Source organism: Ursus maritimus, unplaced genomic scaffold (genome assembly GCF_017311325.1).
Source record: "Ursus maritimus isolate PB19 unplaced genomic scaffold, ASM1731132v1 scaffold_35, whole genome shotgun sequence".
In the NCBI taxonomy this organism is placed as follows: domain Eukaryota; kingdom Metazoa; phylum Chordata; class Mammalia; order Carnivora; family Ursidae; genus Ursus; species Ursus maritimus.
Genome location: NW_024426119.1, coordinates 14,715,368 through 14,857,396, shown reverse-complemented (window position 1 = coordinate 14,857,396; position 142,029 = coordinate 14,715,368). Strand labels below are relative to the sequence as shown.

Genomic DNA, 142,029 nt, shown 5'->3' with positions numbered 1-142,029 from the left:
ATATATATATATATATATGGACATATTCTTTAAGATATTGGAACATAGTAAAAGTATTATTACAACAGGTTTGGATATTATTAATATAAGAAACTAGCAGACCCTCAGTGAATGTTTTTCTGCTTGAAAAGTTTATTACTCTGTAGCTAGCAGTTCTATTTGCTAGAACATGAGGTTAACCAGAGACTCATCCAAAGTAGAATTTCATCGAGAAATGAAATCCAGACAGTCTTTCTATTGCCAAGGTGATCATCAGAACATTGGAGTCATAATTTACTGAACTAATAATCATTTTACTATAAGTTCAAGGCAAAAGTGAATTCTCCATAAGAAAACAAGTTATCTCATATCATTTTAAAACTGTCAGTTTATTCACGGGTCAGTCATTAATATATGTGCCAATATACTAGAAATATAGATCTAATAAAACAGGGGGTTATAGGAAGTCATTAATTAAGACTGGCGGCTTTGGCAAACTGTCTGAATCAATTTTACAGACTCATGTCAAAGTGTTAATAGTAGTTGAAAGGGTTTTTTCAAAGGATAGCTCGCAAAATTAAAAAAAAGATCCATGACCAAAACCCATATATAAATATAAAAATGGGTATATTTAAATTTCTTCACTAAGTCCCCAGATCTGCCTTGTTGAGACGATTTCACCCAGTGTAAAGGGGAGGCTGAACACTCACGAAAGAGAATAAATGAAAAGTGGGTGCTCCTTGACCTCCAGCAGGTGCTTCAAGGTAGAGATGATGGGATGATACCAAAACAGCAGCCTATTATTGAGAGAGGGGAGAGCAGCGGGAGGTGAGGTCAGCGCCAACATTCGCTGAAGACTTACCACGAGCTGCATACTTGCCCAGTGCCCAAAACAGGTAACTGAGGGCACTGGTTGTGAGCATAAACAACGGAGCCAGTCTTCTTCTTGGGCTTTTATTTTGCTTCCGCCACTTATTTGCTGTGTGACCTCAGACAGGTTACTTAACCTCGCCATGCCTCAGTTCCTTTCTCCATAAAATAGGGAGAATATTAGTATCTACCTCAGAGGGTTGTTGTGAGGATTAAATGAGTTGATGTGTGCAAAAATACTTCAAACGGTATTTGGTACGATTTATTTATTTTAAAAAAACACAAGAAAAATAGGTTTACCTTAGTCTTCTCCAATTCCCTCAAAGCCTGCATGCAACGAAGTCCACCTCCTGATGCTACATGTGTGAAGATATCTTTTAAAACCACAAGCGAGCTTCAGTCAACCTCACTGCCTCCTGGATTGCATTCGAACTCCTTGGCCAAGTACAGAGACCTTTTACAACACCTTCTCTCTACTACTCCAGTTCCTGAATCTTATCTCCGATCAGTCCTACATTCCAGATGCACAACATAATATATTTGCTGTTCCCCAAATCTGGCAAGTTCCGTGCCTCTGAACTTCGCCCATGCTGGTCCTTCTACAGGAAATACTCTTTTCTCTTTGTCTAGTCGGTGAACTCTGTCAAGGCCTAGCGCAAGCACTTCCTCCTTTAAAAAGCCCTCCCTGACCATTCATTCCTCTTCGCCTGCCCCTCCTTCTCCTAGCATCGCCTCCCCCATGAGTTATTCTCTATCACCTCCATCCTCTCATTGACACTCTTATATGTCATTACATTAGATGTCGCACTAGAGCATAAATTTCTAGAGATCATCTGGTTCCCCAAACATCTGGTAACTAGTTATTGTATGGCAGTTTGCTATATAGTATTGCCTTTCAGTGCAGCCCCACCTGTCATCTCGAACTATTCCCCTCCTGGGTTTTGATTTCCTGGAGAAACCTAGGTTTTCTGGTGACATCTCTATCTGGGATCACATGAATTTGCCCAAGCTCCCACAGCCGGAGCCAGCTCTCACAACTCCTTCCCCATCATTAGGAGACTGGCTGGATGCCTGCCGTCGTCGCCTGCCACCACCACTGTCCCCCCCGCCACTTGTGCCGCATACAGACCACTGGGCTTCCTGCTCCTGCAAGCACTTCTCATTTGAAGAGGCCTGCTGCCTATTATGAACTTTATTTCTTTGGAAATGAAGAGGAATAAGCACAAATGACTGTATTTTGAATTTGAATATTTTATTTAAGCAATGTAGCTAAATAGAGATCACGAGAGCTGTCTCTGACACGTATATGAATCACGACCTCTCATTCCTTCTCTTTGTCTTAAGGAAAGGGAAGCTGGGAAGCAAGTGCTGTAAACGGCTCCTCCTTCACCACAGCTCTATGTGACGTTCATGATTAAATAAGCACCAGTATGATTCAGTGGTCACTTGTTTCATCATGGTGGGCTTCTCTTTCACACTGCTAACCAGCTGCCGTTGTGTTACATTGTATGGTATATCTGTGTTGGTATCAACATCTCATTTTCTTCACGTTTTAAAGGTTTTTCTAGGGGAAAATTGCTAATCATGACCATCTTGCTGTGAAAAGAATCCAGTTCTTTTTTTTTTAATTTTTTAAATTATATTATGTTAGTCACCATGCAGTACATCCTTGGTTTCTTCTTTTTTTTTTTTTTAAAGACTTTATTTATTTATTTGACAGAGAGACAGCCAGCCAGAGAGGGAACACAAGCAGGGGGAGTGGGAGAGGAAGAAGCAGGCTCCCACAGAGGAGCCTGATGTGGGGCTCAATCCCATAATGCCAGGATCACGCCCTGAGCCGAAGGCAGACGCTCAACGACTGCGCTACCCAGGTGCCCCACATCCCTGGTTTCAGATGTAAACTTCGATGATTCATTAGTTGTGTATAACACCCAGTGCACCATGCAATACGTGCCCTCCTTACTACCCATCACCAGCCTATTCCATTCCACCCCTCCCCTCTGAAGCCCTCAGTTTGTTTCTCAGAGTCCATACTCTCTCATGCTTCATTCCCCCTTCTGATTACCCCCTTTCTTTATCCCTTTCTTCCCCTACCAATCTTCCTAGTTCTTATGTTCCATAGATGAGAGAAATCATATGACAATTGTCTTTCTCTGCTTGACTTATTTCACTTAGCATTATCTCCTCCAGTGCCGTCCATGTTGCAGCAAATGTTGAGAATTCCTTCTTTCTGATAGCTTATTCCATTGTATATATGGGCCACAACTTCTTAATCCAGTCATCTGTTGAAGGGCATCTCGGCTCCTTCCACGATTTAGCTATTGTGGACATTGCTGCTATGAACATTGGGGTGCATATGGCCCTTCTCTTCACTATGTCTGTATCTTTGGGGTAAATACCCAGTAGTGCAATGGATGGATCATAGGGTAGCTCAATTTTTAACTTTTTAAGGGACCTCCACACTGTTTTCCAGAGTGGCTGTACCAGCTTGCATTCCCACCAACAATGTAGGAGGGATCCCCTTTCTCCACATCCTCTCCAGCAATTGATGTTTCGTGCCTTATTGATTTTTGCCATTCTAACTGGCATAAGGTGGTATCTCAGTGTGGTTTTGATTTGAATTTCCCTGATGGCTAATGATTTTGAACATTTTTTCATGTGTCTGTTAGCCATTTGTATGTCATCATTGGAAAAGTGTCTGTTCATATCTTCTGCCCATTTTATGATTTGTTTGTTTCCCATGAGAAGTTCTTTGTAGATCTTGGATACCAGTCTTTTACCTGTAGCATCATTTGCAAATATATTCTCTCATTCCATGGGCTGCCTCTTAGCTTTTTTGACTGTTTCCTTGGCTGTGCAGAAGCTTTTTATCTTGATGAAGTCGCACAAGTTCATTTTATCTGTTGTTTCTCCTGCCTTCGGAGATGTGTCATGAAAAGGTTTGCTGTGGCTGATGTCGTAGAGGTTGCTGCCTATGTTCTCCTCTAGGATTTTGATGGATTCCTGTCTCACATCGAGGTCTTTTGTCCATTTGGAGTTTGTGTGTGGTGTGAGTGGTCAAGTTTCATTCTTTTGCATGTAGCTGTCCAATTTTCCCAGCACCATTTATTGAAGAGACTGTCTTCTTTCCACCAGATGTTTTTTCCTGCTTTATCAAAGATTAGTTGCCCAAAGAGCTGAGGGTCCATTTCTGGGTTCTCTATTCTGTTCCATTGGTCTATGTGTCTGTTTTTGTGCCAGTACCATGCTGTCTTTGTGATCACAGCTTTGTAGTACAGCTCGAAATCCGGCATTGTGATGCCCCCAGCTTTGTTTTTCCTTTTCAACAGTTCCTTGGAGATTCGGGGCCTTTTCTGGTTCCATACAAATTTAAGGACTATTTGATCCAGTTCTTTGAAAAATGTCATCGGTATTTTGATCAGGATAGCACTGAAAGTGTAGATTGCTCTGGGTAGCATGGACATTTTAACTATGTTAATTCTTCTGATCCATGAGAATGGAATATTTTTCCATCTTTTTGTGTCTTCCTCAATGTCTTTCAAGAGTGATTTATAGTTTCTAGAATATAGATCCTTTACGTCTCTGGTTAAGTTAATTTCAAGGTAACGTATGGTTTTTGGTGCTATTGTAAATGGGATGGATTCCCTAATTTCTCTTTCTTCAGTCTCATTATTTGTGTATAGAAATGCAACTGATTTCTGAGCATTGATTTTGTATCCCGCCACATTACTGAATTGCTCTATAACTTCCAATAGTTTGGGAGTGGATTCTTTTGGGTTTTCCATATAGAGTATCATGTCATCTGCGAAGAGAGACAGTTTGACTTCTTCTTTGCCAATTTGGATACCTTTTATCCCTTTTTGTTGTCTGATTGCTGTTGCAAGGACTTCTAGTACTATGTTGAGTAATAGTGGCGAGAGTGGGCATCCTTGTCGTGTTCCTGATCTTAAGGGAAAGGCTTCCAGCTTTTCCCCATTGAGCATGATATTTGCTGTAGGCTTTTCATAGATGGTTTTTATGAGATTGAGGAAGGAATCCAGTTCTTAAGGGAGATTTCTTTTCAGTTCCATATTTTTATTTTTCTGGTTTTCATGAAACACGATTTTGGCCCAGTGGGGTTATGAGAATGTAAAGTACCACTAAGGCTTTTCTTTTTTTTTCTTTTGAGTCTCCGAATCTAATCAACTATCTTCAATCAGCAGAGACTCTGAGTAGTAGTCAAATAAAAAAATTTTTTAGAAGACATGTTTCTTGGACATGGAGACAGAAACTAATAAAGTACTGTGGGTGGTCAAAGAGTTTTGAACTCACAAGTAAGAACTACTTCTTTGGAAGGTAAATAAATGAGGGGTGCATATAATCTCATCGTTTGTAAAATGCCCCTCCCACTTTCTATTGCTAGGAATGAGGTGCAGGACAACAGACATCATTATGAGGATCGAGGAAAGAAAAGCAGCAGCTTAGGGGCCTCGATGATCGTTAGCACGAACACGTGACAATGCCCATTACATAGTTTTTGCAGAGGGGGTGTGTGAGTCAACCCATGTGAAAGGACCCAGTGTTCAATGCCTCTAGTTCTGAATGACTTTTATCTTAGGGTACATTCAACATGAACCTTATTAGGTATATTGTGTTTGTTTTAAATTAAAGGTAGGGTGCGTGTTCAAAGCATTCTGTAGTCATCGCCACCCTGGAGCAATGAAATGCAAATCGAAGGCCTCCAACCAGGTCATTTTGCCTCTCTTTAACCTATTTCATAGCTTGCCCTACAAATGCTGCTTTTAGCTATAAATTAGTTTTTTTTTTTTTAAAGAGGTGGGGGAGGGGCAGAGGGAGAAGGAGGGAAAATCTCAAGCAGACTCAACACTCAGTGTAGAGTCCGATGTGGGGCTTGATCTCAAGACCCTGAGATCATGACCTGAACTGAAACCAAGAGCTGGATGCTTAACCAACTGTGCCACCCAGATGCCCCACTAGACAATAGTTTTGTTGTGATAAATGTAGGTGTTTGAATTAGTTTACTAAAAAGTCTTACTTTAACATAATTTTTTTCCCCCAGTTGTGCTATAAAAAGAGAGAAGGCAGGGAACAACCACTTCACCCTGTACCCTGTTTCGTGAGATGCTCTTTCTCACACGAATCGAAAGGGGAGTATTGTTCTTTCTTTTCTCCATACAAGGAAAGCAAGTCTTGCGTGGTTACACAGCCCTAGGTGGGGGAGTGAGGGTTTAAACCCTCATCTGTCTACTTCACCAGCCCTTCCTCTAGACCAGGCCGGGGCACACTATGACTCACAGCCTGCCTCCTGTTTCTGTCAAGGTTTTTTTTAAAGATTTATTTATTTATTTTAGAGAGAGAGAGAAAGAGAGAGAGAGAGAGCATGAGCGGGGTGGAGGGGTTAGAGGGAGAGGGAAAGAGAATCTCAAGCAGACTCCACGCTGAGGGCTCGATCCCAGGACCCTGAGATAATGACCTGCGCCAAAACCAAGAGTCGGACACTTAAGTGACTGCACCACCCAGGTGCGCTGTTCCTGTAAAGCTTTACTGGGACACAGACACGTGCATCCATTTACCTGTTGCCTATGGATGCTTTCGTGCTAGTGTGACAAAATCAAATGGTTACAAAAATCTACGCACAGCCCACAGGCCTAAAATACTTACTACCTGGCTCTTTACAGAGAAAGTTGACTGATTCTTGATCACCCACTATTTCTAAGGACCTGTCATTTGTACATTTTCCAAATAACATATAGGGTAAGAAATTAGTGAGGTTTTCTTTTTTCCAAAGTTGCTTCCCCCCCATTTCAATATTTAAAAAAAATTTCAGAACACAAGTAGATAATAAAGAAGAGGGTAATGATGACTTATAATCCTGCTATCCAGAGATAACTATGGATGGCCATCCTTCAAAACTTTTTCCTATGGATACGTGAATGCATGTGATTTTTTCCTCCACGATGAAATAATATTATATATACTGCTTTGCTATTTGTCTTTTTTACTTGATATAGTTGGGACATCTTCTCATGCCAACAAACATTCATATCATTTTAATGGTTGCATAGTATTTGATTTTATGGTTTTGCCATATTCATTTAGCTTTTTTCCCCCTTTTGGTAGAAAGGAGGAGAAACTCAACAAATTGCTTAGTGCTAGAGTAAGTTAGGACTAAAATCCACTATCCAAAATCCTAAAGATTTTTTAATTACAGTAAAATTATAGGTGTATTTGTAATTCGATTTCGTGCTGGGCTCATCTGAGTGCAGACAAGTCTTGAGGAATGTACAGTATTTTACCCTATAGCCTAGGATCTGTGAGGGCTATTCGACTACTTCCCAGTGACCCGTGTTAAAGTGAGCATTTTATATCTGAGACCAGCACTGTTGATATATCGCTGGTTCCACGCCTGGATGTTTTACTTCCCTTGTTATGTTAAAAGGGAGGCAAGCATGCTGTTTGATAACATGGCATAATTAGATTGTTATACCAAATAATAGCCACGTCTACACGAGCGTTTTGGCCTGGAATATAAGAGAGTACCTACTGTGGAGTAGGGGATGTGAGAAACTGTTACACACCAGCTCTTCATTTTGTCAATTAGGAAATGGGGCTCAGAGAGCTGACTTCATGAACAGCGCCCTTTTAACTATTAAGTGTCTTTGTTCTTTTCATGATTAAGTTTTAAAAAGAGCCAGTTCTCCTTTTTGAATGAGCTCTTACTGGGAGCACCAATACCTAACAGGTCAAAGGAGAGCTGCTCTGGCTGAACGAGGGTGGAGGGGCGTGGGCACCTCGTGGGCCTTCTCTTTGGCCCCAGATGTGGCCCCCTAGGTTCAAGACTATATACCCTGGTACTTGCTGGGGTGCTTGAACCCGAAGTTGGGCCATTTCATGTCTCTCCTTTGTGCTGTCCTTTCCTAAGTTAAGAATAGTTTTCAGGGTGCCTGAGTGGCTCAGTTGATTAAGTGTCCGCCTTCAGCTCAGGTCATGATCCCAGGTCATGGGTTCGAGTCTTGCACTGGGCTCCTTGCTCAGCGGGGAGCCCAATTCTCCCTCTTCCTCTGCCTCTCCCCCTGCGTGCGCGTGCGTGTGCACGTGCTCTCTCTCGCTCTATCTCAAGTAAATAAATAAAATCTTTTAAAAAAAAGAAGAGTCTTCTATCCGAGAGGCATTTCCTTGGGACTTATTTTCTCCCTTGTCTGTCAATCATGTCTAACTAGGATGGGAAGAATAATATTTGGGGCTAAATGCATAAAAGCATTTGTTTCATGTAGACTTAAGGGTCAGAAAGAAAGATATTTTTCCCTTGATACTCTTTCAACTTCAGAACAGTGTTCTGGCGATGAATATTATGTTATTAATGGTCAAATGTATTGGACGAAACATTCATTTTTGCTACTCAGTGGCACTTGGCCACAGAACTGATCAAGGTAAGCAGATCACAAAAAATTTACTGTAATTTTAGGGACCTTTTTATTCCAACCTCTTATGAAAGGTGAACCATTCTATTACCTAATCCAGTGACATAAATAAGAATTATTAAAACCCATCTAGATTATTACTTTATTGATGTTTCTCACCTGCACATCCTATAATATACAATGTTTATCTTGGAAAGACAATACCTTGCAGCACAAAAAGAAAATTGAAAGCTAGATCTTCTCTAAGAGAAAAAGCAAGATCATTATGTAAACAGCAGCCGGGTCTCATCCAGAATATGTCACATAAATATCACACCACGAAACAAGAAATGTAAATTATTGTACATACGCTGTAATGGAAAATTGTATTATACATTAGTGGAGTCACCCATTTATCTAATCACAATCAGTTCCCATAAAATCTCATTTAGGAAAGTTGAATGCAATTCAGGGGAGGTGGCTATGGGAATTTCAATCACGGGAATCTAAGGTTGGATAGAAATCTTACCAAGGTCTGCGAGGCAGTTTTTACTGCTTTCAAATACCTTTCAAATTTCTGGAGTTATCTATATCTGAACTGACCAGCCCAGCCTCTCACCTGGGGAGAAGACCTGAGAAGACTTGAGACAGCCAGCTTACATGGCCTTTATTTCTAAATCCTGGTGCAAAGACCACGTTCAAGGCACAGCACCATCTCAATGTGGTCTGGGCCTTCTCACCTCTCTCTGACCAGAATGTGGTCACTTATACGCATTCATTTGTTCCTAGATTCTCTTATTCAAGAAATACATACTAAACGCCTTCTATGCCTCGATTTTGTGCTGTGAGGTGTAGATGCAAAGAGACTGAAATACTGTCCTAGACGTTAAGGTGCTGCCATGTAGTGGGGCTAACAGAAGCCATTGAACAATCACCCTAACGTGTGTAATTTCAATGATGGATGCAAAAAAAGGAAAGACGGGGTGCTGTGGGAATGGAGAACAGAGCTGGTTTGTGGATGTTATTACCAGGAGTGGGCACAGATGGGGAACAGAGGGAACACTGAATGTGTAGGTGTGGAGGGAAGAAGGAGCTCAGAGCATAAGAAATACTGGGACGGGGTTGGTGTCACTGGAGCCCAGTGCCCTGGGCAGGGAGGCGTGCCACATGAGGCTAGGACACTGAGGAGGTGGGAAGCCCACAGCCAACAAGGCACTAAGGGTTTTGGATTGTATTGTACAGGCAATCAGAAGCCACGGAAGCAATTTTTCAGTTTTGGGGGTTGGGGAGAAGAGAGCAGAGAAATACACCATTCAATCGGCATTTTAAAAGGTCCCTCAGGTCACAGGGGAAGCGCAGAGCAGGGAGGCTGGTCTGCAGTTGCAAGGCAGGGGAAATGACGGTAGCTCGGGAAGGACGGCTATTGAAGGGCCTGGAGAGAAGTGAAAGGATTGGAGAGAGATTTAAAAGTGAAAGTCAACAGGGTTAGGGATGGATTGGGTAGTGGGGTGTGGTAAGGGAGAGAAGGTATCAGGGACCCCTTCTAGGTTTGTGGCTTGAGGATCCGGATGTCTGACATCGCCAAGCCCTGAGACGGGACGGGAAGGAGGACCAGAAGCCTTACTGCGCCAGCCTGTCTGCCTTCTTTGCTGGACTCACGACCACAAACAAACGATACGCCGTGGACCATAGCTCTTCCCTATAATGAAGACAAGCGAAGGGGTGCAAGCTGCTTCCCAGCAGTCTCTGGGAGAGCAGCCGTGAATTCCCTTTCTGGATTTATCAAGACCAGATGCATTAACGGATATTAATATTAGGTCACAGTGAATGTGAATTCAGTTGTATTTGGATCTATCGCCAACTTCTGGAAGAACCTCGCTGCCATTCTCTTCGATTTTCAGTGGATAAAACACAAAGGCTTTAAAAATGTTCCTGTACGCAATGTCTTGATTCTGAGTTCTGATGAAAGTATATATTTTGAACCATTGTGAACAATGATAATCATAATACATTAGAATTTATGGACAATCCATGGCTGAAGGCCTCTCGGCGTTTTAACAGAAAACAACTAAGAGAGTCACTTGATAATCAAACAGGCAATATGCCCAAATAAATAAATCCCAGATTTGGTTCATAAATAAACTTCTATACCCAGGACTCAACATGAAAGAAATGTTATATATGAAATTGGTAAAGACTGGTCAAAATGCGTCTTCTCACCTGGAAGTACACTGCAGTCATGCAGGCTAAGTACTAGGATAGAGCCTGGACCCTCAGCTCTTTTGTGGACATTATCGTCCTCCGTAGCCAACACCTATCAGATCGAAGGCTGCCTATCATCTTTTGCTAGCCTCACCAGGACAAGCATCAATATGCCAATTCCCGGCTTACCTGGCAAGCAGGATGCAGGCCTAAAAACTAGGCTCCACCAACAGATGCACATGTAGGACCGACTCCTCTGCGCCAACCGAGAAAACTACAGCGTGCAGCGTTTCCTTATTTGCTGGTGCGGTGCGGGGCGCAGGTGCTCCGCGTCTGCTGCAGCAGAGGCAACGGGGCATTTACCCACGTGGTTTTCAGAGCAAATTCCTGGTGCAGGAGTGGGGGCAGATGGAAGCACTGTGCTCTGGTGGTTAGGGAGGCACCATCAGCGATGGCGCGTTCACCTGGCCAGCTGCATCAGGTGAGTTAGGCCTTGCTCCGGGAGGCTCAGCCTCACGCTCTTGGTCTCCCTCTCATCACCGGTATCCTCCACCCCTCTCTGAAGAACGCCCGCATGACCTCCATCTAGCTTCAACAACCAGTTGCCTTTTACGATATTTGCTTTATCCCTTTCTCCGCCGTGTATGTAGTTTCTGGTTCTTATTTTTGCTCTACCACTTGAATGCTGTCTGCCTGAAAGCGGTCCACTTCCCGACACTTTACTCCTAAATACTTTTGAGCACATCTCCTAAGCATAAGTATCGTTTCCCACAGAACCACAATACTGTTAACAAACCCCCCAAAATTAGTATTAATTTCATAATACTATCTGGAATACAGTCTGTATTTAAATTCCTCCAGCTGGAGAATATCTTTTATGACTATTTTTTTTCCAAAACAGGATGCAATATTTTAACTGGTGGTTACGTCTCTTTAGTCTCTTTTAGTCTACAGTACTTCTAACTTGTAAAAGTTTTTCCATGAGGCCGATTTTTTTTTTTAAGAGAGCAAGGGGAGCGGCAGAGGGAGAGGGAGAAGGAGAATCCTAAGCAGGCTCCACGCCCAGCACAGAGCCCGACTCGGGGCTCGATCTCACCACCCTGAGATCATGACCTGAACCAAAATTAAGAGTCCGACGCTTAACCAACTGAGCCACCCAGGTGCCCCTGACATTGATGTTTACATTTTTTGGCAAGTATATTTCATCAGTAGGGCTGTGTGTATCATTGATAGAGTGTCCCACCATCTGTGATACTAAATTTGATCACTTGGTTAGGACGATCACTGCCAGATCTCCCCATTTTAAATGTATGTCTTTTCCTTTTGCAAGTAATCTTGTAGTAAGAAATCGACTTATCTCTTGTGACTACCTCTTCTTGAAAAACTTTCACCTTAATGATTTAGTGTCTATTGATAATTCTTGCCTGGCAATATCTTTCTTAAAAACTTTAAAAAAAGATTTATTTATTCACTTGAGGGACAGAAAGCTCGACTGCGTGTGCCCATGGGGTGGGGGGGGGGAGCAGAGGGAGAGGGAGAGAAGCAGACTCCCTGCTGAGCGAGGAGCTAGATGCCAGGCGGCTCTATCTCAAGATCCTGAGATCACAACCTGAGCCAAAATCAAGAGTTGGTCACCCAACCGACTGAGCCACCCAGGCGCCCCTCTTAAAAACTCTTTTTCTCCTTTATCAGACAAAATTAGTCTCTCTTACTTACAACTAAGCGCCCGATCCTGAGATCACAACCTGAGCCAAAATCAAGAGTTGGTCACCCAACCTACTGAGCCACCCAGGCGCCCCTCTTAAAAACTCTTCCTCTCCTTTAGGAACAACATGGCACTGGAAGTACTTACAACTAAGCGCCCTGATCTAGTAAGCCACCCCTATTAGTAAGGAACAACATGGCACTGGAAGTACTTACAACTAAGCGCCCTGATCTAGTAAGCCACCCCTATTAGTAAGGAACAACATGGCACTGGAAGACCAGAGAGCCAGTACCGGCTCATTAAAGGCGGTGTCACTTTGAGCACAGACTTCGTCCTGGGCGCGGCTCTGATAATCCCAGTCCCAGAGTACTGTTCTGGATCTAGCCCATTTTTAACTGCTCCCCACTATGTTCCATGACTCTTCCCATTTATGTCCTTTTCTTCTGCTCCATTTTCATCTTCAGGGAGCAGTGGGGCAATGGGAAAGGGCAAGGGGACTGAGATGGGATAAGGGCTGAGGAATTGCACTACACCCTACGTGAGGCTGGTCCAGGCAAGCCTTAGAAATCTGATAGCTCCAGTTCACAGGCTCCAGCTGCCTCACGGGATTCAGAGAACAATGCAGCGCCAGCCTTCTCTTTGGGGCGCTCACGGCTTGGCGGGCTATAATGTGGGTCGCTTTTGTTGGATGCCTCCATGTGGGTTTCTCACTTCCAACTCAACTTGTCTTCTCTTCCTCACTATGAATCTCCTTGAAAGAAGTGAAGCATTGATGCATTGTGGACACATTTAATGTCATGGTGTGGATGATGAATAAACACCAACGTCTACAAACATAATCCCCCAGAAATATACACCTTTCTTGACTACACACACACACACACACACACACACACACAAAAGACAATGTTTTGAATGGGTGATACCCTACAGGCTACAGAAAAAATTGAGACACCTAGCAGCCAACTCCGTTGCCTCAATTTCTAGTTAGTCAATGGCAGAGGTAGAAGCAAGTCTCTAATTACTGGATCATTTCTCTTCATCATAACTAAGTTCTGTGAAAAAGCACCATCCAGAAGAAGCATGTATCAGGCACAGCTCATTCAGAGCTTAGAATCTCCATTCAGACCACTGCCCACATGAAGCGTATCTTACACTGTAGCCACTTGGCCACCTCCAAGCCATGGCACCCCGTTGCTGGACCAATAAATATCAGAGCACCCAAGCCTCATCAGGCTGGATGGAGGTGACCCTGAAAGTCCTGCACCTGATTACCAATTCCCGTAGACGCCCTCAGTTTTTAGTGTAATTGATGTGTCATAGACTTCATCCTGTGATTTGTTATGGCCTCATTGATTAACGGGGGGCTGACAGAGCCCAGGGTTTTCCTGCTGTTCTCTCTGGCAGGGATGTTTGTTCAGCAAACAAGAAGGATGGGGGGAGGGATGAAAGCTTAGGGACTCTGCTTCCCCTCATGTCTCTTCTCCCTTTGGGGTGTCACAGAATTAGCCAGGGTTCAGTTAATCTGACAGGGGCTTGAGGATGTGGGTGCCATTCCCACTCGCTCCTGTAGCTTCCTAGGGGAAACTGCAGTGGCCTCCTTCGGTTTTATAAGTAACTGGAGGCTTACAAGAATTTATGAAAAGTTACTGACTGGTTTTCTTAGGAAAAAACAAAATATAACGCAGCCTGCTGGCAAAATGAATTGACAGTGATCAAAGAACAGCTTCCTCTAGAGATGTGTAGTAACAGGGAAAGGCAGGAATAAACCTGGAATGATGGGAAGATTTTAGTCCTTGATCTGGGTGGTGGTTACACAGGTATATACACGTGTGTGTGTACGTGAGTGTAAGAGAAAGAGAATTCATTGAGACGTACACTTAAGATTTATGCACTTCACTCTGCATATGCTACCATCTTATTCATTTTCTTATTAAAATACAGCCTGCTGTGATGGAAAGAGCACTGTATCCAGGTCCCTCTCCTCTCATTGTTTACATCTTGGCCGTCTTCACTTCTCCAGCAAGGCCTTCAGTGCCCGGAGCCAGAGTGGCCCACCCTCTCCCCTGCACTCTATCCAGTTACCTGGTTAATTTTCTTCATTGCACTTATTATCGTCTAGTTTATGTATTAATGTACTCATTGGCCATTTCTCACCACTAGAATATGGATCCTGTGATAGCAGTACTTTGGATTGTCTTGTTTCTTGTGGACTCCCCAAGCACGAAATACATGTCGTTTGACTGACCGAGGTAGAGATACTCGGGGTGATGTTAGGACTCTGTTACGGGATGAGTGTTACCAAAATAAGGTCAGGAGATCAAATGACGCTCATGGTTAAGACTCAGGACCATGGCCAAAGACAGGTTAGAGTTCTTCAGGCCAAGGTCCAACATCCGGGCTAGAAAACAAAGTCATGGTCCCAAGTAAGGCACGAGGGGTCATCAGGCCAGCTACAAGGGCAACTCGGATGTGCTGGCCCAACAGGGCATATTCCAGTCTATAAATAGCTACTAGGCAGACGAAGTGGAGGAGATACTGGGAACTCAGCTTAAAATGTGTACAAATAACTGTGACCTACCACTCTAGGAGGCAAAGGCCACGGACCTTCCAGAGGGCAAAAATCTATCTATCCATAAGCGTTCCACCTATACTCTCTTCTATAAAAGGTTTTATTTTCTATCTCTAAGCATTCTATCCATATTCTCTTCTATAAAATATTTTATTTTGTGGCTCTTTCTACACAAGCACTGGCAGACCAGTGTTTAAACATATTTTACAGTTGGTACTCAGGAATGTAAAACCTAAAATCAGTTGGAGTTTTCCTCACTGGCTGAGCACCTAGCTACTGGCAGTTCTGTCTGACAACCAGTCCTTCTTGGGCTCCAGGCCAATTTCTTTAATGAATCTCTCTAATTTAATTCATATTTCCCCACCTCTCTCTTAAGTACCACCCAGGCTCATCGAGCCTAATATTTGAACGAAACACATTTAATGACCATCCCTTCATTAAACGTTACAAGCTCTTCAAGGCCTTGGCAGGCAGGTGCCCCGTTCGATAATCTGGCGCCCCGGCAAAGTCAACAGCCAGGGCCAAGTTCACCCCTTTGCTTCCCATCTTACAGCTGGGGCCGGAGCCTCGTGGGCGAGACAGGCTTTATCACTGGGGAAGCATAAGTTTTCAGGCCAATGGATTCAGCACTCTGGCTATATCTCATGCCTTGACACTAGATGTCAGCGAAGGGTAATTGTTGTCTCAATTTAGAGGCCAGCTCAGGTAGCTGCTGGCACCCTTGGTTCATGTTTTATAGCAAAGGTGAAGTATGGCTCCGTTCCCACTGCACACATATATTACAATAAAAGGGGATATCAGCGCCTAGTGTTTTTAAAGGCTAGTCATAAAAGATGAATAACGAGGCAGTTTAAAGCTAAAAGACAGCTGCCAAGCTCAATGGCCATGATGGATGCCGAACACCCAGTGTGGAGAAAACCCATTCCTCCGAGACCACCATCCAAAAAATTAATTACTACAATTCAGCATCTTTAAATGTGCCACTTAATATACTGCTACCATAATTAAATTTCCAGCCCTGTGACCTTGAGACCATTTCCTGAGATAATAAATGAGATCAAGGTTTAATTGATGCGGATGCAAGTAGAAACTGTCCAAGGATGCAAAGAGCCTCCACACTGTGAGTCAAGGTTGGGGGGCGGGGCTGGGGTGGTTGAGGTGGGGCAGAGTTCGGCTACGGTGTTGAGCTCATCCCTCTGTGATGGGGGTGGGGGGAGTCTCTTAAAGTTTCTGTGTTCACCACCAGAATAGCACAGTGAGGTGGCGACAGCCCTGAACTGGGAATCAGGAAGCTAGCGCTGGGGTCAGGGACGTGTTGCCAGGATTCTGGTTTGCCTTGGACCAGTCACTTCTTCCTGGGCCCTGGAGGCTGCTGTTCTCTGTAGGAAGGAGGGCTAGACAACACACTTTCCACAGTTTCTTCTAGCCCTCATGTTCTAGAATTCTTTTTGGTAAGCTGTTGGAGAGACATGATAGCTGCCTCACCCACCAGCTACCCTTTAGAAACCGTACACTAAGCCATCAGGTTTCTCTATTAACTACCCGGGGGTTATGAGTGCTGACCGTGGGTGAAAGGGGTTGCTGCTATCTCCCCCTACAGAATGTCACTGTCTCAATAGTCAAGTTCCTTGGAGGGCTATGGATGCCCTTGTCCTGCTAACTTGGGGCATACTTAGGACATACTTAAGGCACGAATCTGGTTAAGATGAAAGCAGAAACAGGTAAAAGAGGGGAGCCCCATTCAGTCAGAGAGCTGTGAGTGGGAGGAAGAGTGGGTGATCTCAACCTCCTGCATTGGGCCTCAGGTAGTTTCAATTAAAAATTACCGAACACCTCAATGTGTGCATAGCATTTTAGGGAAATGAGAATGAATTAATTTGCAATAGTGTCCTAGCATAACAACACAGATATGTATAAGGCACTGCCGATCTGGGTGGGGACTTCTTGGCTTTGCCTTTTTTTCTTCCCCCATTTCCAGCAGCCTTTCTGAATACCTGCCAGTTGACTGGTCTTTGCAGCAGCGCCCTCTCCCCAATATAAACAAGAAACTACAAGCCTTCATTCACCATAGCCTTAGAAGGGTCTATGTTAGCTTTTTCCTCCCTAAATCAATGCTGAATAAATCCCCCAGCCTCTCTTCCTCTACACATACACAGCGTATGTCCAAGGCAGTGAGTTTTGTACCCGAGGGGATGTTTGGCAATGTCCAAAAACACTGGGGCGGGGACCACAGCTAGGGTGGCGATAGCTACTGGCACCTAGTGCGGAGAGGTCAGAGATGCTGCTAAACACCTCACAACGCACAGCCCAGCCACGCACCCCCCAAAATCCTGGTCTAAGGCAGTTTAACTTCAACTCAGTCAGCTGAAGAGTATTAAAATCAATGCCACATCTATTGTGACTTTGGTTTTGGCACATCAAAATAACTGGATTCACCGATTTTCTTTACTCACCGACATGAATTGGTGAGGGCACAGCGTAAGATGCTGACAGCTGGTTGAAGCAGGTGTCGAGTGTTCCCAGAATCCTGAGCCTCACACCGAGCAGGGGTCATGGCAGCGGAAAGCAGGCATCAGAAGGCACGGGGATTATAATGGTGGACTTCTTGAAAAGGGAAACTGACACAAGGACTGAGCCCGGGAGCACTTGACACGTGGAGTGAGGAGGATAAGGAAGAATAGCAGAGAAGCCTGAGAAGGAGTGATCAGACCCAAAGACTGGAAGGAACACCGAGAAAGAGGGGGGAGCCCCGGAGAGAAAGCAAAACAAGGATTTTGATGGTGCCTAATGCCTCTGAGAGGTCAACCAGACAGAAACACTGGATTTTAGTACTGAGATCACTGGAAGCGCTGACAAGATCTTGTTCTGTGGAGTGGAGGGACAAGTGATTTGAGGGGGGTTCGGTAGAGGGTGAAAAAAAGAAAACAGAGACACAGGGTATACACTCTTTTGAGGAATTCTGCTATAAAGGGAAACAGAGAAATGGGGCTGTAGCGGGAAGGGGTGAGATTGAGAGATGTATGTGTTTGCATTTAGATGGGAGATTTTATAACATGGTGGCATGCTGATGGGAATGCTCCACTACAGAGGAAAATATCAGGGATGCGGGAGTGAAAGGGGACACTTGGCTTGAACCATTTTTCTGGGTTAGTGAGAAGGGATGGGGCTTAGAGCACAAAGTTGGCCTAAGATGGCAGCAGGGACAGTTCATCTGTAATATGTCAGTTATCTATTGCTGTGTAACAAATTGCCCCAAAATTTAGTGGCTTAAAAGAACATGAAAACCCACGTCTATTATCTCACACAATTTCCTTCAGTTAGGAACTTAACAGCATCTAGGCTGGGTGGTTCTGGCTCAAAGTGCATCATGAGATTATAGTCAAGATGTTGACCAAGGCTGGAGTCATGGGAAGGTTCGACTGCGGGCTGAAGAGCTCCTTCCAAGGTGATTCACTCATATGATCGGCAAGTTCATGTTGGCTGCTGACAGGAAGCCTCTGTTCTTCACCAGATGGACCTCCCCATAAGGCTGCTTGAGTATACTCACAACGTGGCAGTGATCCAGGCAAGGACAAGGCAGAAGCCTTCATGATTTTATAATCTCGTTCGGAAGTTATACACCCTGTGTCTCCACGTTCTGCTTATTAGAAATGAGTCATTAAGTCCTAGTCAAGGGGAGGGAATTTAGACTCCACTTTTTGAAAATTCTTTGTCAAAGAATTTGTGGATATATTTTTAAACCACCACATATAGTAACAGGAAGGAAGTCGGCAGATGCAGGCACAGATGTGGTGAGGGAGAATTGGTAGATGTTCTTTTCGGAGTACTTCTATGTTTTTATTGAAATGGTAAGCAAGGAATCAGCTGAGAGTGGGCCTAGGGAGAAGGGCTGGGAAGCTGGAGGAGAGACAGAACATAGGATATAGGAAACAGTTGATGAGGAGGTCAGGAGAGTGAATGGACTGGTAGGACTTCCAGGTGAACTGAGTCCCAGAGAGGAGTGATCACGAACTTGAAGGGTAGCCACTGAGCAGTTTGGTGTCTTGTTCCAACCATGGAAATCTGAAGATTTATTGTAAGTAAAGAAACCCTGATCTCCAGGATGTAAGACCATGGTTTTTGTCGTTTTTTTTTTCCTTTTAATTTAATTTTACAGGACTTGTTTGTATTAATAAAATATTTGTTTGTTTGCTTGCTTCTCTCTTACAATTTATTTCATTCTTTCTAGTTTTCCAAAATTAACCAAATGCAGGATTTCTCCTCCCTAATTTAACATGAGCAAATGTACGTCGGTGTGAATCGGAGTCTCCTTGTGCCCAGAGCTGGTCAGGCCCCGTGGCGAGTACTGTTTTCAGGATGGACTCAGCATTTTGAGAGTTTAAGTTTATACTTGGTAAACTGGGACGTCTCAAGAGGAATGCAGCCAGCATGGCAAGGTTTCTCCATCTTATCATGGGGAAATGATAGAAGGAGCTGCAGTGTCTTGGAAGATACTTGGTCACTCTCTTCAAACACCTGAGAGATGGTGCAGGGTTGCTGCCTCTGGCTATGCTTCAGTTTCTCAAGGATATCCCTCTCACGAGAGCTCCTCAGGGGTGATCATCCAGGGACAGGATGCTAACCACAGGTCGATGGACAGAAGGCGTCACTTTTGATATTCATCCAGAGTTGCTTTTCTGAGGGTATCAGGCCAATCTCCCCAGCGGGCTATAACTCAGCTCCCTCCTTAACAGGACAGACGGTGGGAACTTGGGGTAGGTTGGGGCAGTGGGGGGGCGGTGAGGCCCCATCTCAGGGCATGCTCTGGCTACACCAGATTGAAGTTGGAGGACACTAAAAGACCCCGCTACCTTCCCTGCAGACCTCCTGCACGGGTGCTATGTGGCAAAGGCCGTGGCTGCATTATATTGCTGAGGGCCAAGCAGGAACTGATGGTAGAAGTCCCAGCAGGACAGATTTCTGTTCTTGTGAGGAAAATGCCCCAGTAGGTGGAAATACTTAACCATGAAAAGGACTCCCTACAATTGGTGAGCTCACTCCCCCTTTCGGGAAGCATCTGCCAGGCCCATTTGGAAAGAATGCCTGCACCAGGTGGGAGGTCGGACGGGCTGACTTCACTTCCAAGGCCTCCTCCAACTCTCCAAGGCTGTGATCTGGTCACGTGGGGTCTTCTCATTGAACAAATGTTTATTGAGCTCCTGCAGTGTGACACCCTGTGCACCGAACACTGCTTGTACTCACTTCAGGCGTCCTCAGACTTTGGGCCTCTCGTGCGACCACGGCCGTGGTGTCGGCATTCTGCAGACGGCCATGGGGTATTTGGAAGGACCCATAACGTCCTTCAGAGGTACCTGTATCAGATCATCTCTGGTAAAACTTTACATGACAAACTAGCATTGCCATTTATAGCTCATCATCAGGGACTCCGAGCCACGGAAACGCGAACCAGCTTGTTGAGGTCGGTATGTATTTGGTGTGGAATTTGACTTAAGAAATTGAGAATATGTTTTCCAGAGTCCTTTTCAGCTCGAAGGGTCTGATGTGAGGTTTGTGAGTTGCTTTAAATTCTTTCTTTATATACTTTTTTGAGGGGTATTTTCAGTATGTGGGTTTGTTTTGTTTTGTTTTTAAGGGGGCTCCATGCCCAGTGTGGAGCCCAATGCAGGGTTTCAACCCACAATCCTGAATCCAGACCTGAGCTAAGGTCAAGAGTCAGATGCTTAACCAGTCAACTGAGCCACCCCGGTGCCCCAGTATGTGGTTATTTGATACTAATTTGTTGGTTTGGAAGTTTTTTGGGGGGCATCAAATGTAGTGTTACTAATTTTCTCATAAAATATAACTTTTTGTAATTTGATTTTTTGATATGTAACATATTCACACAATTCAAGCTTTCCTCTCCTGCCCCACAGCTCACCGTCTCCTCGTGATGTAACCAATTACTAGTTTCTTATTTATTCTTCCAGAGGATTTTTATGCATACTCAAGCCAATACACACATATGTATTTTTCTTCTTGTTTTAATTGTTATTTTTACATGATAGCATACTCTGTACGTTTTATGCATCTTGCTTTTTTCTCTTTATATATATCTTTGAGATCTTTTCATTCTAACATATAAATAAATTCATCATTCACATTTATATTTGGATAGAATTCCATTGTGTGTATACTGCAATAGGCAATTTATACAAATGTCACATATACGTGGGCAAGTAGATCTGTAGAATAAATTTTCAAGAAGAGGAAATGCTGCATCTAAAGTCACATACATGTGTGGTTTTTTTTTTTTAAGATTTTATTTATCCATTTGAGAGAGAGAGAACACGAGCATGGTGAGGGGCAAAGAGTGCAGCAGACTCCCCGCTGAGCAGGGAGCCCGATGCAGGACTCAATCCCAGGACTCTGGGATCATGACCTGAGCCAAAGGCAGATGCTTAACTGACTGAGCCACCCAGGGGCCCCGTGTTTGTAGTTTTGATTACATTTACATATGGCCCTCCATTGGCCTTGTAGCAATGTATCAGAGTGCCTGTTTAGGCACTAAAATAATTTTTTTTTACCATCTAAAAATTAATAAATGACTTAGAATGGTTTTAAGTGAAGGTTAAGTGAGTGAGATCAACCTTTATCTACTTGAAACATATTTTCAAGAGAGAAAAATTGTAATCACTATTACTCTAAAACAGGTCTACAAGAGAACATTTTATGACATGAGCCCTGAGGTTCAATTTCTACTCCCATGACCCATAGGTTCAGAGGTTTCTTTTCCAAAGACTGAATGCCCAGGCTTCTGCTATCTTTCTGGCAGTCAGGGAGGTTCTCTCTGTTGCACATCACAATGGGTTGCGATGACAATATACACAAGGAGCCCTGTCCTCTCTCTCTCCTAGTAGGCTCCTTGAACTGATTGCTTTCTCCTGGGACTTTATCTCTGCCTGGGCGCATTCCTATCAGTAACCAGTCCCTTTGTCAATTCTTTCTCATTTTCTTCCCGTAATTAGTAGACTCTTGAAGCTGCTTTAACCTGCATTCCCTGTTGCTCTAAAGAGTTCTAACCCTTGCTCTTGTCATTTATGCTGAATTTTGCAAGTCAACCTAGCAGTTGTTGCTGAATAGAGATTTTAGTACAGTTGACCCTTGAACAACGTGGGTCCATTTACATGTGGGTTTTTTTTTTTTTGATAAACAGTACAGTACTGTAGATGGATTTTCTCTTCCTTTATGACTTTCTTAATAATTTTTAAAGTTTAATTTGACGTAAGAATACAGTGGCTAGTACCTATAATGTGCTAATCGACTCTTTATTTCTCAGAAAGGCTTCCGGTCAACAGTAGGCTATTAGTAGTTAAGCTCAAGTCACTACTATAAGTAGTTAAGTCAAAAGCTATATATATTTTCAACACAGGAGGTCAATGCCCCTAACCCCCACATTGCTCAAGGGTCAACCGTGTATCTCAACAACCATATTTACATGTGGTCATTCTTTCTCCAACCAGGAGTGACATACACACATGTTCAGAAGGGGGCTCCCTCCTTCCAAGGGAGTATGGGCTTGTAGTGGTCGGTGCCCAAGGACAGGAGCCCCACAGAACTAACTGGGGTAACCGGCCTATTGGACTTTGGAATTCACTAGCAGGAGCTGCTATTTTTGCAGAGCAAGGGTCATTTGCCAGGCACTTCACATTCCCTGGCTCCTTTAACTCGGATCATAAACTCATGAAGAAGCTACTGTTAATAATCCTATTTTACAGATGGGGAATCAGAGGCTTACAAAGGTAAAGTTACTTACCCAAGGTCACAGTCCGCACCAAGCCCAAACGCAACATCCAGTCCCACCCCACTGCTGGGGACTCAAGGGGAAACCTTGAACATGCAACAGAAGTTTCTTACCCCCTCACTTTCTCAACATCCTTTGTCCCTTCCACACTTGGTTAAAAAAAAAAATCCTCATAATTTTTCTTTCTTCCTTTGTATTTAAATAACTATCATATTGTTCTTTGTAGTAGGAAAGGCAAAGGAACAAGCAATCAGCACTTGCCTGGTCTGATGCTCAACTTCCTCTTTTGCATCCTCGCCGCCATGTCTCACAGGCTCAGTCACAAAACTCACTTCCGAACTTGGGGGGAGATCGTAAGAGTACGTGCTGAAACCTGAAGGCAAAGGAAAAGCAAAGAAGTCGTACCTTTCAGATGCACGCTGCTGGGTTCCACAAATGCCTATCAATCCCTAGCTCCATGCCAGAGAGCTAATTGCATCCATCCTTATTTTAAGGAATTTTTAAAAACCTATTGAAGTTGGGGGGAGATAGTCGTATGAGTGACTAGGACAGAAGGCACAATGTAAACAAGTGTTTACATCTCGCAAAGCTCTTTGTCACCCTGTATTGTGTCTCTTATGCATAGAATATCATAGACAACCTTATTCAAAGCAAGATTTCCCTTGAAACAGCAAGAACTGGTGAAGAAAGGAAACATACTAAACTGGTTCCAAATTACTTGCTAGTGGATTCTTTGCAATTTTGACTGCATTTACTTCTCTTGAGTAAATCAGGGTGAGATACAGAAAGATTAATGAAGGTTGCCAACCAAAGTATATTGTCTTCTCCACTATCTTTAAAAAAAAATCAAACTATGAGGGCAATATCATGCAAGTAAGACTATAAAGGTGTCTATGAATGAATAAAGTTCATCTTCACCAAGGAACCTTATTTCTCTCTGGCACATGTATTGAAGGTTCGGAGCTAGTTCTTTAAGCCATAAGCCCTCAGCCTCCCAAAATAAAACAAACAAAAGCCTGAGAAATTCTGTCACCAGTTCCTTTTAATATATCCTGAGATAAGAAGAAAAGATGGGTGAGAATCAAAGCTATCATATGACGCCCCCAAACTGCAAGTCATCCCGTCAAGCAGGTCACAACTAGGTCGGACTGCAAGAGCTGCCAGGTCGGCAAAAGCTGAGCACGGTCTAGCTAGAAGCCAAATAGGGGAAGCCCCGAACCCCAAGGTCATGGATTAGTCTGACTTTAAAATTGTACATTGTTTAATTATAGGGTTCCAACAGTTAAATGCAGTCAACCAGAAAAAGCCCTTAAGGATCTAAGTACATTGCTGTTGTGACACCGACCCACCTCTAAGAACACCCCCCCCCCATCTTCTGCTTAGGCATCCTGTGCTGTCCGCGGAAACCCCAAGATGGCATTCTTGCCTTATTTTTCTAAATGACCCCTTTGGTTAAAAAACAAAACAAAACCCTCTAAAATCCTCACAAGTTTGGGTGACTAGATTTGGGAGGGGGGGGTGACATTCTACTGTTTAATCATCAGTTTTGAGTGGGTCAAAAAGGCGGTCGCCTACTGGCTATGATTTTAGGTGTGCTATAGGAAAAGCTCCTTGCTCACAATGCTCTCTGCCTGCTGGTCAGCATGCTGCATGCCACGGAATTTTGAGACCCTCTTTCTACCTGTTACCACTGAGGTTATAAGGAGCCCCCCCCCCTTGACATATAGGAGCGTTAGCACAGTAAGTCATTATCAGACACAGATAAGAAAACAGGGGGTGTTAATTATCTAGCAGGGACCTGAAGGAAGAGGATGTAGAAAAGATAAACTTTGGCTGAACCAGAGATGGAGGGGAAATAATCATTGGTAACTCTTAATTTGATTTTATAGGTTAAAGCTTCTGTTCACCTGTTATCTTATTTTAATCTTCCTAACAATCCTGCAGGAGGCAGCAATGTCAGTCACCAGCCCCAGTGTATACACAACGCAGTTCAGGGAGATGCTCTCAATGGTCTAAGGTTGTGCAGAATAACCCAAAACAGTTAGGCCATGGGGATGATGTGGCAGAGAGTCAGAATGAGAGTCACCTCTTCTCGCTTGTATGTGGCCCTTCCTTCCCAAGCAGCTGCTCTCATTCACATTTAAACATCCTCAAACCTCTGCCATCCCTTGCTCTGCTGTGAAATCCAACGTGCATGTTTGAGTCTCAATTCTCTTGATCCCTAAGGAGAAACTATCGCTATTGATCATTCTCTTCTGCTTAAAACTCTTCCCCCCGCCCCCCAATGCTGAGATACTTGCCTGGTTTTCTCCTAGCTTCTGGCCATCGCATTTCAAGTCTGCCATGCAGGCTTCTTTTTTTATTTTTATTATTTATTTGTTTATTTATTTATTTATTTTTATTATTATTTTTTTTAAAGATTTTATTTATTTATTTGACAGAGAAAGAGAGAGACAGCCAGCGAGAGAGGGAACATAGGCAGGGGGAGTGGGAGAGGAAGAAGTAGGCTCTCAGCAGAGGACCCTGATGTGGGGCTCGATCCTAGGACTCTGGGATCACGCCCTGAGCTGAAGGCAGATGCTTAACGACTGAGCCACCCCGGCGCCCCATGCCATGCAGGCTTCTTTGCTTCTACCCAATCAGCACACGGGCAAGCTCCTCCTGGAGTCTCCTAGTTCTTCTGTCCTCCGTTCCCCTTACCTCACTCCATACACCTCCATTGTGGTAATTGCTAGGGACTTGCAAATTTAAATCTGCGGCCCTGACCTTTCCTGTAACAACATCTTTACTTACTATCTCAAAGGCACCTCACATTCAGCATGTCCTGCTCCCATACTCAAACCGGGTCCTCTCATGTTTCCTAAGGAGGTAAATTGTAGCAACATCCGAAATGCTGTTTAAGCTAAAGACCTCAGACTTTTCTCTTCCTCTCTGCCCTAGCCACCCATCATCAGGTCTCCTCAGTTTTATCGAAATATCTCTCAAATGTGCCCACTTTCCATCTCTGCCACTGCCACTACACTAAACCTAAGCCATCAATCACTACCTGACCTTAAGCCACCACCATTCTCCCTAAATGCTCTGGTTTCTTCTTAATCTACACAATGAAATTAGAGTAATTTTTTCTCAGAACATGAATCTCGTCATTGCTTACTTAAAAACATGGCAGTGGCTCTCTTTTGCCCCTGTAATGAGGACCAAAATCCTGAGCATGTTTCAACAGGGTCTTGTGTGGTTTAAGCCCCGCTACCCATCTAGTCTCATCTTGCACCTTTAGCCCTGTCCCCAACCTAAACTCGTCCTATGTATTTCAGTTGATTTCACTGTCTCTTGCTCCCAGCCCCACCTGTATCTTTTCATCAATCAGATATCAGATCAAGGGTTATCTTAGGGCTAGGCTCCCCTGACACCCTTCTCTCTCCCTCCTAAATCAAATTCCTTTGGTATTACCCACTTTCAAAGAATGGTTACCACCCTACAACGGTGCCCATCTCAGTTTGTCACTTTGCATTTCTTGACATGATTATTTGGTTAAAGTATATCTTTCCTATTGTAGTCTAGGCTGGGTTTTTGCTCACCCTTTTAATACTACCTAGAAGCATAGGGCTTGGCGTATAATAAGTGCTCAGCAAACATTTGTTAAGAGACTATCGAGAAAGGAATGACAAGATCAATATCTATTTTGCTATTTCACCTAGCTCCTGCCACACTATAGATTTTCAGGGAGAGCTAACATTATCTATATCATACTTCAGGGGTCTTAAAGAGTAATGTCCAATTTGGTTACTTTTTAATATCATCAAGGAAGTCCCATAGTTGATTTTAACATAAAAAACAAGGTGATACAACCTGAAAAATAAATATCTGCGTATTGAAACTCCTATTTCTCTTAAATAGACAACCAGATATATTCCATAGGTTATCAAGGTTTTGTATCATCAGGAAAAGGAAAAAATTCCTAGATAGAAGGCCTTGTTGGAGAAGATGGATTTCCTTGCTCCAATCAGGAGAGCGCACTCAATGCTGGTTGCTGAGAGGATTCATGAAAATTTCCCTAGTAAAATGTGACGACTAGAAAGGGAACCGAGAACAAGGAAACTTGCAAAGGGAGGAATGGCCGTGGGAAAACAGCCATGTTATGTGGCGTGAAGACTATCTGAGCTTCCTCTACCTAGAAAAGTACATTGATCAAAATGAAAGTGTTATAATGACATAAACATACCATACACACATAAAAACCCCGGATGGATTTTTCCTTAGGGCTAATCTGATAGAAAGCTTTCAGAATTAAAGAAGCTACGATTGGTAAGCATCATCTTCATGCTAAGTCTAATAATTGCTAAATCCAATCCTTGCAGTTAAGGAATGATATGATTCCTCTGCAAACAAATTTGTAGCTAAGGAAATGTGACATTTCAGTGGACCGCACTCTTTATCACAAACTCACATACTGTGTTTTCTCTGCAAGTACCTTATGCTTACATTGATACACACACCACGTTTCTGGGAACATGCCATTTAATTTTTTTCAGGCTGCTTGTTAGTAGCCAGATGTTAAAGATTTTACCACTTTGGTTGAATTCAACAACAAATTGGTGGGTTATTTCCTAAACCAATTTGTTTGGGTAGAAATTCAATAGATCTCTTTTAAAGCCCTGAAGTATATAGGAAAATTGATATCTAACTATAAACAGAAACAAATGATGGATAATTTATCTTTTGCATTTACTTGTGTTTATTCATTAAAATACACTCATGACTAAGAAAATTAAATATTACCTTTTTTTCTTAAATATTAAGCAGCTCTAACTTCTGATTCAAGACAAGTTGAGGACAAATACAAACTCAGAGATGTATTTTTAAAGGTAGAGTTTTTTTCCTTCAGTCTAATTTAGGATCTTTGGGATAAACAAGATATTTTACATATGCTGCTAGGAATAATTGATAGTTCAAGCTTCCGTGTGTTATACTTGTTAAAATATTTGCATTCAAAAGCAAAGCCAGAATGGTAGCTCAAGGCTATATGTATATCTTTCCTAAGGAACAGAAGACATAAATAGCATTTTGAATTGTAATTGTTTTGAAATCCTAAATTTAAAGATACAGACGTGCACTTTTAAAGAAAGAGGACATTGTCTTCATTCAAGCTTCTGCACTGATTCTATGTATGTGCCACACGCTGTGGTAGGTTGTAGATACAAAAGTCAGGTTGAATGCCTGTCCTTAAGAAGCTTGGAGTCTAGTGAGGGTATACCGACTATAATTCGCTAATTGCAGTGTAGTGTAGTAAGTACCGCAACTGTGGTCAGTACTGGGATTCTGAGAACAAGTAGAAGAGCTCTGTTCTGGCTATTAGTGATATTCACTGAGATCCTGGGTCGTCTTGACACATGCTAGGATAGCATTTCTTCACTTCTTTAAATTTAGGCATGACTTATTTTGGCTAATGAAATAGGGGTGGAAGTAACACAAGCTGCATCTAGGTGGGAAGCCTTTTTCCTTCATAATGATGGGCAGTACTCCAGATGGTAGGGGCTCCACCGGGCTCCAACCCCAAGGGAGGATGATATGGAGCAGAGCTCCCAATTAACCTGCAATGGGCATACAGTGTGCATCAGAAATAAATTCTTTTTTTTTTCAAGTCACTGAGAGTTGGGGGATGTTTCTTATTGCAGCACAGGCTAACCTCTACAGACTGCTACATGCTTTACTCCAGATGTGGAGAATTGCAAGTTTCCCGGTGTGTACAAAGCTAAGCTGAGATCTGAAGAATGAATAAGAGTTATCCAGGTAAAGAATCAAAGGGAACAGTGTTCCAGAGGTAAAAGCACATGTGTAGGCTTGGAGCAGGATGAGAATTCAGCATGTTTGGGGGAGAGGGTTTTTTTGTTGTTGTTGCTTTGCAATATGGTTAGAGTGGAGTGGTCCAACAGAGCAACTGGAGATTACTCTGAGTAGAGGTAACAGTAATTGCTTATCAAGGATATGATTCCAAAGGATTTCCGACTGGTTTATTTGGGCTCTTGGACACAGAAAGGAGAAATGAAGAACCGAATTGCTGTGGACCAAAATAATGGTACTTGTCCTTTATGGAAAATTCACCTGCAAAGGTCTCCTCTTTCCAGAAGGGGTATTTATATTCCTCACTCACTTATATTCTCACCTCACTTTGTAGTTACTTCTTTACATACACACTCAAATGAGTTTCTCATCTTATTAAAATCAGTTATGCCTATGTCCATGCACATCTGCTAGACTGTAAGTTCCTTGAAGGCAGGGTCTGTCTCATTTTCACTTCTGTTGTATTGTATTGCATTTTGCATTGTAGGTGGTCTATAAATTCCTATTAAGACAGCTACTGCTATTGCAGGAGTCTAAAAACAGACTGTAGCTTTAACTAGCTTCCAAATAACTGCTTTAAAATGAAAATAAATCTCCGTGCACAGCTAGGGATATATACATTTAAAAATGCTCCAGAAACATGCTAAGGTCTTTTGATGACAGGGAAGGCTGTGGACTTATGAAATTTGCGGCCCGAGACCTAGATTTCAGGGCTACCACATCCTGGTTGTGAGCCCTTGGGTTTAACTTTCACAGGGTTGGTTTCCTAACTTGTGAACTGCAATGGAAGTCTGCCCTACTCACCTCTTGGGAATGTTGGGGGACCCAACTAACAACTCCGAGAACTTTAAAGTGCTATACAATATGATGTGATATTCATGTGACTACTGTTAACAGCTTGATTCTTGGATCATCAGAGGAAGTGGGTGTCATGCAAAGCCTGCGTTTGATTAGACCTGGGTTTGAATTCTTTCTTCACCAATTAATAGCTGCATACTCTTGGTTGAGCAACAAAACCCCAGCATATCACCAATTTCCCGTGGATTTAAACTCGAGTACTTGTTTTATACAAATATTCTTGGAGAAGCCTGGCATTCTAGAAGGCCATTGAGCTTTGAAATCATACTGGTGGAATTCAAATCCCACCTCCATCACTTATTAGACACGTGACCTGGGGTAAGTTAATTAACCTCCTAGAGCCTCAATTTCCAGATCAACATAATGGGGACGGTATTACCTAGTTTCCCAAGGTTAAGAGACTACTTGAAGTAGAAAGTATTGACCTTTCATGCCTTTGAAATGTTAATATGTCCCTTCACCACAGAGCAAACTTCATCCCTAAAAATTCTGAATCCACGGTGTTCATGGAAAAGGCTCACTAAGACTCAGCTAAGGGCCCTCTTCCCTTATCTCAACATAGAGAGGATAGCTGAATGAACTTAAACTTAGACTTCTGGTCAGTGGGTGACTCACCAGACCAGACAAGATTCCTATTTCCCTGGAGGAATCCAAGGCAGCTTGTGAGCGCTCATTTTCCCCTTCTCCTTCCTTTCTAAGGGATGACAAGGACTTGCTTTCCCCAGGGTTGTCTAAGGAATTCTACGAGAAAAAAAAAAGAGAGATCTGGGCCACATTCCAATGAAGACCATGCGTGGACACCAAAGTCAAATTGTCATCTGTTTTCTGAAGTACACAATCTTGGCCCAACAACGGGGCTCACTGTGGTCATCTGTCATGGTCTACCCCGCTGGCGGCTAGAGGAACGCTTCTCCAGAGCAGGCCTCCAGAAGGAAGCAGATCTGCCCATGTGCCAAGCCTCTCCTCACCAACAGCCTCTGAGCTCGGTTCTTGACAAAACAGCCTAAGTAAGCTGGTGGCCAGGCCGCTGCTTTCACTGTGAGTGTGGCTTATGCACAGCAGCAACGGTATCTCCTGGGATCTTGTTAGAAATGCAGACTTTCAGGCCCCACCCCAGACCTACTACACCCATCTCCATATTAACGAGATTCATGTGCCCGTTACAGTTTGTGAAGCACTTGGCTACAAAGTCTAAATGAGGCCTGACACCAGGTGCCAAAGAGATCCCTTATTTAGGACTTCCTGGGGAAGAAACCCCAAATTTCTTCACCAAAATTCTTAAACTAGACCAGATCCTCGATTAAAGATGCCCTCATCTCTCTGCCCTACCACACATGTATACTACTCTGGGCACAATAAAGATATTATTCACTTTCTAACAAGGATCTTCAGATTTCGGGGGTTGCATAAAATCATATAGCTAGACAGTTGCTAAAGTGTAAAATAACCTTCCTTTTTTGTAACTATTGGTTTTGGCTGATAGAAGTCATGCATACAGTCATATTTCAGAGAAATTACCATGCCTTAATGAGAACTTTGGGTTGAAGGAAGACATTTCAGTCAAATGATAGTGAAATTGATATGATCAAAATGAAATATGTGGCATATTTATCTAATCAGCTAGAGCTGCAATCTCTAACCATAGTCATTTACAGCTCAATCACCTCATCTAGTCATTATCAGCTAATGATACAATGAGTGATTACTCCCACATGGAGATAATAAGTGAGTTCATGAAAATCAGCACTTCTGTTATAACGTGTGACAGGTAGGACTGAAAATAAGGTCTTTGAATGCCGTTAGTGCCTGGCTTACCTGACAAAAATTTAATAGGAAAAAATGGAATGGCATAGTTATAAGGTGAGGAACAACCCTTTTGGAAAGCAACTTCGCAATTTGTATCAAGAACCATTAAAATGTTCACATCTTTTTATCATGTAAAAAAATTTTTTTTCTTTTTTCTTTTGGTTTGAAACAATATCAAACTTCCAAAAATTGGAACTGGAGTGCAAAGAACTTTTCCTATACCATTTGAGAGTAGGTTGCTGATATGATACCCTTATCATCCTTGAATATTTCCAAGTGAGTTTCCTACAAGGGAATAGATTCTCCTCCATAACCACAATACAACATAAAAATGAGGAAATGAACATCGAGACATCACTCCCATCTTGTCTTCACACTCTACTCAACTTTTGCCAATTGCTTCAATAATGCCTTTATAGTAAAAGGATCCAATCTGAACGACACATTGCTTTTAGGGGTCACGGCCTTTTAGTCTCCTCCATGAAGGAACAGTTCCCCCTCCTGCCCTTGTTTTTCATGGACGTGCCACTTTCGAAGATTACAGACGCGTTATTAGTTTGGATTAGCTTGATGTTCCTTTACAGTTTGGTTCAGGTTACATGACCTTGGTGAGAAGACCACAGACGTGAAGGTGTGCTCTCACTGAACCCGCGCAAGTGGCACATCATTTTGATTAGTCTCATTACTGGTTATATTAACTGCAATCACTTCGTGAGATGTCAGCTACCAGGTTCCTCTACTGTAAAGTTATTCTTTTTCCCTTTGCAATTACTATCTATTAGGTAAGAAGTTCCTTTGAGATGATATAAACATCTTATACCGCACTAAACTATTTATTTATTTATATCATTTGTTTATTTAGATTAGCATGAACTCCTGTATTCCTGTTTTTTTTCAATGGGCTTTCATCTGTTACCTCACGATTTATTTTGCTGCTCAAACTGTCCAAGATTTAGCTACTGGGAACTCCTTCAGGTTGGTTTTTGTGTTGTTTTGACATGTTCCTCTTATTCTTTGAGCACCTTTCCTCCTTCTGGCACAGGGTGTTTCAGGCTCATCTTGTACTTACCCTGCACCAGCACTGGAATCTTCTATCTCGCCAAGGAGCCTTGATTCCCCTTAGTGGAGAATGATATTTAGAAGCCAAAATCTGGAAGCTAGATGTGCTCATTGCACAGCGACACTGGGAGTCATGACTCCCAGGCCTCCTCGGCGGCCAGAGCTAGAGAATGAGTATCTCTCTATACCTACAGATAAGTAGGATATGCATAGAGTTGTTTTTATCTATATAGTCAACCATGAAGACAAACTGATACTTTCAATTTGAATCGGACACTGCATGGTTTCTTGTAGTTTTCTTTTCAGTAATTTCCTTCTTTGACAATGAGAATTTAGACTTTCATCATTGTTAGGATATTTACTTATCTGATTAGCCCACTTGTGTGAATCTCCAGTCCCTGCTGCTACCCTTCATCCCCACAGGGACACCCCTGCTGTCCTTCTTTCAGCCTCCAGGACTTCCTTCATCCCACCCACTGTGCTTTGCCCCCTGTAGTAGCTTTTATGCTTAGCATACTTAATATATTTGGAGTTCAATTTCCTAATTTTTCAGGAAATTCTAGGAATATTTGATTTATAGAATCTTATTTATCTTTATAAGCCAATCAGAACAGAGTTCCTTCTAAGAGGCTTTATAATCTAAATTATTATAGAATTAGGAAAACATTATGCATTCACACTCTGAAAAGTAAAGGACTTTCTGAATTATAGACACACAGCTACACATACATATAGAGACTGTATTTTCAGTAATACAACTTTCTTAAAAGGTATAGTAAGATAACACAAAAACTCACAGGTCCAGATATCATAGAGCTGTTCACTCTCCTGATGAGCATGAAATTCTAATGGATTTGAGCTCAAAATAGACAAGTAGATAAACAAAAAAGACTAACAATCTGGATTTTCTATTCTTTCATCCAGTAGAGAATAGACCTCTATAGTCTATTAATCCATTCACCTACATTACCAAATACTAATTATTGCTGCCACCATAATTTATTCCTCATGTGTGAATAAGAAACAAAAGCCAAATGCAAAATTAGAGGAGAGAGAAAAGGAAAAAAAAAAAACTCTACAGAAACACAGAGACAGAAAAGTTCAATTCTATTACCGCTTGAGACTTATTTCTGAAAGCCAGGAAAAGACGTTCCTGGTCTTAAGCCACCCCTCACCCCTACCCCCTGCTACTCCCAGCAAGTGTACCTCTCTGGCAATGCAGTTTACCTGGCTCTGTCAGGGATGGATGATTCCGTCTTGGTGGATGAACTCTGAACTGTTAAAGGATAATTAAAAAGAAGTAAAGTCATGATTCTTATTCAAATACAAAGCAAACATGTATCAAAGATTTTAGTTAACTTATTAACTAATGAGGGAACCAGTAAGATAATGCGAGCAGTTTCTATTATGACTTTTAGAAAAAGGAAAGGAAAGAGAAAGAAAAAAAGAGAAAGATACAGAGGAAGAGAGAAAAAGCACTCATGACATAATTTTAATTCTGACCTGTAATCCAAAGGAAAAATCTTAATTAAAAATATAGTTTATGCATAAAGATGTTTATTTCAGTATTATATTTAATAGATGCAAGTTGGAAGCAATCTAATTGCCCTTCAATAAGAAAACGAATAAACAATGGTAAACACAGATTATGAAACAGTCACTACGAATGGTGGTTGCGGACCCCCTGGTTAAGAGGATGATTGAGCACACACTGAATCTAGCTGAGAGCAACAAAGTCCGGAAGCAAGTGTATGCTATGATTTCAATGACCATATATTTCAGTTTACCTGGGACAGCCCTAGTGTGCCCTTGTTGTCTTGTTATTAATCTCCTTTTTTGCTTTCAAAAGCATCTCAGTATAGATGATACATTATATGGTCCTGCTAGCTTTCCTTGGTTGGCTGGGGGATCAAATCTCATTCTCAGTCATTTTTCTGGGAAACATTCTAGAAGAGGAGACCACAAATAATAGGAGTCTTTCTGCAGTATTTACACCCAATTTACACTTAGATAGGTCAGAACAGTGGCTGGCATCTTATAAGCACTCAAAAATGCTAGCTATTATCATTGTTATTATTACATTTGATGTGACTAGACAAGCTAAGTAAATAAAGGGCACTGCTGTGGCTGTTCTTTATGAGGGCACCCTTAGACTTGGGACACTGCCTGGAGGCATCTGGGCTCTCATAACAAAGATGTGGACAAAACTCACAGGCACAGAGGTGACGCTCCCTGATGTAACGACTCTTCCTTTAGCTTGCTCATTATTTTCCATTGGCTTCTACACATAAGGAAACTACAGCACATTTAAACTTTTCCTTTTTCCACTGCGCTGGGCTAAAATGTTTGAATGGGGATCTCAACAATTTTCAGACTCCTCTGAACTCATACAAGCAGAGCGGCACATATCTTGTGGAAAACTACTGAAAAGACAGCAGTTCAAGAAAAGGGGACAAATCTTAGCAATCAATTGTCTCTTATTACTGAAGCAACAGGGTAAAACTATAGAAGATTCCAAATAAATGTTCTCATCAAGATGCAGGAAGAGTTTGAATCTTTAAAGCTAGAGAGGACATGAGCAGAACACTGTGCAGAAAATGCAGCCCAAGAAAGACGTTACAGCGATGAGAAATAGGAGCCTGAAACAGAAGCAGCAATTTCCTACAACAATCTGTCGTTATATTGTAGGAAATTGCAAGTTATAGACGTTCTCCCCTGACTTAGAGAAGATTTATGAGAAGAGAAGAGATGGACTTTTGAAGAGAACGACCAGAAATTTAAAATATGTATACTAGGAATTCTAGAAAGAGAAGACCAAGGAGACAGAAGAGAAGTAATAATCAAAAATATCACAGAAAACAACTTCCACCACCAGCTGATGAAAGGCTTGACTATCCAGAGCAAAAGAGTTAACAGAGTGGTTGGCAAATTCGTGAGGAAACTCACACCTAGACAGGTTTTGTTGTATTTTTGAAAGAAAGAAAAAAAATTCCTGTATTTACAAACTAACATGAAAGGTCAAATTTCTTTACTGCAACACTAAATTTCAGAAGACAATAGAGCAATAGCTACCAGAGGGTTGAAAGGAAAGGAATGGGATCTGAGAATCTTATCTCTAGTGTAAGAGCCTCAGAAAGAAATCATCAGAAATGCAGATATTTTGAAAATACCAAAAACATATTTCTCTTTTAAAAATAAAAACAATATTTTAAAGATTTATTTATTTGAGAGAGAGGAAGAGTGGGGGGATGGGCAGAGGGCTAGGGAGAGAGAGAATCCCAAGCAGGCTCATTGTGCCCAGTGCAGAGCCAGATGTGGGGCTTGACCACACGACCCTGAGATCATGACCTGAGCTGAAACCAAGAATTGGATGCTTAACCAACTGAGCCATCCAGGTGCCCCCCAAAATAAAAATATTTTGATTAATAAGTGAATCAAAATAAAGAACTCAAAAATAAATAAGATTCAGTGTAAAAGAAATGGTAGAAAACAGAGACAACGCAAATGTTAAAAAGTGCTCTTCAAAAGCATCACAAGGTAAACGTAGTAATACTCAGAATCGAGATCTAAAATCACTGCTCATACCAAGAAAAGAAGTAAGATGGAAGGAGAGAAAGGAGGGAATATGGCAAATTTCTCAAGTTTTATAGGAAGAAGTTAACAGATATTTTAATGATTGATATTGACAAAGAAACAGGCTCAAACCATTTTTAGAAAATTTGACAATGCGGTTACAGAAATAAGCATACAGAAAAAAACATCATGACAGGAAACATGAAGGAAAATTAAAAAACAAAAGAATAACACAAGACAGTAGAAGGAAGCCCAGCCATATTAGTTGACAACCTCCTAGTTTTAAAAAGAAACTTATATAGGTATAAAAATTATAACTTTATTTTAAAAATTAAAACTTTTAAAGTAAGTTAAAATAAGACTTGAAAAATTAGAGAGAAATACCAGGTTGCTGAATGGCAAAGTTTCACCTTGTACAAAGGTAAGTTTTTTTCCAAATAAATCAATGTAGTTATTGCAATTACAGTAAAAATCCTACGGGAATTTTGGGAGGCAATCTCAACAACCTTCTTCTGAAGTTTAGCTGTAAGTATAAACAAGGCCAGCAAGGGATATTTTGACAAGTGACAATTAAGAAGTACGTAAGAATAGGTAGTCTCAAAGGCAAATTAATTGCAATGCAAATGCAAATGCAAAAAGAGTTAATATGTGATTCATAATTTCTATGTAACTTTAAATATATCACAAATATACATTGATACTATAAGATATATGATGTTCTCATGACTGCTGAGTCGGTGACACACAGGTGAGGCTTGGTGAATGATCAGTGCAACCCTGAATGTATATACATTAGGTATTTTCTCGTGCCACTTCTTGACATTCTCAAGTATAACTGATTATATCTCAAAACCAGATATCAAATAATAACCACTACTTATATTTGTTTAATGTTTTTCTTACACATACACCTTAAAATAATCCTTTAATTTAAATTTTAAAAATATGGTTCCATAAACAGTATCTCCAGTATCAATTTTTTCCCAACGTTAAGAGAACATTTATTATCATTTCATGGGACATTAATTCTCTGTGGAACACAGTTTAGGAAATGCTGCTTGAATATATAGGAAGATCCTACAAATCAACAAGAGAATGATGGATATTTCCAACAGAAAAATGGTCAAAGAACACTAAGAGGTAATTAATAAGAAAAAAATAAAACTGGCCAATAAACAGATGAGAAATATTCAACCTTACTTCTAAATCAAGATATCCAACTGAAAGACGGTTTTCCACTCATTAAATGTAAAATGATTACATGTTACCCGCCGCACCAGCAAAGGTACTATTTTTACACTGCTGATGAAAATAGAAATCAGCACAAACTTTTAGAGTACAATTTAATGGTGGATGTTAAAATCATTAAACACATGTAAACATTCTGCTACAAAACTCTGCATCTGGGATGTACTTAGAGACTTATCTAAGAATGTTTAGTTCCATCTTACTTATAATAAGGAAACAAAAATAAAAAATAAGGTGTTGGCTAATTAGATTATGATGTGTGCATGCAACAGAACACAATGCAGTCTTTAAAATATTACGGAAGAATAATAACGTCATGAAAAACATCACAACTTTGTAATGAAAAAATAAGATTTAAAATAATATAATTCTATTTATTTTTTGAAAAAAAATTTTTAAAGATTTTTTTTTTATTCATTTGACAGAGACAGCACAACAGGGGGAGCAGCAGGCAGAGGGAGAGGGAGAAGCAGGCTCCCCACTGAGCAGGGAGCCCAACATGGGGCTTGATCCCAGGACCCTGGGATCATGACCTGAGCTGAAGGCAGACGCTTAACGACTGAGCCACCCATCCGCCTTAGTTTTTGAAATTTTAACACTGGCTATTTTGGGTGATCGATTAAAGTTCTTTGTGCTATGCTTATTTCTATTTTTCAAATAGTGTTTTTTTCAATGATGACTAGTCATCATTGAGATTGTATAAAACAATTTGGCAATATGTATAAGAGCATCAAATGTTTGTTACTTGATATGGGAGCAACCTCGCCTAAAATAAATATGAAATGCACACAAATGTTTGTAAGCCATAATATGACTTAAAATACTATTTATAATAGTAAAAACCTGGAAACAACTGCAATGAGTTGACTAAACAAATTACTGTCATCTTATAAAAGTATTAGGCAGTTGTTAAAACATGGGGTCAAATAATTTTTAACAACACTGGAGAAATACTTATGATACAATGCTAAGAGACAAAAGCTGGCTGTTAAATTTATATAATCCATTCTATAAATATATATTCTATAAATAACATAGAACTGCATTGAAAAATACTGAAAGAGAATGCACTAAAATTTAATAGTGATTATACCTAGGTGATTTTAAATTTTCTTCACTATCCTTCCCCGAATTTACCCAAACTTTTAGCAAGAAGAATATATGAAAACGAGACAGCTGGAAGAGGTGGAAAGATGGCTATGAAATCTGTGTTGTACCATGAAGATTATGTGTGATGAATGGAAAAAGAAGACAAAATCAGGGGTGCTTTCCGTGTTCTGGACTGAATGCTTGTGACACCCTAACCCCCCCGAGTGGCTGTATTTGGAGATGGAGACTCTCAGGAAAGAATTAAGCTAAAAGAGGTCATAAAGGTGGGGGCTTCATCTGATAGGATTAGTGTCCTTACAAGAAGAGACCCCAGAGATCTCGTTCTCTCTCTCTTTCCCTGAGCACACCCCGACGAAAGGATATTACAAGAAGGCAGTCAGGAAAAGAGGTTTCGTTAGAACCTGATTTACCCAGCATCTTGATCTTGGACTTCTCGTTTTCAGATTTGTGAGAAATAAATGTCTGTTGTTTACGCCACCCAGGCTATGGTATCTTGCTAGAGTAGACTCATGTACTGGGTTAAAAAAAAATCAGGTTTTTCAAAATGGAAGGAAATGCTCCAAACAGTAGTATCTGCTGAAATATCTCCCTTTCCTGTTTCTAAACACAACAGGAAGATAGTGGGTTATCTGGTGATGAATTGTGGGTCATGGGGACAAGTCCTAATGCCTCTGGCAGAGCCCAAGCTCAAGGTTGGCCACCAGGGCGTGGCTGCCCTATTCCTAAACTATTGCCTTCAGTGTTGGTGCCTGATTCTAAAAGAAGGTCAGTGGCCCAGAAACCCATTCAGAAGACATTAACTAGATCAGTGAAGGCTCTTCCAGAAACAACGTTTAGGCTGTTGCAGTGGAGAGGGAACAGTGTCTTCAAATACTAACATCCAACACCTTTGCCATTTCCCTTCTGCCTCTCAGATTCGCATAGCAACTCCCTTAAAATAACAGATAGGCATTTTAGTGATTATACATCAGACTTTCTTTATCCAGCTCCATTCTAAGTTAAAGAAAGAACAGGGGGTTTCATTTTCCATTTTTGTAAAAGGTGAGAGTAAAGGAGCAACGGTGTCACATGTTATTGTATTATCTGGCAGGACACGAAAGAGCACATTCTGAGGCCCCAGTGAGCAAGCAAGAGGGTGTGTCAAAAGAAAGATGGCAGAGGTTTGCACACTCGAGAGTGGGCTGCACACCATGTCATCAACATTAATGTGTTCTTCCTAAAAATCTCCAGACTTTTTCATTAAGTTGGTAAAATTCAAATAATGTAATCTGTGCTTTTGCAAATTAGCCACAAACCATCTAGTTTCTCACCAATTACTTGATATTTTTATCTACCTCTAAATGTTACTGACCTAAAAAAAAAAAACAACCGATCAAAGGCTGTAGAAATTCTAACCCCTGCAGCAGTTATTAAATTGGTCCACTCTGTGTCCTATGCTGACAAATTGTTACACTCTAGAGCCTGACGACCTACGAGTGTCTCAATTAGACGCATGGATGTAGCAGACATGTTTTAAAGTTGTCTACACTTGACTTCATTCCTTGAAAACAATAACCTGCCCAACCCCCTAAAGGCTCCCCAAACCTAATAAATAGAAATGCCTTTCCTTTTATATCCTAGAGCAGAGGTAAGGGCGACCGTACCTCCTGGGTAGTCACCTAAAATGAGGATAAGCACCTTTGTGGACTAAATCTCCCTCTTATAACCAGCTTCTCACATCAGGCTTCTCCTTATGTTGTGAAGATCCCTGTATCTACATAGAATCTTCGTATCTATTCCACCTCTTCTTCCACATCAGCCCTAGTGGGCCCTGGCTCTCTAGAACCTTATCAGTTGAGTTACGGAGGGCTTGATAATGGATGCCAAATTCTGCCAAAGAGCTGCAATTAAAACCCCTGATGTCTCTTGGGCCGTGAAATTGACTGCTTGAGGGAACGATGGAAATAGAATGTCACAGCAATGTAATTTGGTGTTTAGGAAAGTTTATTCCTGTCTTGAGAAGTCACCTGATTGAGATGTCTAGATGTTACCTTTCACCAAAGATTATAGATCTCCCAACATTAAAGACGACTGATGCATCCCTGCCGTACATACTACAGTACCAAGCACTGTGGAGGACACAACATAAACGCTCACCAATTGTTAGGTTGAAAATTATTTATACCATATTACTATTTTGTAAGGATTTTATGTATTTATTTGAGAGGGGGAGAGAGAGAGAAGGAGAGAGAGAATATGACAGTGAGGGAGGGAGAGGGACAGGCAGACTCCACTGAGCATGGAACCTGACTTGGGGGCTCGATCCCACAACCCTGAGATCAGGACCCAAGCCAAAATCAAGAGTAGGATGCCCAACTGACTGAGCCAGCCAGGCATCCCGCCATGTTACTATTTTTGTCCAGTGAATTCAATGAACAGGGGGAACTAGTTGTTTCGGGATAGCGTAGATTCATTTCTTTTTTGCCTACGGTGTGTCACTTATTAGAACAACGTGCTTGTGTGCGTTTGCGCGCATGCCTGCACGTGCACAGGCAAGGTAGACTCTCTCTCAGCTTACGTGACACAGAAGCAGCCTGACATCTAGCTTTCCTGAGAGCTTATATCTGGAACAGTCAGCTGCAAATTGCTTCAATAACCATTAAGAGACACCATTTTTCTTGAACAAAAGTTCAACCATTTGCCTAAATATTTATGGCATTCCTTCCTTATGCATAGTGAGACCTGGTTCTCCATGCCTGAAACAGTTCTTTGTGCTTCTAACAGCTTCTATCCCACCATGCAGGCTCTATAAAAAGCCCACAAGGCCCACCTTCAGAACCAAGTGGATCTAAATCTGTCCAGAGGGCAGCTGAATGGCTCTTAAGTCCCTTCGGGCTGGTATGAGTCTCTCTCTTGCCAACTTTCCATCCAGCTCCTTTAGACCCATACTTTGTTTGCACTACCTGTTTGGTACATGACTGACACTTATGTTCGGATGTTGTCTCTCAGAAGGACGCTTCTCACCCTATTACCACCCGCTCCCGGTCTCAGAACCCCTGCCCATATCAGAGCCCTAACCTGCCATGCGTTCAGTGGGAATGTATTTTAGACTCGTGTCACATACCCACAAATGAAGATGGGCTTCCCACAGCAGTGAAGCCTAATCATGCAAATGAAAGATCTGTTGCATCCTTAAAGCACAACTTTTTTTTTTTTAAATTCTTTGAGGCCTGTAGGGGAATTGTAGAGAAGGGTACCCATGAGGACTTGGTCTACAAGCAAAAAGAGAAGTGAATGTTCTGCTCTCGATTTGCCCTTTCTGACCAGTAATGTCTTCCAATTACAGTAGAAATGGAAAAAGCCACCGAAAAGAAAGGAGGAACGAAGCCATTTCCTTAGTATTTTTGGCAGTGGAGGAAGTCAAGCCTTGACTCTCAAGCTGAAGTGTCCTGAGCACTTGAAAGCACATCCTTCACCTTGTTCTAGAGGGTTCTTGGAGGGTTCTTCTTTCTCTCCTGCTACTTCCTTTTGCCTTGCCCACTGAAGAGGCTCAACAAAAAGGCCCACACGGCCCCTGTCTGGCAGATACATGATGAATCACTGGAGATGAGAACTTCTCATGAATACATTTTCGGGTGGATTAAAGGAAATGGTTATGTGAAAAACACTGGGCATGTTACTTGGCACACAGTAAGTACTCAATAAATGTTATTTGTTTGTTCGTTTGTATATGTCCCTACCATGGTTCCAGAGAGGATTTAAGGCAGTTTATGAAAATACAGCCAAAGAGTCTATGACCTAACCTATGATTCTGGGCTCCAGAATAAACATATGGAGAACACTCTCCCTAAATTGTTCCCGTATCTTACTACTCAGCCCTCCCGGCTTCTGCTCATAAAAATGCCTTGCATGGACGGCATCTTCTATTTCAGTTAATACATGTGTCTCTAGAAGTCTGGCCCTCAGAGAAGCAGTCCGCATACTGCAAAACCTTTCCACCGGACCTGCCACTGTTCTTGGGGTTTTGGTCCTCAGAGATAATTAACACCACCGTGGTGTAGGAAGAATCAATAAAGGATGGAAGATCATCAGAAGGCTACCTGTGTTCAACTAGATAGCACGTGCTTTGACAGAGTATCCGTACTGAGACAATGCAAGCAGTTCGACAGAGAACCCGCTCAGAACCGGCTGCAGCCGAGCCAGGGAACCTCATCTCGGTGCCCTGCGGGGGACGGCCACCTACTGCCTTGCGAGGAGATGCCGGAGACATCCTTCTTTTATTTTGTCATGATATAATAGCATATTTTTATTAGAATAAATTGCTGAATTATATTGAGTAGAAAGTGAAATTCCTCCTTCATCTCCTCCTCACCTCTCTCCCCCTCCCAGCTCATTTCTTCCCTCCAGAGGGCACCTGTTAACAGTTGGAGATGTGTCCATTCTGATCTTTTTCTATCCATTTAAAATCATAGAATACACACATACTGTTTAAAAATACATAAGTAGGGGAGCACCTGGGTGGCTCAGTCGTTAAGCATCTGCCTTCGGCTCAGGGCGTGATCCCGGCGTTCTGGGATCGAGCCCCACATCAGGCTCCTCCGCTGGGAGCCTGCTTCTTCCTCTCCCACTCCCCCTGCCTGTGTTTCCTCTCTCACTGGCTGTCTCTCTCTGTCAAATAAATAAAAATAAAATCTTTAAAAATATATAAGTAGGATCATATTATATAAGTATATATTTCTACCACTTGTTTTTTTCATTTAAAAATATATCATAGAACCCTTTCCTTGAAGTTATGGTTGGATCCACTTTTTAAAAAAGAGATGTATTCCAAGTATAGCTATACTGTGATTTATTTAACCATTTTCCTACCTATAAACAATTAGGTTGTTTCCAATACTTTGCTATGCAAAAAAATGCTATCATAAACAGCCTTGATCCATATCACTGCACATAGGTGTATATGGAATGGCTTGGTCAAGAGGGGCTGTACATTTTTTAAAAAATATTTTATTCATTTATTTGAGACAGAGAGAAGGAGAGCAGCAGGGAGGGGCAGAGGGCAGGAGAGCAGGGAGGAGGGGCAGAGAGAGAGAGGGAGACATAGACTCCATGCTGAGCAGGGAGCCCCACAACAACGACGCAGGACTTGATCCCAGGACCCCAAGATCATGACTTGAGTCGAAGGCAGGTGCTTAACCAACTGAGCCACCCAGGCGCCCAGGGCTTTATGTTTTATTAATATTTTATAGGTACTACCAAACTACCTTCTGAAATTACTTGTTTCCCAAATCCTTCAACAGGAAATATGATTGATCTTTAAACATTTTGTCATTCTTGTAGGCAAAGAAAGCTAATTCGTTGTTCAAATGCCACCTTTCAGTGCCGTATTCTTAGACATTTGCCTGACTAGAGCATGCTCCCGGAAGTAACAACATGATGAGAACAGGGACGGCAGTGGTGGTTCCAGGTTTTATATCTAGGAAAATCCCAGAGCCAGTGGGGTGGTGGCTAGGAGACTGTATTGGAGCTGTGTTTGCCTTGGAAGCCAGGTTTTCTTTATGTCGTATATTATGTGACTCGGCTTCTGGGACACTGATGAACAGCCTGGAAGGGCTGAAATTTCCCCCAGTTCCTTCCATCCTCCCAGTTTATGCAGACATGGAAGTTTTGGGAAAGAGGCTGAGAAATTCTTGGTGGCGAAAAGAATGTTATATTCACGTTGACTTCCATTTATACCACAGCAATTTCCATTTCTTGGGGAAAACAATTTAAGACTGACAAATAAAATGTCCATGCCTCTTGTTTTTCATTTTACTTCCTAGCTTGGCTGCCCGGAGGTGGTTAACGCTGAAATACTTTCATATCAATTAACTTAGTTTCTATGGGAAATACAATTTTGCATTTAGAAAAAAACTAGAATACGTTATCGCAGTACGGGCTGATGAACATTACAGCTCCTAAAAGTAACTTTGGAGTTTGATATGGCATTAACTATATTTAGTTCTGAGGGGAGATAATCACTGGCATGGCCTACTTCCCTATCAGTTTGAGAAATTACCATTGAACCAAATGATTTGGGGAGAATCAGAAAGAGGACAGCTGGGGTTTCCCTTACTATGAAATCAAAACACCTCCCAAGTACTTCTTCTTTTAATCCTGAACACAAACTTCATTCTAATTACACTACCAGCAATAGCTGAACAGTGTGAGATCCACTGTGAAATGAATATTACTAATGTAAGAAAACTCCTGCATATCCATCTTTTAAAAATTCAGTATCTTAATGTGATCCATGACTTAGTCACCTTTTGTACTGCTTTCTGTTTGATTATAATTTTATCTATTAATCATGTTAACCCAATAGACTCTGCCTTAATCAAATGTGAGTCAATTACCCAGTTCTTCAAATTATATTTTTTAATGAAAGACATTTTTTAAAATTGAATGCCAATTAAGGCCCAGCCAAACTTGTTCATAAAGTTTGGGTTATCACAGAACAGTATGAGCCCTTGACTATACCTGTATTCCAGCTCCTTCTGATGAGGGCGTGCTGTGTGCTTTTAGACACAGCCATTAACCTCTCTGTAATTCCCGGTTTTCCACCTGTGAAATGAGGATAATGATACTTCTGGCTTGGGAAACGTTTTTATGACTCTTAGTTGAAAAATGCAGCTAGAATACCAATTTAAAAAAAAAGCCTTATGTAATTTTGCTCTTAATTTCTTACCATAATTGTTTTTGTTTTTCCTCAGCACCAAACTGCTTTTTGACATCATTAGAGAACTGCACGTAACTCCGCTGAGAGGAAAGTCATATTGGGAAGGGTCTCTGGAGAGCAGAGTCTTGACCACAGATGATTAAGGAGAGAGTGACGGGGAAACTCTCTCCACGGGCCTCCTGGAACTCCGTGCTGGGAGAGGCTGTAATGCTGCTTCCTAGGTCAGCAGAATAGAGCCCCACCGTCCATCAAGGAGGCCTCGCTACAGGGGAGTGGAGGCAAAAGTGCAGAGAGGACTAGTTCATGCTTTAAGGGGCTCCACGGATGCGTTTCTGGGGTCCTTGTGCTCCACCAATACTGTGTACAAAGTAGCATGTGCACATTTCTCCAGAATGGGAGTCCAGAGTTATTATGAATTTTCAGCAAGATTCTAAATGGAGTCTACAAACCGCTGCTTTAGGATAAGACTATGAGGTCAAGGGACCAAACGTTGGGCTGGGACTGACCCGGAGGCTCATCTCCACCTGCTTAATGGGAGAGGAAAGAGATCTCATCAGCAGACAAGTGTTTCTCCTTCCATTCTGCAAAGCTGGCTGCCATTACAGTGTCTGAAATTAGGGATCTGGACTTCTCAGGAAGAGGGCTCTTTCATAGTTGTTGAAGTTTAGAGAGGTAATGATAGTTATTTCATTCCCTTTCTTTTCTCTTCCAAGTACCCTCCTCCTCTGGTATTTTGCTCTGTTGTTCAGTTGAAATCACGTCAGCGTATTACAGGCTGATCCAGCTGAGCACATTCTGCGGAGAAATGACAAGGAGCTGGTGGTGGTAAAAAGCTCTCCTAATGGCCGGTAGCAGCATGATGCATTAGTGTTTCTTGATGGACAGCTAGGGACCCGCTGTCAGTTTCTAAGTTCTGTGTCACCATGGTTCCAAGGAAAATCGTTTGTATTAATTATCAGCAAGGAGGGGCTACCTGGGCAGAGAGCTTCTGGTCCATAAAGTGGCCTGGGAAGCTGGCTGGGTAAACTGAGATGGTCTGACCCTTCTGCTAATAAGCTTCTGAAGCCATTCTTCCTCTTGAATTGAAGCCCCACATTTTTGAAGGACCCAAGACCACTTGGAGCTAACCACTCTACAGGAGTAACTATTTCTAAGTTGTAATGCTACTGTTAAAATTTGTGAGAAAAACTTGCAATTTACATATGATCAGAGTGAAGCTCTTTTGCATTCCAACCTGTGTGATCATCTGAAAATCTCTGTGTTTCCATCAGGCCCCTGTGCTGATGGCTGCTACGGGGATGCAGGCTTACTCGCAGCAGTGGGCAAACATCTAGTGTTCTGTAATGCTCTGGTGATCTTGTTGACTCTGAATGCCTGGATTCTGGGTCCTGACTCTCCACTCCTCTAGCCCCCAGCAAAGATGCTGATGAACATCTTGTGGGAGAAAAAGTAAAGGCCCTACTGTGCTTGAGTTAGATAAATCAAACTCTCTCCCCCCAAATTTATGACTCTCTTAGATTTTTAACAGTGGAATTATTAGGTCAAATAAAGTGAATACTTTGAGGCTTCTGAGAGCCAGATTGGTTCCAAAGTATTTTGTCAGTTACGGAGTCTATTTCTAGTTTTATGTTCTCCTTCGAGAATTGTCTTTTAGGTATGTTTTCCATTTACCACAACAGTTTTAGTTTTTATCTCAACTATTTGTGTGAACCCTGTACACACTAAAGATGATAGCTCACTGCAATATTTGCTGCAGATATTGTCCTAAGGCTATTGGGAATTTTCTTGACATACAGAACTTTTTGCTTTTATGAAATAAAGCCTCTCCTTTCTTTTCTGACTTCTTTGGCAATTGTATTTCAATAAATATTTATTAAGGGCATATAGTGTGCCAGTCTTCATATATGCCATGGTCTCCAAGAGCTTGCAATCATTCTATGAGGATAATGGCATAGAAGATCTCACCATTTTGGACTGGGGGACTTCCACTTCTGGAATGAGATAGCTGGCTGGGTACTCAAAGGAAACCTTTGGCTACAGAACAGTACAGGGGTTCTGGAATTAAACCCTAGAAATGACACACTCTTGGAGATATTGCTAGTTTTACAAGTGGTAGAGGAAGTCTCTAAACATCCCTCCCTTTCAAATAGAAAAAGGGTAGGCTAGAGCCCGAGTGGCTAGCAGCAAGAAGCAAGAAGGAGGGTGCTTACCTGACAACGGCTGTGTTATATATGGTTATTTAGCCTTGGGCCAGTTGGGATGGGAAAGCTGACCTGGCATTACCCTTAAGAGATGCGCAAGAGAGGACCTGTTGTGGGCCCATGTTTTAAAGAAGCCTCTCCTATCTAAACACACACACACACACACACACACACACACACACAATGCCCATACATTAAGTGCCAACACAGCATGACCATACCCTACACAATCGCTCTCATGACTGATTCCGTGAAGGCTCCAGGGAGACAAACACTTGCCCAGGATAGCATCTAAACAAAGGGCGATGAAGTCTAACTCTTGGTGAGCTTTGGGTTGTTGGAGCTGGATACTGCTTGAGAAGGTAGGGGGAATTTGAGGGGTGGAAACATTTAGGTTAAAAGAAAAAATAATCAATTTATTAAAGCCTCTCCTTCTGAGTGAATGCAATAAGTCCTCACACAATAAATATTGCTCAGTAGTCTCAAGTGTCCTTTTTTTTTTTTTTTTGTTTCTCTTTGTGCCCAGTTTGTGGTTCTAGAGGGACTCACAAATTCACACAGTATTTGTGACAAGATGCACATGTGCTAGAGAAAATTTTCCAGTATCACACAACTCCTATTACTCTTGCATTCACAGATCTGCAGGCTTAATACACCACATGTGAAGTGTGATACTGATTCAATATATTGAAACCTATAGAGACATCAAGCATTAGAATTACAACTGATTTTATGTTATCCAAATATATAACAATAATGAAAAATTCTAAAATTGCATTAGAAAGCTTCAGTTTCTTGAAATAATTTCGAACTGTGTATTATGATGGGCACATATTGACATGTATGCTTTGAGTGCAACTGCAAGTTATTTTTTGATCTTTTAGATCATTAATGTCAGTGGAAAACAAATGATGCAAGTGTCTCAGTTACAACATAGTAAGTGATTTTTCTGAAAGACAAATGTGATCTTATTTCGCTCATATGTGGAATTTAAGAAACAACACAAATGAGCCAAGGGGAATAAAAGGAGAGAGAGAGGCAAACCCAGAAACAGACTCTTAACTCTAGAGAACAGACTGATAGGTACCAGAGGGGAGGTGGGTGGGGGGATGGGTGAAACAGGTGATGGGGATGAAGGAGGGCACGTGTTGTGATGAGCACCGGGTGGTATATGGAAGTGCTGAATCACTATATTGTGTACCCGAAACGAATATTCCACTCTATGTTAACTGACTGGAATTTAAATAAAAACTTATAAATTCGATTAAGAAATTTAAAAAAATACGTGATTTTTCTGAAATGAAGGCAAGAAAAATATACTTAATGAAATAAGTGTACATAATAAATGAATTATGTAAGGCCTTATTTTAGTCCTCTGCCAAAAAACTCACTAACCTGTCGAAATACCCAGGCAGGTGCAATATTAACTTCAGTGGTTATCACAATTTTGCCAACTGTCAGTGACATAAAAACCATAGTTTTACACCAAATTTTCTACTTGGTTGTGTGTAATTTTCAAAGTGGGAGGATGGAACCACAAGTACAGTCTGCAGGTTTGATCTATAATTTCTAAGCATTTAGATATGGAAATGTAGACATCTCAGTTTTACTCTTGCCCCAGCCACCAAACATGTTAGGGGCAGATTTGCCTAAATTTTCAAAGAGTCTGAAGTGGTCAGGTTAGTGGCATCTCCTGGGTTAAAGATTAAATTATACAGGGTTTTAAAAAGTGTCTATTACATGAACTGTAAAAATTATACATGTCAAAACTTTCACTAGGCTACAGCGAAAGTGGTATTTCATTTAAGTGCTTATGCTAGAAAAGAGTAAACGATAAAAATTAACAAATGGTGTCCAGCTAAAAAGCTTTTAAAAGGTAGAACAGAATAAACTTTAAAAATGTAAAGGGAAGTATATAAGAAAGGTCAAAACAGTAATTGATGAGAAAGTAAACAAATGATAGAATAAAAGAAAGTTGCTTCTCTTAAAAGACATATCAAATAGAGAAATTTTTGGTAATGCTGACCAAGAAAAGGAAAGAGAGATGATCGCCATAAAGAAGAGAAGGGAAACATATATACAGTTGAAATTTAAACACGTAATTAAGGACTACTGTGAACATTGTTGCCAATTGAATGAAACAATTAGATGCAATGGACAAATTCCTGGGAAAGTGTAACTTTGCAAAACTGATTCAATAAGAATAGTTTGCACTGTTCCTTAGTTATAAGAGAAGTAAAAACATTTGTTAAAAACCTTCCCATAAAGAAAATACAAGTTTAGTTCTAATAGACCAAACTAATATTCAACAAACTGCTCTAGAAAATCTAGAAAGCAGAAACACTTCCCAAATAATTTTTTTATAAGGCTTATATATCTTTATACCAAAACCAGACAAGGACAGATTGAGAATGGAAGTTTACAGGATTTTTATGGAATTTCAAGTCCAGACATGGTCTTCAAGAGATTTGACATACATTTAGTTAAATATTTTTTAAATTGTTCAATTTGAAATTTTTAACTTGAATTCACCCAGAATTTACTTAAATATATGATGTGAGACACACACACACACACACACACACACACACGTATTTCCCAAAGAGCTAACCTATAGTTCTCTAACTATATAGTAAATAATCTTTTCTCTTTAGTAAAAGTGAGATTTTATTACTAGGAATTTTTATTACTAGGTATTTTTAACACATGCTGACTCAGTTACTTGGGGTTTAGCTCTGGTAAACAACGATAAAAACAGATTTTGATGTTGTTACACACACACACACACACACAGTGAGAGAGAAGCAGGCAATCATTCAATTTGAGTTAAATTTAGTTTTAAGATTAGCCTGCTTTATTTGAAGAGCTTGTGTCAATACCTTACTACCCGCCTATCTTTTTCATTACCACAGTGACAGTTTAATTACCATGGACAATTAAAACAGTTAGTATTATTTTGAGTTTTTTATGTTATAGTAGATTATTTCACATTAAATGTTAAATACCTATCAGTTTTCATTTCCTGTTAATAAATTCCCACATTCATCAACCTCAAATATTATAACATTTTCGAACACACACACACACAGAGACAGGGAGGGAGATGACAGGGAGGGAGGGAGCCCAAGCAAACTGTTTCAGGTCTTTGCAGGAAAATTACTCAGGCAGCTGGTATCTTGTTGGCTTGGGGTTCTGAATGATGACAGACAACATAATAAAGAATCTATTTACTAACTCCTAACAACTAAATAATGCACTTATTTTTCACCATAACTGAATTGCCAATACTGTATTGACAAAGTGTCACAGGGCTGGGGTTAAACTGACCTCATGTCACCATTTTTCTTTCTACAGGATCAGTGAAGACCCCAGTAAAGACCCTTATTACTCTGATTAATAGAAGGCACTAAAGGGTATGAGTGAACTTGGTTGTATTTATTTATTTACACTTAATTCACTGGTAAGGGGTAGATGGATGGGAATTCACTGGGTAACGGAAAACACAGTGATTTTTTCTTCCCTCCCACACTGTCTACTTCAATGACTGCTTTTGCATACGGCAGGGTGCAGCTGGTGCAGGCAGCTTCTGATCCCCATTCCAAATGGCAAGAGTAGAGCCTGCGAGACACAGAAATGGAATCTTCCCAGGGCGGAGCACGGAGTCTTCACTCCATAAACATTTGTCGATTTGGCTCGGAGACCGCAGACCCACAAAATAACTAACCTTCTCTGACTTTGAAGAAAGTAACCACTTAGCATCTCTGACTAGGCCTTCCAAATACAACGTTCAATACAAGTAAACAACAAAAAAAGGTTCTTTAGTCTTCATATAGGTAGCATCAAAAACCCCCCCCCCCCCCCCCCCCCCCCGCCACACAACTCCTTTAGTTCAGGGCCTATCATGGGTGACGCCTCTGAAGTCATCTCCCTGTCTCCAATACAACCCTCCCCTGGCTTTCACAAGACACCTAGAGCTACAGCAGCTCTCATCACACCACGGAGCCATCACTCACGCATCTACTCCCTCTAACCCCACAGATCCACTTCCTCCTTGAAATACAAGAACTCAGGAGTGCTCTGCCCCAAAGCCTCAAAGTATTCTGGTTCCTGATTCAGTTCTTACTTCTCTGATCAGTTTGTATCTTCAAAGCTTTGTCTCCTAATTAGATCATAAATTCTTTTGGTATGAATTCCTATCATATTTTTTTAAAAGATTTTATTTATTTATTTGACAGAGATAGAGACAGCCAGCGAGAGAGGGAATACAGGCAGGGGGAGTGGGAGAGGAAGAAGCAGGCTCCCAGCGGAGGAGCCTGATGTGGGGCTCGATCCCATAACACCAGGATCACGCCCTGAGCCGAAGGGAGATGCTTAACGATTGAGCCACCCAGGTGCCCCTCCTATCATATTTTTAACCTAGCAAGTTCTTAGGCTCAGAATAGTTGTTTGTTAAGAGTCTGAAATGGAGTGAAACTTGCAAGTGAGTACAAATTTAACTTTAAGTCATGTATGTGTGTGTGTATATGTGTGTGTATGAAAGAAGGGGACAGATTCTTATTTATTCACCCATGCATGCCACTTAGAAATATACACCCTCTTGCAGACTGCACTGCAGCAGAAAAACAATTCATAAGAATGACAAGCTCTTTGAAGCACTATGGAAATAATCACTTATCAAACTAGTTCAATTACATTTCTTACTACTGATTAAGATTAATCTAGACCTTTGTATGAATAAAAACTTGGTTGCTGGGGTGGGATTTTATAGCTGTATCACTATAAATTTATATCCACCATATAAAAATTGTCAATGTATATAATTAACTGCCAAAATATTCCCTAGGGTTAACTGTCAACTGAATTAACTAAGAAATACAGTTAGGTTTTAATTAGCCATTTTAAAGCCTGTAGAATTAGGTGCAGAAATCAGGGTGATAATTTCATATTAAAAAAAGCCTCTTCTCAACTTTCAGGTTCACATGAGATTCTAAATACATAAATATATACTTCCCAGTGACATCACCCTCCCTCCCACCCTCCCTTCTTTCCTCCCTCCCTTCCACTATTTTTTCCTTTCTTTTTGTAACCTGTTTTAAGAGCAAAAAGTGAACACTTCTAGACAAGAATATTTGTCAAAGAGAGATTTCCAGCTATTCCAAAGCCTAAATTTTACCATTCCTAAATTTTCAATATTATTTTTTAAATGTTTATTGGAAAAATTTCTCAGCTATCTGTGATTTGAGTTCTTTTAACTATATTAAAAACAATCTTAATCAAATAGTTATGAATTCATAAATTTGTGAAAACAAATTGGTTGTCAGATGATGACAAACTCAAAATGTTGTTTACACACCTTTTGAAATCTTTGAGCATGCTAATCTATTCACACACACACACACACACACACACACACAATCTGACTAGAGTAATGAATCAATAAAATACCACACACTTGGCTGTGCCTACGCTACACTGAGAAGTGACAGAAGTTTCAATTATTTGATTGCATTCATCTGGCCATGAAGCATCAGAATAAATTATGGAAGAGGCAGTTTATTTCAGAATGAAGCTATTCTGACATTTTAACTGATGATTATTTGATGTACTCTCAAATTGTAATTGACTTGATACCAACTCACTGGTCATCTGAACCCTGAATAAGCTGAAAATAAAATGCGTAAGGTAACAAAGATTATAAGACTATTTTCCAGCTTTCTTTCCGAAATCCTTTTTGGTTTCAGTTACTTACCTGCCTTGAATTCATACATTGATCTAATAAACTGAAGAATGACTAAAGCTCCTTTTCTTTTTGTGTTGGGGAGCCAATATAACAGATTTTGAAAAGATTACCTCGAGTATTTGAAGAAACTGACATTTCTCTTTGCCTTTAACTCATTAAAAACAAAATAGGAGGGGCGGCTGGGTGGCACATTTGGTTAAGCGTTCTACTTTCGATTTCAGCAGGTCATGATCTCAGGTCATGAGATCCAGGCCTGTGTCTGGCTCTGCACTCAGTGGGGGGTCTGCTTGAGATTCTCTCTCCCTCTCCCTCTGCCCCTCCTCCCTTCCCTTCTCTCTCTAAAATAAATAAATAAATTAAAAAAAGAAGGAATTCAGAATTAACATGTTTTGATTAGGAGAGTCTTGTGACATGGCAGCTTCTTAAACATTGGGCCTTGTTTTTAATATGGGTCCATATCCTACCAAGGGACATTATCACTCCTTAAATCTCAGGCAGTGGTTGAGGACTCCAGTGACCAGGGTCTGACATTCTGCTATGTGACCTTAAGCCAGTCACTTAAGCTTTGTGGGCCTCATTTTCCATATTTATAAATAGGAAGTAATAATATTCCACTCAATGGGTTATTTGGAGGATCCGATAAGCTAATGTATGTGAAAATGCTTTAAAAATATTATATTATTAAACTGCACAGCTATCAAAAGTGTGTTATTGTGTTTCCATCACATATTATTCCTCAACACATACTGCCCACAGAGTGTATGATATCTACTTAGGTTATAGAAGAGGAACATGTTACTTCTCTGTGGACCAACGGCTTTACATGTCTACCTTTATAATAGCATTTGATATACATGATTTTCTTGACTTCAGTGTTCTCTAAGCTTTTTTGGTCAGTTATCTCATAAATAAAAATATGGAGGAAGCACGCAACCTAATATATTCGTATGTTTTACATGATTTAATACATTAGGGACCTTAAGAAAACATATCCAAATAACAGTAATTTTTAAAGGTTGGAAGAGACTTTGTGTGTGTGTATGGAAATTATTCAATTATTCTACTATTCAACAGAAAAAGACATACTCCATTTCTAACAAAAGTAAGAAATAGCTAGAACCCCAAACTATAAAATAAGTGGAAGCGTTGCCAAAAGGAGTGGAGATTATTTAGGAATGCATTAAGAGAGAGGACACTGCAGCACAGATCTTGGAAGAAGAAAAAAAAAAAACCACTTTTGAAAGGTGGAGGTTTACCCTGAGGTGCAAAACCTAATATCTTATATACAACCGCAGAAACAGAGTGCAGATGCTGGCAACAGAAGCAACGTTTTACCTGGTTTTATTCCAAGAAGAAGAAAAAAAGTGAGGCTAAGAGAGAAATCACAGAGACAAGTCATATTTGTAGGAAGCAGTCTATCTCTGCCAGAGGGGGAGAAAAGTAACTTTGCCTTGGAAAAACCTCATAGCTGCTAAACCCCATTGACTTAAGAAAAACAAACTTACACACAAAACTCTGCAACATAAAAAAAAGTTCCAGTTGCTTTGGCCCTTCCCAGTGCGACCTTTTGCAAATATCTGGTTGAGGAAACACCCAATTGCAAAGATGAAAAGTCAAAAAGAAACAATCAGAGGATTAACAGAAGCACGGGAAAAGAATGAAACAAGCAGCAGAAGATATTGCCACAGGATAGATGAAAAGTATGAGCAAACTTTTCACCAAAAATTTAGAAAGCTTGGTGAAGCAATCGTTCTATGAAGGAAGAACACAAATCAGAGATGCAAGAGCTCAGAGAAGGGATCAAGAGACAACAGAAGGGAAGGTGAAATACGATCTGGCAGAGCTTAGGAGAAAGGTTGAAAGAAAAAGAAAACCATCGCAGAAATTAAAGTGAAATTGGAATAAGCACCAGGGAGGCTAGACACTGCTAAAAACACAGTGGGGAACAGAGGTTCAAAAAGGAAGGTGGGGATGGAGGGAGGAAGGAAGGAAGACAAATGAGTAAAACTGAGGGAAGAGGTAAAGGATAAAAAAGAAGAGCTATGGAGGGTAGGCAAAGGGGAGTGGGAGTCAGCATATGCATAACCGGGGTTGCTGAAGAAGAAAGCCTTGGATTGTAACAAATACTTAAAATATAATTTAAGAAAATTTACCTGAAATAAGTTTGTATCCACATAAGAAAGGACACACCATATTCTGGGGAAAATGGACCTGACATATCCTAGTAGAGTTACTGGGCTTCAAGACAACAACACAACAACAACAGCATTCCTTGGAAAGCCAGGCAAGGAGTCATTTATAAAAGAAAAAAGGGTGTGTTGGCCTCCGACTTTTCCACAGCAGCAGTCAATGTTAGACTGACTTCTAAGTCAGAGGAGTAAAACCTATGGTATCCTCGAGGAAAGAATTTGTAATCTAAGGATGTTATTTGGGTATAAGGACAATAGGCAAATACTTTTGAACATGCAAAGATTCAGAGACTATTATTCCCATTAGTTCCTCTGGAGGAATAGCTTAGAAGACAAACTTTAGCCAATCGAGAGATAACAGAAAAGAGACCAACAAAAGCACTGAATGTATCAGCACTAAAATAAATGTGTGGTTGGGATTACAGAGCAGAATTAAATACTTTGTGCCCTAAACATGCAGACACAGTTAAGTAATACAAGTCTGGAGGGTAGGGGCAGAAGCAGCTGGAAAATAAAGGCTATGCAGATTCATACGCAAAAACCTGTGATGTGCGGGGCGCCTGGGTGGCACAGCGGTTGGGCGTCTGCCTTCGGCTCAGGGCGTGATCCCGGCATTATGGGATCGAGCCCCACATCAGGCTCCTCTGCTATGAGCCTGCTTCTCCCTCTCCCACTCCCCCTGCTTGTGTTCCCTCTCTCGCTGTCTCTCTCTGTCATATAAATAAAAAAAAAATCTTTAAAAGAAAAGAAAAGAAAATGTCTCATAATATTCTCATGACCTAAACAATGTATCACATAAATAGAGAGAAATGGCACAGAATTGAAGGTCCAGAAGTTGACATACATTCAGATTTGTATGCATTATAGAATCAAATCGAGCATATGATAAAAATGCTATCTCAAATCAGTGTGGAAAAGAGAACTTACTCAGTAAATGGTAGGGGAATAACTAGGTTGTCATATGGAAACAAAGTTAGATCTATATCTTACACCTTACGTTAAATTCAAAATTGATCAAATATGTAAATATAAAAAATGAAGGTTTAAGGGTTCTAGAACAAGAATATTATTTTGTAATCTAATAGCAAGGAAGATCTTTATAATTATGACACCAAATTCAGAAGCCATAAAAGATACTGGATTAGACAACATTAAAAAAAAAACCTTCTGAAAGTTAAAAATTATCATAAGCAAGGTCAAAAGACAAACTGGTAAAATAATATATGCAACTCAAATTACAAAAGACTGATTTCCCTCATACGAAATGAGTTCCTACAAATCAATAAGAAGAAGACCAACAGGTCAAAAGAAAAATGGATGAATAGAGAATACAAACCATAATAAATACTTGAAAAGGTGCAATACATTACTCCTAAGAGCAATGTAAAACAAAATTACATTGAAATATTTTTTCCTATAATTTGGCAAAGATGAGAGAGCTCAGTGGGGCACCTGGGTGGTAAGTTAAGTGTCAGACTCTTGGTTTCAGTGCAGGTCATGATCTCAGGGTTGTGAGATCGAGCTCTGCGGCGGGCTCCACGCTCAGCGCAGAGTCTGCCTAAGATTCTCTCTTCTTCTCCCTCTGCCCCTCTCCCCCCACACCGCTCTCTCTCTCCCCCTCTCTCACTAAAATAAATAAATAAATAAATAAATAAATAAATAAATAAATAAATAAATCTTAAAAAAAACAAGAAAGAAAGCTCAATAACCTACCATGCTGATGAAGCTGAAAGGAAAGGGGTGTTCTCTTACTTTGCGAGTAGGAGTGTAATCTCTATTGTGAGAAATGTGGTAAATTCTATCAAAATCCATATACCTTTCACCCGGCAATTCAATTTCTAATAACTTTTTTTTTTTTTTACAGATGTATTCACACACATGTGAAATGACCTATGGCCTTTCGATATCTTTGTATCTTGTTTGTAACAGCAAAGGACAGAAACAATCCGAAAGCCCATCGGCAGCAGACTGGTTAAATATGTTATGGTGCACCCAGTTTGTATTTTGGAATGATCTCCAATGACATTAAGTAAAAAAGTAAGGTGCAGGTAGCATATGTATTATGTTAACATTAGAATATAAGGACGGGCAAAAAATAGGACTGTTTGCTTGTATATGCATAAAATATTTCTGAAAAGAGTTTTCGATGCTGGGATAAAAATAAATGCATTTTAGGTTTTCTTCCCAAACCCAAGGAGCCGTCAAGGACATCGAAGTTTGGAGACTATTGTTTCAGGTCTGCACTGTTCAATACAGCAGCTGCTAGCCTCATGCGGTTTACTGAGCACTTGAGATGTTACTAATCCAAATTGAGATGTGCCGAAAGTATAAAATGTACACTGGATGTTGAAGACTTAGAACAAGCAAAAAAGAACGTAAAAATACCTCAGTAATTTTTATATCAATGACATATTTTGGATATATTGGTTTAAATAAAACATTATTAAAATTAATTTCACTTCTTTATTTTTACTCTTTAAATGTAGCTACTAGAAAATTTAAAATGGCATAGGTGGCATGCCTGATATTTTTGTTGGACAAGTAAACTTAGGGAGAGCAGAGGTCAAGCTCTAAACACACCTGTGTCCATAACACACCATGACAGCCGAACTCAATAACATTTTGCAGAGGCTAAATATATTTTGCTAAGAAGTAATTCTTTCAAATCATTAGGGACTGAATGGGCACAGTACGTGGGTAAAGATATTGCTTAAGATAATTTTCAGGAAAGTCACAAAAGGAAATAGAGTGATAACATTCACTGTGGGGTTGTTTACTCAACACCATACTCAAAGATTAGGTTGACTCCATGCACTACAATTAAATGTTTTTGAAATCATTTTGTGGGTTAGCATAGAGAAATTAGGGAGGAACGTTTGGCCATTCTTGATATGAATCATTGTTACCATATATGATTTGATTAAAGGTAACTCTGACAGCTATAAATCTAAAGGCTCATGTAAACCTAAAAATATTTTCAAGAGTAAACAGGAGAAATCTACTTAAACTTTCATATACATCTGTCTTGGGTTAGTATGAACTTGAAAGTAAATTAATGGAGAAGACAGTATTTGCAGTATTATTTGAAACAACAGATTTTTTCCTTTTTAAAACAGATAAAATAATTTTTTTTTTTTAGGTAGGCTTCATGCCTAGCACAAAGCCCACCATGGGCCCGAACTCATGACTGTGTGATCGAGACGTGAGCTGAGATCAAGAGTCAGACGCTCAGCAGACTGAGCCACCCAGGTACCCCAAAGATAAAATTCTTTAAGAGATACAACCTATTTCTAATTTCAGTATTTTATAACAGTTGAAATAAATTAGCCACATCCAATTTCATAACATCAATTTAGCATTTTTCTCATTTGGAAGGACATATGATTTACCTTTTCATACCTTCATTTATTTTATGGAAAATATAAGTGATTTCAATAAACAAAAAATATAAATATCAAAAAAAGAAGGAAGTAAAAAAGAAAAGAAGGAAAGAAGAAAGGAAAAAAGGCGAAAGGAATGGGGGAGAGAAAGAGGATGGTTTCCAAACATTCATCCATTCTCATCCCAGTCCAATCTACAGGAGACCTAAATCATGCCCTATTATAAGGTTGGCAATACATATAAAAGGTAACAAAACAACATGATTTCAGGGGCGCCTGGGTGGCTCAGTCGTTAAGCGTCTGCCTTCGGCTCAGGACGTGATCCTGGCGTTCTGGGATCAAGCCCCACATCAGGCTCCTCCGCTATGAGCCTGCTTCTTCCTCTCCCACTCCCCCTGCCTGTGTTCCCTCTCTCTCTGGCTGTCTCTCTCTCTGTCAAATAAATAAATAAAATCTTTAAAAACAAAACAAACAACATGATTTGACTGACTTCATGTCTATTAGCATATAAGCAAATGAAGCGATTACTGCATATGAACCTCCAAAGCAAAATAAATGAGTAGATATTAAACCCAGAACTTGAATTGTCTTTGAATTCTCACTGGTATCATACATCGTATGCATTTTAAAATTTAAAATAAGGATTTGCACTTTAGGCGTCGAAAGTGCATGACATCGGGTGTATACAGAACGCCATGTTGCTTCATATGCTTTAGCGGGCCTTTCCTTCATTGTCTTTAGTGATTTTAGAAAATCTTTTATATCCCTCTCTAACCCAGTGGTTCTCAGCTGGGGGTGATTCTGTCCTCCCCTGGAGGACATTTGGCAATGTCTGGAGATGTTTTTGCTTGTCACACATCGGGTAGGAGTGCTGCTGGCATTTAGTAGGCGGAGGCTGGGGATACTTGTTAACTTCCTATGGTACACAGGACAGACTATCAAAACAAAGAATTATCTCAGGGGCGCCTGGGTGGCTCAGTCAGTTAAGTGTCCGACTCTTGATCTCGGCTCAGGTCGTGAGCTCACAGTCATGAATTTGAGCCCTGCACAGGGTGTGGAGCCTACTTAAAAACAAAGAATTATCTCAATCAAAATGTCAGTAAGTTTGAGATTAAGAAACTTTGTTCTAATCTGAAAGAGATGCCATTTTTGGTTCAATTTTCCCTTTGGCAGCATCCTTCAGGAGGTAAACTGAGCTGGCAAATTTCAAAGAGCTGGCTTCAATTCTCTAAGTCTCCATTGTCATGGCTACATACGCTCATTTATTCACACATTCATTCAACACTTCCTAGCTTTAATAGGAATTAAAGCACCTCATATGTAGGGTAAAAAATAATTTATTGTCCAAACTGAGACACTATTGAGGGTTGTGGACAATAGCAGTAAATCAAGAATGTTCTGGGTAAATCAGGTCATGTGGTCACCTTCATCATATGGCAGCATGCAATGTCCAAAATGATAAATAAGACACGGAGGAGCTTCTAATGGCGGCCAACTGGGAGAACGGGGTTTGGGCCCTGGGACTGGGCATCAATGTGGGGTCTAAGATCATTCCTGGGTTGTGTGTTGAGGAGACCACAACATTAAGAAAGCCAGTGTGGAACCATCACCACTACAATAGGGTTTGGTTTTGGAAAGGAAAAAAAAAGCATAAAACTCAGGATATGCAAAGGATACGAATTCTGCTAGAGGCATTATAAAGGACGCTTCTTCAAAAAGCACTTATATACAATGCTTGTACACAGTAGGCACTCAACAGATGCTTGCTGAGGGATAAATGTACATGGTCGCATCTGACATGTGAAAGAACTGTCTCTATTTGAAGTAGGTGTTATTTTAATTCACGTGATTTCCTGAACGGATGGCTAAGATGCACAAAGCAGTGCTATGACCCCTCTGCACCACAGCAAAAATGGACAAATTTTGGATTTGTCAAAATACAACAAAACTGGTCAGGTGAGATAAATAATTGTAAGTGCCAGCGAAGTCGCCTTCCTGTTTTCCTTTTGATCTGTAAGGTTACTAGTGGATGAGATAATCTTTTATTTATATCGCATGTGGTAAAATTTTGAAGCAGGATTTTTGCACCCACCACACTCTCCTTCCGTAATTAAGCCTGTAGGGCTGGCTGGCTGATATTTTTTAATGCAGAGCTTGTCAATTTCTGTTAACACTAATTTAGAGTTCATACCTCTCCATATATCATGGAAATGCGAGGGCGAAACAATTTGTACCAAAAATATTTTGAGAGGAGTCGAACAAATGGAAGATCATTTCTGCACGGACTACCGAGCATTGCTGTTCTGATTACAGCACCAATTTCCACGGCAGTGCAGGAGCTCACCTTTCACGGCACGCACACTTGATTTTCCCAGGTCTCTTTGCTTTGCCCTCCCTTCCCTTTCATACCTGTGCTCCCGCTATAAATAAATGCCTTCCCCCCACCCCCGCTTTTTGCCATGTGTTGTCTTTTTAATTATGCCCCAAACTCTAATATAGTCAGCCCAGATCTTGTTTGGCCATTAACTTGGGAAGAAAAGAGGCTGCCTCCTGCATTTCATACGAAACATTACAAGGGCAGACCAGGGGCTTTCATCTCGTCCCACCTTCGGCAGACAGAACAATAGGCAGCTATAATCTTGTGACACCCACGACTAATTTAGCCAAGCAGAAGACAGGTAGCACTCTGTGCTGCCGCTCCTGTCTGAAGAGGTGCAGTAAATACTCAGCTTAATAGTAGCTTCTCAGGCAGGAGGGCCACATATCACAGCGTGGCATTTTTATAATCTTTCTGGCATGCCGACAGCCAGGAGCACAGGCCAGCGCATGTCCCTCCTCGCTGGGGCTTAGGATGCATGTAACTGTTAAATGGTGACACACTGTGCCTTTAAGCAAGTTTAACTGTTTTATATCCCCTCTGATCTGCAGCTTTGTACATCTGTTAAGCTGCCTCTTAAACTTCTGTGGGCACATCTGCGGAGCAGTTACTTGAAGCTTGCTGTGCGTTGCGGGCCTGGCGTGGGGTTTCTTTGTGACTGCCTCCTGTTTATCTGTGAGGAGTTTCTCTGTTACACTGCAAGGCCATAGTCAAATACACCATCTTGGCCAAAAAGATAATAATAACCTTGTGACAGCCAGAAGGAATATACTTAGCAAAGGCTGAACAAAAATCTTGTCTGGAGAAGTGCTGATTAAAAAACAAATGAAAAAAAAGCACCCAGCTTTTAAAAACCACTTATTTCTCCTATGTCTGTGGGTCATTTGGGCTTCAGCTGATTTGGATCCAAGCCTCTGTTAGGGTCCTCCAGAGAAACAGAACCGACAGAATAGATATAGGAGAGAATTGTTATGGGAATTGGCCTGTGCAGTTAGGGAGGCTGAGAAGTTCCCTGACGCGCTGTTTGTGAGCTGGAGAACCAGGAAAGCCAGTGGTATCATTCAGTTCAAGTCTGAAGGCCCGAGAATCTGGAGCTCTGATGACTGAGGGCAGGAGAAGGTGGACATCCTGGATCAAGAATAGAGAGTTTGAACTCATCCTCCCTCCACCTTTTTGTTCTATTTGAGTTCTCGATGGCTTGGAGGATACCCACCTACATTGGTGAGAGCCCATATTCTTTACTCAGCTTACTGATTCAAATGCTAATTTCTTCCACAAACAAACTCAAAGACACACCCAGAAGTAACATTTTACCAGCGATCTGGACATCTCTTAGCCCGGTCAAGTTACATAAAATTAACAATCAAAAGCTGTAGGTTGGATCAAGTCCTGCTCCATGTGTCTCATTGTCCTTAAACAAGAGGTTACCCAAGACACCTTCTTTCTATGGTGAAATGCTATTTGTTTCAAGTCTTGTAGTTCAGCTACCGTTGGCAAATCACATGAATGGCTAAGCCCAAGTCAAAAGACAGGGCAGTACACTCTGCTGACCATGAGACCAAAGAAAATCATAGAGCCAAGCTCAGCATTAAAGGGAAAGGATAATATATTCCTTCCAGGAAACTGAAAGTGAGGGAGGAAGTAAATATTTGCCAAACAATAATCTAATCCACAACCCCTCTCTATAAAACGAAGAAGCACAGTTATTTGCTAGATAATGGAATTACTGAGTCCATCCGTGTTGGTTCCATTTTTAAAAGATGCCAAGGACACCTTGAAATGATGAGTAACCACAAAGTCTTGATCAAAGTCTTGATCATGATAAAGAGGTTACCTCTGTGACCTGTCACAAAGACTCGTTAGAGGATTTTGGGAGCTTGGTCCTGACTCTTCAAGTCTTAGTGAAGTATTCCATGGTGTGAAAGTTTACTTGTAAAGAGAAAGGAAGGGAGGCCCTGACTGAGAAACTCAGTCTTTTAATATTTGTCTCTTCTCTTCTTTAGATGTTGTAAACTTCATTTGCTCAACAGACCCATGTTCTGCTCTTTTGGCACTTCTGGCATCTAAATACTTAAAGAAAATAAATACGTGTGGAGGTACTTGGGGTTAATATCAGGCTTGATTTTCATTTGCACACATCAGGCCGGCATACAGCTGGCATCCATTCGAAGCGGCAGAGTGATCATTTGGGAAGGTTGGTGCCCTTACCATACAGTTAATTAAATATTTTGAATATTACCGGTGACTGGATATATTTATTCTGTGGTTTGGCTCTTAGTATGTAAAGTTCTTAGAGCATGTAAATTATGATTTTGGATCTGCTCATCAATTCTTCTCAGGGAAACTGTCTTGCCCACGGCTTTGATAGAACATCAGCTTTTGGCTGAATTACAAAGCTCCACACCCCAACCACCCTCTCTACTGCGGCCACAGCTGATTAGACCGTGAATGGGCACCTGACCCAAAGACAGCTAATAATTACACTTGGGTCTATTAGGTAGCCTGGTATTAGGTCCCTCTTTAGATCCGTTGGACCAGTTAGATTTTTCTATTGTAGAACAATGAATTGGGAAATGTGGAATAAATCAGATGTTATCAGTGGTTAAAAGTTCTTCTAGAAGAATGAGATTTGTCGCTGTTTTAAAATTAATTTGTTGGAGTCAATCTGTCTTAGTTATCTATTTTAGCATAAGTTACTCCCAAACTCAGTGGCTTTAACCAACAACAAATAATACTTGTTCTTACAGTTCCAGGCATGGCTTAGCTGGGTCCTCTCATGAGGCTACAGTCAAGGGTTGATTGAGGCCACAGTCACCTCAAGGCTTATGTGGGGCAGGATCCACTTCTCAGCTCACTCATGTGTTTGTTGGCAGGATTCAGTCCTTCACAGGCTGTTGGCTGGGACCTCTGTTGTCTGGCTCTTGGCTGGAGACCTCTCTCAGTTACTTGCAGTTGGCCCTCTCCATCAGAATAAGCATATGAGGAGGACAGGGACAGAAGGTGAGCAAGATGAAAGTCAGTCTTTATAAATTAATCTCTGAAGTGGCATCTCTGTCAGTCAGGGTTCAACAAGGGAAGCAGAACCAGTAGATATGTTAAGAGATTCATCACAAGGAAGTGGCTATGTGGTTGTGGGAGCTAGATATGCAAGACGTGTAGGGTGGGACATCAGGACGGACAGGCTGGACTCTTGGGTGTGGGCTGAGCTGCAATCCACAGGCTGAAATTTTTCTTCTTCAGGGAAACCTCTGCTCTGCTGAAGGCCTTTGACTCTCATCTACCCAGATTATGTAGGATAATCTCTTTTACTTAAAGTCAACTGATTATGGACTTTAATCATATTTAATACTTTCACTGCAACAGCCAGATTAGTGTCTGATTCAATAACCTGGACTGTAGCTAAACCAAGTCCACACAGCAAAAAATTCCATTACAACAGCTTTTCACTTTTGCCACATGGCGTTCACTAGAAGCAAGTCACTGGGTCTACACCATAGTCAAAGGAAGGGTATTACACAGGGGAAGCTGAGGTCACTCGGAACCATCTTACAAGGCTATCTACTAGAGTTGCTTTTCAATTTTCTCACAAAATAACGTTTTGCAAGGGCAAATTCCTTTAAAAATGTTCCTAACTCTAGAAAAATTTGCAAAGCCACTTATGTTTTTTGAATTAATTATAGTTAAATGAATGAGGTCTTGTTCAGTGGTTAATTACACAGGTTTGATGAGCAAACATAGTTTGTAACTTCAAGTGAACAAATTCAATTCTGTACAACAAACATTTTAATAAATGTGGTTTTTCCTAACAAATATTTATAGCCTCAAGGTTATAAGTCAGTGTGTCTCAGAACTACTAAAGCAAACCTCTGAATATTACAAGAAATTCCTTTGGTCTTCTCCATTAAAAAATATAGATCAAAACTTCAAAAACGACAAAATACTGAAAGTCAGTATGGGTTTAGCTTAAATTTTGAGAATTAATATGTCAATATTGACCGATCTTCTTCCTTATTTTTTAAACAAAAAATGGCTATGGCAGTATTTTGCATTCTCAAAATCTCTGGTGTCAACCGGTTCCTCACTTCAAGTACTTTATGTTAAAGATCATTAAAAGCAATGGCAAATGGATTCTACTATAATGTTAACCAAGGTGGAATTAAAGAATTTGGTGCTTATAATGCTCTATTTCTCCAGTCCAGGGGAGAGAAAGGCCAATGGTCATTCTGGACCATGAAGGGCCAAAGTTACGACTAAACTGAACCATGAATGAGCAGAAGCTTTGAGATGGAATAAAAGCTAATAGAAAAGAGGCAAACAAACACACCAAGGTGGAGACCAAAGAGGAGAAGGAAGATAATGGTAAGGCACCAGAGGGAAGATCCTTGACCTCCTGCTGCTAAGGCTGCCATGGGTTCACTTCTGTCTCCACTATGTCTGTAATGGACTCCTCCTCTCAGATACTCGTTACATCCCCTCATCCCATTGATGTTACTTGCTTGAGGGAGTCTCTGTTCTTGTCTTCAGGAAAATGGATGCTCCACATTCATAAAATGGTACTTTTTTAGTTTGGTTCTAACTCAAGTTACCTAAAATCAATGCTTTAAAAACACTGTGGTAAAACACACAAACCATAAAGTTTATCATCTTAACCCCCCCTTTTTTTTTAAGATTTCATTTATTTATTTGAGAGAGAGAGAGATCACAAGCAGGGGAGAGGGGCACAGGGAGAAGCAGACTCCCCACTGAGGAGGGAATCTGATGTGGGGCTTGATCCCAGGACCCTGGGATCATGACCTGAGCCAAAGGCAGTTGTTTAACCAACTGAGCCACCCAGGCACCCATCTTAACTCCTTTTTAAGTGTACAGTTCAGCGGCATTAAGCTCATTGACACTGTTGTGTAACCATCACCACCACCCATCTTCAGAATGTTCTCACCTTAGTCCAACTACGACTCTATACCTATTATAGCAATAACTCCTCTGGCCCCCAGTAACCACTAATGTACTTTCCATCTCTATAAATTTGACTACTCTAGGTACCTGGCAGAGGTGGAATCACGTAACATTCAGCCTTTGATGAATTTTTTACACAGTATATAAAATATACTATTTTACTCAGTAAAATGTCTTCAAGGTTATATCATGTATATAGAGTTTCTTTCCTTTTTAACTGAGTAATGTTCCATGTATGTATAAAACACATTTTGTTGATCCATTCATCAGCAGATGGATACCTGGATTGTTCCCACCTTTGGGTATTATGAATAATCCTACTTTGAACATGGGTATATGAGTATCTTTTCTCTGCTTTCACCTCTTTTGCATATAAACTCAGAAGTGGAATTGATGGATCATACAGTAATTCTATGTTTAATTTTTGGAGGAACTGACATACTGTTTTCCATAGTGGTTGTACTATTTTAGTGGGTTTTGTTGTTGTTGTTTTAGTTTTTTTGTTTGTTTGTTTTGTTTTTTTTTTACTAGGCTCCATGCCCAATGTGGGACTTGAACTCACGACCCTGATATTAAAAGTCCTGTGCTCTACTGACTGAGCCATCCAGGCGCCCTTTGGTTGTACCATTTTAAATTCCCACTGGGGTCCCAATTTTCCTATATCCTCACCCATATTTATTATTTTTTTCTTTCTTTTTTAAAAAAACTTAGCAGCCATACTAATGAGTGTGAGGTGGCCAAAGGGAGTTCTGGAACTAAATTGGAACTGGAACTAGAAATGACAGGATTCTAAAGGATCTGTTTCTGGCTGCCTTGGCATCTGCTTCTTTCTGCAGCCTTGCTTAGTTATTCTTATCATACTGACTGGTTTTCTCTAACCTCTCACACTTTGGCCTACATACGGCCTGTCATGGCTGCTCAAATCTACTCTATATGCTGTGACTTCTTGAACATCTTTTCGGCTTTAATACCTACTGACATCCACTTAGGACTCCGTTTCCCTATGCGGAATGACAGAGAACCGATTATTCTTACTCATCATTTTGATGATGGACTTGCCCAATAACGAGCTAACCCAGAGTTACGGGCCAGCTCTGGACTGGTCAGCCATGACCGGAAAGGTAGAGTCACTCTGAGAAATGACTAATGAGGCAGTAAGGACAGAGGGTGGGACAGATACCCTAGAAGAAAGGGTGTGTGTGCGTGCATATAACAGACAAGATTTCCTGTCATCAGTCCATTTGCCAATCAGTATAAAATCAGTGCATATTTATTATACAAGAGGTGTTGGGCTAGGCACTATAAGCTGATAGTTAACATTTATTAGATAGTTATAACGCTCCAAGCACTGGTCTAAGAGAGTACTATACTATGGGACACCACAAAATGATAACGGCCTTCTCAAGAGTTTTGCAACCTACTTATATAAACATCTGCCCCCGCAAAACTTTAAGTTGCAATACAAAACACAAGCACAAATAGTAAAGATGCTGTAAGTAATTTCCTGACCAACTTCCTACAAATGACGTACACGGTGAGTACTATGCGTTCGGAGGCATTGCTACAGTGTGAAATTATTTGAGAAGTCTTTATGGAGGTCTTGATCTGGGATTGTAAGGATGGCGGGTTTCAGATGGTTAGAGAGGCTGGAGAAAGCAACTGATTGGTCAACAAATATCTACTGCATGCTCATTCATGATCAGGCACTGTACGAGGAGCTAAACATACAAAAGAGAACAAGAAATCCCTCATGGAGTTTATAATCTAGAGATGGACAAACAAAAAAGTACAGCTATAGGCATCGAGGTGGCAAATGATGAGCCATATTTTCAAAAAAAAATCGAGCCTTTGTTATCACCATCACAAGAAGTCTAAGAGACACTGTGTTTGGAAATTAAGACCACGCTTGCGGGTTATGCTGGCTTTGGGAAAATGTGTCCCCTTCAAGCCTTACGGAAGTGCCCATCATCCCCTCAGGCCTGCCACTATCCATCTCTGGGTCAGATAGAGAAGGGGCAGGCTGCTCTCGGGTGACCTCCTACAGTACTCTACAAAAGACCACGCAACACTGTTACTTTCTAGAGGCTGCCAGTAGGGGTGGAAGTTCTTGGCTCTGTCTAGAGACAACGCTCATCAAAGGGGAGAGAAAGAGGCTGGAATAGAGAGCTTCCACATGGACAAAGTGTGCCAAGTCCACTGTGTTGCCATCTTTCATTGAACAAACCTCGTGTTCTGATTTGCTTAATATTCTGTAATCAAGGGCAACCCTGCAGAGGAGAGACGATAATAGACACTTACTACACAGACATTATGTTTTCTGTTTGTTTTTAATTTATTTTTTTCTTTTTTAAACCATGAACTGTTGGTTTACTATAACACTTAGTGTTAAAAAATGAATGGTTGCTTGCTCTATACTCTAATGCTGAACAAGCATTCTCATTTCTAATAACCCAAGTTTTAATGACTCCAGAGGGCTTAGTAAACAAAAAAACCCGTTCACTAATGCCACATAATAATATCCTCAACAAGTCCTCTGCTAGGAAGGTCCTGATGTTGCCTTTATATTCAATTACCTTCTTACTCTCAATCCAGACTATCTGAACATTTAGAACATACATTTCTGGCCTGTTAAAATGAGGACTACTTAATTCAGAAGCAAAACGGGTCCTTTTTGGTACAAAGTCTCCACTTTTTTCCTGGCAGGCTCTAGGCTGCAGGGAGGTCGTTCCAGGGCACTCCCGTGAGAGCAGCTTTAGAAGAAAGGAATCTGAACTTGATCCCATATAAGCTGGGGGACCAGCAAGGGGAATGGGGCAGAGGCACTTATTTATTTCAGTGCCTTTACATAGTGATGAGGTCCTTATCTCTGCCTTCCCCTCAAGCCCCAGAAATCCCTACAAGGGGACAGTAGGATCAGATCATACATTTAAATTATTTTCAAAGATGTCAAGCAATTCCAACTTCTTTAATACAGCAACCTTCCGAAGGAGTGATAAATCTCTACACTGAAAAGAGGCTTCTCCCTTAAAAATTTTAGCTGTGAAAGACTGATTATATATTTAAGCTTTGGAGCTGTGTAAAGCTTTGTTAGGCAAATCAGTGACCAAACCATCTCTCCTAGCTCAAAATCTACAGCTCCTATTCATACATGATGAATTTGCTAGGACTCTAAGAACTGATTTCTTAACACAGTCATCATCAGTCCTTTGCGTATCATCCAAGGAGCCGGGGACTCGGTGGAGCTGATGGCAGACTTTTCACTTCAACAAGCCTCACTACTATAATGGAAATCCAAAGGCCTGGAAACAATGTACATAGCTTCCCTGACTAATTTTATTATGCAGACACACACTTAATGGCTCCTGTTACAATCACATCCAGGGTGGGAAACAGTACTGGATTGTGACGATCACACTAAATCGACAAGGATTATCAGTCATTAAAAAGGAACCAAATGAGCATCAAGCAGTAATATTTTATACTTATCAAATCTTCTGCTGGTCAAGGTCCATTACTAAGTGACACCATAAAGGCAGGAACCATCAGCTCATTCTCCAGAACATTTAAATCTCTATTGTATTTGTGTAGGATATAATTTCTGGTAGCAATAAAGCCTAATAAAGGTTATACCCCAATGAATAAAGTGTTAATAAATTGACCCATGACATTTAAATGGATAATTATATTTGAGATAAAGGAAGAATCTCTTGTTTCAGTGAAGAAGGGTTTCAACTTGTGTCCAACCCAAATTACCCTACAGCTACCCATGGTTCTACATGGCTTTACAGTGATATAAAATATTAATTTTGCTGGTACTATTGTATCAGATTAATTATTCCTCAGGCCCTCCCAACAACTCCTGTCTATTGGAATCAAGACTAAATTGAAAATGTTTCCACCTGATAACCAATTGTATGGAAATTAACCTGTATTTCCAAGCATGAGTTAGAAATGCTAAGGTTTGTCTTCCCCTCAGCCCCCCCTGCCACAGCGTGTCGGCCTGTCATGAGACGTTATCTTCACTTGGCAGAGAAGCGAACAACAGAATCAGGAAGCGATTAGGAGACTGAAGGAGTCGTTACTGAACGTGATGTGTTAGATCCAACTGGAACAGTTCAACATATGTTTTGTACCCCTGCCTCTCAGTTCTCATTAGGACTGTGCCACAGACAACTAACAAAACCTTATCTGAGAAAAACAAAACAAAGCGGAAATGCTGCAGGGGTTGTGAGCATGGCTGCCCTTCGTTCTCCTGGGTAAGGCGTCTCCTCTGTACTTCCTGAACTGCATCAGGCTCAGGAAAAAAAGACTTTAGTGTGACACAACTAACACTAACTTGTTTCATTCATCAATTAATATTTAATTTGTGCATTCATTCAACAAACATTTATGCATTCATATTACGTAGCTATGAGACTCTCTTTCTGAGATAATACTGGCTATCTGTTCTCACATAAATTGAATGCAGAAAATGTTATTAATTCGGAGAAGAAATCCCAGAGAACCCAGCCCCCGAGACTGCCATCTCTTTCAAAGCAGAGATTGGGTTTTATTATTCTTTAGATACCGGGTGTTTAGCAATAACTCTTTGGTGGGTAAATGAATATAATGGGTTTTCTGAGGAAATTTCCTTCCAACAATATGGTGGACTAGAAACCCCAAACAGATCTCCCTGGATAAATCATTAAAAAACTCCTTAAGAAATGCACTGTTGAACTGGAAATAAAGTAAGGAATCCTCAGATGACAAAAATATAGTGGAAGTGAATCTGTAGAACAGTGAGGTCAGCTTTCACTCTGGAGAGCTTCTGATGAATTCGGGTGACTTTGAGCTTCCATTTTCAATACTGTATAGGCAAAGGGAGACAGAGGATAAAACTTATAGCCCACCCAAGGTCAACAGTCTAATAGGAGATCCCTGCATAAATCTGGGATCCTGAAGAGTTATAAGAGAATCAGTGAACTAGAAATAAACACCTGCAGAGGGGGAACTAAAAGAAAACTGCCTTTCCTGACCTTGGATGTGGGAAGAGGAGAAACAAAACTTTCTATAACCACAGATAAACCCACATATAGATTTGCAATACAAATCACACTTTCAGAATATTCTGAAAAAGGTCAGGCCAAAAATTTAGTTTAACGCGGTGTAAGGAACCTGGATGAAGAAAATGTTAAACCCTCTATAAAGGAACATACTTGGAACCAAGGCTTTCAAAATATCCATGAAATCGGAGTTCGTAGTAAAATGATATCGTCATCATCATCAATAAAGACACACGATGTCACAGACGACAGCGAACAGAAATATCAAACAGGAGAATACTGGAATTTCAGATGCAAAATAAAAACAATTAGGTTTTATATATTTAATGTAAATAAAAGACATGGGATCTTAAAAATGATAAAGTAGATTTGAAAAAGAACCAAATGGAATATCTAGAAATAAAATATCAAATAACTGGAATAAAAACTCAGTGGACAGAACTGATAGAGCTCAAGAGAGAGCAAGCGAAGTGACAGAGCTCAAGAAATTATTCACAATGCCACGTGGATCAAAACAACTGAGAAGAGATGTAAATATTACAGAGAAGGTATGTTATACTGAATACAGAATGAAAATGTCTTACGTGTCACCAGGGTCACAGAAAGAGGTGCTAGAAAACGTAGGAAAGATTCAGAAGATAATGGATGAGAAATTTCCAGAACTGACAAAAGACACTAATCTTCAATTTCAAGACCCCAAAGTACGTCAAGCAGGATAAATAAGGAGAAATTCACCTGTGGACAACAAAATAAAATCTCAAAACACTGCGGAAAAGGAGATGATATTAAAACCAGCTACAGAAAAGAGTTCATCTACGAAGGAATCTCACTTGGGCTGACAGCTAATTTTTCTACAGCCACAACACAATCCAGAAGACAAGGAAATGAACTACTGTTCTGAGAGGAAAAAGTAATTGTTAAAATAGCATTTTATACCCAATAAAATTATCTTCTAGGAACAAAGTAAAGATACTTTCAGATGAGCAAAATCAGAGTTTTCCACCAAAATACCAGCATGAAAGGAAATTCTAAGTGATATTCTTCAGGCAGGAACATTCATTCTTCAGGAAAAAATGATCACAAATGAAAGTTTGATGTTCAAGGAAAAAAAATGTAAGCACAGAAATTGATAAATATATCGATAAAACTAAGTGAGAATTCACTTCATAAGACAGTAATTGTCTAATTTGTGGGACTGACAAAAATGAGATATAACTAATATATAGCAAGAAGACAGCAAATAAGTTAGGATGGGCATGATCAATTAAAATGCTGTAAGTTCCTTTTATTGTTTTGAAAAGGGTAAAATATTAACTTTGTATTTTAAAACATTAATTACTTCATATGTTTAAAGAAGTCAGTAAAAGGATAGCAATAGGGTATAAAACTCAACTTTGGAGAGGGGGAAAGCGAGTGAGGGAAAATAAATATGATCAAACCTAGAAGAAAGGCAAGAAAGGAGAAAAAAGATAAACACAATAGGAATGACAAATGAGAGACACAAAATGAGGAAACAAAAATGAACCCAAACATCTCACTAATCTTGATAAATTTAAAAGACTAAACTATCCAGTTAAATAACAAAGATTTTCAGGATGGATTAAAAATATGACAAGTATAACTAACTACAACAATTTTTAATAACTATACTCTTAATAATACAGCTTTAAAACATGTAAAGCAAAAATTGACAGAGCTACAAAGAGAAACTGAAAAAAACTCACCTGTACCTTTCTCAATTATTCATAAAAGAGATCGGTAAGAGTACAATGAACTAAACATAATTAAGAAACTTCATTTTTGAACACTACATCTGAAATTAATGATGTACTATATGTTGACTAATTGAATTTAAATAAAAGTTTTTTTAAAAAAGAAAACACCTCTAGCTTCATGAAATAAGATGTTACCTGAAAGACGGTTTCTATACAGTGTTCTTTCTTACAGTTAAGTATGCGGCACTTTCCTTATGCTTTCACACATACATTTGAAAACGCCTCTAACTTCAATAAAGAAAATGTTAGTTAAAAAAAAAAAAAAGAAACTTCATCTAGTGAATAAATATGAAACACTGCACTCAACTGGAAAGCTCACATTCTTTTTGTTTTAGTTTCTTATTGCGGCCATAACAAATTAACACAAACTTAGCAGCCTACATCAAATACAATTTATCATCTCAGAGTTTTATAGGTCAGAAGTCCACATGGGTCTTACCAGGCTAAAACCAAGCTGGCAGGATTGCTATTCTTAGGAAGGCTCTGGAGGAGAATGTGGTCCTTGGCTCGTATGCACGTTGCTGGCAGCACTTAGCTCCATGCAGTTGCAGGAGGGAGGTTCCCATTTCCTGGCTGGCTGTTGGGCTAAAGTTGTTCTCAGCTTCTAAAGGCCACTCCACATTCTTTGGCTCGTGGGCCCCTTCATCTTCAAAACCAGCAATGGTGGTAGGGTTCTCTTCATACCTCATCTCTTCTGCCTTCTCTTCCATCACATGTCTAACAGGAGAAATCTGTCCTACAAATCCATAAGAAAAGGATAACTCAACAGAAAATTAGGAAAAAGTTCTGGACGGTACTTAAGGAAAAGAGAATACAAGAATGGCCAGTGAAATAATATGAATAGATGCCTAATCTCATGACTAATTAGAAATAGAAATAACGGGGCGCCTGGGTGGCACAGCGGTTAAGCGTCTGCCTTCGGCTCAGGGCGTGATCCCAGCGTTCTGGGTTCGAGCCCCACATCAGGCTCCTCTGCTATGGGCCTGCTTCTTCCTCTCCCACTCCCCCTGCTTGTGTTTCCTCTCGCTGGCTGTCTCTATCTCTGTTAAATAAATAAATAAAATCTTTAAAAAAAAAAAAAAAAAAGAAATAGAAATAACAACCACAATGAAATCCTACTTTTTATCCACAGGATTAGCAAATGTGAAAAATGCTGAGATACCGGGAAGGATGTGAAACAATGGAAACTCCTCCACTTTTTTGGTGGGAGTATCAGAGGCATAACCACTTTAGAAGCTACTTTTCAGTTTCAAAGTAGTTACACACGTGCATACTCTATGATGTGGCCATCTCCTCCTAGGTATGGACATCAAGCAGTGGTTCTCAGAGGGAAAGTTGTAGTCCATGTGTCTCAGAATCAATGGGGGGGGGGTTTGTAAAGATGCAGATGCCTGGACTCAACCTCAGAAGGATTCTTAGAATCCTTGGGGATAAAGTCTGGGGACTTTTCTAAGTGTTCTTGTCAATGCAAACACGCACTGAAGTTTGAGATCTACTGCTCGGGGCATCTCTTGCATGTGTGTAGTGTGAAATGCATACAGCAGAGTTTATGGCTGTACTGCTTTAAAAAAGAACAGAAACTACCCAATTATATGTCAACAGTAGAATGGATAAATAATTACGGCAAATTCATACAATGCAAACCAATACAGGAGCTACATGCATCCACAGGTTGAATCTCAGGTACATAAAATAACGTAATGGAGGAGGGGAAGCAAAAGAATATATACAATATAATTATATTGATACTAAATACAAAAGTGTGCAAAGTCAAACTATATGATTATACGATTTAGGGATACATACCTATAAAATTTAGGGCTACCTACATAGGGAATAATAAAAACAAAATCAGGATGAATGTTTCTTCTGTGGGGAGGGAGGTGAATGGCAGTAGGGACTTTTGGGGATACTGGTAATGTTTATAAATGGGTGTTCCCTTCACTGTTGTTCTTTATAACTTAACACATTTGATACAAATAAACGTATGTAAGTATTCAATATATGGTGCACATTTTTTAAACAAGAGGGAAAAGTGGTTGAAGAGCTAGTGACTGAAAGTTGATTGTCTACTTAGCAAACTTAGTTATTAATGCTTCTGAAAGTGCTTTTGACAACTCTAAAATGTTCTTACTATTGATGACCAACAAGTTTGCCTCTAGGGCAGAAATTATGAAAAAGGAGAGCTAGCAGGGGAGTAGGGAGAACTCTGTAACATTCTGACAAATGGCATTTGGGAAAACACCTCTAGACATTTCAACCCATTGTTATTGACCTGTCAACACTTCAGATAATTAAGGAGAGGTCCTGGAGAGGGTGAACCACTTGAGATTCTGCGAGCCCTGTCTTATGCTAGATCATGCTGATTGTTAGCAAGTCAAATGCCAAGCAATAAATATGACCTTTTCAAAGACCAACTTTCCCATTGTGCAACCTGCCATAGTCCTAGGATAAATACTTTTCCGAAGCTACTCCTGACTGCACCGAACCGATCATTTATTTAACGCCACTGGCACCACGCTAAATAATGTAGCTTCTTCAAATTTCTAAAATTTTTCACTGAGAAATTAATATCCTGGTTGAGTCAGTTCTCTCATTTCCATATTTTTATAAGTTCCAGTATAAACCAACAGCTGATTTTGAAAAATAAAAATGAGGAAGGGCAGTATTATTATGACCAGATCCTTCCTTTCTGAAACAGCATTTTTCCTTCCCTTCCTCTACTGCACTAAAGAACAGACAGCCCATGCCTCATCCCTATGAAATGTAACAAGATCCACATAGAAGTGTTTCCTAAAAGCAGCCTTGAGATGTGATCTCAAGACTGTGCCAGGATGGCTTTAATAACAAAGTTTACTCTCATTTGTTGGCCTTTGTATCACATTTTCTGGTTTAAAAAAAAAAAAAAAAGACCTCACTTTCTTCCCATGGACAGAGGAAATCCAACAGACCCTAAGTGTCTTTGCTGATTTACAATATAGTTGTAGTTGTAATCTCTTGATATATTTGATGTGGACCGAATACAAAGGATGCATTCACCAGCTACCAAGAATAGTCACCATGCGGAACTCCAGATGGGTGGGTTTAGAAAAAGAGGGCCTGTATTTGTTTTGCTCTCTAACTTACAACCACCTCTTCACAAGCTCTGTCAACTCCTTAGACCACGAGAATAGTCAAGTCTTTATACACACCACTTATTGGAGAGGCTTGTTTTCATGATCTGCCTTTGTTACTGACAAGCTGTGTGACTTTGAACAGATCATTTATCCACTTCTGCACTAGTCAGGGTAGGCTGTTTTAATAAAAAGCCCTCCCATCTCAGTGGCTTAACATTACAAACAAGGATTTGTCACTTATGTCACAGTTGCAAGTTGGTTGGATAGATTTCCTCCAAAAGGTGATTTGCGGACCCAGGCTCTTCCCACTGTGGTTCTACCATCCTCACAGGTGGTCTCCAAGGTCACTGTAGAAGGGGCAGCAAGGAATGCATGGAGAAGTCTCCCCCTCTCTTAATTCTCCTTGAGCATAAATGACACATTCCTTCCCTCACATTCATTTGGTGAGAACTAGTCCCGTAGCCCTACCTCTTTATAAGGGGCTGGGAAATGCAGTTTAGCACTGTCCCCAAGAAGAGGAAATGGGGCTGGTGAACACCCTGCTCATTGCTGCCACAATTTCATTATTTTGGGCCTCATTTGCTTTATCTCTAAAGTGGGGATAATTGTTTCTGCCAAGTCTAACTCAGAGAATAATGAGGAACATGAGTGCATAGCATAAAATGAGAGCATGGTCTAAATAAGAAATACTGAAAATGCAGGAAAGCACTATAATTTCTGAGTTGGGTCTGGATTCTAGGCCTCAAAATGAGTCTCTATGGAGTCTAAGTAAGTCTATTTATTCCATGCTGGCAGAGTCCTAGACTTGATTAATAGGCAGGATTTTGACAGACAACCCCCCCGCCATTTTGTTTATGATGAAAAAGGATGAAGTCCCAGAGGAAGTGATACCAGCAAAAATTTCACACATAAGGAACTCTTGGAGATATTTCACACCATTAAAAGTGCGAAGGAGAAAAGATTGGAAGCTGACCCAGACTTAGAATTTTAACAATTCACCAAGGCATAGAAAAGATGTCTGCTCCACATCCTAAGTTACATGTTGAAAAGAAAGCAGCACTGTTTGAACTATTTTTGATCAGTTTTTTACAAGCAAACAGTTTAATTCCCAATGTTTTAAATTACAATACATAAAGTATTAGTTTTACTATTTTTAAATTCTCCTTATATATTTGCAATCAACAACAAGGCAGATTTTAATGTTTTGACAAAAATTTTTAAAGGTCACCAAAATAAGTGCAATTTTTTTCTCACGGTTATTAAGAATGACCTGCTCAGTCATTTTTATACTTCTGTGCTACCATGAAAAGTAAGGCCTGTCTCTATAGTATGTTGATTTCGTGGGTTTCACTGAAAGAATTACGCCTAAGGAGAAAAGCATTTTTAATATGTCTAGTCTTCACTAGAGTTTCTATTCTTTAGGAGACAGTTTTGCCAGTGACAAGATGATTAACACTAAGTAAGCTTATTAAGATCTAAAAAGGACTGTTAACCATAGAAAAATAGTTCCTTTATTGAAGGGTTGTCAGCAAGTCTAATTTATTAGCTTGTCATATTCTGTGAGTGCGAACATAAATCTTGTATTAGTGATCAAGATGAAAAAGACTTGGAATACTTGCCATAGCAAAATTCTCCACGTACTTTCCAAAGGTAAACACATATATCACCTTAGTCTCCTGGGTGGGAAAGTGTGATTACCTACATCCAAAAATATGAAACTCTATTATGGATGTCATGTGAGTGAAAACTGCAAACCAGAACCTTAATTTATAACAGCATTGTGATGCCAAAAATGGGCTAAACCTTTAAAATACTAACAAACCAAACCACATCAAACAACACTTTTAAACACCAAAAGTGGTATAAATGAGACCAGCCATAATCTCCTTGGAAAAAGAGCTAGGAGGTGTTTATTCACAAAAGTTAGGGAGGTTAGGTCTCTGGAATGCGTTTTAGTTCTTAATGAATTACTGAGTCATGTCCAGTTCAAACGAGCCTGGGAAAGTAGGAATTCACTGGCCCCAAGTCCAGGGGATCTAACCTCAGGCACGGCTCAGTTCAGGTCCGCAAACACTGCCAGCAAACATGCATCTTGCCATCTATCAGCTCTGCTTCCTTTTCAGTGCTTCTCTCTCAAGAGGGCAAGATGGCCACTGGAGGTCTCAGGCCTACATCTCTGGCTCAGCAACTCCAGCCAAAAGAGAATTCTTCTATTCCTAATAGAAAAGTTCCGAAACTTCTCTCATCAGACTAACTCGAATCATACTCCTCCCTGGATAACTTACACAGTGGCCAGAATGAGAACATATGTCTATCCTGGGGCTGGAGAGGAGGCCAGCATGAGCCCACAATGCTGCAAACCACACTGGCTGACAGTGGGAAGGGGTCCCAAAAAGAAGGATAAATGAAAACAGGTCAGGCCAAGAGAACAGATGATCACAACGGAATGACACGGAGCCTGGGAATTTGAAGGACCTTAGAGTTCAGATTCCAGACCAAACTCTACCCCTGGTAAGGGATCTAGGTTACAGGACTCTGAAAGGGAATGACTCTGTTTCTGCTTTTCCTCCTTCCATGATTAGGAAGCTAATTCCATGATGAACAGTTCTGGTTGTTGGAGTTCTTAGACCGCTGCTCAAATGCACCTTGCTGCAGTTTTTGCCTTGGGCCCAATTTCTGTCTCCAGGAACACGAGAGCAGCAACTCCGTGGTCCCTGAACTGGTGAACACAGCTAGCAACATCTTTCCCACCAGTCTTCAAAGGCTTCCTCTGCAGCCTGCATACACATACGCCAGCAGAGGTGGACTAACTGTGAAGCTCTCAAAGTTCAGGCATCAGGGCCTCTCACCAGCACAAGCCCCAAGAGTGCTGAAAATTACAGAATGTCCTAGAAGAAGGAGAAGACAGGGTTCCAACGGAAAGCATTCATACTGCAATATTTCTGGTAAACTGTCTGGAGCTCTCAGAAAAAGTGACCTGAATATTTCCTCCCTGATAAAGGGGAGACCAGTGATACATAAGGTATCCCCCCTTTGGACCATGGACACACTTTTCAGAGCTAATCAGGAGAGTATTGGCAGCTGAGTTGGGGCCACTAGAAAGGACAACTAGACTCAGAATTCAGAGACCCGGGTTTGAGACTTTGAACTGTTTCCTCTTTGAATCTCGGTTTGCTCACCTGTAAAATGGGGATGATAATACTTTGTCTTCTTCTCAAAGTTGTAGAGAGGATCGAGTAAAATAAAATACAAGAAAGCACTTTGAAGATGATGAAATCTCCATAAAAACAGGAGACATCAGTCCTTAATTCTGCAACTAAGTGGCTCTACAGCATTGGGCACATCCATTCATCTTTACCCTTGATTTCTTCATCTTAAAACTGAGAGGGTTGGACTAGCAGTTCTCTAGTGGGCTCTCAGCCCTCGTGTTATGTACACACAGCTGGGGCTCTCAGCTCTGGCAAGAGGAAGGAGGAGGGCTGGATTGAATTCTTTCCTGAACAGACTTAGACAAATCATTTAATGCTTTTGCCCATTTGCAAGCAGCAGCCAATCTAGGCAACTGAATTTCATTCTCGAGAGTGGGCCAGAGAAAATGCACTTTGGATAGTTAGGAGCCCTGCGCTTGGTCGCCACGGAGCTCCATTTGGGAGTTGGAGAAGTTCAGAAACCAAACGAGGCACTCACAGAGAAGTAGGCAACCGTGTTGTTTTTAGGCACTTGCTGACCCATGGACTGTGCTGGACACTTTCAGTGTATTATCTCATTTAGGCCTCACCACAATTTTTCAAGTTAACAATTCACCCATCCTCCAGATAAAAGTTCCTGGAGACTCAGACATGTTATCTGACTCTTGACAGAATTTATAGAGACTCAGGGCTGTTTGGCTCTCAGGGGTTTCCTTTGATGATTCCACTCTGAAGGTGCCAAACTGAAGTCAGACGGTGGTGAAGCAGAACTGTATATGCCAGGAGGCAGCAGCTGTGGCGCAAACCTCAGCTGGTCCAAAACCCAGGAGGAGAAACCCCAAACCCAAGGCACCAGGGGCCTCCTGGGGACACGGAGAACTGACCTCGGTGAGCCCCAACTTCAGACGGCCCACATGCCATGAAGTCCCCCTCCCGCACCTCCGGCTTTCAGATTCGACCCTGCAGCGGGTTCAAGGGGTGGATCTGCTCAGACACCGGCCTCTCCAGGCTGCAGCCTTCCCAATGCACGGTGCTGAGTGACCAAATCCCCAGAGGGAATTTCTACAGTGCTTAATTCCCTTTGCCTGTACTTATATCCTAATGACAGGACATTAAGATGCAAATTCAACAGAAACTTAGTAAGCAAATCACGTCACTTTCTAATGGGTACATCAATAAAGGCCCCAGAGAGGCCCCATGCTGCCATACCGCAGGAACAATTTCAAAAGCCCACCTGCAAGCCCCGGGCACACTGTGTATTAGAAATTCTGTCTCACTCAAGTATTTATGGCCAGGGGTTCTTCCCCCCAGGTAGCTGCACTACCTGATGCTATCTCCCCCTCTCCTCTCCACCCCTTCCCATGCGGACTGGGCTGTGCAAATATGGGGGTCCTCAGGGGTGTAGGTGCTTTTTGTCAGTGTGGTTTATAAGGTTACAGAGAGGAACTCAATTTCCTCTGAGCAAAATACTCCCACCACCAAAATGTGACTCAATTTCTGTTTGACATTTTTCTTGCTGCCATTGTCTCCTCCTCTGTTTTCCTTCTTGCTACTTTGCCTTCCAACAATTGACTGTGGTCCCTTAAATTAAGCTCTTGCTGATATAAAAAGCCACCCTATTAACGTCATTGGCTTTTACAAGCAAATTTACGTAACACCGTATTTTAGAAGGTCAAACTGTTAATTATACATTTCGGTATCTCTGGCCCTTAACTAAGGACTGGTACAGGATATAGTAGAAACTTAATAAATGTTTTATTGTATAATATTACAATCCCCTCAATTTCACCACCAAATTCTTACTTACATGATTGTGCTCTTGGAAAGCCAGAAGCCCTGGGCTCTGGTCCTAGTTCAGTTCCTTATAAGCTGTGTGATCCTGGACAGATCATTTCCCTTCTGACTGGGCCTTGCTTTCTTCATGTACAGAATGACCAGGGTGGTGGTCTCCGCAATCCTCTAGGTTCAGTTCTATGAGGACAGGGTTCAGATCTGTTGTGCTCTCTTGCAAAGATCTAGATCTGCAGGATCTAGCGCATATCTAGAATATGGTGGGCTCTCTGAATACTCGCTGAAGGAAGAAATTAAGAGTGGTGTAATTCGAGGTTTTAAACTGATGGCATTGTATCTGTATTTGCTGTTACAAACAAAACTATTCCCAATTGTTTCAAGCTTTTCTAATTTCCTTCTACCCACGACTCAGATGCTCTTCTGCACCAACTCTGGAAGATTTTGAGTCATTTCACAAACAAAACTTCACATCTACCCCCAAGCTGACTCACTGGCTTCCTGGTGTGTCTCTCACCAAACCAGGTGATTGCCACAGAGGGAGTAAGGCTTTATAGGGCAACAAAGAAATGCTGCCCAAATGGGGAATTCGAGTCAGTTCATCTCAAAGTACGTATGTACTGGATGTCTACTGAGACACTAAGTGTGTAATGTTTGTTTGGGGAGGAAGCAAGTACCAAGAGAGCCATTTCTTGGAGCCGTCGAGAGTCAAAGATCTAGGACGTGTCTTTCTAGATCACACAACTTCTGGGTCCTGTTCTTACATCCTATTTACAATGTCTGCCACTTTCCTGAAAGTCCTTCTCCCATTTATAGTTTATACAGTCACACACGTACCATTCAATTTTATCTCCTGACCATCGCATTGCCTTGGGCTGTTATTCTATTTGTCTTACCTAAGTCAGGGATTTTTTAAAACCTGGGTCCAGAAACAGGTTTCCACAAGGGTGCCATGAATACTGAGGATTATGTGCAAAGTTTTACGTGTATGCGCATTTTTCTGAGCCAGTGGGGAGGAGAAAGCAGCTTATGCCACTTCTTGGAAGTTCAGCAGGGCTGAGCAATCAGCCGTACTTAGAGGCGGCCAATCTGCTAACGTGTCTTCATATTGGGGTTACCTTCTTCCCCACTTTAACCACCCTGCCCTTTACTCTTGCTCGCTGGGATTGCACTCACTAATAAAGTCCAACACAAGGGCCCGCTTTGGGTCCGCTTTCTGGAAAAGCTGGCCCACAAAAAAAGAAGTTATAAAACTAGTGATTCTCAATGGCCTTTGGGTAGGGTGTGTGTGTGTGTGTGTGTGTGTGTGTGTGTGTAATATAATTTTGCAGGGAAAAGGGGGGGAACTGTTGTTTTGTCCCAAATTACATATGACACCTCTCCTCCTCCCACTCTGCATCAGTTAGGGGCCAGTCAGGAAGGCAAAACGCCAAGAACTTGGACAGAAACATTTAATATAAAGATGTCTGAAGTAGTAAGGGTGATTACTAACGGGTAAAAGAAAACTTTATGGAGTTCAGAAGTAACACCTCCAAAGAGCAGTGAGAGGAAGGAACTAAGAACTTGGCCTCTATAAGGGTAAGAGTCAGCCTGCTTGTGGCAAAGGCCCTTCTAGAGGTGCGGGCTGGAAACGGTCTTGTAGGAGCAGCCTGCCAAGTGGAGAAACTGGCCAGAGGCTTCAGATGGGAGCTGGTCCACAGCACTGGTCTCTGGGTAGTGGGAGAACTTGCGGGAGGGTGTAGGCTAGTGGAGCTGCTCCATGCAGGATGCTGCGATGAACACGACCAGGTCCCTCTACACGGACCTGCTGGGGCCAGCGCCAGGATCAGCAAGGGAAATGTCTCCCTCCTGCTTGGCTTTAAAGTGGATGCCAGCACCTTCTATTAACAGAGCCTATCACCCAGACAGCTGGCGAAGGAGAAATGTCTGCAGGGTCCAGGTTCAGTATCACCAGGCAGGGAAAAGAAGAGTAAATTCAAAGCTCAGAGGTGGAAGTTGGTAACTGGTACACCCACCTTCTCTGTATGGGAAACGTTCACTTTATCATGATAAGTCTAAAAATGGGAAATAAAAATATATGCTATATATAAAATATCACCAATGATTACCATTTGGTAACAATTAAAATTGATTTCTCAGACTTGCCCGCATTATCTGAATATTCCATAAGTAATCATATATCTATTTTTATCTGGAGAAATGATTAACTTAAAGGATTCTCATTCATTACAGTTTCACTGAATTCTGTTAGTAAACATGAAACTCATGATTAAGCAAACAGACCCATAGGATTGAAAGGGGCTTGGGGACATTCATGGATCTCTAAAGGACAGAGTTTTTGAGGACATGCCAAGCGGTCTTCAGGTTAGCTCAGAATCTCTGGCCCTCCCATTATCTGGAGCAGGACTCACCCTCTGGCTGCTTGTCCATATCCCACACTAACCACGGAACACACAAAGGGGGCAAAGCAACAGCTCCAGAGCCAGCGTTTACCATGCTGACGCCCTTGTAAACTATCTGCTGTCTTGGACACGGGAACCTGCTTATCGAGAGCAAACAACCGTTTGCTGGTCTTTGCTTTGGCTAACAGTCCTTAGATTTTGCATCTTTTCTCCTCCCCTTCTAGGTAGCTTTCCTTGCCTCTCACCAGCCTCCCCGGGCTTTGAATTTAAGCTAGCAAAAATAGCAAACTCTGGAGGTTTCCTCTGGCCTGCCCCTCCCCCACACTTCCTTCCTAGTGTCTCTGTCCCTGCCAGTCCTCCACCCACACTCACCTTCCACCCCTTTCAACCAGCTCCCCTGCTAGTCCTTGAAGATTCAGTTTCAGATGTCACCTTTCCAGGAAGCTCCCTCCTGGGAAGGATCCTGCGAAGACACTGTTGCATAGTGCCTTCTGCATTATTTTGAAATCGTCAGTTTGGGTGCTTCCTGTCCCCAGGTCTGTCCTCAGGGCTCCTCCTTGGCATTCTCCGCATTTAGCACAATGGTTGGGACAGCGTGGGCACTCAATGCCTGTTGGTGAAACTAAAATGTCTCCACGTCCTGAGTCGCTAGTCCTTTCCTGCCATGCGTGCCCTGGCGTGAAGTGCCTCCGTCCAAAGCAGAATTCTGGGCCAGAGGAAGCAGGAGAGGAAGTCTCGTGTTCTGGTTACTACCAGCTCCTTCCTCTCCTCATTGAGCTGTTCTGAATAAGTGACAGGCAGATCTGTAGAAACAGACACACCAACTACTAAAAACACAGATTTCCATTTAAAACACACAAGAGGAATAGAAAGAAACAAATGCCATTCCTTCCAAGAACTGTAGGTGCTTTTAATGGGTTTAACCCGCAATGGTTGAGGGCCCAGGAGAGTGAGCGAGTGCTGTCTTCCTAGCAGCGCTGAAAGCTCCTGTTCCTTGCACTTTCATGAACCCTGCCCACACATGCAAATAGTTACCCATCTATCACTTTCACCTAAAATATATAAACAGGTGAAGCTGAAATGAGCTTGGATGCCTTGGGCTGTCATTATCATACCCTCGATTTCCCACACTGGAGACACCATCACTCACACAATGGAGCATGCTTTCCTGTACTCAGAGGCCTCTTCCCAGTTACAGACCACTTTCCACATATGTCAGCTCATGCGACTGTCACCCAAAACACCAAGATTCAGGAGGATGGATTGGGTTGTTAGGAGCAAGGACCGAGGGCGGGTGGATGTCCTCCTCACACACAGGTAAGCAATGTCATCATATACCCACGGTACAGAGGAAGCTGGTGAGATGAGCTGGTGGGGTTGCAGGGCCCCCCCCCACCCCCACCGTGTTCACCTCTCAGGGGAGTCCCTTTAATAGAGCCATGGGCTGCTCCTAACACTGCTGACTCATGACACCCAATAAGTACTCAGTGAAGAAATGAATGAGTGAATGAAGACTGGTCTCCCTTTAAATACCTCCTCATTGAACTAGTTCTCTCGGCTCAGTCTGATGGAGACAAACTCCGGAGAAAAGGATCGTCTAAACCCACGCAGAGCTCCAGCCCTGTGCAAGGCTGCAGCAGAGAACGAAGGAAGTCGAGGAACTTGTTCACCTCAGCCAGGCATAACCTATCCTAGCAACTGCTTCCCTCTCTATAAATTCTATCCTCCCTCTCCCATCTGTGGCTGAAACGTTTTCCTCGGGCCCTTAATTTCAGATTCTCAATGTGAAGCTGACATCTTTCCTAGCTGTCTACGGGTTGCCTCATGGGAGACCCATGCCAGGGAAACTTATGCCTCTTTCCAAAGAAAGGACAGTGAAATTCAGATGCCTCAACCTCTCTAGTATCTTACCAAGTTTCCTTGTTACTATTTTAGGGAAATTTAGATTTCTAAATCCATGTCTGGCTAGTCTTGCTTGATGGAATGTATAATCCTATTTCAAAGGTGATTCTGATTAATCAAAGTCCTGGCTCATATTAAATGGGGGCTCTTAATCATAGAAAGGAAGGAGGGAAGGAAATGAAGGGAGGGAGGGAGGGAAGAGAAAGAGGAGAGAGGGAGGAAAGATAAGTAAAGAAGGGCACGAAGGATGGATAGACGGAGGGAGGAAGGAAAGGAGGAAAGGATGCTTACTTAAGAACCCCCAGTATCCTCTCGGGGAGGGGGGGCATCTTGAGAAATGAAATGGATCATATGGGAGAAGCAGTGGTGGATGAACGTATGGAAAGTCTCCACAAGGATCACTGCTGGGAGGAGGGTGCTGGCAGAATGTTGCTGGTACATGCAATCTCCCTTAAAAAAAAACAATACCTGAATATGAAGAGAATTACATAAATACTCAACAAATGTGTAAATAATTTAAAATATTTAATATTTAAAAATAAATTTTAAAAAGTTAGTATCAGGAGCCACTACTATTGACTTTACTCAGTGGAAATTTCAAAACTACCTAGATAACTTGAAAGTCACCTTTAGACCCCAGCTAGTTGTCACCTATTGACATATGTGGGTCATATTTTCCCTTTGCATAAACAAGAAGCTCCTGCTGGTTTTTCCACTGTCTTTTTGTTTCTTTTCCACTTTTGTATCCTTAGCCAGGGTCTGGCACAGAAAAAGAACTTAACAGTTGTTGAATTTGTGAATAACATGTAAACAGAATCGTAAGTTTCTGGGATTCCAGTTCCAACCCTGCCACTGGCTTTCCATGTGATTTTGAGGTCACTTTATATTTCTGGGTCTCAGTTTCCCTATCGTCCCTGAAGACGATAGGGTGTTTGACGTCATTTTTTAAAAAGATTTTATGTATTTATTTGCAAGAGAGAGAGAAAGAGAGAGAACAAGAGCAGAGGGGAGGGATCAACAAAGGGAGAGGGAGAAGCAGGCTAAGTAGGGAGCCCAATGTGGGGCCCAAACCCAGGACCCTGAGATCATGACCTGAGCCAAAGGCAGGTGCTTAACCAACTGAGCCACCCAGGTGCCGCAGGGTTGACATTATTAACAGCTAACACTGACTGATCACTTCGTATGTGACTGGCACTGTCCTCATCTGTACCTGCATTAAGTCACTTAATCTTCACAATGAGCCCATGAGTTACACAGGGATTCTTTCTTTCAAGTCACCTCACACACAGCTCTGAAAAAAATCCAAATGGGTGCCCAGTGGTCTGTAAAGACACTTGTAAAAGGAATCCAAATATCTCTGGCTGGAACACACATTGGTCTCAGGTCACTTTTGGGTATGGAGCTATTACCTTTTTATCAACCGTAAAATCCTCTCCTTTGCACACTTCTAATTTAAATTTTCCTTCAACCAGAAAGTGGTGGGGGAAAATTGGAAAGGAGAGAGAGATGGTTATAGCTGGCCTCTGTTTGAAGAGAATGAAGGAAGGCAGAAATCCAGGAATCTACCCGAGGAGACTCCACTCAGCCCCCCATCATCCAAGTCCATAATTAGCCAGCATAATTGATAGGACAGCCCTAAGATGAATTAATTTGCCCATTGTTTTGCTCATGATACCCTCTATAATAACAGGTATGGGATGTCGCCAGAAGGGCTGAAGATTAATGAAGATGCCATTACCCAGCTGCCTCCCGCGAGCCAAACCCTGGGCTCCATTCAGTCCATGGAAGGCCAACTTTCCCCAGACTTGCCAGTTTTAAAGCTGGAGCTATGAAATAAGAACGATTTTTGCCCAGTTTAAGAGGAGTAGGCATCCTTGAGAATCCTAGAAACATTCTATTCTCAGTCCTGTGCAGTTTCCTCAACAGGCTATACACTTGACCAACATGCTTGGGGCTGCCAGAAGAAACAGTGGGGGCAAAAGGCTTCCTTTCAGAGAGCTTTCAATTAATTTGGATGAAGATATTTGAGCAATGACTTCACTGGGAGTCCTGTTGTTGGAATACTGAACAAATTTCACAGTCATTGTTTCAATATTGGCCATGAAATTCTTGGTCAAATTCTACTGGGAGACCATCACCCTCCTTGGGCCCCATACCATGAGGAATAAATACATTTCTTCTCTCCTATTTACTGTACCAGAGGCTATTTTTCAGAGAGCCAAGTTTAGTGGTTAGATGGCCTGACTCAATCCAGGGAGACCCAAGTGAATCCTGGTGCTGCCATGTACTAACTGTGACACAGGGAAAAGTTCTTTACCGTCCCCAAGGTGCATTTTCCTCACCCATGAACCCACTTCAATATCTTTCACAATTTAAAAAACAGGATGAAGAAAAGAGGACACCTTATAGGGTTGTTCTGAAGACTAAATGAGATCTACATGAAAAGCTCAGAGCACAGTCCCCAGCACACAGAAAACAATCAATCAATTGTAGCTGTTTATTATTAATACCTTCATTATCATCCAACCTCTCCCCTCTACTGGAGTGGACCGGGTGGCCTGGATAAGAGAGTTCAAAATTGCAAACTCAAACTAAAATAGATTCGCTTTTCATGTAAAGTTCTATCATCACAAATGGAATTATACCTGTAGGATGTATTTTGAAGGATGATTCGTACATTGAACTCTCTATGTATACTGAGTATATAGTGTGTGTGTATGGATGGATATATACACACTGAGTCACGTTCTACAGTTACGGCCCACGCTGCCTGGATTTTCCTAAGATGTACAGTTTCAAATATCCCATGACAATGAATCCCAACTACTGGTATAGAAAACATGATCTGTCTCGGTCTATGATCCTGTCTCTCTGATCGGCTTTCTCAAAAACAGGGTGGTTCTGGGGGATTGAGGACCTGAGGTGATTGACTTGCAATTCTTGACATTCTCGAACTTGGAAATCAGAGATAAGTTAGTCAGGAGCAATTATGGTTTTGAGAAGGAAGGCTGGTACCTCTACAGTGACGCTACATGTTTCTAGAGCGTCTGCCGTTGCTTATACAAGAAGATTTCCCTCCCTCCCTCCCCCCTTCCTTCCCTCCCTCTAGAATGAATGTAAACTCCAGAGATCGGAATTTCTAAATCCACATGAAGGAGGCACAGCTAGGCAGCCAGAAGGCACAGCTAGGCAGCCACCCACTGGACTATTCAAGTCCTGCAATTTAGGTCAGCTAAGCTCACCTATACCAGCCTGACTGCAGGTGATGAGAGACCAGAAACACACTAACTTGGGGAGCTGAAGCATGGAAGGCAAATTCCCTGGCTTCTCGCCTTTTATTTTGGAGCTACTTGCATCTAACACACGCTGCCCTGCGTTAAAATTGCTCTGTTTTGAAACTGAAAATGTCACAAGACAACGTTACCAGATTGGTCAGTGAATAACAAGAAATTAAAGGAAAATTGGAAGATTTGGAATATGTAACTTCATAAGGAGAGTAACCAGGCAGCAAAACCATCCCACTGCCAAGCTTGATAGCTTTAATCATAAGGCAACGAATTCCAGATTCGTCCAGCTCAGGGCAACACTCCACAAACAAGACAAGGTAGGACTTAGTTCCCAATTTAAACCTTAATGTGAATGCTTCCTTATTAGCAGGACCTTTTCTTTCCTAGCACAAGAAAAATAATTTCCCTGAAAGTTGCTGTTTTTACACTCAGTTACCATAGTGATCATATCAGGCATTGTGCTAAGAGCAACCCAGGGATTTGCCAGACACCAAAAGGAGGCAGCCACCTCTGGCTTCCAGCCAAAGACTCTGGAAGTCACCCTCCATGTGCTGGTAAGCATAGAATACCCTGTTCTGGTTCCTCCACCTGTGCTCCTGGCCCCGTGCAATGCAGCCCAACGTGAGCCCCTAGGAGACTGCTGCGATCAATCCAAGGGATCCCAGGTCGCCCCCTGCCAGTGGCCTCATCCTCGCCTCCTCCCTAGGAGTCTTAGAGGTGGGGCCGGGTTTTCACAACTCCCGGCATGAAGAGGTGCTGGATGGAGTACAGGCTCTATGGTTCTCAGTCCCAAGAACTGCCAACTGGAATCTTTCCAGAAACAGTCGTGTTTACTCTTCTTCACTGGCCCGCTTCACCTGTTGTAGTGCTCAGGTCTCTCCCCAGGCTGTCTTAGGTCTCTCTTGTCTAGGAATCCGGTGAATCAGTTAACACCTTAGCACGACTTAAACGAACGTGTCACCTTGCCCAGGACACATACATGTTAAAAGAGATCCGAAAGAGCGAGGTACCCAAAAGAATGGTGGACTTTTAAACAATGGATGGTGGATGGAGGATAGTTTTGAGCAGAGGGGGTCCTTCTGATGCCTGTGTAAAATCCTTCCAGGTAGTCAACTGTCTCTTCTGCCATGTTAAGGGCAGTCATTTCTGGGCAGAACTGAAAGACGAATCCTCCACAAGATAAGGTGGTGCTGAGTAAAGAAATTATCAAAATACCCTATTTTTATTTCATTGCTCCTATGTATTCATACAGGTCCATGGGGTATACAAAGCAATGTATTGATGTACCAGACAGTAAAAGCCAAATGCAAGACCAAGTATTAGGGGGAAGAGGAGTCTGGGTTGTTGGAGCTCTGGGTCCCCACCTCAGCTCTGCCACTTCCACCTGGACCGAGGGCAAGTCACCTCCTCACTTGTCATACCCATCCTGAGTTTGTCTCCTCATCTGCATGAAGGGATGACAAGCTAAGGAGCCTCATAAAGGTACGGTGAGAATCCAATGTCAAAGCTCACTGTCAATGACAAAGCACGCTGGTCACTCTAGGTGCTGTTATCCTCAAATTTGTGAAGGAGGAAATGTTCTCTGAGTTTTCAGCTATGGGCATGAATCTGTCAAAAGCACAGAGTGGTGGGGAGGTGGGAAGGAAGGAGACGTTGTTTCATATATGGGGTAATGTTAAGAGCAAATGAGGCAGGATTCCAAAATACTTTTGTATATATTTCAGCCCATAGTCCAGATTAAGTTAGATCTTATGTTGAGAGGAAAAGAGGATTTGCCTAATGGTTAAATCACTTTTCTCTCAAATCAATGCTTTGGTGCTCACTGAGCACGTATGCTGACTGTGCCCTTATTCCATCAGAAGTGAACAGACAGGGCTCGCCGTGCATAGTAAGGGAGGTTGTGTGGTTGAGTGCCAACAGCTGGCTCCACAGATGTCAACAACAGCTGCAGTCTGTCATTCCAAGACGCGAATCTCAATTAATCTCCCTCTCTCTTGTTTTTGGAAACTTTGACATCTATGTATAAAATGATTTTATCTTCCTGGTTAAACTCATTACACCCAGATGTATCCAGTCACCTCTACAAAATAAGGTTCAGTTTGCTCAGGAATTGGAAATAAAAATTAACTCTTACATCAAATTATTAGTGAGAGAAATCTCAGTTGAAGGCATAGTTTGCTAATCACTTCTAGCAAAGGATCTAAATACGTCAGCCAGCTAAATCACCTGGCACCCACAGAGACATTTCATCTGTAAGGAAGATGGATATTCAATATTTCGAAGTGCAGTTTTTATGACAGGTCTGTATAGCAGGGCCATCACTCCACAAATGTGAAAAAAAAAAGAAAAAAGAAAAAGAAAAGAAAAACAGCTTAGTTGGAAATGAAAACAGAGGGAAGGAGAGGTCTGTGAGAATTGAACTACGGTTCTAAGAATGGAGACTACTGTTCAGGCCTGGCCAATTGGCCCTGTCGCTCTCTGGATGACTGCTCTATCCCTCACAAAGTAATAATGCAGTGGTACTTATAGGCACTGTTCAAAATGAAATCCAAATACCAAACAGATGAGAGCAGACGCTGTTTTAGACAGACATATTCCTGGGAAGAATGTGCTAGAGCCAATGGCTGCGGGGCAAAGTCTTGGCCGTGCATGTGCTGGACCTCACTGTGTGCATTTGTTAAATGAATGTTCATAAGCTATAGAGTTGTTTCTGGTTTTGCTGGCACGCTCATGGCTAGTAGAAACTATCTAATGAAGTAGATAATGGGGACAAGAGTGAACTAGGGATATTCAGTTATCCTCACATCCAGGGTGTTGATCACCACTGTAAATAAGCCCTGCCTAAATCTATGAAAAAATAACTTTATTTCTGCCCATACCTTCTGTTCCCTCAATCCGACAGAGAGAGACAGGAAAGAGGCACATGTGAAAGTACAACTAGAAATAATCATACTGGGGCCTCTCCGCTAGAAAAAAAGAAGGGGTGGTAACTCTCGGGGTGATTTGTATAGGATTACCTGTTAATTTATATTGCCAACTCTTAACCATCTCCAGGGGATGATATAAACAGTGACTTTTCCTTGTCCAGGAACAACCTATTTTTTCTGAGTTGACTGTTAACAGGATCACCACCTCTGCTCAAAGACATGGCATGTTCCCTTGTAGAGGCTGATAGGGAAGTATTTAAACCAAAACAATTTGTGTGTGTTGGTTTTAGCAGTAGAACTTCTTGAATTCAATTATTAAGCAGAAGCCTGATAGTAGAAAGTGTTGGTGTCCTGACTAGAATGCCTCGGATTCTCTTTTACTGTGAGAGAGAGAGAGAGAGAGAGAGAGAGAGAGAGAGAGAGAGCGCCCTTTCCTGGGTGTTAGGTTTTCATTTCCAATAGCCCACACCTTCCACTATAGTCTGGGGAGACTGCCCTCAGCCCTCTCTGCTTCACATCTGACAGCCAGCACTGTCTAGTTATTTGGGCCCTTCTGGGCAGCTCTTAGCCAACAACTGATAGATAGAGGTATGAAAACTTCATTTCCCCCATCTCGGATTGGGACAACTCACACTCCAGACATCTCCAGCAGAATCAGGCAGAAGCTACCCTCTGTGGGGTTCTGCCTGAGATTACACCTTTCTTTGGCTTCCTATAATTGTCTGAAAGAGGAGACAGTTCCTGTAAGTTGGCAGACGTGATGTTGTCCATCCCCAGCACAGAGTGGGGGAGAAGAAAGAGCTAAACAGGTACAGAGGAACTCAGGAGACTCAATGGGCCCTCAGTCAGGACTTCAAATTATGGCGTCCTCATCTTGCTATATTCCTTGTGCTTCTGGGGGCAGGAGATCCACTCTATGTTCGAATGTAAATCAAAAACATATTTTAAAATCACATCTGTGGCATTCTACCATGAGAATAAATAGTAGCAAATGAGATCATGAGATAAAATATGTGTCAGGAAGAGGACTCCTAGCAAGTGTCTTCCTCAGTTGATGGTCTAGAAGCAAGTACTGGTCATCAATTTTGCCAGTCCCGCATGACTTCATTAGCTCACCAGGAGTGCCCTATGCTTGCACTATGGAATTCATTGTTCCCAAGCTCATCCTTCCTGACCTTGATTCTGATCCGTTCTCAAGACATACTCCTTACACCTGACTCAGCCCTGTCTCCAGCTCTTCAGCTCCTAACTTGGCTCTTCCTTCCCTGGTTTTATTCTCTCTTTCCTCTTTGGACCTGACACGTAGCACAGTAACTCCTCCCAGAGATGATTCTAGGTCTCCTCAGCTCTGTAACTGAAGGTCCCTGGAGAAACCCCCCTCCTGGTTTGGATACTGAAACTCTCCTACCCTGGAATGGACCCCACTGGGATCATCTACCTCTTCAAGTGGGATTCAGCCTGATTAGTGGAAAGAATCTACTTTCTCCCTGCTTTTCACAGCACTTACTCTCATTTGACATACTATATATTTTACTTTTGGTTTGTCTTTTCTGTCTCCTCCTACTGAAATATAAGTCTCATGATGGTAGGATTTCTTTTTCTTCTTGGTGTGCTTTGTTCTCTACTGTACCTTCAGCTGCCAACACATAGTAGATGCTTAATAAATATCTTTTTAGTACAGCTTGAAATCCGGCATTGTGATGCCCCCAGCTTTGTTTTTCCTTTTCAACAGTTCCTTGAGATTCGGGGCCTTTTCCGGTTCCATACAAATTTAAGGGCTATTTGTTCCAGTTCTTTGAAAAATGTCATTGGTATTTTCACTGGGATAGCATTGAAAGTGTAGATTGCTCTGGGTAGCATGGACATTTTAACTATGTTAATTCTTCCGATCCATGAGCATGGAATATTTTTCCATCTTTTCGTGTCTTCCTCAATGTCTTTCAAGAGTGATTTATAGTTTCTAGAATATAGATCCTTTACGTCTCTGGCTAAGTTAATTCCAAGGTAATGTATGGTTTTTGGTGCTATTGTAAATGGGATGGATTCCCTAATTTCTCTTTCTTCAGTCTCATTATTCGTGTATAGAAATGCAACTGGGGGTGCCTGGGTAGCGCAGTCGTTAAGCGTCTGCCTTCGGCTCAGGGCGAGATCCCGGCGTTCCTGGATCGAGTCCCACATCGGGCTCCTTCGCTGGGAGCCTACTTCCCGCTCCCCTGCTGTGTTCCCTCTCTCGCTGGCTGTCTCTCTGTCACATAAATAAATAAAATCTTTAAAAAAAAAAAAAAAGAAATGCAACTGATTTCTGAGCATTGATTTTGTATCCCGCCACATTACTGAATTGCTCTATAACTTCTAATAGTTTGGGAGTGGATTCTTCTAGGTTTTCCATATAGAGTATCATGTCATCTGCGAAGAGAGACAGTTTGACTTTTTCTCTGCCGATTTGGATACCTTTTATCCCTTTTTGTTGTCTGATTGCTGTTGCAAGGACTTCTAGTACTATGTTGAGTAATAGTGGCGAGAGTGGGCATCCTTGTCGTGTTCCTGATCTTAAGGGAAAGGCTTCCAGCTTTTCCCCATTGAGAATAATATTTGCTGTAGGCTTTTCATAGATGACTTTTATGAGATTGAGAAATGTACCCTCTATTCCTACACTCTGAAGGGTTTTAATCAGGAAAAGATTATGTATTTTATCAAATGCTTTTTCTGCATCTATTCAGAGAATCATATGATTTTTGGCTTTTTTCTTGCTGATAAAATCTATGACACTGCTAGATTTGCGAATGTTGAACCACCCCTGCATCCCACAGATGAATCCCACTTGGTCATGATGGGTAATCCTTTTAATGTACTGTTGGATTCTATTAGCAAGGATCTTGTTGAGAATTTTGGCGTCCATATTCATTAGGGAAATCAGTCTGTAATTCTCCTTTTTGATGGGGTCTTTGCCTGGTTTGGGGATCAAGGTAATATTGGCCTCATAGAATGAGTTTGGTAGCTTTCCTTCTGTTTCTATTTTTTGAAATAGCTTTAGGAGAATAGGTATTATTTCTTCTTTGAATGTTTGGTAGAATTCCCCAGGAAAACCGTCCGGGCCTGGAGTTTTGTTATTTGGAAGGTTGTTTATCACTGTTTCAATCTCTTCATAATTAATTGGCCTGTTTAAGAAATCAATTTCTTCCTGTTTCAATCTTGGTAGTTTTTGGTTTCCAGGAAGGATTCCATCTCTTCCAGATTGCTTAGTTTATTGGCATATAGCTGTTGATAAAAATTTCTAATAATCCTTCCAATTTCAATGGTGTTCGTCGTGACCTCTCCTTTTTCATTCATAATTTTAATAATCTGGGTCCTTTCTCTTTTCTTTTGGATAAGTCTTGCCAGTGGTCTGTCAATTTTATTGATTCTCTCCAAGAACCAGCTTCTAGTCCTGTTGATCTGCTCTACTGTACTTCTGGTTTCTGCTTGATTGATTTCAGCTCTAATTTTGGTCAACTGCTTCCTCGTGCGTGGATTAGGCCTGTCCCTCTGTTGCTGTTCCAGCTTCTTGAGGTGAGAATATAAAAACTGCATTTTAGATTTTTCTATTCTTTTGAGTGAGGCTTGGATGGCTATGTATTTCCCCCTTAGGACTGCCTTTGCAGTATCCCATAGGTTTTGGACTGTTGTATTTTCATTCTCATTGGTCTCCATAAATTGTTTAATTTGATTTTTGATTTCCTGGTTTATCGAGTCATTCCTGAGCAGGATGGTTCTTAGTCTCCAAGTGTTTGAGTTTCTTCCAAATTTTTCCTTGTGGTTGAGTTCCAATTTCAGAGCGTTGTGGTCTGAGAATATGCAGGGGATAATTTCAATCTTTTGGTATCGGTTGAGACCTGTTTTGTGTCCCAGAACATGGTCTATTCTTGAGAATGTTCCATGGGCATTAGAATAGAATGAGTATTCTTTGGTTCTGGGGTGTAGTGTTCTATATATATCTATGAGGTCCAACTCGTCGAGTATGGCATTCAAAGCCTTTGATTCTTTGCTTAGTTTTTGCCAGGGTGTTCTGTCTATTTCTGAGAGTGGAGTGTTGAGGTCCCCTACTATTAATGTATTTTTATTTATATGTCTCTTTATTCTGGTTAAGAGTTGGCTTGTGTATCTTGCTGCTCCCCTGTTGGGGGCATATATATTTATAATTGTCATATCCACTTGTTGAATACTTCCCTTAAGAATAATATAGTGCCCTTCTGCATCTCTAACTATAGTCTGTAGTTTAAAATCCAATTTATCTGATATGAGAATTGCTACCCCAGCTTTCTTTTGAGGTCCATTTGCGTGAAAGATGGTACTCCGTAGGAGAAGAAAGGGATAAAGAAAGGGGGGATAGTCAGAAGGGGGAACGAAGCATGAGAGACTATGGACTCTGAGAAACAAACTGAGGGCTTCAGAGGGGAGGGGGGTGGGGGAATGGGATAGGCTGGTGACGGGTAGTAAGGAGGGCATGTATTGCATGGTGCACTGGGTGTTATACACAACTAATGAACCATCAAACTTTACATCAAAAACCAGGGATGTACTGTATGGTGAGTAAAATAATATAATAAAAAATATTTAAAAAATATCTTTTTAAAAATTATTTTTAAGAACCAAGTAATGAAGAAATATCAGCATCATCTAAAGGTCCTCTTTTTATAGTATAGTCTGTTTTTGGTTAAATTTCTAATTCAAATATAATAAATTACCCAGGTTTTGCTTTCCAACATTTCATGAAAGAGAAGAGGGAGGCAAAAGGAAAGAAAATAAGACATGTTTAAAGAAAGTGTGCCAGTGTGTTAGAAGTAGACTTCAAGCTCAATGGAAAGAAAATAAATTATGGGGGGAAAACACTTGGATCTGGAAGAGTGTTCTTTAAAAAATGGAGTCCAGGTAAGAAATGTCTGTAAACAAATTTGCTTTAGCATGTTGATATATAGTGTTTTTTCTTATGCAAGACACTAGGTATAAAAACATATCAATGCCTTACAGAAAATCTGATGGCAAAGGCTGTCTAATTGCTTGTCATTCTAGCCCTATTTCCACACATTGAAGTGTTAGTAGAATATTGAGTGGGCTGACCTGCATCAATATTCCTTTGGAGGTACACCATGACAAATTCTTGTCTTACATTTTTAGCTTGTCTCCACTCTTCACTGTTGACAATTCTAGAGGAAAGAGCCAATCCAGGGTGTTGGCTGACGACTCCCAAGCAAGCTGAATTCTATAATAGAAATAATTAACATGAAATGTTCAGAGGTCCTACTGTTATGACTATGATGAGTAGTGTGTTCCAGACTAGCCCTTCTCCCCTAGGAAAGCTGGATAAAATTAGAAACAAACAAAACTCGTTATTTTAAAGTATCAAGAGCAACCAAGGTGGCCAGGACTAGAAAAGACACAGAAATGCCAGTAGGGAATTTGAAAGTGGTAAGAGGGAAGGTAATAAAGTCAGGAAGGTGACTTACCATGTCAGTTACTACAGTGGTTACAGGCATCAGTTTTGCTGGGGAACTCTGAGAGACCATGTAGAACAAGCCTGGAGTTTTCCCAAATAAGGAGTGAGGAACCCACCATCTGTCTATTGAGGGCTGCTTCCAGGAGTGTCTTAGTTGGACCACTATTAAGGTGCCCTAGCCTGGGTGGCTTACACCATAGACATTTATTTCTTACCATGCTGGAGGCTGGAAGTCTGGGGTCAGGGTGCCATCATGGCTGGGGTCTGATGAGGACCCTCCTCCTGGTTTATAGCAGCCACCTTCTCACTATATCCTAACATGGCTAAGACAAAAGAGAGATCATCTCTCCTGTGTGTTTTCTTATAAGGGCACTAATCCCAGTCACAGGAGCTCTACCCTTAGACCTAATTACCTCCCAAAGGCCCCATCTCCAGATGCCATCACATTGAGGGGTGAGGTTTCAAAGTATGAATTTGGGGGAAAGACAAACATTCAGTCCGCAGCAGGGGGGCATTAATTTTCTGTCACTTCAGGCTCATGTGGGCCAAATATGCAACCATGGTTAAACAAAAGTTTCCCAGTAGAGAGAAGCATATGTTTTCAGTAAGCACCTTCCAGAGTGCCAAGAGTATAAAGTTAATGTTAGTGTCGGGGTCTGCTACAGTCTTGGACCCAGTAACTGCACTCTGAGGTATATATTCAACAGAAATGCATGTATCTGTGCCCCAAATGGCAGGTACAGGAATATGCCTAGGAGCAGGACTTGCAATAACTCCCAAGTGGGAACAACCTAATGGCCATCAGGAGTTCAATGGATAAACACACTGTGGTGAATGGGTGCTAGTCCAGGGTGCCACCACCTCTCACATGGAACCCTGCTGCAGCTTCCTAACCTGTTTTCCTGCCTCATTTCTGCTCCCTATATTTCTTCCCCCACCTTAAAAACCTCCAGTGGGGTTCCACTTCACCAAGAATAAAGTACAAACCTACCTCTGTGCTCTCTTTTCTGTCTGTCCTTCTCCTTGCTCACTACACTCAGCCACAATGGCCTTTTTCTGCCCCTTAATGTAATCACACAAGTTCTCACTTGCAATCTTAGAGCTTGCAGTTCCTGCCACTTGGATACTCCCTAGATCCTCTCAACATGGCTACTTCCTTCCTGTCATTTTTAAATGAGGTATAACATTAGTATTAGGAAAGCTAACAAATCCTGAGCAATGAAAAGGCACAGAAGACCTTCACAGGTCTTTGTGTTTTAGAAAGATAGTCCCTGCAGCTAGGAGGAAAGGGGAGTGGTATGAGGAGCCAAGATGAAGGCAGACTAGTATTGAGGTGTTTGTCAGGTGTGAGATGAGAAAGAAATAAGACCTGAACAAAGATATTGGCAGTGGGTGGGGAAAGGAAAAACCATATTCAAGAGAGTCCACCTGGTACCCTGGTCTACCTGTGGTACCTTATGGGGACTCTAACCCCCTTCTTGTGATCAGTTTGTGGATTTAACCTGATCTAGAGACAGGAGACTGTCCAACTATACCTTGGATCGTAGCATAGTGTTTTTCACTAATTAGATCTATAATTGCTTCTTCTTAGGTAATCTAATGTCTTGGCCATGCTAACTCTTTGTTTAACTTCCTTTGTTCACTTAAAAACCTGATTATTTTGATGCGAGATGTTACTAATCATTCCTTCCTCTACTTGGATCCCAATCTTGCTCCTGCTTTTTCCCAGCCAGTATATGAATAAAATATTGAGCTGCTGATTAATGACCCTATACGCTCCACTTTGAGATGTCTAAAGGAATTATCCAAACGCCCAGACAGCTCTATAATGTCACATTTAAATTAGAGGCTGAATCTTTAAAAGGCTATTCTCTGTTGTAAAGGCTATATTATAAGGACGGTAATCAGACCTAATTTGCTTTTAGGAGAAAGAATAGAAATACTATCTTTTAATGCCAAGAAAGAGCACTATTAAAATAGGCAAAAATGTAAGTTAATGCTCTGACTTCAGTTACACTTAGTCCTAGATCGAAAGTACCTTCTCAGGAGGGTCTAAGAATGAATGCAGATCCTTGTTTTTATTTTTGTTTTTAATTGCCTTGGTCTTAGAACTCTGACGTGATGCCATTTTCCCTTCTTTGGCTTTTTTTATGGGTATTATACTGGCATTGTTCTTCTTCCCATAGTGGGCACTGGTAGTTGGTATCAACTCTCTGTTACAGAAAAACTCACCATCTATTAGGGGGATAAAGCAGTCAGTTGAATCTTTGATCTGACTATAACTGAGATTCTGTATGGAAATATGACAGAAAGCAAATGTCCACAAGGAGTTCTCTGTCATCTCCATCCTGAACAATAACCAAAACAACAACCATAATAACAGCAGCAGGAGTAACTGTATTGGCCACAGAGATAATACAGCTGATGTGATTAAGCATTTAGTATGTGCCAGGAGCTGCTGAGTACTCCACATACTGCACCTCATTTCATCTTCTCAACTCTACAAGGCACGTATACCATTATTATCCAAGGTCACTCTGCTGGGAAGAGGCAGAGTGAAGATCCAAATCAAGGTCTGATGCCAAAGAACATGCCTTTCACGACTGTATTGTTCTGTAAGGATCTGAGCCATCACATAGCTTAGTATTCATAGACTGAATCCATGACGGCTTTCTCTATGTAAGTCAAATCTTAGACAGTTTCATCTATATTAAAAGGAAACACTACTTGGACTGAAACACATAACCCTAAATGAAACATGTCTGTCTAGTGGCAGCATGACCAATGGCCATATAGATCTCAAAGTTTCCAGGACAGCTCAAATTCATAACATAATTTCCCTCTATTCCCATAACTGTCATTCCACTTATCAGACCACATGTCTCAACTGCTGGATTAGAAACTATGGTTGAGATAACCACATTGATCTTCTTAAGCCATAAAAAGGGGACATCTGTCTTTACCTTGACCTAAATGCTACAAAGCTCAACTGACATTGACCATACTCTACCTCAGAGGCTTATTACTTCAAATGTTTTCATGTTATTATATATTAACTCATCCCAATCATATATTATATATTATTATATATTAAAAAGCAGTTTTTAGTTAATGCAAAAAAGTTCTATCTAGAAAATGAGAAATTGTTTCAAGTGCAATGAACACTTTTCTGAAAATGACGAAATTATTCTAAAGTTCATCTTAGAGGAAAAAAATGTAAAAAAAAAAAAAAAAGAATTAAGAGAAAAAGAAGGCCCTGTATTTTAAAGTGTGCTTAAAAGTTTTCATAGTAGGAGAAATACTGATATACAGGAGGGAGGGGAGTTAAGATGGCGGAGGAGGAGGGGACCCCTTTTTCAGCCGGTCCCCTGAGTCGAGCTGGATAGGTACCAGACCAGCCTGAACATCCACGGAACCAGCCTGAGACGCAGGAAGATACATCTGGATCTCTACAAATGAACATCTCCAGCGCTGAGTATTGAGGTACGAAGCAGGGAGCCTTGAAACCGCGCACAGATATCGGAAGATAAACGGAAGGGGAAGGGAGCCGCCGTGTTCGGGCACTGGGAAGCGGTAGCCACCTGCATGGGGGAGCGGGCGGACTCGCGGACGGCACCCCCGAGAGAACAGACTGGGACCGTGAGCTGGGGAACGTGCGCCACCAGACTGAAACGGAGCTCCGGTGCGCTCACTGGAACCAGACTGAGACCGGAGCTCCGGGAGCACACAGGGCGGTTGGCGGCTGGCGGTATTAGAAACACAAAGGACAGAGACGCGCTGGCCCTGGAAGTGAGGGCTGGGACGCTGGGTGTGGGATGCACATCCCGGGACGCTGCAGGGTTGAGCAGCACCAAACGTAACGGAGTTAAAGTGGCCAGAACATCAGTGCAGAACGGTCCGCGATCCCTCTGTTCTGAGACAGAGGCTGAGATTCAGCTACTGCTGCTCTGACTCTCAGAAGAGGCACAGCAAACCGCCAGGGAAAGCTGCCAGAGAACAAAAGCCTGGAAATACCAGCTCACAGTGTGCCCACCCCCATTCCCCCTTGCAGGGGACACGGAGACTCTACCCAAACAGGGTTGCCTGAGTATCAGCGCAGCAGGCCCCTCCCCCAGAAGGCAAGCTGAAAAATCAAGAAGCCCACATCCCTAAGATCCCTATATAACAAGTGCGCACTGCCTGGGTCCTGGTCAATAACTTGGGCTCTGGACAACCCTGCAACCTCTCCTCATCAGAATGACGAGAAGGAGAAATCCCCCGCAGCAAAGAAAAGACAATGAGTCTGGCCTCTGCCACAGAACTAATGGATATGGATATAACCAAATTATCAGAAATGGAATTCAGAGTAACAATGGTCAAGATGATGTGTAGACTTGAAAAAAGTATTAACGAAAATGTTAATGAGAATATAGAATCTCTAAGGGTGGAAATGAGATGACCGATGAAATTAAAAATTCTATGAGCCAAATGTAGTCAAAACTAGAGGCTCTGACGGCCAGGGTGAATGAGGCAGAGGAACGTATAGCGAATTGGAGGATGGGTTAGTGATCTGAAAAAGCTAAAATAGAATCTGACTCAAAAAAATCCATTCTCAAGAATGAATGACGTGGAGGTGGTTACTGACTCACGGAAAGCTTCCAATGTCAGAATCATTGGCATCCCGAGGTGGAGGGAGAAAACAGACGCTAGAAAGATATTTGAACAAATTGTAGCTGAAAACTTCCCTAATCCTAGCAAGGGAAAAAGCATTCATGTCCAGAGAGGCAGAGAGGACCCTCCCAAGCTCAAGCCGATTACAAACCCAGTACGCCTACGTCACGTCTAGTGCATTTCGCAAATATTAAGATCCAAGGATACATGTATTGAAAGCGGCCAGGGCAAGAAATTTCATCATGTACCTGTGCATCCAAGGGTATCAGAATTAAGTCAGACCTATCTACACAGACCTGGAATGAGAGAAAGGGTTGAGGGGGCATTTTAAAGACTCTTTCAGAGAAAAACATGCAGCCAAGGATCCTTTATCCAGCAAGGCTGTCATTCAGAATTGATGGAGAAATAAAGACCTTCAGAATTGCCAGTCATTGACCAATTTAGAACATGAAACCAGCCCTACAGGAGATATTAAGGGGGGTTCTATAAAAGTAAAAAGGCCCCAAGAGTGATACAGAACAGAAAGTCACAATCTATAGAAACAAAGACTTTACTGGCAGCATGACATCATTAAAATCATAACTCTCAATACTCAGTCTCAACGTAGTGGCCTAAATGCTCCCATAAAATGCCACAAGGTTGCAGATTGGATAAAAAGAAATGACCCATCCATTTGCTGTCTACAAGAGACTCATTTTGAATCTAAAGATACATTCAGACTGAAAGTAAAGGAATGGAATACCATCTTTCAACACTACACCCCAGAACCAAAGAATACTCATTCTATTCTAATGCCCATGGAACATTCTCAAGAATAGACCATGTTCTGGGACACAAAACAGGTCTCAACCGATACCAAAAGACTGAAATTATTCCCTGCATATTCTCAGACCACAACGCTCTGAAATTGGAACTCAACCACAAGGAAAAATTTGGAAGAAACTCAAACACTTGGAGACTAAGAACCATCCTGCTCAGGAATGACTCGATAAAACAGGAAATCAAAAATCAATTTAAACCATTTATGGAGACCAATGAGAATGAAAACACAACAGTCCAAAACCTATGGGATACTGCAAAGGCAGTCCTAAGGGGGAAATACATAGCCATCCAAGCCTCACTGAAAAGAATAGAAAAACCTAAAATGCAGTTTTTATATTCTCACCTCAAGAAGCTGGAACAGCAACAGAGGGACAGGCCTAATCCACGCACGAGGAAGCAGTTGACCAAAATTAGAGCTGAAATCAATCAAGCAGAAACCAGAAGTACAGTAGAGCAGATCAACAGGACTAGAAGCTGGTTCTTTGAGAGAATCAATAAAATTGACAGACCACTGGCAAGACTTATCCAAAAGAAAAGAGAAAGGACCCAGATTATTAAAATTATGAATGAAAAAGGAGAGGTCACGACGAACACCATTGAAATTGGAAGGATTATTAGAAATTTTTATCAACAGCTATATGCCAATAAACTAAGCAATCTGGAAGAGATGGAATCCTTCCTGGAAACCTATAAACTACCAAGATTGAAACCGGAAGAAATTGATTCCTTAAACAGGCCAATTAATTATGAAGAAATTGAGTCAGTGATAAACAACCTTCCAAATAACAAAACTCCAGGCCCGGACGGTTTTCCTGGGGAATTCTACCAAACATTCAAAGAAGAAATAATACCTATTCTCCTAAAGCTATTTCAAAAAATAGAAACAGAAGGAAAGCTACCAAACTCATTCTATGAGGCCAATATTACCTTGATCCCCAAACCAGGCAAAGACCCCCTCAAAAAGGAGAATTACAGACCGATTTCCCTAATGAATATGGACGCCAAAATCCTCAACAAGATACTTGCTAATAGAATCCAACAGTACATTAAAAGGATTATCCATCACGATCAAGTGGGATTCATACCTGGGATGCAAGCGTGGTTCAATATTCGCAAATCAATCAGCGTGATACATCATATCAACAAGAAAAGACTCAGGAACCATATGATCCTCTCAATCGATGCCGAAAAAGCATTTGACAAAATACAGCATCCTTTCCTGATTAAAACCCTTCAGAGTGTAGGAATAGAAGGTACATTTCTCAATCTCATAAAAGCCATCTATGAAAAGCCTACTGCAAATATTATTCTCAATGGGGAAAAGCTGGAAGCCTTTCCCTTAAGATCAGGAACACGACAAGGATGCCCACTCTCGCCACTATTATTCAACATAGTACTAGAAGTCCTTGCAACAGCAATCAGACGACAAAAAGGGATCAAAGGTATTCAAATTGGCAAAGAAGAAGTCAAAATGTCTCTCTTTGCAGATGACATGATACTCTATATGGAAAACCCAAAAGAAGCCACTCCCAAACTATTAGAAGTTATAGAGCAATTCAGTAACGTGGCAGGATACAAAATAAATGCTCAGAAATCAGTTGCATTTCTATACACGAATAACGAGACCGAAGAAAGAGAAATTAGGGAATCCATCCCATTTACAATAGCACCAAAAACCATACGTTACCTTGGAATTAACTTAACCAGAGACGTAAAGGACCTATATTCTAGAAACTATAAATCACTCTTGAAAGACATTGAGGAAGACATAAAAAGATGGAAAGATATTCCATGCTCATGAATCGGAAGAATTAACATAGTTAAAATGTCCATGCTACCCAGAGCAATCTACACTTTCAATGCTATCCCGATCAAAATACCAAGGACATTTTTCAAAGAACTGGAACAAACAGTCCTTAAATTTGTATGGAAACAGAAAAGGCCCCGAATCTCCAAGGAACTGTTGAAAAGGAAAAACAAAGCTGGGGGCATCACAATGCCGGATTTCGAGCTGTACTACAAAGCTGTGATCACAAAGACAGCATGGTACTGGCACAAAAACAGACACATAGACCAATGGAACAGAATAGAGAGCCCAGAAATGGACCCTCGGCTCTTTGGGCAACTAATATTTGATAAAGCAGGAAAAAACATCCGGTGGGAAAAAGACAGTCTCTTCAATAAATGGTGCTGGGAAAATTGGACAGCTACATGCAAGAGAATGAAACTTGACCACTATCTCACACCATACACAAAAATAAACTCCAAATGGATGAAAGACCTCGATGTGAGACAGGAATCCATCAAAATCCTAGAGGAGAACATAGGCAGCAACCTCTACGACATCGGCCAAAGCAACCTTTTTCATGACACATCCCCAAAGGCAAGAGAAACAAAAGATAAAATGAATTTATGGGACTTCATCAAGATAAAAAGCTTCTGCACAGCCAAGGAAACAGTCAAAAAAACTAAGAGGCAGCCCACGGAATGGGAGAAGATATTTGCAAATGACACTACAGATAAAAGACTGGTACCCAAGATCTACAAAGAACTGCTCAAACTCAATACACGAGAAACAAATAAACAAATCAAAAAATGGGCAGAAGATATGAACAGACACTTTTCCAATGAAGACATACAAATGGCTAACAGACACATGAAAAAATGTTCAAAATCATTAGCCATCAGAGAAATTCAAATCAAAACCACACTGAGATAGCACCTTCCGCCAGTTGGAATGGCAAAAATTGACAAGGCAGGAAACAACAATCGTTGGAGAGGATGTGGAGAAAGGGGATCCCTCCTACATTGTTGGTGGGAATGCAAGTTGGTACAGCCACTCTGGAAAACAGTGTGGAGGTCCCTTAAAAAGTTAAAAATTGAGCTACCCTATGACCCAGCCATTGCACTACTGGGTATTTACCCCAAAGATACAGACGTAGTGAAGAGAAGGGCCATTAAGCACCCCAATGTTCATAGCAGCATTGTCCACAATAGCTAAATCGTGGAAGGAGCCGAGATGCCCTTCAACAGATGACTGGATTAAGAAGTTGTGGCCCATATATACAATGGAATATTACTCAGCTATCAGAAAGAACGAGTTCTCAACATTTGCTGCAACATGGACGGCACTGGAGGAGATAATGCTAAGTGAAATAAGTCAAGCAGAGAAAGACAATTATCATATGATTTCTCTCATCTATGGAACATAAGAACTGGGAAGATCGGTAGGGGAAGAAAGGGATAAAGAAAGGGGGGTAATCAGAAAGGGGAATGAAACATGAGAGACTATGGACTATGAGAAACAAACTGAGGGCTTCAGAGGGGAGAGGGGTGGGGGAATGGGATAGGCTGGTGATGGGTAGTAAGGAGGGCGCGTATTGCATGGTGCACTGGGTGTTATATGCAACTAATGAATCATCGAACTTTACATCAAAAACCGGGGATGTATTGTATGGTGACTCACATAATATAATAAAAAACATTAAAAAAAAAAAGAAAAGAAATACTGATCTAAGCTTTCCTTAATGTGGATTTGAAGTACATTTCCTTAATTTATTATATTGAGTAAGGGAAATTTTATCGATCCCCTTCTTTAACTCAGGAGAATGAAAATGGACATTTGTCATTATTATAAAACCTAAATAAAATTACTTTTTACTTCTGAAAAAAATAAAATAAAAGTTTTCATAGTTAAAATAGTATGGTACTGGTGCAAAAACTGACAGATAAATATGAATTTATACAAACATAAATATGTAAATATATTTATATATATACATATAAGTATATATTTCTATATATATAGAACTACATATATGATGAATGGGCAGTCACTTACTAGTGAAAAAGTGATGAATTATCCCTCCTTTGGTATTAGGAAAGTTGGCTTTTTGGAAAAATATTAAATTAGTTCCTCATCTCAAACTGTGGCTATAAATATATACTATGTGGTTTGAAAACTAAGTGTAAATATTGAAAACTTAGTCTTATTTAAATTTTTTAAATGGGAAGAACATATAGAGAAATATTTCACCTTTCTTAGATCGGCAAGGAATGCCTAAGCACCAGAAAAATGTATGAAATCACCAAGGAAAAGGTAAATATGCTAGACCACTTAAAGATTAAAAATAGACATTTAACATAGTCAAAAAGACAGCAAAATAACTTTAGAAAAATTGTTGGTAACATGTACAGTAGACAGAGGATTAAGGTCTTTATATACTTTGAAGCTTTCAAATAAATACCACAATAGAATAAAGGTAAAATACATGTGAACTAATAAACTTCTAAACATCCATAAAACTAATCAATCTTAGTTATAATAAGGAGAGTTACATAAAGTACTTAATATCAGTGGATTGAGAATTGAGTGAGATCGATATTCTCAAACAGGAATGTATAGTATTGTTACCACCTTTCTGCACAGCAATTTGGCAAGTATATTAAAGGTATTAAGAAGTTCACGATCTTCGTAAATTTTCAAATCTAGAAATTCTGGTGAAAATATTATATACAGAGGTATTCATCAACAGATTACTTCTATTGTTCATGACTAAAAGGAAATAAGGCTTGGAGAAAGGCCTGGTTCCAGAGCAAAGGCAGGAAATGCATAAGTAAGCCTGGAACACACTGAGCCAAAAAAGTAAGGAAACCCAAAGACTAATGGAGAGATGCCAGAAGACATGGAAGTCAGCGTGGATGAGTGCCCTTTAGACAAACTTGAACATCAGAAAGTTATTATAGTTGACTGCAAAATACCAAGACAAATCCATGAGTCCACGGCAATACTAAAAAAAAAAAAATTGTAAAATAAAAGAGAGAAAAACAAACACAACGCATTTATCTCACTCATTCAGTTAAGACTTAGCACGTGAGAAGAAAGCATTTATCCTGCCTTTGGAGAGAGAAAACTTCTTTCCAGAAGGCTAGCAGCTATTAAATGTAGGTGAAATAGAAGAATTAGAAAAATCACCATTTGAAGCTCCCAATAAAACAACTGGTTGGGGCAAGAATCACCAAGGAAGCAAAAAACTATCAGGTGAAAAATTGTTGGGGAATAGGATAGTCATAATACCAGAGGAGCACCCCATAGAGTATGTACTAATTGCAGAGGGAAAAACATACCTCTAAGTAAAGATCTCTAGTAGTCAGCACCTGCATCAAGTAATCAAACTTCACTTTACGTCTACTGATGATGCAGTCGCCTATGAAGCATCCTCGCCAAGACTGTTTACCTAAATCGAATTAAGACTTTAGACCTGGGGCGCCTGGGTGGCACAGCGGTTAAGCGTCTGCCTTCGGCTCAGGGCGTGATCCCGGCATTATGGGATCGAGCCCCACAACAGGCTCTTCCACTATGAGCCTGCTTCTTCCTCTCCCACTTCCCCTGCTTGTGTTCCCTCTCTCGCTGGCTATCTCTATCTCTGTCGAATAAATAAATAAAATCTTAAAAAAAAAAAAAAAAAGACTTTAGACCTAACTTCTAGTTTACAGGAAATCCAGAAGCTAGAAGAGCAAGTTGAATGGCATTACAAGGGAACAATCAAACAAATTGAGAATGCAGATGTTCTATAAAACAACTGGCCTGGAATCTTCAAAAAGTCATTAATAACACTAAAAAAAGGTGGGTGCCCTATTGTAGACAAAAAGAGATGAAAGAATCATAACCAAATGAAGTGTGGAATCCTTCATGGAATTCTGGCAGGAAAAAGGTAGCTATGAAACACTTCAGTGACAACTGGGAAAATCTGAATATAGACCAGATATTACATGGTATTAGGGAACTACTGCTAATTTTCTTAGGTGTGATAAGTGTGTTGTGATTATGTAGGAGAATGCATTTCCTTTTAGTAGAGGCATGCTTAAGTCTTTATGAATAAAATCCCATGATGTTTGCAATTTACTTTTAAGGGGTCCCACAAAACAATGAAAACAACTCAATACACATATCTATATCTTGCAGGCAGACACACACACAGAAAATATGGCAAATGTTTAAAAACCATTTAAAATATGGGTATGCTTTTACTATTCTTTCTACTTTTATATATGCTTGAAATTTTTCATAATAAAAAATTAGAAAAAATATTTTAAAAACTGACATCTTGGACAAATTAACTCAAAATTATATGATGGTTAATTAAATTGGGGTACTTTCACGGAGTTGATATTATGCACTTATTAACACCCTTTCTTCTTCTTTTTTATTTAAATAGGCTCTACATGGGCATGGACCCCAACGTGGGGCTTGAACTCATGATCTTGAGATCAAGACCTGAGCTGAGATCAAGAATTAGAAGCTTAACTGACTGAGCTACCCAGATGCCCCAATTAAACACCTTTTCAAGGAGTTTCTAAACACATAGGCAAATAGTCATAACGCAGTAGGAAGGGAGATAGACAGGATGCAAGACTTTATACTTGGTAAATATGGCTTGATTTCACTTTTTACAGACATTCAACACATTTATTGAGCAGCTATAATGTGCCATGAACTCTTATAGCTGTGTAAGAAAATACACTCGAATGTTAACAGGATTGCTCCTGGCTATTACGGTTATAGCAAATCCTTATTATCTTCTAATGCTTTTCTAAAATTTCAAATTACATGTAGCAATAGTTTTTATAGTAAAAATAGTAAAATAACAAGCAAGCATTTTGCTGAAGAGTCGTCATCTTCAGGGATTTGAGGTCAATAAAGGCTATCCTTGGCTGCGTACCTGGCATGTGACGGCCCCTCCTCATGGTCTCTAGGGGCCAGTCTGCTCAGCCCTCCTGATAACCTCTCCAGGTATTATTTTTATCCCCATTTTACACACAAAGAAACCAGGCACTGAGAGTTTGGTAATTTGCTTAGGCAAGGATTCTTAAGTGGGAAAGGCACTGTCACCAAGAACATTTGGCAATGTTGTGAGACATCTTTGGTTGTCACCCTGAGGAGAGGGGAAGTAGAGGTGAGGGACATTGTTAAACACCCTCTGTTGCACCGGATAGCACCCACAGCAAAAAATTATCAGCCCCAAATGTCAACAGTACTGAGGTTGAGAAATCCTGAGCTAAGATCACTTAGCTGGTAAGTCAGAGCCCAGTTTTGAGCCCAGGTGGCCTGATCCCCAAGTCCGCATTCTTCATCACTCTGGACTGCTCTTAAGGACACTCTGACATCCTAATGTTTTGTCATTCAATGTTGCAGTGTTTATTCACAGAGTTTAATTATTCGTAACAATGATAACTGCTGCCGTATATGATGCTTCATGATTCATCTAAAAAATTTAAGCAGGGGCGCCTGGGTGGCACAGCAGTTAAGCGTCTGCCTTCGGCTCAGGGCGTGATCCCGGCGTTATGGGATCGAGCCCCACATCAGGCTCTTCTGCTGGGAGCCTGCTTCTTCCTCTCCCACTCCCCCTGCTTGTATTCCTTCTCTCGCTGGCTGTCTCTCTGTCGAATGAATAAATAAAATCTTTAAAAAAAAAATTTAAGTAAAATATGAAAACAATAATCTTTTCCTAAAAGTTCAAAAGGTACATTTGATGTGGTGAAAGGGCATTCCACTGGTATGATTCTTTTTTTTTTTTTTAAGACTTTATTTATTTATTTGACAGAAAGAGAGACAGCCAGCGAGAGAGGGAACACAAGCAGGGGGAGTGGGAGAGGAAGAAGCAGGCTCCCAGCAGAGGAGCCTAATGCAGGGCTTGATCCCAGGACCCTGGGATCACGCCCTGAGCCGAAGGCAGACGCTTAACAACTGAGCCACCCAGGCGCCCCTGGTATGATTCTTTTAAAAAGCAATTTTGCAGTTTGCATCAAAATCTTAATATTTATAACCTTTGATCCAGAAATTCCACCTTGAGAATTCATTCCAAGAATATAAATCAAAATATAGCAAAATCCTGGTGTGGAAATATATTTTTTAGAGAAGAAACAAGAAAGGAGGTCACCCAAATGTCTAATAATAGAAGAGCTTAATAACCTGGGCACTTGTGCTTGAGAGAATCTCCGTGAGGGTGTGGAAAATCACGTGGAGGATAATGTTAGGTGAACAAAAGAAACGGGATATAAAATCATGTGTGTGTTTCCGCAAGCATGTTAAACAGTAGCATCGTTTAAAAGATGAACACGAAACACTTCACCAGAGTTGCCAGATAAGGAAATAGGGTAAAGAGTGATTTCTTTGTCTTTTTTTCCCTGTCTTTTATTTTCAAAACTGTCTGAAATGTAGCCATGCATTTTAATGGAGTAAAAACAATCAAAATATTTTTAGATGTACCTAAATCCTGGGGAAATGATCTCTTTGTTTTTTAACGGAGGCCCTTTATAAAACTTGAAATATGTGTAAACAAGCTTATGGCCTAGATCCGAGCACTTTAAAAGTAAAAACAAATCTGAGAACAGAGTCAACGGTCCTCGCAACACATTCTCTATGTCGATATTAGATGAGAGAAAATCTCCTCTCTGGCAATCTTAATGTCTCCTTCTCCCTCTATAATGACTTGATGCATAAAAATTAATCTTTTCTCTCTGCTTTGATCCCTGAGCTCCTTAGCAAAGATTCCATCTTGCTCTATAACACATGATGAAGCATTTTCCCTGTTATAATGTGACAATGGCCCTACTGAGCACAACAATTTGAGTTTGAATGTGCCACAGCCAAAGAGAAAATCTTAAGAGGCAATTCCACCTAGAACTATTTGGCAAATGCATAAAAAAGACACATTAACACTGTCTGAAAAATAGTGCCCTTAACAAAAGAACACAAAACGGACCTGGGAGTGGGGGGAGGAGGAGGGAAGGAGAAAAGGAAAACCAGAGGTGAGATGGGGTTCTACCCCCAAGTGCTGGTCATGTAGATCGGTCAGTTTCGGGGAGGAAAAAGTGCGTTTGAAAACTTTCAATGAAAAAGACTGTTTGTCAAGGCTAGAAAAAAAAATTCTTTAATTAGTTTACTCAAATATTAAGTCTGTCATCTAGAATCTCAATATTAGCAAAAATGTGATAATTATAGCTTGAAGGGTTTTTTATTGAATGTAAATTCATGAATCACACTTTTAGCATATCTCACTCCCTTTTGTTCTTTGTCTACAGTGTTCACACTTAACTGGAAGCCTTTGGGCTCCACTCCGAAATCTGATCTCACATTCATGGTCTCCATACTTCCTTTTGAAGCAGTTGTATTTCAGCACCAGCAACAACTATGGCAAGGGACATGTCCAGTCCTTCCCGACAGAAGATACAACCTTGAGATACCCTCCTGACTTGGGGGCACCTGAACTTCAGAATGCCCTGGCTGCTCCAGAAGGGGTTTTCTGTATTGAATGGTGTCCCTCATCCCACTACTTCTCCTCATGGAGGGTTCTGTGTTTTCCAGCAACTGTTTTGACCCATTTGGCAGTGAGCGAGCTTGTCAACTCGATCTAGTGATTGGCTCTAAGCAGGAGAACAGAAACAGGGAACGTGCGTTTGGTGTTAAAGTGGGTCAGATCTGTGCAAATAGGCATCTATTCATTTTACACACAAAGGATCCTCGTTTTGTAGTAGAGGATACTGGGACTGGAACAGGTCAAATGATATGTCCAACATCATGCAATTAAGTGAATGGCACAACCAGAATCCAAAGGTAGGTCTGCCTCCCATCCGAGATTATGCTCTGCCCTCTCTGGATTTGCTGGGGCAAGAGGAGGGGAGAGAGTGCATGGCCACATAGAGCACTGTGGATACTCACCCCAGAAACAAAGTAATATGCACACACTCGAGTGTGGGCTGACTGTGGAACACCTTCTCCCAAATATCAATAGATCATTGTTCGCTTTTGTAACAAATATTAAAAATCGGTCCTACCTGGGGGTTGATGTTTTGGGGGTATGGAGTTGGCAGCCAGTGACCAATTTCCTAGGATTGTAATCTTAAATGCCTACAGGGCCAGGCTTTTTTCAAGACATCAGGAAGAGGTGAGGACCAGGGCACCTAGGAAGGAATATGTCACTTCTAAAAAGACAACTACATGACCAGCACCTCATTTTACCATGGGCAATTGTGGGCCTAGTGTGTGAGCTCCGAATTTTTCAAAAGAAGCCAGAAATAAGGATTTTTATGTGAGCAATCCTGATTTGCCTTAAAGTTGGCAACTACAAAAAATATTTTTTTCAATTATGTGAGCCAAATAAAACATGTCTATTTGGTCTTGGCTTTTCACTTTGCAACTTCTGGTCTAGATAACATACCTGTGCTAGACGTGATAAGGTAGGAAGGACCTCAGGACAGCCCTCCTACCAGTAACAGACTCAGCTTCATTGCTCCCACCACACAGTGAGGAAACACCTTGTTCATTCTAGACAGTGTTTGTCATTCTAACATTATTATTTGGAAAAAGGAAACAATTATCACAAATTCTCCATTAAAATACGTGTAAATTTCAAAACCAATGATCAAGGAAGTGGGCAAGAAGTGAGAGGGATTTTACAGTTTAGCAAGACAGAAAAACTAGTGGAGAAAAAAAGGGCACCGATCAGTATTGAGCAAATGCTTAACAGGAGTTGCAGTCCAACTACCAACAAGACGTTCATCACAGGATTTCCTGGCAAATGAGGTTGCTCAGAGGGAGCACATTTCCACAACATATCCTCTCCCCTACCTTTTTCCTTTCCACCTCATTACTGCTGGTTTCTCAGGATACTGATTCAGACATAGACCAATTCCAGCTGCATTTTATTACAGAAATACTCCTCTCGCAAATGAGGAAATTGAAAGCGAAACATTATCTTGTGCTCCTAGCCACGTTCACTCAGGCACCCCAAAGTACGTCTTCAGACAACCTTACTATCCAGCAAGATGAGCACGCTCATACAAAAATATGCTCAGACGGAAGCATCGGAACTTTTTTTTTTGCTAACATAGACAGATGCAGGCACATCTCACAGTGCTGTGTGGAGAAGTGGAGGGGATGAACTGGAATGAGATCGCAGAAGAGAACATTTGAGAAAATCCTATGTTACTAGTCTGTTAACATTTTTAAATATCTTTTGTCTGGGCACTACCGTGTAAGAAAGTAATTCTACCAGTAAAATAGCTCAAGAGTATACATTCCTAAGTCGAAATAAAACCACTCTGCTGCCATTTGTGAAAGGAAAGCTGTGAACTCTTCCCTACTTCACCAGGAAGAGGTGAAGAAGTCCATGATCTGGGAAATTTGTTATCAAGTCCAGGCCTTCAGCTCAGGTCCTTGACCCTGAGGTCTTGGATTTCACTGGTCACCTTGGCCACACTACTTACACTGCTATGGACGGTGTGTCCCAGAGAAAACAGACATCAAATTTCAATCCTCACCCCACCCTTACAGCTTTGTGAACCTTGGGTAAGTTCCTTAATATATCTGAGCCTCATTCTCCTTGTCTCTAAAAGTAAGGGTGAAGATTTTAAAAATCACAATGGCTAACTTATTCAATGTACTCTCTAAATCAGAAAGCTCAATACTAAATGCATTATTACATACGTCTTCTCGCTTATTATCGTTAACTATTCATAACATAACGTATAAAGTTAATTAATAACAATTGACAATAATACCGCCTTTATGGGATCATCATGATTAAGTGATAAAAAATAGGTTAAAACTCTTTGCCAACCAAAAAGATATACATAGATGTTAATTATAACATATCGTTAATAACAAGATGGAGTCACTTATACTAAGCCCAGCCCCACGTCACCAAATTGAGACTTTATCACCATTTCAGCTCTCCCAGGAATGAAACCTTAGTCAATCAGGAATCGCCTGATCAGCACTAGTAGGGTAATCTGCCCAATAGACCCCTGTCATCCCCTAAAGGAAAATAATTTTGCAATAACCAACCTGCTTTTGGGCCTAGTATAACTTCCTTGCTCCCATTTCCCATCTTCCTCTAAAATTCTTTCATGCTGTATAGCTCCTGTGTGGCTCCATTCTATCTGCTAGACTGGATGCTGCCTGATTCAACTCAATTTTTGCTCAAAGTTAAAATTTTTAATGTGACTTAGTTTATCTTTCAACAGTTCTAGTATCAGAAGAGGGAACAAAAGGAAACCCTCAGGGGTCCCCAGGCACAGTGAGAAACCAGCCATAGGCACCTGCTGAGTCCCTTGAGCCCATTGCTTTGTTGCTGTCTCTGGAGGTCATGGGCACATCCCTCTAGGATCCTACCTCCACGGCTTTTGCATTATGAACTTTCAAGCTTTATCTGAGAATTTCTGTTTCTAGACTGGGTCCAGAAACTGGCTGGAGTAGGACCAGATCCAGGGTCACTGGTTCTGACTTAGAAACCGAACAGGTCTGGGGTTGGAATGGGTCTGACTTAAGCTGGAGGCCAATGTGAGGCCTCAGATGAATAAAATGTTGTTTTAAGGCTGAAAAAGTAGGTTAACCTTAACCAAAGGTAATCTTGAAAAACAGTGGTCACTGTGAAGAACTTTTAACCTAAATAAGCTTATCCATTTATTAGGTATCCTAGAGAAGAAGGGGTCTCAGCCACGTACTCACCATAAAGGGTAGAGGAAGAATTACTTTTCTTCCTCTATAGTTTCTGGTGAACAGGATGAGACCCACTGGGACACCCCACCTCATCCAGAGCCTATAGACAGGATCCTGGGAAAACTGGCAAGAACTGACAAAGGGTAAGAATTCTTACCAAAGTCAGTTCTCCCAGATCTGTATTTGTAGTGCCTGGTTGAGAGAGAAAGGTAAAATTTCATGTTATCTCTTCCTTTCCAAGTTTGGACTGGCAGGCAAAAAAAACATCTGTAAGAATTAGATCTTTGAATACTCAACAACACTTATCATCAGGGAAATGCAAATCAAAAGTACAATGAGGTATCACCTCACACCTGTAAAAATGGCTAAAATCAACAATACAAGACACAACGGGTGTTGGTGAAGTTGTGGAGAAAAGGGAATTCTCCTGTACTGTTGATGGGAATGAAAACTGGTGTAGCCACTCTGGAAAACAGTATGGAGTTCCTCAAGAAGTTAAAAATAGAACTACCTTAGGATTCAGCAATCACACTACTAGGTATTTATCCAGAGAATACAAAAATACTAATTCAAAGGGATACACGTGTCCCTATATTTATAGCAACATTATTTACAATAGCCAAGATAGGGAAGCAGCCTGAGTGTCCATAGATTGATGAATGGGTAAAGAAGATGTGGAATATTATTTAGCCATAAAAAAGAATGACATCTTGCCATGTGAGACAACATTGATGGAGCTGGAGGGTATTAGGCTAAGTGAAACAAGTCAGTGAGAGAAAGACAAATATGATTTCACTCATATGTGGAATTTAAGAAACAAAACAAATGAGCAAAGGGGGAAAAAAGAGACCAAGGAAAAGACTCCTAACTATAGAGAACGAACTGATGGTTACCAGAAGGGAGGTGGGTGGGGGATGGGTGAAACAGGTGATGGGGACTAAGGAGGGCACTTGTGATGAGCACCGGGTGATGTATGGAAGTGTTGAATCACTATATTGTGCACCTGAAACTAATATCACACTGTATGTTAACTAACTGGAATATACCTTTAAAAAAAGCAACCCGCAAAAAGAATTAGATCTAAAATTTACTCTTAGGTACCCATTGGGTTGATCCTTCCTCTCCCAGGGACAACCATTGCTTTCTTTCTTTGTCTCTTTCTGTGTCCTGAGAACTTGATGTGGCAACTGTCAGGTTGGGGGCCCCCAAAATATGGCTAGACAGAAATGCAGGTTGCATTCCATTTGCAGCTGGGGTCCTACTGACTTGTGTCAGCTCTCTGGGAAACTGTCTAAGTCCTTCTTTTGGCTCTCTTTGGGAGTGGCTCTGGATCATGGGGCTGTAGTATCTTTTAACCCCTCTTTGGGGACACCTCTTCAATCCACGGGTTCATTTAATACTGCCAGGACTATTTACTATTTGTACTGGCTGTACCCTGACAAGATACCTGTTTTGTTTTGTATTGTGTTTTTTTAACCTGATAAGATATCTGAAAGGATTATTATTTTTTAAAAGTAGCTCTATGGTTCAAAACTGGCCAAATTAGAAGCTGATATTAAAAGCCTAACAGACACTTTTTTCCCAGGCCTTCTCCCCTAAGCTAAAATGAAACTATGTGCCCAGAAGGAAGAAACTATGTGCCCTGAAGTCTTTAGCGAAACAATTTACTAAAACACTCCAAAGAAACAGCTTTGAATCTAGAACATAACAAACTTTTGATTAAAGATTTTCTCTCTGATATAAGAAAGGAAGTTGAGGATAATGTAATTGGATGGCTGTGTCAGCCTCCTGATAGCATTCAGGTTGCAACCCAATTCTTTGAGGAATTAAAGACAATTGTACTTGTCTTACAAATTCAGTCTCTGTAAGAACAGAAATGTGGCTCTAGAAATAATTCAAAGCCCACTATCCTTTTTACCAATCCCTGAACTTCCCTATTCATCTCAAAAGGTTTGCAGATATTGTAAAAAGATCTGAATTTAGGGAACAAAAGTCCTTCTTGGGAATTTGCATTCTTTCTCTGTGCTTTTTGAGGTATAAGTATTCTATGCGGTCTTCTCCAGGAAACAAGGCAATTCTTATCAGCAGGAGGGGGAAAAAAAAAGAAAAAGGAAAGACTATTTGAAAGCTCAGCCTATAAAAAACATAAAGTTTCTTTCACAAATATAGGTAAAAAATTTAAGCAGTTTACTTCAACTTATGCCATCAGCCAGAAGCACAATTTGGATCCAATTGTTCTTTATAAACAAGTGAGTTTTGCATTATAATGCCTGTCTTGTGGCTACAATTTTTATTTTTTAAATTTTTTTTAAGGGAGAGAGTAAGGGGTAGAGGGTGGTGCAGGGGGAGAGGGAGGGGGAGAGAGAGAATCTGAAGCAGATTCCATGCCCAGTGCAGTACTCCAGGGGGGCCTTGATCTCACCATCCTGAGACCACAACCTGAGCTGAAATCAAGAGGCAGATGCTTAACCCAGTGTGGCTACAGTTTTTAAATGAAAGGTATAAGATCTCTCTTTGTATCTGTATCTGTTTGTCTATTTATATATGTCTATGTATGTATGTTATAAATGTGTGATTTTTCTACCTCTGGTCAGTACTGTCAAAATTAATTTGGAAAGAGCTCTATTTAATTGATTTAAAGACAAACAAGTGTTTATATAAAGTATACTCTCAGAAATATAGAAAATAACCCAAATGTTTTTCAAGTTCACATGATTTAGGATAATCTTTGGTAAATAAAAGCAAGTTTAAGCTTGTTAGTTGAATTAAAACACACATCTTTATCACTATTAAATATAAATTTCATTCTACCTATGTTCACTAGAAGTCAAATAACTCATATTATCTCTGTTACAGAATTTGTCATCAAAAAAGATGGTTAGCTGTTTAATGTCTTGTGAAATTTCCATGAAATTTTCACATAATCTAAACATAATTATTAAGAACAAGTAAATAAAATAGATGTAAGATTAAAGATTATAAGTGAACACTTCAACAATAATTATGCTTTGTGTTATGTCTACTAGTTTCCAAAATCTTTTTGGTAACTTGAAACCTTAAAGTTATACTGATATAAGTTAAATGATGGATATTCATTGAGTATCTAGGACATTTCCAAATAATATAAAATACTGAAACATTAATTAATGAACATATGTTTAAATATTTTGGCTTCCTTTTACAGAGGAACTAAAGACATTTGGGTCTATTAATAAACATTTATACCACACTGTAAAATTTACTATGTAATATGCTGCTAGAAGTTATAAAATATTTTTATAAATTTGCCAATCCACAGAATGCTAGTGTAACAAATAGTCTACCATTGCTTACTTCTTAGTTTTCACTAGAAATTAAAGAATCTAAGGGCTAAAAATTCTAATCAATATATGTAATTAAACCACTTAGAAATAATAATACTGAAAGGAAACAATTGTGTATGAAAAGTAGATAATGGAAGCAAAATGATTGCTTGTTCCAGAATGAAAAAGAAGAAGAACACTTAGGATAAAATCTGAATGAATATAAAAAAGTTGTAGAATATTTCTGGAAAAGAAATCTTGGGAAAAGAATTTTTTTGTGTGGTTAGGCTAAGATTGGAAGTAATTTATTTACATTTTAAAGAAATGAATTTAATAGATCAGAAGTACACTGATGCAAAAGTAGAATTTGTTTTTCTATTAAAAGGACAAAGTTTTCTTAGATTATTGGTCTGCTCTTAATAAGAAATTACAACCAAGGGTTTTTCTTTATCTTTCAAGTGATCTGCCTGGACAGCAAAGATTTCACGTCTTACTAAAATAATTTACTGTTCTTCATGTTGTCTTTATCAGGTCTTTCATCACTTATGAAAACCCAGTCTTCTCGATCTTCAAAGAGCTGTTTTGTTCACAACTCTGTAACTTCCTGTATTTGCCTTTAACATCTTCTATTGCCACCTTGGTTAAAAAGACAACTAGGTATTATTTCATAATTATCTGTGATCCTATTTGTCAAATGTTCAAACCTTTTGACATTTTTAAGATTTACTTATTTAAGAGAGAGAGAGAGAGCGCACGCGCATGAGCTCACAGGTGTGGTGGTGGGGGGAGGAAGGGGCGGAGGGAGAGGGAGAGAGAAACTTAAGCACACTCCACGCTGAGTACAGAGCCTGACACAGGGCTTGATCTCACAACCCTGAGAGCACAACCTGAGCCCAAACCAAGAGTTGGATGCTCAACCGACTGTACCACCCAGGTGCCCCCCAAACCTTTTGACATGTTCTTCACAAATTCTAAATGGAGTCTTTTTGACTGCAAACTAACTTTGAGATGTCCCAGAGGGTGTCTGGAAAATCTCAAAGGATTTGTCTCTCACCTTATAAAATATTGGTGTTAAACTAATTTGGTTTATTTGGCATGTTTAATTACATGAGAAGCATTGTCAAATAAGTAATGATAAACTTTCTTAGGTTATTTTTGCATGTTATTAATATTAGTGTCCTAAAAATTGCATGAAATTCCTAAGAATCTGTCTTGGTATAATGTTAGCAGTCATAATTCCAGTTATTATCTTAAAATGTTGTATGTCACAGAAAAAAAACAAATTTCCTTGTCAATTTCATTATAATACACTCTCATCAGATCTTTAACCATAGGCATTTTTAAGCCCTTTGTCATTTACAGTAACTGTTTTACTCTGATGCTTTTGGAAAAGTGAGATTCACGGATAGGATCCTACTAAGTACTCTTGACCACTGACACTGCTCCCCAGTTACAAAGCGCTAGAACTTGGGGACATGTTTCACTACTAAAGAGGGTTCTCCCTGACATCTGGTCCTATGCAAGTGCTTGAGAGACCTTAAAATCAAATTGGCTAGGAACAAAAGTAGCTGACACAAGGTAAACTGCTTCTTCCCAAGATGTTAGATTAAGAGCATTTCTTTCCATTCCTCCTTCCCTCTTCCCTTCTTTCCTAATCCTTATACCATGAAGGTCTTCATGATTCTTTTGTTCACCTGTTGGCTTGCTCTGGCTTGGAGAGACAATGCCAATGTTCATATATCTCAGCCCATGGCAAGGAGGTTTGTAATCCAAACTACAAACGGCTGTTGGATTTGTCATAATGCTGGTGATCCTATATTTATTCTTTACACAAACTTCTCCCTGATTTCCAATACTTCAGTGTCTCTGGAAAAAACTCGGTCCTTTCTCTATTGGGGCAGGATCCAAAACCTAGAGGTCAACTTCCCTGTCTGTGGTTAGCAACCTTGTATTCAACTCTGAGCAAAGAAAGGGACACTAGGCAAGGGTAACCAGAATAAAACCACCTGTGCCATCTATAGACCCTTGAATTTTACTGGCCTCCATGGCTATCACCTTTCTATTCCTGAGCCAGAAACTCAAATGGGAATTACCAGGAGTCATTCATGATTCAAAATATGCTTCCTTTGGCAGATCCCTACTGCCCTGGATACGAGTGTGTACAAATGAGTCTATGGTCAGGAACCTCTTCTTAACTCGTGAAGACACTGCAGAATCTGCTGCTAAAGCAACAGCTGCCCAGAGAAAATCCTGACTCTCTGGGCAAAGTTGTTCTTGATAACAGGATAGCCCTTGATTACTTTTTACCCGAGCAGAGTGGTGTTTGTGCTATGGCCAACACCATTTGCTGCACGTGGATTGACACTTCCGGGGAAGTTGAGACTCCACTTACATTACATCACTGAATAAGCCAGTTGGCTTACGATAGTGACTCCTTCAATGAGATCTTCCTTTGACTTATTTGATTCTGATTGGATTGGGTCTGAGCGCCATGGCTCTGAAGTACACTCCAAACATTGGAAATTATCCTGCTTATAATAATCATAGTAGTCTCCCTGGCACACTGTATTCTCTCAAAGGTTTTAAATGCATGTTTGCGGCCACTAACCACCAAGCAAATGATCTCCCTAAGACTAGAACATCAAAAAATGAACAAGAAAAATGACCAACTTAAAGCATGTGAACCTGGTGTTGTGATCTGTGAACGCCACAAAGAGATTCAGCAAAAAGACATCATGTCCGTGAATATCACACAGAGATTAAGCAAAAAACTGTAAGAACTCCAGAGTGGTAGCTGAGAGTAGTGCTAATGCCTTCAATTTTGACCACATCTCTCAGTTAGGCTAAAAGTCTAATCAAAAGGGGAAGTTGTTAAAAATAAGACAACAGGCCCAAAATGGAGTTGCTTATGCTAAGCCCCACGTCACCAAACCAAGACTTAACCTAATTACAGTTTCAGCTCTCCCAGAAATGAAATCTTAAACCAGTCAATCAGGAAACACCTGATCAGCACTAGTGAGGTAATCTGCCTGATAGACCTCTGCCATCCCCGAAAGGAAAGTAACTTTGCAATAACCAACCTGCTTTTTTGTCCATTATTACTTCCTTATTCCCACTCCCTTCTGCCTATAAGAGTCTTTCATTCTGTATAGCTCCTCAGAGCTTCCTTCTATCTGCTGGATTGGATGCTGGCCAATTCAAATTGATTTTTTTGCTCAAATAAACCCTTAACAGTTTTAATATGCCTCAAGTTTAGCTTTTAACAATGTGCAATAAAATTTTAGAAGCACCCAGAAAAGTCGATGGATTACAAAATTCCTGTCTGTGCACTGAAATATCATATACCCAGGGCTCAAATGATCTTTTACTCCAAAATTGCCACAGGGTTTAAAAGACATGGGCCTGGCATCTCTGTCTGGAGATTTTAGCGATCCAACTATCATAGCAAGGCATAAGTCCCTAGGCCTAGGCTTTGCTCAGGCAGAGGGTACAGAAAGAACACACAGTCTCCGAAATCTGGAGAAGATGGGAGGAGCAGGTAACAGTCTGGATCACAGAGCAGGTGCGATGCAAAAAGGAGGGCTGAGAGGGCTGGAGGCTGGCTGGCTTTGAGAATGGACTTCTTTTAGTGGACAGAGAGGAAATTAATTCTTGATAACAACAGCAGCAGCAACAACAACAGCAGCAATGACATAATAGATGTTTCCTCCACTACGGTACCGAGTATTTCATCTATCAACTAGTCTTACGTAGCTTCAACACGAGCATACCAGGGATTACATCAGAAGCACCACCTTTAAATTTTTAAAGCTGAGAAAATAAATCTATCAAAAGGTTTCATTAATTTGGACATCAATATGTTGGAATGTGTGGTGACTTGAATCATGGTGAGGCTGATACTCCCCTTTGCTTGGCAAACTGCCTCTTCATTGATAATGCAAATTGTGACTGCAAACAGCATCTCTGGGGGGCGTTTAAAGTGCTTAAGGGAACACACTGTGCACTTCAGAAGCGTTCCTTTTATATGCAATTAGTCTGTTCATGACACATCATTCTTATCTATTCATTAAAATAAGTCCCTGGCTTAGTTGGAGGCATTTTATGGATTTACAGAATCATAGAAGCTCAGAACTGGCTGGAGCCTAAAGGTCATCCAGTTCCCCACGCTGCTGGTGGTCACTCATCTCTCCAATACCCATGCCTGGGCCACCACTGTTTCTGATCCTGTCCAGCAAGTGGTCACTCTTGACCTCCTCTGGAAGCCCTTGGAAAGATCACAGATTCTAGGGTCAGAAGGATCTGCGTCAAATCCTAACTTCACCCTTTACTAGTTACTAGAGCCTCAGTTTCCTCAAAAATATTGTTTGCAGTGGCTGGCATATAGCATGGTCTCAAAATAGACAGGAAGTAGGTTAGTGTTTGCCTGGGGGTGGGAACGGGGGACTACAAATGGGTGGGAGGCTTCTTTTGGGGGTGATGGGAGTATTCTACAATTAGAGCGTGATGATCCCACAACTCTGTACATGGACTAAAAGTCATTGAACTGTAGGCTCAAAACAAGCGAATTTTATAATATGTAAATTATGCCTCAATAAAGCTGTTAAAAAAAGCAAGATAAAAAAATACATAGGGACCTTTTTTTAATTACGGAAAAAGCCCAAGGTGCTAAGCATAGTACACATGAAATAAGGCCTAATTTGGGGTGTTGTGGGAGAAAGTATATGTGGTTAAGAAGCAAAAGGAGTTTCAGAAAAGATTCTGCTTTGTACTCTCAAGAAAATTAAAGAAAAAAAATCAACTTTATGAGAGATAAAAATTAGATCATAAGGCCGACTGAAGAAAATATATAGCTCCACAACCTCTTAAAATTATAAATCCATGAGACCAATGTGTTTAAGAATTCAGACTCTTTTGAATTTTAGAAAGGTAATATGGGGCATTTTCCATAAATTACATAACACCCCCAACAGGGTATGTGGCAGCATCTCATAATTAAACACATTAATATTTCTTTAATGAAATGTATGAATATTCATACTAAGCAAGATAAATACAAGACTATAAATAGACTCATGTCAGTTCCGGCTCAGTTTTGCCACCCAGGGATTTTGCTGCAAACTTCAGAATACCCTTCGTTTGTCAGACTTTTGGAGTTTTAGGAACAGAGATTTGGGGTTATGGGTATTTTGTCATCACAGTCATCATGACCTTGCCTTTGACATTATAGTAGCTTTAGTGTTTGTTACTTCTGCTTCCCTGCTTCTCCCCATGTCCCTAGGGACTCTAACAGCCTCTCCCAAGGGAGACCCTGAAGTTCTGGACCAAGCTTGGGGAGAGATGGGACTTTTTTGCTCTGTTACTACTGAGCTTAGAGGAGAATGAGATGCTGAAAGAAAATAGGACAAAATGGAAAATTTAAATAAGAAATACTGTTCATGATGGAGTGGGGAGAGAAGGAAGGATCAAAATGTTTTAACTCAGGATAATAGATATATCCTTAAAAAGCACAGGAAGCAGAAAAACGAACATTTCAGACCATTAGTAAGTTCAGGATCATTTATTTGGCTTGTTTATTTATTTCAGAAGTACCCTGCAGAAGTTTATAAAGCCTTGCAAAAGATTTACCACCTGTTCTTCTCTAATCTTTGATGCCCTGTGTGAGCGACACTATCTTCCCGCCTCCTCAGTGGAACCCTGGCTCAGCAGAGGTCCAGGGTGCTATGGTGCCATGCCCAGGACAGCCAGACTTTTACCTCAGTCTGGTGACAATGATGTGACAGTCCACCATGGCTGGGCAGACCACAGCCTATTTCCTTGAGCTGCAGAGCAACTCCTTCCCTAGAGTCCAAACTTCCTAAGGGCAGGAACCTTGTGAATTAATGTTATATTAGGGCCTAGCAAGCCACTCAATAAATACAGTTGATTAACTGAATGGATGAAAGAACAAGTAAGTTGAATGCCAAATACAAGTAGTTTGATAGTTTACTGTTTTGCAAAGACTACCAACGCTTGCTCTAGGATAAAAAATTATTTCATAGGAAGGATACTTTTCTTTGGGTTCTCCTCATGCTACCCCAAATGATATGTGTTCTTCTAAGTACCTGCTTCTCCTTGTGGATAGCCAACATTAGGAGAAATGAGAGGTGAGCCGATTCTAGGAATGAGTGGAATGGTACCCTGGTGTCCTAGAAAACGAATATAGCCTCTTGCTATGGGACTCTCGTCCAAGGAATCACTAACCACTGGCAAGACTAAAACAGAGCATACATTTTTATCTTTGGGGTGTTACCATGTTAAAAAAGTTCACGAAGCTGGAGGGCAAGGCAGCTCCCACTTTTCTACCAGAGAGCAGCTTAGGGACTGGGGTGAGGGGCAGGGAAGTGACTTGTGTTGATGCTGAATTTGTGCCACAAGCAATCTGTGCTTTGACTGTGTATTTCTTTGGGTTGTCTTGGGAGACACAGAAGGGACTCTGCAGGGGCTCATTAGCCAACGTGCGGCCACTGCTTTAGAGAAACAAAGCCTACCCCATTCACATGCCAAAGAGATTTAGAGAAATCATTATTCAAAGTATCAGTTTTTTCCTTGGAGCTTTGTTTACCTTATTACGACGTCTCCCCACCCCCATGCAAACAGTTTCATCACAGACAAAATCACAAAATCACAGACTCTCAGTTTCAGGTGAACAAACCACCTATATGGTTTTCATACACCCTGTGATGTAACCTCCAGGTGCAGGAACATGGAAGCCAACATTTATGCAGTTCCTTGTGTGTGCCTTGTACGTGTGTATACGTATACATATACATACGCTGTTTATATTATTTCACACCCTTAGAACCACTTACCTCGATGTTTCCCTCTTTTCTACAGATGAGGAAACTGGTCAGTGACAGTGTGTGACTTTCACATGGCCCGTGGCTAATAAGAGACTGAGATACAAACTCAGATATAAACTCCCAAGTCGGCTCACGTTCCACTGTCTGTGGCCCCCAGTGCTTGCAAAGGGGCTGATTCTAATTCCTTCTGAGTGGGGAGAAATCGCTGTCCTTGAACCTTTCACCTGTGGTCCTGCGTCTGCCCTCAGGGGCCTCAGAGCTCAGGTCTAAAGGCTCTTGCTCAGGCCAGCCCCTCTGATGTGTGCAGACAGATCTCTCCCCTCTCCTCCTCAGGCCGAGGACCTTCAGCTGTAATCCCAGGGCCAGGTGTCTCCCCATAGTGGGTGCTTCCCCGCCCTGCAGGGTGAGGATAGTAGAGGGAGGCGACGGGAGAGAGCCATGAGCAAATGTGGTTGATGATCCGGTGACTGCAAAAGCACCAGGAGAAATGGCTTTGTCTTTTGAGACCTCGGAGTCTGAAGCCCATGCCAAGAAAGCTGCTAATCTCTGTTCCTCTGTTATCTTGGTGGGAGAGAAGCAGACAGGTGCCTGCAGGATGGTCTGGGGATTCCCCCTGCCCTCCCTGCCTGCCCCCCAGAATCCCAGGGCCTAGCTTTTTAGCCTCTTTTTTCTTTTAAGCTTTTCTGTTTTGTTTTTCTGTTCCTTCCTCCCTCTCTCCCATCCTTCCTTTTTCTCCTCGCAGCATCACATTCCAATAGAAATCCCAGTGAATTGAGAATCTTAAAGTCAGGGTTCAGAATCTGGCTCTGAGCCTCACTGCCGGGGTGCCCCGTGGCAAGTCATCACAGCTTCTTGGGCCTCAGGTGCCTCACTTCCGTAAGGAGAATTAGAATGACCCACATCCAGTGGGGGCAGTTACAGCATGACGGAGGGGAGGTGCGAATTCCCAGTCCTGGCCCTGACCACGGCCCACGGCTTGCTGCAAAGGTTCCCATGTGTTCTCATAGATCATTTCAGATGGTGTTAGGACCTGAAGGGATGTGGCCTGCAGCCTTCATTTACCATTCAGTAATATCTGGAGGGAGGACAGTGCCTGAGAACATTGTTCTGGGCAGCAGTACTTAAAGACCTCCCTTTATCCGGCTGCAGTTTCAACAGAGGCACATGAGGTAAGTGATAAAATTAAATAAACATAGCCGATGAGACATCCACTCAATAAGTTATCGTGCAGCCAAAGAAAATGGCATTGTAGAATATTTAATGACATGCCACAATATTTTTTAAGTGAAGTAGGCTGATTACAAAACAGAATATACAGTATGATCCTTCCAGAAGCAATACAGGTTTATATAGGGGAGAATATACCCCAACATGTTTGCTTTTGTTATCTGTAGTTGGTGAACCATGGGTGAATTTTATTATTTTGTTTTGCTTACTGGTACTTCAATTTGCTGCAATAAAGATGAATTGCCTTTGCAATAAAAGATTTTTTTTAAATAAATAAACAAGTCCAAATCGACCCATTCATTAATGTCTCATGTCCTGAGGATAGTGCTTGGCCCAATTACTTCTCCAGCAGCTGTGTGGCTGTATTTCTTGTAAATAAACTGAATCCTTATCCATGAATTCTAGGAGTCTCAGCCCTATCTCAGCATTGGCTGAAAGGTAAGTCACTCCTCTGGCTACCCCGAAAATCACAGTCTGCTGGCAGTTTGCACATAGGGGAATCAATGACTCTACACCAGGCTGGTTTTGAAGCCAGGTAGGAATGCTCGGCAGTATTCTGTAATGTACATATGGCTATATTTCCTTGAGAACAAAGGCAAATAGTAATTATTCTTTGTAACGCACATATTGTGCGTGTATATTTACACCTGGTAAATTATGAATTCACGGTGGCGATTAACACATACATAACTCACAGAGACAGATGTAAGTATGGTGTAGCAGAAGGCCCTTGCACTGAGAATGAAATATTTCTTCTGGTCATCTACAATTTGTTCGAGACCGTCTCGCTGTATGGGCCTCAGTTTACTCATTTGTGTGGGAGCCAGAATAAACCTTTACATAGACAAAGCTGAGTTTGAATCCCAGGGATGTGCTCTGGTGGCTGTGTTACCTCAGGCAAGTTACCTAACTCTGCAAGCCTCAGTTTTTCTCTCCGCCCAATGGGCAATAATGCCTTCCTCATGGGCTGTTATGCCTGGCACACAGGAACTCTTCTGCAAATGAGAGAAAGAATGACCTGGCAATTGCACCTTTCACTTGAATGGAAGAGATGAGCGTTGGGTTCCTTTTTATTGTGCCATTGAAGTCTGCAGAGTGACACACACACAGATGTTGATCATCAGCAACAAGGCCCATTGTTCACTGGACATGCACCTGCCACGAAAGGGCCTCATGTCTGCAGCAGCCTCAAGCAACAGCCTGCTTTAAAGATGTGCTTTACCTTGATAATGAAGCTTCCTCTTTCCAGCAATGGAACTTTCAAACACTGACAATGTTAAATAAAAATTTTTCTAAAACATATCTTACAATAATTATCCATTATCCTGGCTTTTCTTTCTTTTTAAGATTTTATTTATTTATTTTGACAGAGAGAGACAGCAAGAGAGGGAACACAGGCAAGGGGAATGTGAGAGGAGAAGTAGGCTTCCCGCCGAGCAGGGAGCCTGATGCAGGGCTCGATCCCAGGACCCTGGGATCATGACCTGAGCCGAAGGCAGACGCTTAACAGCTAAGCCACCCAGGCGCCCCTTATTCTGGCTTCTTAAACTGAATTTACTGACCTGAGTGTAAACTTTCATTGACATCTCAGGTCCCCATTATTGTGCTGTGGGATGACAGCTCTCTCCCTCCATTAATATGCGTACGTGCCCTCTCCCTTCCTTGGTTCTAGTTGGTTTTTTTTTTGCTCTATTGTACCGGCCTTGAAAAGCAATACTTAGTACTTTCCAGTTGCAAAAAATCAGGGCTATAGGATTATCCAGGGCAAACTCCCTCTTGGAGAAATAAGAAGCATATTTGGAGAGGTGAAGAGAAACAGTGAAGTTTTCTTCAAGGTGTTTAATCGACTATGGATTGGTGAGCTGAGTAAAAGAGCTTAATAGGACTTGTATGGCAAATAAAAATCAATACAGATAAAATAAAAGTCTGCTGGAAGAAAAAGTACACGGCTTGAGTCCAGCCACTGTGTGGAACTTCCTTTCCAGAGACCCTCAGAAATCTTTTCCATACAGCCCTGGGATCAAGAAGGCTGAGGGAGCTGGGAAACTGACCTCCAGATAAGAGAGCTGCCTATATGCACACTCACTCACACTTACACACACACACATGCCCCATATGTGCATATACAGATACGCACCCATACGAAAATGGAGGACGATATTGGGTCCCTATACGGGCTAGCTCAAAGAAATAAGCCCCATTTAACCCCTGTTGGCTTAAACAAGTCTTTTTTTAAACGGTGCACTTTGAGATAACCTGGAGGAGATCTGTGCTCTGCATGTGTTAAAGGGCTTGAGAAATCTACACCAGAGGGAGTCAAATCCTTATTCTCATTTCCTATCTGTTCCTGCAGCAACAGCCTCACATGTCTATTGAAGAAACATGCCTTTTCTCTCCAATACCACAGAACACCTGCCAGAGAAGGAACAAATACGAAAACTTTAACAGCATCTCAAGAGTGTTCCCCCTTTGCTCCTCACCAACTACTGACAATCAATGTAAAAGTAATCCTAGTTTTTATTTGAAGCTATCTTGGCTTTAAAAGAACCTTCCAAAAAATGATTGATGCGATGAATTAAACCCGTAGGTAACCCCTGAAATCTGCTTTGAATAGCAACAAATTCCTAACAATATCTTCAACGCCTGCAGCAACGAAATCTAATCTCTGAACTCCTAAAGGTCAAGATTTGCTGTCTGGTAGCACGGCTCAAGAGTAAATGCTCCCTAATGCTGCGCTAGGCGATTGCTTTGCACTCCAGACAATGTCAATTTTGTCCAAGTAGCTGCAGATGTGTCTAGCATTAAGTCAGAATGGTGTCAAGGGCCCTTCTTGAACACCGGCTGCTTCTCAGAGAAACTGGTCCTAAAGCCCTAGTCTATTACAGTCCATGCCCAAAAGGCAGACATTTAAGGCTTAAAGGAGGATGGAGAATAAAGCTGCATTAGATTTTTTAATGTTTCTGAGTCAGGAGACCCAGGGGAAGAAATTCTCTGGTGATCCAAATGTCCTTCCCTCTCCCCTCCGACCAACATTCTTTTGGATTTCCTGATTAAGGTGCTGCCACAATACCTATGAAGTCCTACCCTTGAGCTGCTTTCCTGATAAACCATTCATCACTGCTCTGGCCTGTTCTAGCTATGGAAAAGCTATAATAGACTAATGAAACCATTAAATTAAGAAGTATGTATGTTACAGGAAGTAATGTACCAAGGGAAGGCATGCAGTGGGGGCAGGGGAGTAAAGACGGAACCACCCTCTGAACAGAGTACTCAGTATAATGAAGTCTGCAAATGTATCAGCTCCCTCCCCCACAGCCCTGTAAAGAAGACACGCCCCCCATACAACTCTTCAATTTAAACCTTTTGGTTTTTTTTAAAGCAGGAAAACATTGTAACTGATTTGAAAGCATACTTAACCTAGATCTGGATGAAGGTATTTTGGTTTTTAAAATTGCTAAGGCTCAGATGGAAGTATTTTGCTTTTTAAAATTGGTAAGTTGTGTGTAAACCAGGTAATAGTTCTCACATTTTACTGAGAAAATTGTATTCACCTGCCACCGTCAGTATTTCTGCTACTCTGGAATAATCTATTTTAATTCCTTTCTTTCTATGCTCTTTCTATGTTCTCTTTGTTAGCCTTAAAATAACCAAATGTCTAAGTGGGGCAGGCTGCCCTGACTTCCTATTGGCATGCCTTACCAGTCTATGGAGGAAAACAGTTATGCTCTTCCTTGTGTTAAACAAAAGACTCTTTTTTTTGGGTCCTTCTTTCGTTTTCTTTTCTTTTCTTTTCTTTAGAGAGAGAGAGAGAGAGAGCGAGCACTGGGGAGTTAGAGGGAGACAGAGAGAGAGAGAATCTTAAGCAGGCTCCATGCTCAGTGAAGAGCCCAACATGGGCTCCATCCCACAACCTGAGATCATGACCTGAGCTGAAATCAAGAGTCGGTTGCTTAACTGACTGAGCCACCCAGGAGCCCCACAGACTCCTCTTTTTGGCAGAACATCTCACATTTCACTTAATAGCGTCCATGATCCAGGATGAAAGAACATGTCACATAACTTCCTAAACTTTCTGGAGTTTCTCTTTAGCGAAAGGTAAGTAACGAGGGGCAGATGTTGCCACCAAATCACTCTGACCTGTCTTTGTCCAAAACCACTGTGGCATTCCACAGATAAAAGGTCATTTGTTCTGTGAAATCAGTAAAGGAGGCAAGCCTAATTTCTCTCCATCAGGAAACATGGTGTTACTGAAAACCCTGAGTTTGATTTTCTTCTTCATTTCAGTCCTGATTGCATCATGCTTCTGGCCCTTCTTTTCTGCCAACCACTTGCACTGGCTGCCAAGTACCACCTGGGAGAAAGGCTAGCCAAAACCTGGGGTACAAACTACGGAATCCAGGCAGGTATCATAAATGAGTGAAGGGAGCAGGTATGCTGCAACCGTGAGTAGTGGGACCTGCAGTGACTGATTCAGCGTAAACCAGGTGTTGCTATGAAGAAATGCTCCCTTGCATGGCTGGATTGTCTGATTTTTTTTAAAGAGAAGAGAAATACGGTATTTATTGGGAGTGAAATCTCCAGATGGTTAAATATTGGCTAAATTTTCAAAAACATGGTACAGGCAAACAAAATTCAGCTGCCTACCAGATCGAGCCCTTGGGATGCCATTTGTGATTTCTGCTTGAAATCCATTTACAGCTCAACTCAAATGGGGAGTCAGCTGACTAATTAGAAGTGTTAGTAGGGAGATCAAGAATGGTGGAGAGCCAGCACGAGATCTGCCTATAATTGGACCAGCTGGGGAGAAATTCAACCTGCACATCCACACAGGCCTGCAGATTGAGCAAATCCCAGGATTCTACCTATGGGAATGGTTTCAAATGTCTCTTATCCTAAAAGTAGGAATATGGGGGTAATTAGCCCAAAGAGGTCAAAACTAAGAGACGTAGCTGAAGAGGTTAAAGAAGGGAAGTTGTAGGTTCAGATAGCCCAAGGTCTAAATGAGGATGCTTTTATGGACCGAACGTTTGTGTCCCTTCAAAATTCATGTGTTGAAGCTCTCATCCCCAGTGTGATGGTATTTGAAGGTGTGGCTTTTGGGAGTTGATTGGGTTTGGATGAGTTCATGGGGGTGGAGTCCCGCTGGGATTGGCTGGGGGCGTGGCATACATGTGCTTGCCCACCCTCCCTCTTCCTGTGTCCCTCTCCCTCTCTGCCATGCAAGGATACAACAAGAAAGCAAACACCTGTAAACTGGGAAAAGGGCCCTCACTAAGAATGGACCATGCTGTCACCCTAATCACAAACCTCCAGCCTCCAGAACTATGAGAAATAAATGTTTATTATTTAAGCCACCCAGTCTATGATACTCTGTTACAGCAGCCCAAACTGATTAAAGACATACGCTAAGCAAGATTTATCACACCTGCAAGTTCCAATGGACTGGGCCAACAGGCTACTGGGGTGGCTGAGAAGCTGAGAGGAAAGAGTGCTAAGGATCGTGGTACCTTGAGTGCAGGGATTTCGCTATCCCTGCTCTAAAAGAGCCTAAGATTTGGGGTGCCTGGGTGGCTTAGTCGGTTAAGCATCTGCTTTCAGCTCAAGTCATGAACTCGGGGTCCTGGAATCGAGCCCCTCAAGGGGCTCCCTGCTCAGTGGGGAGTCCGCTTCTCCCTCTGTCCCTCCCCCCGCTTGTGCTCTCTCTCAAATAAATGAAGTCTTTTTTAAAAAATAAAAGAGCCTAACGACTAAGCCACCCAGGTGCTCCTCTTCAATAAATGGTGCTGGGAAAATTGGACAGCTATATGCAAAAGAATGAAACTTGACCATTCTCTCACACCATACACAAAGATAAACTCCAAATGGACAAAAGACCTTGATGTGAGACAGGAATCCATCAAAATCCTAGAGGAGAACATAGGCAGCAACCTCTTTGATATTGGCCACAGCAACTTTTTTCATGACACATCTCCAAAGTCAAGAGAAACAAAAGAAAAAATGAACTTGTGGGACTTCATCAAGATAAAAAGCTTCTGCACAGCCAAGGAAACAGTCAAAAAAACTAAGAGGCAGCCCACGGAATGGGAGAAGATATTTGCAAATGACACTACAGATAAAAGATTAGTATCCAAGATCTACAAAGAACTTCTCAAACTCAATACACGGGAAACAAATAATCAAATAAAAAAATAGGCAGAAGATATGAACAGACACTTTTCCAATGATGACATACAAATGACTAACAGACACATGAAAAAATGTTCAAAATCATCAGCCATCAGGGAAATTCAAATCAAAACCACATTGAGATACCACCTTACGCCAGTTAGAATGGCAAAAATTGACAAGGCAGGAAACAATTGCTGGAGAGCGTGTGGAGAAAGGGGATCCTTCTTACACTTTTGGTGGGAATGCAAGTTGGTACAGCCACTCTGGAAAACAGTGTGGAGGTCCCTTAAAAAGTTAAAAATTGAGCTACCCTATGATCCAGCCATTGCACTACTGGGTATTTACCCCAAAGATAGAGATGTACTGAAGAGAAGGGCCATATGCACCCCAATGTTCGTAGCAGCATTGTCCACAATAGCTAAATTGTGGAAGGAGCTGAGATGCCCTTCAACAGATGACTGGATTAAGAAGATGTGGTCCATATATACGATGGAATATTACTCAGCCATCAAAAAGAACGATTTCACAACATTTGCAGCAACATGGACGTGACTAGAGGAGATTATGCTAAGTGAAATAAGTCAAGCAGAGAAAGACAATTATCATATGGTTTCACTCATTTATGGACCATAAGAAATAGGAAGATTGGTAGGAGAAGGAAGGGAAGAATGAAGGGGGGTGGGGGAAAGAGAAGGGAGAATGAACCATGAGAGACTATGGGCTCTGGGAAACAAACTGAGGGCTTCAGAGGGGAGGGAGGTGGGGGATTGGGATAGGCCGGTGATGGGTATTAAGGAGGGCACGTATTGCATGGTGCACTGGGTGTTATATGCTAGTAATGAATCATGGAACTTTACATCAAAAACTACGGATGTACTGTATGGTGACTAACATAACAATAAAAAAATTTAAAAAAATAAAATAATAAAAATAAAAATAAAAAAATAAAAAATAAAAGAGCCTAAGATTTGAGGGATTACCACTTAGTTCTTACTTAGGTGGGCAGGGGTTCCAGTTCTACAACAAAACCATGGGCCCTCACAAGTCCCCTGCCTGGTATCTTTAAGTCATGTGTATAGAGATTCTATAGAATCCATCAGAATATGGACTTGCATCATGTATTTTGAAACAATAATGAACATTCATCACATTGGAAAGAGCCATTAAAAATATAGATTCTAAATTGAACAATTCAGTATCTGTCACTAAAGAGCAAAATATTAAGTGATAATATGTATAAACGTATTATCTGCCCCATACCTGGCCCTTCATATTGAAATATTAGAATTAGGTGACTCTTTTATTTACTCTTTGGAAACCCACTGAAGTGGATGCAGGAGTGCACTACTCACATTCCCCTCCAGGACCTAGCAATTCACTCTCCAGCTGCTGGGAGTATTGGCTACTGATGGCTCACAGCTGAGTCCTATCCAGGACCTGCCTTCAGCCACAGAGCTGCTCCTGGAGGCAGCTCCATTCAATGGCTCATCAAAGGAGGATAAAAAGTCTTGACCTCCCTTGCTTCAATTGGAACAACTTAGAAGGGCCATCCTAGTTCCAGAGCTCCCATAAGATCACCTGAAGCCTCTGTTGCAACTACCTCAGTTCAATACCTCCTCTGCCCTATCCTACCTCCTTCACTCTCCATTCTGCACATAAATATCAGAATCTGTTTCCTGGAAAGTGACATACAACATGGATCAAGTTGAAATATATATGGAATAATAAAATATCAAAGGCACTGTATGCCAGGCAAATTTTAAATGACTTTCATATCGATGGAATAAAATTGCAAATTAGGGAAGAAAGATATATAAATTTTAATGAAAAATATTTCCATTTGTCCATAATATCAGCTTTACCTATGTGTAAAAACATGTTGTTTCACTCTATCCAGGATACCTCTTTGTTCATTTGGAGGACTTCTCCCCACTCCAGGAGATTTGAGGAGCAGGTGCCAACTGTGGTACCCGAGTCCCTGGAGGCAGGAGTAGGCAAGCGACTCTGGTCTGATCGATCTATAATGATTAGTCCAAGAAAGGGCGTGTGACCAAAGCAGAGCCAAGCAGAGTCATTCCATGAGATTTAATGGTGCACATCAAAAAAGACAGGTTCTTTCTTCTTGTATCATAAGCTATGATAATGTAAGCCTGGAGCTGCTAGTGGCCACTCCCATTTACAGTAGAAGAGAATAAGGCTGACACGTAGAGAGGAAGAGAGCCAAGAGATGAAGAGATAAAGAAGACAAAACTGTCTATGCCCCTGGATCCAACTGTGCCTGAAGTCAGAACCTTGGACAACCCAGTTATATAAGCCAGAAATATTCCCCTTCATTTTGCTTTGGCTGCGTTGAGTTGGGATGTCCATCATTTGCAACTGATGGAGTCCTGACTAATTCATTGCATTAATCATCCAGAGACAGAGTAAAATAAAACCAAATAACAATCAGGATCGTCATAACAGCGAAGTAGAGGTCCCAAGAGTGCTACCAAATCTAAGCAAAGAAATGCAGTCATGAAAAAGAGAGGATGAATTCTGGGGAAGCTCTTGGTGAAAAGCTCAAACCTAGAAGCACTACTAATCTAGGCAGAATATACAATAAAATACAGGCAGAAATAAAATGGGGTTTGCAGTGTAAAAAAACGTCACCGATGACCCACGAAATAAAACAAATGGGACAATAAAAACCCCACCGGGTATTCTTGGAACGGAAGAAACAAAGTGTTGAGTTGGGGTCAGGAGAGATGGAGGAGGGAGACCTGACCCGGGGGCTGAGGCTAGGAAGGCTGATGACGGAGGAGGGTGCTCTGGCAGGCGGTCTGAAGGAAGGGGCTGTCAGACTCATGTCAGACTCATGTTAGCAGAGGGGCCTTCCATATCAAGAAGGAAGCAGGTGATGAGGCTCACTGGTTTACCCACATCCTGCAGTTTATAAGAGGCAGATTACCTGTGAAGCTAACAGAAATTAAGCTTCAGTTCCCCTCACTTGGAGAAGCCCCTTGATACTGTGAGGAGCTCCTGTAATTTGCTTACATGGTCATATGTGTTCATAAAATTTGCAAAGAAAGATATGTTAGCCATTGTTGGTTAATAAGAAGTTTAAGACGCTCTTCCTAATCTGATTTCCCCTCTTTCATCCTGACCCTTGCGTTCTGTGGTGTTAAAGTGGTAATGAGCATCCTGGAGATCCGGCTAAGGAGATGCTGAGTTGGGGATCCATCCTGCATTTAACGGATTACAGTCCGTTAAATGCAAGGTCTCTTCCATGTGCAGTTACGCCAGTATCGCTTACCACCCTGGCATAGGAATGTCTTCCAGGAATGCTCCTCTCACCCACTTTGCTGGCTCAGAGGTGCTAGAGCCATGTGAGAGTGTCCTTTGCCAACTGACACAGACATACGTGGGTCTGGGAGAAGAAATGCCTTCGGAAATAGAGCCAGGAAGTAGTTATAGGAGCTATCCTTCCAATCATCAGATGTGGAAAATTATGAGAGGATTCAGCTCTCCTCACCACGTAGTCAGAACAGAATTTGCCTCTCCTGGGGCACCTGGGTGGCTCAGTCGTTAAGCGTCTACCTTTGGCTCAGGGTGTGATCCGGGGTGCTGGGATTGAGCCCTGCATCAGGCTCCCCCGCTGGGAGCCTGCTTCTTCCTCTCCCACTTCCCCTGCTTGTGTTCCCTCTCTTGCTGGCTGTCTCTCTCTCTCTGTCGAATAAATAAATAAAATCATTGAAAAAAAAAAAAAAAAGAATTTGCCTCTCCTGTCAGCAATAAACTCAGTAATGCAAGGTACACAGTTACTATATATTTTCTAGAATTCTGGTAATAATCATGTGATTTAGGATGTATAGGACCCCTTGTGTTTAAGGCACAAATCTTTAGCAGTACTACAAATAGCTGGGACTTCCACATGACAAGTTGTATGCTGTATGCATTTTCACAACAATATTGACTCAAGTCATCCATTTTATGCGTCTACAAGACACAACGTGAATGAGAATACCACAAAATTCATATACTCTAGAGAGGGCTTTAGCAACAAAATGGTTAATGGTTAACATTTCGAAGAATATTTAGCACTAGTCCTTGCACAAGAAAATTTCAAATGTTCTGAAGTCTTACAGGTCTTCAGGGAAAGAAACTGAGTGAAGTCCCTCCCAAATTTAAAAACAATCCTAAAAACGTATGTGACGTTGCAATAATAATTTCTGAAGTTCAAAAAAAAGTTCTCTAAATGATCAATAAGCGAAAAATTTTTGTCAACCATATTAAAAGGAAATTATCTTCGAGGAAATAGTTTTTCTCTACAGAAAACTTCACAAAATTGTCATTTGAGAAGGCAAAGTGTTTGCAGCTAGAAAATATTGGAGGAAAAGTATTATAGAAATATGCCAAGCAGATAATTAATGACGGGTCTAATTAATGTTCTCTTTCTAGGTTTTGTGATGCTTGCGGTATTTTCAATTTTATCATTTATTTTGATTTGTACTATCAATCTAAACAGATATACACATTCATACCTAATTTTGTATCTGTAATTTTGTAGTTTTTGGCAAGGACCCCATCCCATCCCGCAGACCGTATAAACATCATGCCCCACAAAACTTGTTCCTGAAGTTGGATTTCCTCCACTGGACAAGAGACAAAGGTTAGAGGGGAAGACGCCTTGAACCAGCCCCTCTGGTCCCACCCAGTAACCATGGCAAAGGTCTAAATTTTTGTTATCTGCATTCAGACCCAGATGAGTAGATTTTGTGCTTATTCAAGAGACTTATTCCATCCCACAACATCTTTCTACCTGCTTTCTGAAATTCACCCAGTACCTGGGAATAGAGAAACCCATTTTTCTACTATTCCGCTTAAAATGCAAATGTTTGCTTTAATTAAATCTTCAGTGTAAATGAGTTTCATTTCTCGTTCTTTGTAAGCTGTGGGGGGGGGGTTGTTGGGTGGGGGTGGACAACAGGATCTGAGGGAGGAGAAAGGAAGTTGAAGAGAGAGAGCAGGGAGGAGGATGGAGAGGGAGGACCATCCCTACCTGGGGGAGATGGAAGGATACAGATAAGAAAAGCCTGGGAACGGGGAACAACTTTTGTCCCCTTACCTACAGCACAGTGGTACCAAGGGGAGCTGTGCACAGGGGTTTGCCAGCACGGTAACAAGGCTGCATGATTATGAAGTGTTTCTGAGCCCAGCCCCACATCCCATAGAGAAGGTTCATTCCCCAGGGATTCGTTAATCAAGGAGCACTGTACAAACACCACTTCCTGTGGGATGTTAATAGTGTCTAAAGCAGGAGAGAGCGAGAGAGCAGGGAATCATTGTTTAGGGGAGAGAGAAATTAGCTCAGAGCTGAAAAATAAAACTCACCTTGTTGTAGAAAAGGCCCCTCTGCTAACAAGTGAATAACAAGCAACTTTCTTATGTAAGCATTTTGACATCTGCAAAGTAGACTCTGTACTTAACTAAAAAGTAAATACTTTCTTCTAGCTCCCAAGCTTCTTGTTCTTAATGTTCGTAGTACCATGGAGCAGGCTGTTCTAGCCGATTCCAGCCTGATCGCTGGATTTGGCAGTTTCTTTACATGAGTTGTTTGTGTACGTGAGCTATTAGGTATAGAGGAGAAAGACTGGGCTTTTAGGGAGACGACGTGTCACCTGGCCCCACTCCCCTGGCCTGGCTTGCAGCCTTAGAGGGGAGGGGTGGGGCCAGAAGTGGAAGGAGCTCTCTCCAGGAAAGGTGCTTCGAGGCTCTGAGCATAAGCTGTGCTGTGGGGGGCACAGAGCTGAGGGGAGAACTACACTTGGTTCAGGAGCATCAGTGCCCGGGCCCAGAACCAGCCTTTCCCTAGGGTACTGCCATCAGAGTGGCACTCAAAAGTCAGCTGTGCGGGTAAGACACTGGCAAGGAAGAGTCGGAGCAGTGAAATGGGATGGGAGAGAAGACGAGGTGACTGAAGCTGGTAGACAGACGCATGAGCCAGTTGCCAAGCCGGCCTTGTCATCTGTTTGGCCTTATTCCCCTTGACCTACCCGCTAACTCAATCTTACCATTCATAAGACCAGGAGAAATGAGATCCCCAAGGAAAAGAAGACAAGATCCCCCATACCAGAAACTAACTGCCTATGCAGTTACTCTGAGAAGAGGGCAGCCCAGAGCCATCTCATCACACCCATTACAGCATAGGGAACAATCCAGTAGTATGAGACAATGAGATTGGGACTCTCAGAGCCTAAGTACAGAGATTCCAGAGATAAATTTTAAGAGGGAGACTCTAAGAGTCTCCACTGAAAAAGCCAACCTCAGTGTTTTTGACTTAACCCCCAACCTTGGTGGGAAGTAGAGAGAGGGGAGAAGAGCTTAGCACTCATTCTCCAGGACTGAGATTTTCAGTGGGTCTGTGGAATCATAAAGACCCCCTTAGGTAACACTGGGGCTGGATGAAGGACAAATCTCTCCATTCTGTCCTCCAATCTCCAGCTCTTTGGAACACTGTTGTATTAGTCAAGGCTCCTATGGTTGCAAACGGCAGAAACTCATTGAAATGGACATTCACCACAAAAATTGGAGAGGGGGAGAGAGGAGATTATTTGTGCATATCATTGAGATCTCATTACTTATCTTTAGGCTGGGCTAAATAAAGGGGCTCAGATGGTTTTGTTAGGATACTGTCTCTAACTGTTGGTGGCTCTCTTCTCTTGGGCCAACATGGTGACAAAAATGGCCCTAGAGATTCCATATTTACACAGACCTCAGAGTCTGCAATCTCAGAAAAAGAGAGACTCTTTTTTCCAAAATGTTAGCAAAGGTAGCAAGTGGCTTCTCAATGATCGGGCTTGGGCCATGTGGCCATTCCTGTACCAATCACCATATTCCACAGAACAAGATTGGTCAGCAACTTCACCTAAAGCACATGGACTGAAAGTGGGGGTGATTCTCCAATGTCAAAATATGAGAGAAGAAAAGCTGGGCAAGCAAAATAGTTATGCGCTATGATGTTATGCACATAAGATCTAATTTAAATGATCAGAAAGGGCAAGTTTGAAGGAGACAGGAGTAACCGAAAATATTCACCGTGGATGTGTGAAAGAGAGAAGGGCATTCCACAGCTATTTTGGGGAAGCAAAAAAGAGTGACATTATGGGCCAGCTGTGCTCACTCTAGTCTTAGGTCTTTTGGGTTTCCACCAGCAAACAAAGCCACATTCTTCTTCAACCTCCTCCCGTTCCTCATTGGCTGCATGACTCATGGGCTATATGTTCTGATTATGACAATAGGGGTGTCTTCCATGCCCACTGTCATATTCTAGCCAGGACTGTCCTGTTCTCAGCTCCCTTAACCAAGAGGGAGCACTAGACTCTTCCTTGCCCAGGGGTAGCCACTGACTGGAGAAGAGACGCACATGACACAAGAGTGGTCCGTCTATGGGCTAGCAGGTGACTCCGTGACGTGTATTGGAGGCAACAGTAATTAACCAAACCAATCCTACTGGGAAGCTGGAAAAGTACCCTGTTCCTGTGGCAGTCTCTAGTCTACATGACTCCTCACATTAACCAGCGCCCCCTTTTCTCTTGAGAGGTTCTTAAGAAGTTTTGTCACTTCAATGTAAACCTCTAACACGGAGCAATGACTCACCACACCTTAGAGGCAGCAGCTTTTGTTGTTCCAAGTCCTCCCTGGTGACAGGCTAAGGCACAGCGAAGCCCAGAGAAGGACACCACTATAGTAAATTCTCCATGTTGTTTTCGGGAAACATGGATGCCCGCGATGGCAGACAACATATGCACACACAGCAGCAGGTTTGGACCCTATCAAAGGCAACTGTGCGTACATCAGACTCTCTCCAGGTCAGGAAAACGGACCAGATCACCCAAAAGGGTGGAAGGGGGACAAGGTCAGGACATCCAACAGTGCACAGCCCTTACTCTAAGACAGTGGCTTGTTAAAAACATCGCAGCTGAAGCAAGATGGAAAGGTGCATCAGGGCACCTACATTTGCCCTGGAAGATAGGTATGTTTCAGGAAAAAAAAAAAAAAAAAGAAAAAAACAAGAGAGAAAGCTATGGATAAGAACAAGTATAATAAATCAGAAAGAAAGACATTGCTCCCAGTCGTATAAAATATGAATTTCCCCAATTTGTCAGCTTGTCAAGAAGGGAATCTTGATTCCTCTCTCTCAACGTCAAACCTTTCCTGCCTAGTTAACATTTATAGGTGCAGGCAGGAAAGAGGTGAGAGTAGCATTTGATAAGTGCTGGGCGAACACTGCTTTAGAAAAGCACATTAACCCTCTTGCCAGTTCCAGCTCCTACGGGGGAGATAGAACAGGTGGGCTTAATTGGCTCTGAACAAAGTCCTTGCAATTCCCAAGAAAGCTATGCAAGCAGATGTCACTCTCTGGCACTAAGTGTTAAAGAGGTGTCTTTGTAACAAGCCCAGTGAAAGGTGGATAGAAGATTTGTTTTAATGAACCTAAACTTCCACCCTCACTTTACAGACATTTGAGGACACCCTTTCCCAGAAAAAAAGACAAAGTACTTACTATAAATAGTTTACAATTAAGTTCTAAGTGTACCACGTAAGGGTTGAGATTAAATTAAATGGCATCTTGTCAGAACAGTAATTCCGTAAAAATTATCCCCCCACCCCCTACCAGTTCTCTCTCACATTCCTTGATCTTTTTTTTTCAAGATTTGTTTATTTATTTGAGAACAAGAGACAGAGAGAGAGCATGCACGAGTGGGATGGGCAGAGACAGTGGGAGAGAGAAACTCAAGAAGACTTTCCACTGATCGTGGAGCCCGATGTGGGGCTAGATCTCACAGCTCCCCGAAGCCATGACCTGAGCTGAAACCAAGAGTCAGAGGCCCAACAAACTGTGCCACCCAAGTGCCCCAGATGGGAATTTGAATGTTTGTTTTGTTTTGTTTTGGTTTGGTTTGGTGTGTGTGTGTGTGTGTGTGTGTAGAGAGAGAGAGAGAGAGAAAGCAGTAGTGGAGGGGGGGCAGAAGGAGAGGGAGAGAGAATCTCAAGCAGGCTCCACACACGGCATATCCAGAACTGAGCCAACTAGGTGCCCCTCACACTCCCTGATCTTTAATGCTAGTTCATGTTTCCTTTTGGTACTGGGGAAAGACCATTTTTGTGAGGAAACAAAAGTTCTGGATTTGAGTTCTGTTTTCATCATCTATAATATGTATGATCCTGGGCATATCCACTATCTATTCTGAGCCTCTGTTTTCCTTCACCATCAAGTAGGACAACTTTATGCTATGCGTTGCCTCACAGTTTACCATAAGGACCGAGTGTTTTCATCTGCCGGACATTTGCCAGGTACCCTCTTTGTATCAGCATGGGTGTCCAGGTGAGAAGGATATGAAGGAATACAGATTTGAACTAGACTCACCTCTGACCCTTGGGAACTCACTGGGAAACCAACATACAGGAATGTGTTCTGTGAACAGAAGAGCACTTCACAACGGGAAGCCACTTCCATTTCCTGTTGCACAACCTGTGGTCATCCTCTAGATTTATTCTTCTAGGTAGTGTTAGTCTACTCACTCTTGGCCCAACTCCTTTCTTCTAACTCACTTCTAGGTATGGCTTCTAAATGAGCTTCCCTTGAGAGCAGAGAAGTTTCCAGTTTCTCTTGCAGGTTAATCTTTATTGAAGAGAATTCCTGAAAAGGGAAGCTCTTCTACTTTGAGACTCTATTCCTGGGTCCAGGATAGATTCTCGAACCAAGATGAGCCAATGTCCAGACACAGCATCTATCCAGGAATTCAGAACTTAGACATTGAAGGAGGGACATGAAGGGGTGGCCTGTAAACAGCCAAGTCCAGAATGGAAATTTGTCACTTTAACAGGTGTGTCCCCAGAGCTGCCCCCCTGTCTGTCTGGGAGAGCTCCTGGCACTGTCTGTTTTATTTCCATTAGCATGAGTGGGGTTCTGTTCCTTGTGAACAAATAATCTGTCTGACATCCTCTCCCAGACAAGCATGGCCCTTGGGCACTGGCCCCAGGCTAGCCTATAATGTCCCAGGTGTCTGGGTTTAGCCCAAAAATGACCTATGTGTCTG

The 142,029-nt window shown here is 41.3% G+C and overlaps 1 long non-coding RNA gene across 1 annotated transcript; it reads right to left on the bottom strand.

Annotated features, from left to right (window-relative positions):
* Nucleotides 1-21,119: 21,119 nt before the first annotated feature.
* Nucleotides 21,120-73,272, bottom strand: LOC121100222. Its single transcript, XR_005831967.1, has 3 exons — nucleotides 72,797-73,272; nucleotides 33,300-33,348; nucleotides 21,120-22,881 (listed from the first exon to the last, which is right to left on the bottom strand). It is a non-coding gene; the product is annotated as an uncharacterized LOC121100222 (long non-coding RNA).
* Between the last annotated feature and the right edge of the window lie 68,757 nt (nucleotides 73,273-142,029).